A 144,179-nucleotide genomic window follows, 5' to 3' on the forward strand; every position below is an offset into this window, starting at 1 on the left:
CAGCAGCACGATGATGATGACGATGGGGGGTGTTGCCACTCTTTGTGTATTGTCGGTGGGGGCCGCGCGTCAGGGGCCGCACTAAAAGGCCCCTCCAGGAGCCCTTCAGGGACGGGCCAGTGGCCCGCGGCGGGGCCTTGCAGTGGAGAAGACGGCGGTGCAGTGGCCCCTGGGGCAGCAGCAGCAGCAGCAGCGCGGCCCCACACGCAAAACGGTACTGGCCAAAGGACTGAATTTCGCTGTCACCCCTAAACATATACCAGTAGAGGATGTGATTTCTACATAGCAGGCGTGACCAAAAAGATCTCAAAAATTCCAAACAAACATAATATTTTTTATTTTTTACCTACGTGATTTTACCGAAAAAACCTAAGAGTCTTGCAGTCACGAAAGCTTCAAATCTAGAAAGAAAAAAAAGACTCACACCGGTTATTCACCTTATTTGGACATCGGCTGGGCACGCAATGTTTGTCAGATTTAAAAATTACACCAGACACTCCTTTTCGACACGCGCTAGCCGCGGGCGGAGGGAGGGAGACGGGGGGGGGGTGGAGGTAGTGGTGGTGGGGGTGGTGGTGGTGGGGTTGGTGGTGGTGGTGGGGGTGGTGGTGGTGGGGTTGGTGGTGGTGGTGGGGGTGGTTCGGGTGGTGGTGGTGGGGTTGGTGGTGGTGGTGGGGGTGGTGGTGGTGGGGTTGGTGGTGGTGGTTCGGGTGGTGGTGGTGGGGTTGGTGGTGGTGGGGTTGGTGGTGGTGGTGGGGGTGGTGGTGGTGGGGTCGGTGGTGATGGGGGCGGTGGTGGTGGTGGGGGTGGTGGTAGGTCCGCGTTGAATCGCGGCCATTGTGCTTGCACGGCGCCTTTGAAGGGACGGATGCCCGGCGTTGACCTCTTGACCTGGCGGCGAGCGCTCGACTATTACCGCGATCACCAGCAGGGGCCGGGCACTGACCGCCTGGGGTGAGTGTGGCGGAGGGAGCCCAATCCCTCCATCTTACCTGGCGAGATGTTAACTACCTCGCTTAGTATACAGGAGGTCGTGGTTCGATCCTGACCCTGACGCCTGCTGCTGTATATTTGGAGTTTGCGTCTATCTCCCTTTCCCCATCGTCAGTTGAATTTTTCTCCGGGCCCTCCAGTTTCGCCCCTCCACATTTAGAAAAAAACGTTACCGCTTTCAACGTATTTGGCTGCCTCTATAAATTTCCACACGATGCCGGTGATACGCCCACTTCACTGAGCTATAATTTTTTTATGGCAAGGGCCTCTTCTGAAAAATAACTACATAGCTCAATGGGGCCTTATCTGGTAAAATAACAAAAACGTGTTTATAGTTTAGTTAATCTACAATGCTGTCCTAACACCTTCAATTCTCAACCTCCAAGTTGCTTACCCTATCCTCTTCCCTCCTGCACGCGTGTCCCACTCATCACTACGTCTGCTCGTCGAACAGTCCAAATCTTTCCTGGCACATTCGAAACGACGATGCCGTTCGTTCATTCGTCCAAGCAGAAAAATAAATAAAAACCCTCAATCAAGTCTTAACAGATCACTTGCAACTTCATTTTCACGCGGTGATATTGTTCGCGTTCTCTCTCTCTCTCTCCCACGTGGGAGACGGGCCGTGGCGCCTCGAGGATCCCCGAGCGAGATGTTTGCGCTCATTGCACGTGCGGAGTGATCCTTGCCACAAATCGAGCACCTTCACCTTTGCAGATCTCGCCAAGGAGCACGGGGACCATCATCACGTGACCCCCCCCCCCCCCGGTCATCCACGCAGCGAATTTTGGCCGCTGGTCATCGAGCAAAGACGGCGGTCAGTGCAGCGTCGTCGCGCGGCGCTTTCAGACGCGCTGCTTCTGCGGCCGTCTGGAACGCTCGTCCCTTCCGACACTCGTGTAATGACGAGTTGACACACTTCTCTTGAGATGGCACTTTATTGAAGACCCGTTCACTTGAAGTCAGGCGGAGACCCCCACTGCAACAGCCCCGAGTCTCCCGCGCATCTCCCCCTTTTATACCAACACGAGGCCACGCCCCCCTTCACGAAGCTTCTCGCTGGCTCTGGACGCTCGCTCCACCGGCAGACTCCACCGCCCTCTTCTGTCACGTGACCACGTCTCACGCCAAAAGGCGTCCTCTGGTCCAATACCTTTTAAGACTAGGCTCCAAAGAAGCTGTCTCTGGTGTGGGCCAATCAGTTTCAAGGACAATGAATATATTATTAAAATTACGAAAGCTTCAAATCAAGAATGCATATATTATCAGAGTGTGTTTTTTGTTTGCATGCAAGTATTGTGGTTAATGGAGACATGATTCCTTGTAAAAGATTTCAGTTTGGTGTTTTAACATCTTAACACAGCTGTTTTGTTGCCAGAAAAAAGGGGAAAACCCATTTTCATATTTTGGTACTGGCAAAGGAGGTCCCATGATGAAGATATAAACGAGTTTTTATTTTTATCTACATGCTCTCTGTTAACTCACTTTCTGTTGTTGTCGTTGTTGTATCTTCAAATCTTGTAACTTTAACCCACTTCCCAATATGGTATCGACTGGAAACTTGGTATACTTATGTCATACTGATGACAATACTATATTCTATCATAAAAAAATCATTTTCTTAATTTTTTTTTAAAAATATGTTATGTTTATCCCACGGTCTCTTACGTTATGGCAAGCTTTGGGGCCCCTTCCTGGAGTCATGGAGTTCTGCCCTTAGTAGTACATTTCATAAAAGCGTGTTTTTAATTAAAACAAAAATATTACTTATATCTTACCAGGTAAGGCCCCACTGAGCTGGCTATCACAAATGACAGCCCAACGAAGTGGCTTATCATCATCATCATCATCGTGTGGACATTTCTAGCAGCCGAATTCTCTAAACGCGTGACGTTGATTCCAAATGTTGAGGGAAATAACCGGAGGACCCGGATAAAAATCCACGCGACCACGGGGGAAGAGAGAGAGAGAGACGCACACTCCAAATATACAACAGCAGGCGTCGTCAGGGTCGAGATGGAACCCACGCCCTCCTGTAGACCAGGCGAGGGAGTTAACATCTCCTAGCTACCGTGATGATGATGAGAGACGCGCAAACTCCAAATATACAGCAGCAGGCGTCGTCAGGGTCGAGATGGAACCCACGCCCTCCTGTAGACCAGGCGAGGTAGTTAACATCTCCTAGCTACCGTGATGATGATGAGAGACACGCAAACTCCAAATATACAGCAGCAGGCGTCGTCAGGGTCGAGATGGAACCCACGCCCTCCTGTAGACCAGGCGAGGTAGTTAAACATCTCCTAGTCACCGTGATGATGATGAGAGACAGAGAGAGACGCAGACTCCAAATATACAGCAGCAGGCGTCGTCAGGGTCGAGATGGAACCCACGACCTCCTGTAGACCAGGCGAGGTAGTTAACATCTCCTAACCACCGTGATGATGATGAGAGACAGAGAGAGATGCAGACTCCAAATATACAGCAGCAGGCGTCATCAGGGTCAAGATGAAACCCACGACCTCCTGTAGACCACGCGAGGTTGTTAACATCTCCTAACCACCGTGATGATGATGAGAGACAGAGAGAGACGCAGACTCCAAATATACAGCAGCAGGCGTCGTCAGGGTCGAGATGGAACCCACGCCCTCCTGTAGACCAGGCGAGGTAGTTAACATCTCCTAGCCACCGTGATGATGATGAGAGACACGCAAACTCCAAATATACAGCAGCAGGCGTCGTCAGGGTCGAGATGGAACCCACGCCCTCCTGTAGACCAGGCGAGGTTGTTAACATCTCCTAGTCACCGTGATGATGATGAGAGACACGCAAACTCCAAATATACAGCAGCAGGCGTCGTCAGGGTCGAGATGGAACCCACGACCTCCTGTAGACCAGGCGAGGTTGTCAACATCTCCTAGCCACCTGTTGGCGCAGGACTGCTCGTGAGCTCTTCCCGCAGCCACCTCGGATGAGGTTGGCTACGTACGGCGCGAAAGAAGTCCAACGCCATGGCGCGGCTCGCACCAGCCTTGCACGTGCGCCCTGTGAATCCCACACCCCCAACAACAACAACAACCACCAACTCACAACAATAACAACAACAACAGCAGCAGCTTGTTACCATGCACCAACAGGAGGAGGGAGGAGGCGGACGAAGAGACAACGACCTAACGACCGCGACGCTATCCCGGCGGTAATTGATTAGAGCATGGAACAACAAACACGCTCACGCATCTAAGTGGCGATGTCTCTGGACGGCGCCAGCAGCAGCAGCCGCAGCAGCAGCAGCAGCTGAGAACGCTGCCAACCCGATCCCGTCCACCCCCACGCGAATGGACATTCATCCTCCGGGCCGTTATTTCTCCTCCCTCCCCCTCCCCGAGACAAACAGACAGCAATAAACAAAACTGCGCCACGATTTATAGACCTGAGCACCCCCCCCCCCCACACTCTTTCCCTGACTCCCCTCGTTTAATTTAATTTCAGCCAAGAGGCGGAGGAGGTGGCGGTGATGATGATGGTAGAGCGGTGGTGCAGCGGTTAGAGCCTCCTCCCCACCCCCCAACACGCTGAGCTTCCCCTACTTGGGCAGTGTGCTCATGAGCGGCTCCGGTTTGATAGCAGAAGTCTCACTCCGAATCAGTCGAGTGGCATTATCTTTTCATCGGTTGCGTAACGTTGCTGTGTGGAAGACCCTTGTCTGTCGCTCCGCACGAAGCTTCAGGTCTTCTCGGCCACGGTCATTCCCTCCCTTCTCTATGTTTGCGAAACGTGGACCCCCCTAATGGAGCATCTTCGTTGGTTGGAAACATTTAGGCTGGCCTGCCTACGATCCATCCTGGGTTTAACCAGACTGGATTGTGTGAGGAGCTCACAAATCCTCGAAAGATCTGGGCAAAGTCCCATCGGTGAGCTCTGGCAGGCAAGGCTGCGTTGGCTGGGCCATGTAGCCCGCATGCCCAGCCACCGCATGCCCAAACAGCTTTTTTTCTGCTGGATCGAGGGGGCTAAACGGGCGCGGCACGAACTAAAGAAGAGATGGAGTGATGTGGTACAGGAGGATGTGCAGCTGAGTGGACTTGCCGATGATTAGTACCAGCGGCGTCAAGATCGGCCTCTGTGGAGGAGGCTCGTGAAGGACGCTACTGGGCAGTTGGAGGAAGTCGCCCTCCAACAACAACGGAGGGCGGAGGACCGACGCTCACAACAACGAGTGGAGCGCCGGATGGCTAAAGCAGAGCAAGTTGGCACAGTAGGGGGCACAGGTGGTGCATCAGCCAGTCATCTCAGTCATCTCAATCAGTCGACCCGTGGCACCTGCTGGGTCTGCGCCGTGACCTCCTGCCAGCGGGCTTTCGACACTTCACGTGGCCTCAAGGTGCACCTGGCCTGGCACAAGCGTCGTGGTGACGTCCCCGTCACGTGACGAATGGCGGTTGTTGTTGTTGGTAATGGTGGCAGTAGTGGTCGTCGTGCTGGTGGTGGTGGTAGTGTTGGTGGTTGTAGTGGTAGTGGTGGTGGTGCTGGTGGTGGTGGTCGTGCGGCCGGGCGTGGTGCTGGCCACCCACTGCCTCGCGTGTCCGCTTCTGCGTCTCTCCATTCGTGACTGGCTGTGTGTCCCTGTCTGTCTGTCTACTATAATGTCCGTCTACCTGTCCGCACAAGCATCCACGTGTCCATCTGCGTGGCTAATCGTCCTTATGTCTGTCCGCCCAGCTCTCCCTCTCTCGGGCACACATTCGCCCACTGAGTGCTGTCCGTGTGGAATGTCAAAGTAATAATAAGAATAAATTAAATGAAATTAAATTACCAAACCTCCTCCTCCTCCCCACCCAACACGCGAGCACACAAAGGGAAAGTTCAAATTCCCAAAGGTCAACCTGTGGCCTGAGCAGCCACCCACATCCGATCGCCCCCACCGCTAGCCCCTCCCCCTGCACCCCCCGCCCCCCAGCCTCTCCCCTCCCCCTGCAACCCCCCAGCCCCTCCCCTCTCCCGAACAATGCTGGAACGTGGACTCCCACCGAGAGACAACGCAATTGCAGCCGGCCACTTACATAATTTCAGGATGATTTCAACTGGGGAGATGTTGACTACCTCGCTTTGCATACAGGAGGTCGTGAGTTAGATTCCGACCCTGACGCCTGCTGCTGTATATTTGGAGTTTGCGGTGTCTCTCTCTCTCCGGGTCCTCCGGTTTTCCCCTCCACATTTAGAAACAACATCACCACGCGTTCAGAGTATTTGGCTGCTACAAATGTCCACGTGATGATGATGATGATAAGCGCACTTCGTTGAGCTATCATTTGTGATGGCCGCGTCGCAACTGAAATGGAAGCGATGTAGCTCAGTGGGCCTGCAAACTTCCGGCAGTCCGCCAGCATTGGTTAAAGCGAGCCTGACTTCTGCTGATGAGACGATGGGTGTCAAAACCGGTTCAAATTTTTGCTCCTGTTGAACATATTCTGCTGGGGAACCCCCCCCCCCCGACGTATACCCTCCCAAAAGGCCACGTGGCTGATGGGATGTGTTAAACAAAATTACATTCTTGCATTTTCTAATGTGTAGGGACAATTAATTATCACAATTGTCCGGTGTTCATCATTGAGCGAAGGTTACGCTCGGTGCGAGGGTTGTAAACAACGTTCTAAACCCATACAACTAAACTATTTGTGTTTTTATTTTAACAGGTAAGGCCCACTGGGGAGCTGGTGTAGCTGGTTGTTTTTTTAGAAGCGAGCTGGACCATCACAGATGATAGAACTACATATCTGCCTTATTGACCTGGTCAAGGCTTATGTTACCATCAGTAGGCCTGGGCTCTGGGTTATTCTGTTCACCTTGGGGTGCGACAGGGATGTCCTCTGGCTCTCACATCATTTAACATCTATTTCGACCACGTCATTTGTGAAGCCTTTGATAGCTGTAATGGAATAATTTTCATCTGGTACAGATATGAGAGGATATTCGATGCCCGGGTGCAGTCAAGGGATGGCTCCCTATTGGTCAACCATGCTGTGTATGCCGATGATCTGGTGATTGCTGCTCGCTCAGATGAGAAGTTGGAGGCGCTGCTGCTGAACATTGAGCATGCCACTAAGAGGTGGGGCCTTACCATCAGCCCCATCAAAACTAAGCACATGCCTATGTATTTTGTACCATCGGACACTCCACCAATCGGTGATGGGGCAGTTGTGGAGAGTTTCCCATACCGGGGTAGTGTGCTCATGACCGGCTCCTGTTTGACAGCAGGGGTCTCACTCCTAATCAATCGAGCGGCATTATATTTTCATCGGTTTCGTAACGCTGTGGAAGCTACCTGGTCTGTCACTCTACACGAAGCTTCAGGTCTTCTCGGCCACAGTCATGCCCTCCCTTCTCTACGATTGCCAAACGTGGACTCCTCTAATGGAACATCGTCGCCGGTTAGAAACATTTAGGCTGGCCTGCCTACGATCCATCCTGCGTTTAACCAGGCTGTATTGTGTGAGAAGCTCAAAAATCCTTGAAAGATCTGTACAAAGTCCCATCGGTGACCTCCTCTGGCAGGCAAGGGTCATGTAGCCCGCATGCCCAGTCACCACATGCCTAAACAGCTTTTGTTCGGCCGGATAGAGGCTAAACGGGCATGGCACGGGCTAGAGAAGAGATAGAGTGATGTGGTACAGGAGGATGTGGAGCTGAGTGGACTTGTCGATGACTGGTACCAGCGGTGTCAAGATAGGGCCTCTGTGGAGGAGGCTCGTGAAGGACGCTACTGGGCAGTTGGAGGCAGTCGCCCTCCAACCACAACGGAGGGCGGGGGAGCGACGCTCACAACAACGAGCGGATCGCCGGGTGGCCAAAGCACAGCAAGTTGGCACAGTAGGGGGCACAGGTGGTGCATCAGCCAGTCGTCTCAGTTGGTCGATCCGTGGCACCTACTGAGTCTGCCCCGTGACCTCCTACCAGCGGGCGTTCGACACTTCACGTGGCCTCAAGGTGCACCTAGCCTGGCACAAGCGCCGTGCTGACGTCCCCGCCGGTTGTTGTTGTTGGTGGTGGTGGGGGGTGGTGGGGTGATGGTGATGGTGGTGGGGGTGGTGGTGGTGGTGGTGGGGGTGATGGTGGTAGTGGGGGTCGTGGTGGTGGGGGTTGTGGGGGATCTGTTATCAGATTTCCGCGTCGCATTCCATACGCGTGGCCTCCCCCCCGCGTGGTATTTAATCAAAATCGAGTTTCACTCCGGTGTGTCTCGTTACGCGCCTTGCAAGCTGTCCAACTACGGTGTTACCTCTGTCCGGTCGCCTGTCTGTCTGTCCACATGTGCCGTCCATCTGTGCGTCTCGTTGCTGCTGCTGCGTGTGTCTGCCTGTGTTTGTCCGTGTGTGTGTGTGTTGGGGGAGCGGTGGTGCTGCGGTTAGCGCGCTGTGCTACGTTTGTTGTATGCACGTTGAACTTCTTCCGCACCGTACGTAGCCAACCGTGCGTTATGCACAAAGCGCTCCTCTAAACCACGTGTTCCTCTGTCTCTCAGTGCAATTACCATCACCATGGTCGATCGACTGCTGGATGGAGATTATTGCGATGATGGTGATGTCTCTAGCCTGCCGTATGTCCTCCGATCCACGTGTTCCTCTGTCTCTCAGTGTAGTCACTGCCACCACGCTCGATCCACCGCTGGATGATGAATATCCACGCGATGACGGTGCCTCTACAGTCCGTGCGTCTGCGCCCAGTCACGCTCTCCCTCCCCCCGCTGTTACTTCTCCCACGACCCGTTAGCCCGACATGCATCTCCGCCTCGAACCGGCGAGGCCCCTTAATGATTTAACAAGCCCCCCCCCCCCCATTATTAAGAGTGCCGCATTTAAAGGGGAGGGATCGAGAGAGAGAGAAGATGCGTGAAACGCATTAACCTCCACCACCCCCCCCGGCAAATCGGCCACGGATAACCGCGGGTGAATGACGAGACCGCGACCCCCCCCCCCGCCCGCGACCCACGTCACCCCGCGCCACGATCCCTATCGGACGTCTGCCACGCCGCTCGTTAACATTCATCAGCGAGCAGGGAGCCTGGTGGGGGGGGGGGCAATTACACAAAATAAAAACCCCATTTTGTATTTGATGTTATCAGCTGCAAGGCCCCACTGAGCGGTGTGGCTCAGAAGCGACCTCGCTGCAATCACAAACGATAGCTCCAGCAGGAGGCTGATATCATCATCATGGTCGTCATCGTCATCACGTGGAAATGTATCAGCAGCCAAATTACTCTCTGAACGCGTGACGCTGATGCTCAATGTGGGGGGGGGGGAAACCCGGACGACCACGGAGCACAAATCCACGACCACGGGCAGAGAGACACGCAAACTCCACATACACAGCAGCAGCAGCAGGCGTCAGGGTCGGGATCGTACCCACGACCTCCTGTAGACCAGGCGATGTGGTTAACATCTCACCAGCGTGTTACCCCTTTGCCCATCACCACCACCATGAGTGGTGGGGGTGGCGGTGGGGTAAAGTGTGGGCGTCGTCCGTCAAAGCGCCCCAGCAGCCGCAGCAGCAGCAGCAGCCGCAGCAGCAGCAGCCGCAGCAGCAGCAGCAGCCGCAGCAGCAGCAGCAGCAGCAGCAGCCGCAGCAGCAGCAGCCGCAGCAGCAGCAGCAGCAGCCGCAGCAGCAGCCGCAGCAGCAGCAGCCGCAGCAGCAGCAGCAGCAGCAGCCGCAGCAGCAGCAGCAGCAGCAGCCGCAGCAGCAGCAGCAGCAGCCGCAGCAGCAGCAGCCGCAGCAGCAGCAGCAGCAGCAGCCGCAGCAGCAGCAGCAGCAGCAGCAGCCGCAGCAGCAGCAGCAGCAGCAGCAGCCGCAGCAGCAGCCGCAGCAGCAGCAGCAGCAGCCGCAGCAGCAGCAGCCGCAGCAGCAGCAGCAGCAGCAGCCGCAGCAGCAGCAGCCGCAGCAGCCGCAGCAGCCGCAGCAGCAGCAGCAGCAGCCGCAGCAGCAGCAGCCGCAGCAGCCGCAGCAGCAGCCGCAGCAGCCGCAGCAGCCGCAGCAGCAGCAGCCGCAGCAGCCGCAGCAGCAGCAGCAGCAGCCGCAGCAGCAGCAGCCGCAGCAGCAGCAGCCGCAGCAGCAGCAGCCGCAGCAGCCGCAGCAGCAGCAGCAGCAGCCGCAGCAGCAGCAGCAGCCGCAGCAGCAGCAGCCGCAGCAGCAGCCGCAGCAGCCGCAGCAGCCGCAGCAGCAGCAGCCGCAGCAGCCGCAGCAGCCGCAGCAGCAGCAGCAGCAGCCGCAGCAGCAGCAGCCGCAGCAGCCGCAGCAGCAGGCGTCCCGCGCGGCGCTTCGGCGGCAAGCCGGAGACGCCGCGCGGCGGCTCTTGAAGGACTGCAGATGGCGGCTCTTGAAATTGCAATTAAATAACGTGGCTCCCTTTGTTGTTTTACCATGCGAGTCCAGTTTACCATGTAAGTCCAGTTCACCATGGGAGTCCAGTTTACCATGGGAGTCCAGTTTACCATGGGAGTCCAGTTTACCAAGGAAGTCCAGTTCACCATGGGAGTCCAGTTTACCATGGGAGTCCAGTTTACCAATGAAGTCCAGTTCACCATGGGAGTCCAGTTTACCATGGGAGTCCAGTTTATCATGGGAGTCCAGTTTACCAAGGAAGTCCAGTTCACCATGGGAGTCCAGTTTACCATGGGAGTCCAGTTTACCATGGGAGTCCAGTTTACCAAGGAAGTCCAGTTCACCATGGGAGTCCAGTTTACCAAGGTAGTCCAGTTTACCATGGGAGTCCAGTTTACCAAGGAAGTCCAGTTCACCATGGGAGTCCAGTTTACCAAGGAAGTCCAGTTCACCATGGGAGTCCAGTTTACCGTGGGAGTCCAGTTTACCACGGGAGTCCAGTTTACCGTGGAGTGCAGTTTACCAGTCCAGTCGTCCGTCAAGCCAAGCACAGGGTTTGACAAGGGCAGGACAATCGGGGCCTCATCAGCAGCAGTCAGGCTCGCCTGAACCAACGCTGACGGACTGGTAGATGTTGGTGGCGAGTTCAAATGCAAGGTTTGGGCAAGTTGACTCATCAACATCATCATCATCATCGCTCGCTCGGGGAGTGGATAAAATATGAAACCAATTTGTGAGTGGGGGAAGCTCAGCAGTGGTTGTCCTTTGATGAGACTCGCCCCCCTACCCTGCCACAGGAATGTGGAATGTCCACCACTGTCTCTGCAGCGCTGTGCCCGGGACAGAAGCGACACGTGAGTGGCAGGAGCTCACTCTCACGTCGGCATATTTCGTGTATGCCGGATGAATCCGATGAGCAATGAAGCTCTTCTTTTTCACAGCTGTCCAGTAGGGGCGGTCAGAATGTCTTTAAAGGGCCAGCAAACGTACAGCTCATAGGTCACATGACCCATGACCTCACCCCACACCCAGTATACTTCCCCGTGACCTCTTCACGTCTTGGCCCGGTCTGAAACGTCGGCAACAGAGAGACAACCCCACAGCATCTCGCTCGGTCGGGGACAAGCCCACGTTTATCTGATCGTCCCACTTTCCGACACGCCCGCGCTACATTCACGAACGCGTGTACGGCACGCGCGCTCACATCTTAAATACCATCACCAAACGCCGTTAAGTTTCAGTACAATTATTTACAACCATTGACGTCAATCCACCGCTGGACGAATGCCTCTTTGGGGGGGTGGGGGGGTGGGCCGGGGTAGCCACGGTGACTCGGAGATGTTAACTACCTCGCCTGGTGTACAGGAGGTCGTGGGCTCGATCCCGACCCTCACGCCTGCTGCTGTATATTTGGAGTTTTGCGGTGTCTCTCTCTCGCCGTGGTCGCGAGGATTTTTCTCCAGGTCCTCCGGTTTTTTCGCTCCACATTTAGAATCACCGTCACTCGTTTCGAGTAATCTGGCTACGTATAAATGTCCATGTGATGAAGGTGATCATAAGCCACTTAGTGTAGCTATCATTTGTGACAGCCAGGATCGCCTTTGAGAAATAGCTACAACATAGCAGTTCAGTGGGGCCCTTTAGCCGGTAGAATAAAAATAGTTTAGTTTCAGTTTGACCATACTTCACCGCGCAGGTGCACTGCCGTTTGGTTAAGGACACGGAGGAGACGCTCACGGAGACCCCACTCGAGCCGCACCGCTCGCCCGCTGGCGTTAGCCGTCGACTGGGAAATCCAACTCGGGCTGGCCGTGCATTCGCGGCGGTAACCGCTGCACCACGGCTCCCCCCCCCACCCCGATCACGATACCCCCACCACCACCACCGCATTCCCTCCACCGCGACGGAGCACGGCCATCCAGCGGAGGTCGCGGACGCGCTCCGGGCGACCTCGAAAACCCATTGCAGCGGGGCGGAGTGACCGGCGGAGACTTTCTCTTAAAAAACAAAAATCACCGCGAAGGACTCGAGGCTAGCAATATGTACACGCGGTCCGAGTGTGTGTCTACACGCAGTAGTGCGCGTCGCGTCGTTGACAACGAAAGCGCAGCTTCTATACACATTATTATATTAATAAACCGCGGTAGCTCCGCACGAAGGTTGCCGGTGGCAAGTTTTTTGCACCAACGCGGACGCCGGAGTTATTTTTCGTCACTGTACAAGGGCAAGCTTGCTGGGCAAGAGGTCACGTAAAGGGGGGGGGGCTGTGTGGGGGGTAGAGGGGGGGCTGCCCAACCCCCCCCCTTCTCGCCTCTGCTCACTTTAAACAGAATTAGAATATTGTATTTAAACGGGAAGAAAGCCGATGAGCTATAAAGCTCTCTGGTGTCCTACGAGGATGGTTACCTGTGGCCAGCACCACGCCCGGCCGCCTTTGCATCCCTCAGTTCTAACGTGTGGCTAGGAGATGTTAACTACCTCGCCTGGTCTACAGGAGGTCGTGGGTTCGATCCCGACCACCACGCCTGCTGCTGTATATTTGGGGTTTGCTGGGGGTTCGTGGTGCAGTGCGCTAACCGTTCTGCCACCGCTCGTGGTGTTCCCTTGTTGGGGCTACTACTTCTACACATGCACACACATACACATGCAGGTCAAATCGTCTTGTGTGTAAGCAGCCAGATTAACTGGAACTACTCACCAGATATCACTACCAGATCTTCTCACCAGATCTCACTACCGGATGTACTCAGCAGATCTCCCTACCGGATGGCCCCTCCCACCGGATCCCTGCACCGTAGGTTTGTTGAACTTCTTTCGCACCGTACGTAGCCAACCATGCTAATCGGAGGTGCGGAAAACCCCTATCCCCCCTGCCCCCCGCCACCAGACACCCCCCCAGACTGACCCCACCCCCCCTCCCATGAGGGCACGGTGCATCTCACCGCCCCGGTGGCGGCACCGCGGCGCGTCTCGGCGTGCGGTTGCCCTTGCCGCGGCCTCGCCGCCCGTCGTGCGGAGGCCCCCTCCAGCGCGTCGCGCCGCCTCCACCTCCGCCGCCCGCGCCGCCCGCGCCGGGGAGCGCCATCGGCACGGGGGAAGAGGACGAGGAGCCGGCGGCGGCGCGCGCGGCCTGCTGCCTGCGCCGCGCCCGCTCCGCGCACCACACCCGCTCGCAGTACTCGTCGGCCCTCTGCACCCCGACGTGGCCCAGCAGCTGCGCGACCCCCTTGTGCCAGGCGCGGTGCCCGTGACCCCGGCCCGCCGGCCCCGCCGAGGCGCCGGCGACGCCGCCGGCGCAGGCGTCGTCGTCGGCGTCGGCTCCCGCCGGTTCGGCGTCGCCGTCGGATTCGCCGGCGCCGTCCTCGCCGTCGTGGCGCTCACGGCGGTGGTGGTGGTGGCGGCGGTGGGGTTGGCGGGGCGCCACGAGAGCGCGCACGCGCTCGTCCGCGATCACGTGCAGGCGCAGGCGGCGCAGGCTCTGCGTGAAGCCGCGCTCCGCCGAGCGGCAGCGGTAGACGCCGGCGTCGAGGCGGTGCAGCGCACGGAAGAGCAGGCCGTGGGGGGTGCGCGCCACGCGCTCGTCCGTCTTCACCTGCGGGGCGGCGGGGGGGGGGGCAGGGGGAGGGGGGGCAGGAGGGGGATAGCGCAGCGGCGGGGTCAAGTTTACTGACTGTCAGATTGAATTGCTTGTCAGCTCGTAGAGTAATTGATTGATGGATGGGATCGTTGGCACACTTAATAATTCAGCGATTGACTCATAGAATAATTGATTGATGGATGGCCTGACTGACCAATGTCATAATTTATTGAATGGCTCGTGGAGTAATTGATCGATTCAATTGAATGACCAATTTACGGAGTCAAAGTGCAGTGCATCACGGTGCATCGCCACATGTGTGCGGTGCGTTGGTGCGTCACGGTGTCACGGTGCATCGCCACATGTGTGCGGTGCGTTGGTGCGACACGGTGTCACGGTGCGTCGCCGCACCTCCTGGGTGAGGCCGCTGTGTGCGTGCTGCACGTGCCACGTGATGGTGGCGCGGAGCGAGCGGGGCACGCACTCCAGGAAGGTGCTGTTCCTCTCCACGCCAAACACCACACGCTCCTCCTCCTGCTCCTCCTGCTGCTGCTGCTGCTGCTCATCCTGCACCGCCAGCGCTCCTGCAACGCCCGCCCCCTGCTCTGCTGAGAACCACACAGCAGCACCACCACCACCACCGTCAGTACCACCACCACCGTTCCTGACGGCCAATTCCGTGAGTCGCGAGAGTTCGGCTGCGCATGGGAGACACCGGGAGAGGTCGGAGTGGAGGGGGCCGACACTCAGAGCCGGCTGCCACCTCCTGGCCACCCCGCACCACAGCCCCGCGCCTACAGCACCTGCCAAGCCCCGGCGCTGGTGGTGGCGGTGGTGGTTAGCGCGCTGCGCGACCCGAGTTCGATACCCGTTCACGGCTAACACCGGTGACGATTATTTGAACCGGTCTGGGGACTCTTCCCCTAGGTCGACTCAGCCTCAAATGAAGACCTGGTGCGGTGTGTAAACATCGCCACTAGGGAGACAAAGGCGGCCGGGCGTGGTGTTGGCCACCCACCCCCTCGTGTGCCGTGACGGCCTTTATAGGTGCTCGCTAACAGCACTTGCCCCTACAGTCTATTAAAGCTATACGGGGGATCTTTGTCTTTGTGTCTATGTGTGGATGTGTCTATGTGTGGGTGTGCGTGTGTCTATGTGTGGGTGTGTCTATGTGTCCGGCAAAACAACCCCCTACCTCCTTGTGGTGCCGGACGGGCAACGCTGTCGTGGGCAGTGCCGTGGGGGGAGGGCCAATTCCGATTGGCCTTTCCCTTTATGGAGTCTCTGGCCACCACAGTGTCTAAATGGGGGCTCTGGATGGGTGTGAGGGGCTGGTAACTCCTCCACCTTCAATTAATTACCACTAAACCACGACCACAAAATGTAATAAATAAGCTTGTGCCGGAGGCCCCGGGGGGACAGGCGTCTATGACATCTCCTGGCCAAACCCCATTTGGCAGAGCCAGGAGACTGAATCCTTACCCTCGGGGCTCCTCTAGAAACAACAAAAAACCACTACGTGTGGCCACGTGGAATGTTCGAATGCTCACTGCGGAGGAGAGGCTGCCACTCCTCTGTCGGGAGCTGGACCGGTACCGCCTGGATCCTTGTGGCATTCAGGAGGTCCGGTGGACCGGCTCTGGCTCCTGCCACCATGAGGGGTGGAGAGTCCTCTACTCAGGGCAAGAGACTGCCAAACAACAGGGTGTCGCTCTTCTTCTGAATAAAATAATGAAGGGGGCGTGGGAGCGTGGTGGTGAGGTGTGGGAAGCTGTAAGCCCCAGGCTACTTTGGGCTCGCCTTCCCATCAAACCAAAGGCGAGGAGTGGTGGTCATGGTTACTTATGCCCCCACTGAAGACGAGAATCCGTGGAGGGATGCAAGGCAAGGCCAATGAGTCAGATGCCTTCTATGACCTTCTGTCACAGGTGCTCGCTAAAGTGTCCCCTCGGGATAGAGTCATCTTGTTGGGTGAGTTCAATGCCCGAGTTGGTCAAGATGCTGGCACCTGGTCTAGAGTAATTGGAAGGCATGGGCCAGATCAGCTCAATAACAAGGGCAGGAGGCTGCTAGATTTTTGTGCAGCCCATGGGCTTGTAATTACCAACATGTTGTTCCGGCATCGGCGCATCCACACAACAACATGGATGCATCCCGGGTCCAAGCAAGAACATCTGCTGGACTACATAAGGACGGAACAGCGGATGCGGGCCCATGTCCTTGACACCAGGACCTACCGTGGAACTGATCTGCCCTCTGACCAACGACTAGTCATCTGTAAGATGCGCCTGCCATTCTTCCACTCCGGTGGTGGGTGTACACCCAAGACCGCTTTCCAACCTCAGGTGGCTTGGTCTCAGTTAGCTGATGAAAGTTGCAAGCGAGAAATTCATCATCGCTTGCAGCTGGGGTTGGCATCGTCCCCCACTCCTCCTGATGTTGAGGGTAAATGGGCGAGGTTTAGGACTGTGACGCATGCAGCTGCAATGGCTGCTTTGGGTACGAGGTCCAGACCTCCCCAGAGACCCTGGCTGACAGAGGAGGTGTTCAGATTAGTTGAGAAAAAGCGACAGACCCACTCTAATCGTCTACAGCATCCCACGTCAGAGAATGAGGATGCTTACCGCAGCCTTCGCTAGGAGGTTTGGAGAGCTGTGAGGCGCTGCAAGGATGGGTGGTGGTCGCGGGTTGCTGAGGAGATGGAGTCTGCCTCAGTGGCCCACGATCACAAATCCCTATTTAACTCCATCAAAAAAGTAACCTGCAGCACCACACCTATTACCATCATTAGGGGAAAAAACGGTGATCCAATCTCCGACCCCCAGGAACAGGTTTGTAGATTTGCTGAGCATTTCTGTGAGGTCCTGGGGAGGGGAAATCCCTCAGCCAGGAAAACATCGTGGCACAAAGTGGGGATGACCCTGCTGAGGCTGCGGTGCCTCAAATATTGGAAGAATTCACCCCCTGTGAGTGGCTGGCTGAGATGCCATCTGTTGAGGAAGAACTGAAGGCGATCCAGAGTCTGAGACCAGGAAAGGCACCGGGCGGAGATGATCTCCCAAGCGAAATGCTGAGGGAGGGTGGCGTTTGTGCACAGACTGCCCTACATGACATCATAACAACAGTCTGGACCACTGGACGGGTTCCACAGGATTGGAAGGATACCCTGGTGGTCCCCCTCTTTAAGAAGGGGGACCACACAGACTGTAACAACTACAAGGGCATCTCACTCCTCAGTGTGCTGGGAAAAGTCCTGGCAAGGATTATTCAACATCACCTTGCCAGGCATACTGAGAAGAGGCTTGCAGAGCCCCAATGTGGCTTCATGAAAGGGCGGTCCTACAGAGTAGAGGTGTAGGGAATTCAAACAGGACCTACATCGTTGCTTTATTGACCTGGTCAAGGCCTATGATACCATCAGTAGGCCTGGGCTGTGGGTTGTTCTTCGTGCTTTCGGAGTCCCTGACCCTCTGCTCATGATCATTAAGAACCTTCATGATGGTGAGCGGGCCTGGGTAAAACTACGTGGCCGGGAGTCAGAGCTATTCCATGTACAACTTGGGGTGCGACAGGGATGTCCTCTGGCTCCCACATTATTTAACATATATTTTGACCACGTAGTTTGTGAAGTCTTCAATATCTGTACCAGGGAAATTTCCATTTGGTACAGATATAATGGAAGGCTAATCGATGCCCGGGTGCGGTCAAGGGATGGCTCCCTATTGGTCAACGACGTTATGTTTGCCGATGATTTGGTAATTGCTGCTCATTCAGAGGAGGAGTTAGAGACGCTTCTGCTGAAACTGGAATGTGCCACTAAGAGGTGAGGCCTTACCATCAGCCCCACCCAAACTAAGCACCTGCCTGGGTATTTTGTACCATCGGAAACTCCACCCCCACAACTCCCAATCGGTGATGGGGCAGTTGTGGAGAGAGTGGAGAGTTTACCATACCTGGGCAGTGTGCTTATGACCGGCTCCAGTTTAACAGCAGAAGTCTCACTCCGAATCAGTCGAGCGACAATATCTTTTCATCGGTTGCGTAACGCTGTGTGGAAGCTACCTGGTCTATCACTCCTCACGAAGCTTCAGGTCTTCTCGGCCACGGTCATTCCCTCCCTTCTCTACGCTTGCGAAACGTGGACTCCCCTAATGGAGCATCTTCGCCGGTTGGAAACATTTAGGCTGGCCTGCCTACGATCCATCCTTGGTTTAACCAGGCTGGATTGTGTGAGGAGCTCACAAATCCTTGAAAGATCTGGGCAAAGTCCCATCGGTGAGCTCCTTCGGCAGGCAAGGCTGCGTTGGCTGGGTCATGTAGCCCGCATGCCCAGCCACCGCATGCCCAAACAGCTTTTGTTCGGCCGGATCGAGGGGGCTAAACGGGCGCGGCTCGGGCTGGAGAAGAGATGGAGTGATGTGGTACAGGAGGACGTGGAGCTGAGTGGACTTGCCGATGACTGGTACCAGCGGTGTCAAGATCGGCCTCAGTGGAGGAGGCTCGTGAAGGACGCTACTGGGCAGTTGGAGGCAGTCGCCCTCCAACAACAACGGAGGGCGGAGGAGCGACGCTCACAACAACGAGCGGACCGCCGGGTGGCTAAAGCACAGCAAGTTGGTACAGTAGGGGGCACAGGTGGTGCATCAGCCACTCATCTCGGTCATCTCGGTCAGTCGACCCGTGGCACCTGCTGGGTCTGCCCCGTGACCTCCTGTCAGCGGGCGTTCGACACTTCACGTGGCCTCAAGGTGCACTTGGCCTGGCACAAGCGTCGTGGTGACGTCACCGCCACTTAGTGGTGAATGGCGGTTGTTGTTGTTGTCTATGTGTGTGTGTGTCTATGTGTGTGTGTGTCTATGTGTGAGTGTCTATGCGTGCGTGTGTCTATGTGCATGAGTCGTGTGCCACAGTGCCGGCTTTCATAGGTTGCTGCTGCTCACAAACAGCACTTGCCCCAACAACCCTTTAATGCTACACGGGGGATCTTTATCTTTGTGTCACTTTGTCTTACCCCTCCGCCCCCTACAAAACCACACCGCGTCCCCCCCCTCCCACACTACCCCCCCCCCCAGCCACCCCGAGGGAGTCCACTCCTTGATAATAAACAGCCCCCAAAACAAACAAAACTAAAATAATCTTCACTCCCCCAGGACTTCATTCCCAACCGGCAAAAAATATTCCCGTTTCACTCCCCCCCCCCCACCCGCGGCACCACGCCACGATATAGCGGCGGCCCCACGCCACTGGCACCACCGCCGCAGTGCCACCGACAGGGCAAGGCACCACCGCTGGCACCACCGCTGGCACCACCGCTGGCACCACCGCTGGTACCACCGCTGGCACCACCGCTGGCACCACCGCACGTCGCCAACCGCGCTAGGACTGAGGTGCGCGGGGTTGGCGGGGCAGGGGGACAACAAACTGGACTCTAAAGGAATTGAGCTTTCCATCTCGACGACGACTTTAAAATGTCATAGCTACCGGTGGCTTTCCTCAAACTCTCCGCACGTCGCGGCCCCCGTGGCCGCGGCACTCGGCACTCAGCACGCGGCACTCGCCACTCGGCACGCGGCACTCGGCACTCAGCACGCGGCACTCAGCACGCGGCACTCGGCAAGCCTTCGCCGGTCGCCCGTCGGAATGCCGGATTCTAAAATCCAAACTCGGCTATTTTTTATTTTATTTTACCAGGAGGTAAGGCCCCGCTGAGATGCTACGTAGCTCTCTTTCAGAAGCGGCCTGGCTATCAACAACGATAGCTGGACAAAGTGGCGGCCCATCATCATCACGTGGAAATGTAGAGCAGTAGCGTAATGTTGATTCTCAATTCATAATCAACGTTTTTGGGTTTAGATCGCGTTATTTATAAATGTGTCGTAACCCTCCACCACCCGACAGGGCCAATCAGTACAAAAGTGTCACGTTGACAAAAGACAAATAGTTCACTGCTTTAGCCCACCGGTGTGTTGAAGCGTGAAACCACAACATTTACAATTTGAGTACGACGTTTCGCTGGTAATTGCATCCAGCATCATCGGGCAATTCGCCAGAATGGTGAGGCTCTGCTGTGTCTCCCGTTCTTATATAGGCGAGGTAGTTAACATCTCGCCACGTTCCAAAGTGATTACAAACAGGCGTCAGGGTCGGGATGGAACCCGCGACCCATTGTAGACCAGGCGAGGGAGTTAACTGTGGCGTCCCCAAGGCGAAGGTTCTCCGTCGAGAGGCGACGCGACAGAAGGCGAGCAGGGGTAGCCACCAGCGCACGGTGCCTACCGATGTTGGTCTGGTCCAGGCACTGCATGAAGGGGTCGCCGTTGAGGATGTTCTGCCTCCGGATCCTGCGGCTGCATCGACGACGACGACAAACACCACGGCACGCATCAGCGGGACGCGCGCCTGCCGCTCACATGTAACGATGAATGCGTGTGAGCACACGTGTGTGTGCGTGTGTGTGGTGTGTGCGTGTGTGTGGTGTGTGCGTGTGTGGTGTGCGTGTGTGTGTTGTGTGTGTGCGTGTGTGTGGTGTGCGCGTGTGTGGTGTGTGTGTGTGGTGTGTATGCGTGTGTGGTGTGTATGCGTGTGTGTGTGTGCATGTGTGTGTGCGCGTGTGTGTGTGCGTGTGTGTGTGCGCGTGTGTGGTGTGTGTATGCGTGTGTGTGTGGGTGTGTGTGCGTGTGCGCGTGTGTGGTGTGCGTGTGGGTGCGCGTGTGTGTGTGCGCGTGTGTGGTGTGTGTGCACGTGTGTGCGTGTGTAGTGTGTGTGCACGTGTGTGCGTGTGTGTGCGTGTGTGCTGTGCCGGCCTTCACAGGCGCGACTCGCTAACTGTACTTGCCCCCACGGTCTGTGAAGGCTACCGGGCGGTGTCACTAGGCAGCGTGTATCTGCGGTGTCACTAGGCAGCGTGTATCTGCGGGTTACCTGCGCGCGGCGTGATGGTACTTGGAGCAGGAGAGACCGTCCCAGGCGCAGTAGGGGTCGCGCGCCAGGCAGCACTCGGCGCACACGCTGCCATACGACGCGCACTGCTGCAAGCGCAGCGCCACCACTCCCGCCGCAGAGCCCACGAACAACCGCTGCTGCTCACGCACGAGGGGAGGGGGAGTAGGGGGGAGAAGAGGGGAGCAGAGGGAGGATGTCAGTCATGGGCCCAGGTAGAGGGACACACAACTTAACGTGTGCTGGTGGTGCTGGTGGTGGTGGTGCTGGTGGTGGTGGTGCTGGTGGTGGTGCTGGTGGTGCCAGTGGTGGTGCTGGTGGTGCTGCTGGTGGTGCTGGTGGTGCTGGTGGTGCTGGTGCCGGTGGTGGTGCCGGTGCCGGTGGTGGTGGTGCCGGTGGTGGTGGTGCCGGTGGTGGTGGGGCTGGTGGTGCCGGTGCCGGTGGTGGTGGTGCCGGTGGTGGTGGTGCCGGTGGTGGTGGTGCTGGTGCTGGTGGTGGTGCTGGTGGTGCTGGTGCTGGTGGTGCTGGTGCTGGTGGTGGTGGTGGTGCTGGTGGTGGTGGTGCTGGTGGTGGTGCTGTTGCTGGTGGTGCTGTTGCTGGTGGTGGTGCTGGTGGTGCTGTTGCTGGTGGTGGTGCTGGTGGTGGTGCTGCTGGTGGTGCTGGTGGTGCTGTTACTGGTGGTGGTGCTGGTGGTGCTGTTGCTGGTTCTGGTGGTGCTGGTGGTGGTGCTGTTGCTGGTGGTGCTGTTGCTGGTGGTGGTGCTGGTGGTGGTGCTGTTGCTGGTGGTGGTGCTGGTGGTGCTGTTGCTGGTGGTGGTGGTGCTGGTGGTGGTGCTGTTGCTGGTGGTGGTGCTGGTGGTGCTGTTGCTGGTGGTGGTGCTGGTGGTGCTGTTGCTGGTGGTGGTGCTGGTGGTGCTGTTGCTGGTGCTGGTGGTGGTGGTGCTGTTGCTGGTGGGGGGGCTGGTGGTGGTGCTGTTGCTGGTGGTGCTGTTGCTGGTGGTGGTACTGGTGGAGCTGGTGCTGTTGCTGTTGGTGGTGCTGGTGGTGGTGGCTACGCTGCTGCTGCCTGTGATCCCCTAGTGCGAGGGTTGGTGGATCACGCACAGATGGGCTGTGAAACTCTCATGGGTGTTGGGGAGGAGCCGTGCCCCAGGCTCTGGCAGGAGAAGGCGGTGCAGCAAAGTGTGGACTCGATGTGTCCCATCTGTACGGGGATAGAGTGTTGCCCCCTCGCACGGCGTGCTCTCATTATTCGTCCGATTTTTTCTTTACGTGTACAGGGTGCTTCACAAAAAATGTTAACACTTACATGGGACTCGCGTTTTTAATGGGAGAAAAACAGTTAATACTACTCTGTAACGTGATAACAAATGTAATGTGAATAGCTTCAAAGAGTCTCCACGTGTTCACCATCATTGTCAACGCACACGTGTTCACCATAAATGTAGGTGGTCTACAGATTCCCGGAGGAGGCACTACACTTCTCGTGGCGTTGTTGCAAATTCTCAGAAGTGTTCACTTTTATTTGTTGAAGCACCCCTGTACATGGAGGACCGCAGAGCTTGGGCAACTGTGGGGTAGCCGCGGGCTCCTCGTCTGAGGTTCCTCTTCCTGGCGCCCACTGAGTCACCCCCCCCCCGCCTCTCTCTCTACGCCAGGGGTGGGGAACGTCCGGCCCGTGGGCCGTATGAGGCCCGCGAAATCATTTGGGTCTGGCCCTGCCAAGGCAACCGCAGGCGGGACTCGAAATTCAATAAATCTAGGAGCAAACCTGGAAAAGCAGTTGCGAGTTGCAACATCATCAATACCAGCTAACATCATCACATGCCTCGCCAAACAGAAGCAGTTCCAGCCATCGCATTAGGGGCGAGTTCATTGAATGTTTGACCAAAAATAACGGGCTATTTTTAAATTGATGATTTTGTATGGCCCGCGAATGATGTTATACATATCCAAATGGCCCTTGGCAGAAAAAAGAGGCAGTGGTTGTGATGGTTGTTGTTGTTGTTGTCGTTATTAGGATTGTAGCGTGGACGAGGCAGTGGTTGTGATGGTTGTTGTTGTCGTTATTAGGATTGTAGCGTGGACGTCTGTGCGGTGAACAAGCAATGGGGGAGTGATTGGGGGAGTGGTGGGGGAGTGGTGGGGGGAGTGATTGGGGGAGTGGTGGAGGGAGTGGTGGGGGAGTGGTGGGGGAATGGTGGGGGGAGTGATTGTGGGGAGTGATTGGGGGGAGTGATTGGGGGGAGTGATTGAGGGAGTGATTGGGGGAGTGGTGGAGGGAGTGGTGGGGGAATGGTGGGGGAGTGGTAGGGGGAGTGATTGGGGGAGTGATTGGGAGAGTGATTGGGGGAGTGGTGGAGGAAGTGGTGGGGGAATGGTGGGGGAGTGGTAGGGGGAGTGATTGTGGGGAGTGATTGGGGGAGTGATTGGGGGAGTGGTGGAGGGAGTGGTGGGGGAATGGTGGGGGAGTGGTAGGGGGAGTGATTGTGGGGAGTGATTTGGGAGAGTGATTGGGGGAGTGATTGGGGGGAGTGATTGGGGGAGTGGTGGGGGAGTGGTGGGGGGAGTGGTGGGGGAGTGGTAGGGGGGAGTGATTGTGGGGAGTGATTGGGGGGAGTGATTGGGGGAGTGATTGGGAGAGTGATTGGGGGAGTGGTGGAGGGAGTGGTGGGGGAATGGTGGGGGAGTGGTAGGGAGAGTGATTGTGGGGAGTGATTGGGGGAGTGATTGGGAGAGTGGTGGGGGAATGGTGGGGGAGTGGTAGGGGGAGTGATTGTGGGGAGTGGTGGGGGGAGTGGCAGGGGAGTGATTGGGGGCAGTGGTGGGGGAGTGGTGGGGGGAGTGATTGGGGGGAGTGGTGGGGGAGTGGTGGGGGGAGTGATTGGGGGGGGTGGTGGGGGAGTGGTGGGGGGAGTGATTGGGGGGAGTGATTGGGGGAGTGATTGGGGGAGTGGTGGAGGGAGTGGTGGAGGAGTGGTGGGGGAATGGTGTGGGGAGTGATTGTGGGGAGTGATTTGGGGGAGTGATTGGGGGGAGTGATTGGGGGAGTGATTGGGGGAGTGGTGGAGGGAGTGGTGGGGGAATGGTGGGGGAGTGGTAGGGGGAGTGATTGGGGGGAGTGATTGGGGGAGTGATTGGGAGAGTGATTGGGGGAGTGGTGGAGGGAGTGGTGGAGGAATGGTGGGGGAGTGGTAGGGGGAGTGATTGTGGGGAGTGATTGGGGGGAGTGGTGGGGGGAGTGGTGGGGGGAGTGGTGGGGGAGTGGTGGGGGGAGTGGTGGGGGAGTGGTAGGGGGAGTGATTGTGGGGAGTGATTGGGGGAGTGATTGGGAGAGTGGTGGAGGGAGTGGTGGGGGAATGGTGGGGGAGTGGTAGGGGGAGTGATTGTGGGGAGTGATTGGGGGAGTGATTGGGGGAGTGGTGGGGGAATGGTGGGGGAGTGGTAGGGGGAGTGATTGTGGGGAGTGATTGGGGGAGTGATTGGGGGGAGTGATTGGGGGAGTGATTGGGGGAGTGGTGGGGGAGTGGTGGGGGGAGTGGTGGGGGAGTGGTGGGGGGAGTGGTGGGGGAGTGGTGGGGGGAGTGATTGGGGGGAGTGATTGGGGGAGTGATTGGGGGAGTGGTGGGGGAATGGTGGGGGAGTGGTAGGGGGAGTGATTGTGGGGAGTGATTGGGGGAGTGATTGGGGGGAGTGATTGGGGGAGTGATTGGGGGAGTGGTGGGGGAGTGGTGGGGGGAGTGGTGGGGGAGTGGTGGGGGGAGTGGTGGGGGAGTGGTGGGAGGAGTGATTGTGGGGGTGGTGGGGGAGTGGTGGAGGGAGTGGTGGGGGGAGTGGTGGGGGGAGTGGTGGGGGGAGTGGTGGGGGAGTGGTGGGGGGAGTGATTGGGGGAGTGGTGGGGGGAGTGATTGGGGGAGTGGTGGGGGGAGTGATTGGGGGGAGTGGTGTGGGGAGTGGTGGGGGGAGTGATTGTGGGGAGTGGTGGGGGGAGTGGTGGGGGGAGTGGTGGGGGGAGTGATTGGGGGGAGTGATTGGGGGAGTGGTTGGGGGAGTGATTGGGGGGAGTGGTGGGGGAGTGGTGGGGGGAGTGATTGGGGGGAGTGATTGGGGGAGTGGTGAGGGGAGTGGTGGGGGGAGTGGTGGAGGAATGGTGGGGGAGTGGTTGGGGGAGTGATTGTGGGGAGTGATTGGGGAGTGATTGGGGAGTGGTGGAGGGAGTGGTGGGGGAATGGTGGGGGAGTGGTAGGGGGAGTGATTGTGGGGAGTGATTTGGGAGAGTGATTGGGGGAGTGATTGGGGGGAGTGGTGGGGGGAGTGGTGGGGGAGTGGTGGGGGGAGTGGTGGGGGAGTGGTAGGGGGAGTGATTGTGGGGAGTGATTGGGGGGAGTGATTGGGGGAGTGATTGGGAGAGTGATTGGGGGAGTGGTGGAGGGGGTGGTGGGGGAATGGTGGGGAAGTGGTAGGGGGAGTGATTGTGGGGAGTGATTGGGGGAGTGATTGGGGGAGTGGTGGGGGAATGGTGGGGGAGTGGTAGGGGGAGTGATTGTGGGGAGTGATTGGGGTAGTGATTGGGGGGAGTGATTGGGGGAGTGATTGGGGGAGTGGTGGGGGAGTGGTGGGGGGAGTGGTGGGGGAGTGGTGGGGGGGGTGGTGGGGGAGTGGTGGGGGGAGTGATTGGGGGGAGTGATTGGGGGAGTGGTGGGAGGAGTGATTGTGGGGAGTGGTGGGGGAGTGGTGGAGGGAGTGGTGGGGGAGTGGTGGGGGGAGTGGTGGGGGGAGTGGTGGGGGAGTGGTGGGGGAAGTGATTGGGGGGAGTGATTGGGGGAGTGGTGGGGGGAGTGATTGGGGGAGTGGTGGGGGGAGTGATTGGGGGAGTGGTGGGTGGAGTAATTGGGGGGAGTGGTGTGGGGAGTGGTGGGGGGAGTGATTGTGGGGAGTGGTGGGGGGAGTGATGGGGGGAGTGGTGGGGGGAGTGATTGGGGGGAGTGATTGGGGGAGTGGTGGGTGGAGTGATTGGGGGGAGTGGTGGGGGAGTGGTGGGGGGAGTGATTGGGGGGAGTGATTGGGGGAGTGGTGGGGGGAGTGGTGGGGGGAGTGATTGGGGGAGTGGTGGGGGGAGTGGTGGGGGGAGTGGTGGGGGGAGTGGTGGGGGGAGTGATTGGGGGAGTGGTGGGGGGAGTGGTGGGGGAGTGATTGGGGGCAGTGGTGGGGGAGTGGTGGGGGAGTGATTGGGGGCAGTGGTGGGGGAGTGGTGGGGGGAGTGATTGGGGGGAGTGGTGGGGGAGTGGTGGGGGGAGTGATTGGGGGGAGTGGTGGGGGAGTTGTGGGGGGATTGATTGGGGGGAGTGATTGGGGGAGTGGTGGGGGGAGTGATTGGGGGGAGTGGTGGGGGAGTGGTGGGGGAGTGGTGGGGGGAGTGGTGGGGGGAGTGATTGGGGGGAGTGATTGGGGGAGTTATTGTACCCGCTTGACGGAGATGGCCATGGCGGTGATCGCGGTGGGCACCTGGTGGGGGGGGGGGTGGGGCGGCACAGACGTCACTGAGTGGCACCACCACCACCGTCATCATCACCACCACCGTCAGTAACAAAAAAGACAAAGATCCCCCATATAGCCTTAACAGACTGTAGGGGCAAGTGCTGTTAGCGAGCACCTATGAAGGCCGGAACGGTACACGAGGGGGTGGGTGGCCAGCACCACGCCCGACCGCCTTTGTCTCCCTAGTGGCAATGTTTACACACCGCACCAGGTACTCATTTGAGGCTGAGTCGACCTAGGGGAGGCCCGGGACCGGTTCAGATAAGCGTCACTGGTGTTGGCCGTGAGCGGGAATCGAACCCGTGTCGCCGGGTTCATAGCGCAGCGCGCTAACCGCTACACTACCGCTCCCCACCGTCAGTAACATACACACATACACACACACTAACACACACACACACACACAGTAACACACACACAGTAACACACACACACACACAGTAACACACACACACACACACAGTAACACACACACAGTAACACACACAGTAACACACACACACAGTAACACACACAGTAACACACACACAGTAACACACACACACAGTAACACACACACAGTAACACACACACACAGTAACACACACACACAGTAACACACAGTAACACAACAACAACAACAACAACCGCCATTCGCCACTAAGTGGCGGTGACGTCACCACGACGCTTGTGCCAGGCCATGTGCACCTTGAGGCCACGTGAAGTGTCGAACGCCCGCTGGCAGGAGGTCACGGGGCAGACCCAGGTGCCACGGGTCGACTGACCGAGATGACCGAGATGACTGGCTGATGCACCACCTGTGCCCCCTACTGTACCAACTTGCTGTGCTTTAGCCACCCGGCGCTCCGCTCGTTGTTGTGAGCGTCGCTCCTCCGCCCTCCGTTGTTGTTGGAGGGCGACTGCCTCCAACTGCCCAGTAGCGTCCTTCACGAGCCTCCTCCACTGAGGCCGATCTTGACACCGCTGGTACCAGTCATCGGCAAGTCCACTCAGCTCCACGTCCTCCTGTACCACATCACTCCATCTCTTCTCTAGCCCGTGCCGCGCCCGTTTAGCCCCCTCGATCCGGCCGAACAAAAGCTGTTTAGGCATGCGGTGGCTGGGCATGCGGGCTACATGACCCAGCCAACGCAGCCTTGCCTGCCGGAGGAGCTCACTGATGGGACTTTGCCCAGATCTTTCAAGGACTTGTGAGCTCCTCACACAATCCAGCCTGGTTAAACCCAGGATGGATCGTAGGCAGGCCAGCCTAAATGTTTCCAACCGGCGAAGATGCTCCACTAGGGGGGTCCACGTTTCGCAAGCGTAGAGAAGGGAGGGAATGACCGTGGCCGAGAAGACCTGAAGCTTCGTGCGGAGCGACAGACCAGGTAGCTTCCACACAGCGTTACGCAACCGATGAAAAGATATTGCCGCTCGACTGATTCGGAGTGAGACCTCTGCTGATAAACTGGAGCCGGTCATAAGCACACTGCCCAGGTATGGGAAACTCTCCACTCTCTCCACAACTGCCCCATCACCAATTGGGAGTTGTGGGGGTGGAGTGTCCGATGGTACAAAATACCCAGGCAGGTGCTTAGTTTTGGTGGGGCTGATGGTAAGGCCCCACCTCTTAGTGGCACGCTCCAGTCTCAGCAGCAGCGTCTCCAACTCCTCTTCTGAATGAGCAGCTATTACCAAATCATCGGCATACATAACGTTGTTGACCATTAGGGAGCCATCCCTTGATCGCACCCGGGCGTCGATCAGCCTCCCATTATATCTGTACCAAATGGAAATTCCCCCGGTACAGCTATTGAAGGCTTCACGAACTACGCAGTCGAAATAGATGTTAAATAATGTGGGAGCCAAAGGACATCCCTGTCGCACCCCAAGGTGTACAGGGAAAGGCTCCGACTCCCGGCCACGTAGTTTTACCCGGGCCCGCTCACCATCATGAAGGTCCTTAATGATCGTGAGCAGAGGGTCAGGGACTCCGAAAGCACGAAGAACAACCCAGAGCCCAGTCCTACTGATGGTATCATAGGCCTTGACCAGGTCAATAAAGCAGAGATGTAGGTCTTTTTGGAATTCCCTACACCTCTGCTGTAGCAGACGGACAGAAAATATGGCATCTGTGCAGGACCGCCCTTTCCTGAAACCGCATTGGGGCTCCGCAAGCCTCTCCTCAGCGTGCCTAGCAAGGCGATGTTGAATAATCCTTGCCAGGACCTTACCCGGCACACTGAGGAGTGAGATGCCCCTGTAGTTGTTACAGTCGGTACGGTCCCCCTTCTTAAAGAGGGGGACCACCAGGGCATCCTTCCAGTCCTGCGGAACCCGTCCAGTGGTCTAGACTGTTGTTATGATGTCATATAGGGCAGTCTGTGCACAAACGCCACCCTCCCTCAGCATTTCGCTTGGGAGATCATCTCTGCCCGGTGCCTTCCCTGGTCTCAGACTCCGGATCGCCCTCAGTACTTCCTCAACAGCTGGCACCTCAGCCAGCCACTCACAGGGGGTGACCTCTTCCAATATTTGAGTCACCGCAGCCTCAGCAGGGTTATCCCCACTTTGTGCCATGATGTTTTCCTGGCTGAGAGATTTTCCCTCCCCCAGGACCTCACAGAAATGCTCAGCAAATCTGCAAACCTGTTCCTGGGGGTCGGAGATTGGATCACCGTTTTTTCCTCTAAGGATAGTAATAGGTGTGGCGCTGCAGGTTACTTTTTTGATGGAGTTAAATAGTGATTTGTGATCGCGGGCCACTGAGGCAGACTCCATCTCCTCAGCAACCCGCGACCACCACCCATCCTTACAGCGCCTTACGGCTCTCCGAACCTCCGAGCGAAGGCTGCGGTAAACCTCCTCATTCTCTGACGTGGGATGCTGTAGGCGATGAGAGTGGGCCTGTCGCTTTTTCTCAATTAACCTGAACACCTCCTCCGTCAGCCAGGGTTTCTGGGGAGGTCTGGACCGCGTACCCAAAGCAGCCATTGCGGCTGCATGAGTCACAGTCTTAAACCTCGCCCATTTACCCTCGACATCAGGTGGAGTGGGGGACGATGCCAACCCCAGCTGCAAGCGATGATGAAATTCTCACTTGCAACTTTCATCAGCTAACTGAGACCAGGCCACTTTTGGTTGGAATGTGTTCCTGGGTGTACACCCACCACCGGAGTGGAAGAATGGCAGGCGCATCTTACAGATGACTAGTCGATGGTCAGAGGGCAGATCAGCTCCACGGTAGGTCCTGGTGTCAAGGACATGGGCTCGCATCCGCTGGTCCGTCACTATGTAGTCCAGCAGATGTTCTTGCTTGGACCCGGCATGTATCCATGATGTTGTGTGGATGCGCCGATGCCGGAAGAGCGTGTTGGTAATTACAAGCCCATGGGCTGCACAAAAATCTAGCAGCCTCCTACCGTTATTATTGAGCTGATCTGGCCCATGCCTTCCAATCACTCCAGACCAGGTGTCAGCATCATGACCAACTCGGGCATTGAAGTCACCCAACAAGATGACTCTGTCCCGAGTGGCCACTTTAGCCAGCACCTGTGACAGGAGGTCATAGAAAGCGTCTGACTCATCGGCTTTGCCTGCATCCCTCCACGGATGTTCGTCTTCGGTGGGGGCATAAGTAACCACGACCACCATTCCTCGCCTCTGATTGATGGGAAGGCGAGCCCAAAGTATCCTGGGGCTTACAGCTTCCCACACCTCACCGCCACGCTCCCACGCCCCCTTCATTTTTTTGTTCAGAAGAAGAGCCACACCCTGTTGTTTGGCAGTCTCCTGCCCCGAGTAGAGGACTGTCCACCCCTCATGGTGGCAGGATCCAGAACCAGTCCACCGGACCTCCTGAATGCCACAGAGATCCAGACGGTACCGGTCCAGCTCCCGACAGAGGAGTGGCAGCCTCTCCTCCGCAGTGAGCGTTCGAACATTCCACGTGGCCATCCGCAATGGTTTTTCGTTGTTTCTGGAGGAGCCCCGAGGGTGAAAATTCAATCTCCTGGCTCCGCCAAATGGGGTTTGGCCAGGAGACGTCATAAAAGCCTGACCCCCCGGGGCCTCCGGCACAAGCTTATTAGTTACAGGTCTATGTTTACTTCGTAGTTTAGTGGTGGTTAATTGAAGGTGGAGGGGTTACCAGCCCCTGGCACCCGTCCAGAGCCCCCGTTTAGCCACTGTGGTGGCCACAGACGCCATGAGGGGAGAGGCCAATGGGCATTGGCCCTCCCCCCACAGCACTGCCCACGACAGTGTTGCCCGTCCGGCACCGCGAGGAGGTAGGAGGTTGTTTTGCCGGACTACACAGTAACACACACACAGTAACACACACACACACAGTAACACACACACACAGTAACACACACACAGTAACACACACACAGTAACACATACACAAACAGTAACACACACAGTAACACACACACACAGTAACACACACAGTAACACACACACACAGTAACACACACAGTAACACACACACAGTAACACACACACACAGTAACACACACACAGTAACACACACACAGTAACACATACACAAACAGTAACACACACAGTAACACACACACACAGTAACACACACAGTAACACACACACACAGTAACACACACAGTAACACACACACAGTAACACACACACACAGTAACACACACAGTAACACAACAACAACAACCGCCATTCGCCACTAAGTGGCGGTGACGTCACCACGACGCTTGTGCCAGGCCATGTGCACCCTGAGGCCACGTGAAGTGTCGAACGCCCGCTGGCAGGTCACGGGGCAGACCCAGCAGGTGCCACGGGTCGACTGACCGAGATGACCGAGATGACTGGCTGATGCACCACCTGTGCCCCCTACTGTGCCAACTTGCTGTGCTTTAGCCACCCGGCGCTCCGCTCGTTGTTGTGAGCGTCGCTCCTCCGCCCTCCGTTGTTGTTGGAGGGCGACTGCCTCCAACTGCCCAGTAGCGTCCTTCACGAGCCTCCTCCACTGAGGCCGATCTTGACACCGCTGGTACCAGTCATCGGCAAGTCCACTCAGCTCCACGTCCTCCTGTACCACATCACTCCATCTCTTCTCTAGCCCGTGCCGCGCCCGTTTAGCCCCCTCGATCCGGCCGAACAAAAGCTGTTTAGGCATGCGGTGGCTGGGCATGCGGGCTACATGACCCAGCCAACGCAGCCTTGCCTGCCGGAGGAGCTCACTGATGGGACTTTGCCCAGATCTTTCAAGGACTTGTGAGCTCCTCACACAATCCAGCCTGGTTAAACCCAGGATGGATCGTAGGCAGGCCAGCCTAAATGTTTCCAACCGGCGAAGATGCTCCACTAGGGGGGTCCATGTTTCGCAAGCGTAGAGAAGGGAGGGAATGACCGTGGCCGAGAAGACCTGAAGCTTCGTGCGGAGCGACAGACCAGGTAGCTTCCACACAGCGTTACGCAACCGATGAAAAGATATTGCCGCTCGACTGATTCGGAGTGAGACCTCTGCTGATAAACTGGAGCCGGTCATAAGCACACTGCCCAGGTATGGGAAACTCTCCACTCTCTCCACAACTGCCCCATCACCGATTGGGAGTTGTGGGGGTGGAGTGCCCGATGGTACAAAATACCCAGGCAGGTGCTTAGTTTTGGTGGGGCTGATGGTAAGGCCCCACCTCTTAGTGGCACGCTCCAGTCTCAGCAGCAGCGTCTCCAACTCCTCTTCTGAATGAGCAGCTATTACCAAATCATCGGCATACATAACGTGGTTGACCAATAGGGAGCCATCCCTTGATCGCACCCGGGCGTCGATTAGCCTCCCATTATATCTGTACCAAATGGTAATTCCCCCGGTACAGCTATTGAAGGCTTCACGAACTACGCAGTCGAAATAGATGTTAAATAATGTGGGAGCCAGAGGACATCCCTGTCGCACCCCAAGGTGTACAGGGAAAGGCTCCGACTCCCGGCCACGTAGTTTTACCCGGGCCCGCTCACCATCATGAAGGTCCTTAATGATCGTGAGCAGAGGGTCAGGGACTCCGAAAGCACGAAGAACAACCCAGAGCCCAGTCCTACTGATGGTATCATAGGCCTTGACCAGGTCAATAAAGCAGAGATGTAGGTCTTTTTGGAATTCCCTACACCTCTGCTGGAGCAGACGGACAGAAAATATGGCATCTGTGCAGGACCGCCCTTTCCTGAAACCGCATTGGGGCTCCGCAAGCCTCTCCTCAGCGTGCCTAGCAAGGCGATGTTGAATAATCCTTGCCAGGTCCTGTCCCGGCAGTAACACACACACAGTAACACACACACACACAGTAACACACACAGTAACACACACACAGTAACACACACACACAGTAACACACACAGTAACACACACACACACAGTAACACACACAGTAACACATGCACACAGTAACACACACAGTAACACACACACACAGTAACACACACAGTAACACATGCACACACAGTAACACACACAGTAACACACACACACAGTAACACACACACACAGTAACACACACAGTAACACATGCACACACAGTAACACACACAGTAACACACGCACACAGTAACACACACACACAGTAACACACACAGTAACACACACACACAGTAACACACACAGTAACACACACACACACACACAGTAACACACACAGTAACACACACACACAGTAACACACACACACAGTAACACACACAGTAACACACACACACAGTAACACACACAGTAACACATGCACACACAGTACCACACGCACACACAGTAACACACACAGTAACACACGCACACACACTAGCACACACACAGTAACACACACACACAGTAACACTCCCTCCCCGATGCCCGCACGTCGTTGGGCACGAAGTCCGACGTTCCGCTACCGCGTCCCGGGGGGCCCCTTCCAGAGAGCGGCACTTTTTGGGAAGGAAGATCCTCCCCGAGGAGGCCGTGCGTGGAACGTCGGACGTCGTCGCGCCGAGCGGCAGGGAGCGTGGGGGGGGGGGCTCTGGCGGTCACCTTGAAGGCCTGCAGCTCCTCCAGGATGACCTCCTCGGGGGCGCTGACGCCCTCCCGCTCGATGGAGATCACTTTGAGAACCAGGCCAGCGTCTGGTGGGGGACACGCGGGGAGGGGGAGGGGTGGGGGTTAGACACCCACCTGCTTCACTCACTCACCCACCCACTCACCTGCTTGACTCACTCACCCACCCACTCACCCACTCACTCACCCACTCACCCACTCACTCAATCATCCACCCACTCACCCACCCACCCACCCACCCACTCACTCACCCACCCACCCACCCATCCACCCACTCACCCACTCACCCACTCACCTACCTACTCACCCACCCAGCCACTCACTCACCCACCCACTCACCCACTAACCCATCCATCCACTCACCCACCCATTCACTCACCCACCCACCCACCAGGGACGTGCGGTCAGGGGAGGCAGAGTCTCACCTGTCATACTCCAATGAAATGAGCTGTTACGAAAAGTTAAAATAAAATAAAAAATAAAATGAAATAAATATTAAGATTTTTCCACTGATCTGTGTTATAAATGTCATTTCTGTACGATTCCAATCATTTTTATAGTCAAAATCGCCAAATTTGTGGAGCTCCGCTGCAAATACAGGAAGAGACGAGAGGTGAGGCAGCGACGAGCTCAGCCTCCCCTCTGATTGCGCAACCCCTCAGTAACTGGATGGAGCGCGGGCAATAAGCGCGTGCCTGTTACTATCTCTCTGTGTGTCACAAATGTAATGTTTGTAGACCCCTTCATTTCATGTCCTCACCTTCCATACTCCAGGCAACTTATTCCACGTGTGTGTATAAAGATATTTAGGCTCGCTGGTCTCGTCATGAAACTGCAATGAAAAAGCACCAGGGGAGGCAGCTGTCACATCTGCCTCACTGAGGGGGACGTGTCTAACACGCCCCCCTCAGTGAGGACACGCCCCCTCAGTGTGTGAACCTGGCTCTGACACGAGCCAGTGCGTCCCCAGCCATTAACCTCACCACACGTCACTGCCACCCACCCACCCACGCCACCCACCCGTGCCCACCCTCACCGGTGGCGAGGAAGAGGACGTCGTAGGGGCCGTCCTCCGCCTGCACGCGGTCCACCACGACGCGCGTCAGACGCTGCCCCGACCCTCGGCCGCCGCCGCCGCCGCCGGTGCTGACGAAGAGGGGGCGGCCGTGCGCGGGCCCCACGGGGCGCGCCATGAGCGGGTGCGAGCGGGCAAAGTGGAGCACCTCCTCGGGGTAGTCGCGCGTGCTGCGCAGCGGCGAGTCCGGCGGGCTCGTCAGCTTGCTCGGGCACTGGGGGCCGAAACGACGGACACCGACGGGCCGGTAACGCGACTTTTCTCATCCGGTACCGCCCGCCCGCTTGCTCCCTCGCTCGCCCCGCAGGGCGAATCAATAAAATTCGCCGCGATCGGCAAGGCCACGAGCGGGCGCGTGTGGCGGGGCAAAGTGCGGCTGCCTGGCCGGCGCGGAAGAGTAGGCCAAACGCAGGACCCTCGCGAGCGGCCTTCTCGCTCTCTGGAGGTCACCGCTCTCGTGGACGACGACGACAATGACGAGGAGGAGGATGACGAGGAGGAGGAGGATGACGAGGAGGAGGAGGATGACGAGGAGGAGGATGACGAGGAGGAGGAGGATGAGGAGGAGGAGGATGACGAGGAGGAGGAGGATGAGGGCCCTTCCATGGGCAGTGGCACGAGCAAGAGCGATTTGGCACGGACGCGCGTTCATAATTTCGGCACGCGGCACGGAACGCGGCCCAAATCCGGCGGCGCCGATCGGTTAGGCGGAGCGCGGCACGGATTACACCGGGAGCCCCCACGGCACGGATTACACCGGGAGCCCCCACGGCACGGATTACACCTTGCCGTGGGAAATCGCGTCCATCTGTGCGGAGTGGCCAGATCGGTGTCACGGCGAGACGGGAGAAGCGCCGCCTTCATCCTCCCCGCACCGGGAGCGGCCGCCGTGACCCGCAGGTGTTCACTCTATCCGGCCCCGCGCCTCGTAGAGCCGTGCGCTCCCAATCGCTCTCCCTCCCTCCCTCTCCCTCCCTCCCTCCCTCCCTCCCTCCCTCCCTCCCTCCCTCCCTCCCTCCCTCCCTCTCCCTCTACCTCCTCTGCCGTGAGTTAACAGAATCAGAGTATTTATTCTGGAGGAATCCGATGAGCTGTGAAGCTTTTTTCACAGATGTTCACAGCGGCAGCGCACTAACCGGTGCACCACCGCTCGCTCCACCCCCCGCACACCATCCCCCCCCCCCCCCCCGCGGGGTATTGGTCGTCATCGTCGTCATCATCGTTATTATCGTCATCATCATCGTCACCGTGATCATCATATCATCGTTATCATCGTCGTCGTCGTCATCATCGTCATTATCATCGACGTCATTGTCATCGTCGTCATCATCATTGTCGTCATCATCGTTATCATTGTCATCATCATAATCATCATCATAATCATCATCATCGTCATGATCATCATCGCCGTCATCATCTTGATCGTTGTCGTCACCATCAGCCGTGGCCAATCCACTGCTGGATGGAGGCTTCCCCCGCAAGCCGTGGCGACGGTCCCCACCGCTGGAGAGTTTGTGATTGACAATGCATGCGTGATCATTTGTGGATGCACGTCTGTGCGCTGGACTTCTTTCGCACCGTACGTAGCCAAGTGTGCTAACCGGAGGTGCATGGGGTAGTGACAGTGGTGGTGGTGGTGATCGTAGGGCCCTGTTTATAAGGCTCGGAATTTTGGGGCTGTCCCCTGTGGCCCCCCCCGCCCACTCCCCCTCCGTGTGAATCTTCTAAAGCGGCCTCTGGCGCGACCGCTCAAATCCTACGGAGCCGCCGATTTCAACGCTCCATCTCCGCGCCCGCCCGCCCGCCCACCCCCGTGGTATTTACGGAATCGGAGGCACCAAAGAGAAAGTGGAACAGCGCCACAGCCTCCTCGCTCCCTCGCTCCGTCCGGGAGGCAGGGAGGGAGGGAGGCCTCGTAATCGATTCTCCCACGGCACGGAGACACCACGTGTGGCGCATTAGCCGTGGAATCCCGCTTCGGGATTTACAACTCGCTCGCTCCCTCTCCCTCCTGCTCTCTCTCTCACCCCATCCCTCCGTCTCACACTATATCTCTCTCTCTTTCTATCTCTCTCCCTCCCACTCTCTATCGCCCTTTCTACCTCCATCTCTCTCTGTCTCTTTCCTTCTCTCTCTTTTTTTACGATCAGAGGAGACAAGAAGATGCTCGGTGTAGTCGGCACTTTGCTTCGTTCATCATTTCGGTTTTTTGTTTTTCAATGCTGTCTCCTCCTCTACCTCCATCTCTCTCCATCTTTCTCTATTCCTCCATCTCTCTCTCTGCTTCTATCTCCCTCCCTATCTATCTCCCTCCCTATCTCTCTCCCTCCCAACTCTCTCTCTCTTTCTCACGACAACATCACCGAGGCGGCGGAGCGATTGCATCTTCACAAATGTTTCATGGATTCACAGCAAAAGTGAAGGCTGTGTAAAGAATTTACATCTGGGGCACTGTGGGGGCCCTCTAACGTACGTGCGTGTGCGCGTGTTGAGCTACTTTAGCACCGTACGTAGCCAACCGCGCTAATAGGAGACGCGGGGAAAGGACAACACAACACTAAACACACAAGAAGCAGTTCCAAAGACTTGAGCTTGCCAATCTAGACGACGACGACGATGATGATGATGTAAAAGTGCAGCTCAGCTCCCAGCAGCTTCCTAACATCGGAAGGGAAGAGCGTTCCAGACGGCCAAAAACGCCGCGCGACGACGCGGCGACCGCCGCCTTTGTCCGACGGCAGCAGCCCGAAGCCGCTGCCGCCGCAGCGACGGTGACGGGAGGGAGGCGGCGTGATGGTGGCTTGTTGCTCCTTGACGGGATCAGCGACGTGTCGCCCTCCATTCGTGACGAGCGCTTCGTGCGCGACGAGCGCCGATCTTCTGACGATGTGAGTCGTCCGGCACACCGGGGAGCCGGTGCAGCTCGGCGAGCACCGGAACCGACAGGGCGGACTTTTGTCGCACCGTACGTAGCCCACCGCGCTAACGGAGGGCACGGTGGGGGGCCCTGCTGTGCGTGCGTGCGGTGCGAGGGGGAGCGTACTCACAAATCCCGGGCGGGGGTACGGCACGCGGCCCTCGAACGCCGCCCACTGGAACTGGGGGCCCTCCTTGTGGGCGTAGGCCCCGTTGAAGGCGTCGCGCACGTCCGACATGCGGTACGCGCACACCGCGTCGCCCTGGAACACGTGGCTGGGCGCGCGCACACGGCACGCACACGTGACACGCACACGACACACACACGCACACGTGACACGCACACGACACGCACACGACACGCACGAGCACACGACACGCACACGTGACATGCACACGACACGCACACGTGACACGCACACGCACACGACGGGCACGTGTGGGCACGCACGCACGTACAGAAGGGAGGGAGCCGGTGTTACTCCCATCATCACCACCGCCATGACATCCACTGCCATCATCACCACCACCGCCATCATCATCACCACCACCATCGACAACCACTATCACTGCTACAACCGCCACCGCCGCCTCTAGGCTGCGACCGCCCCACCAGAGGCCCAGAGTGTGGCTGCCTGCGGCGAGTCGAAACGAGCGGAGCGCGAGCGGATTGGCGTGGACTGCGGTGATCTGCTCGCGTTGCTGGAGACCTCCACGGGGGAGCGGTGTGGGATTGGGGGGGGGAGGGGTAAATGGGGTGCCCCCCGCGCCAAATATTCCAGAACTCGGCGTGCTCGCGTGAGTTGGAGCTGGAGGCGTGGGGGGGGGGGGCAGGGGGGGACGGCTCAAATCGCAATCCACAGCCTCGAGGAGGATTCTCCGTCACGCGGTGTGATCCACATCGCGGGGGGGCGGGGGGGGGGGGGTGAACGAAGTGGAAGAAGTTTTTCTCACAAATTTTTTTTACTAAGAGAAAAATCGTCAACAAGTCAAATATATATGTCGGTGTGTTTTCTTTAAAAACGTAAACATAGATATTTTTTAAAATCACATTTTTTGACAAATCATATAAAACGATGTTGTTTATGAACCACATTTGTTTTTTTTATGTCGGGAGTTGGGATTGAGGCGCTAGGCGGAATCCTGGGGGGAAGCGGTGAAGAGGAGGAGGAGGAGTGAGGAGGGGTGAGGAGGAGGAGGAGGGGTGAGGAGGAGGAGGTGGAGGAGGAGGAGGAGGTGAGGAGGAGGAGGAGGTGTGAGGAGGAGAAGGTGGAGGAGGAGGTGAGGAGGAGGAGGTGGAGGAGGAGGCGCCTCTCACCTCGCCGTGCGGAAGACGCCGTAGATGAGGGGGTCGCTCTCCTCCTTTGTGGGCAGCAGGAAGACGTCGACTGCACGCCGAGCGGGGGCACAGGGCTCAGTGTCGCCACCACTCCACTCGTCACAGCCACAGCCGTCAGGAGTGAAGGAGCTCCTTGTTTCATACAAACGATGAAAACTACGAAACCAACGTTTCGTATTTCCCCAGCTAAAGGCCCCACTGAGGCATGAAGCCACCCTGTCCATCACAGATGACAGCTCAACGGAGCGGCTGCTCGTCATCATCACGTGGACATGTCATCATCACGTGGACATGTCATCATCACGTGGACATGTCATCATCACGTGGACATGTCATCATCCCGTGGACATGTCATCATCACGTGGACATGTCATCATCACGTGGACATGTCTAGCAGGAGCAGTTCGTAGCAGCCCGGTGCTCACATGAGGCACGCAAACTCCAAATATACAGCAGCAGGCGTCATCAGGGTGGGGATCGAAGCCTCGACCTCCTGTATACCAGGCGAGATGGTTAACATCACCTAGCCACAGTGGCATCCAATTATTAGTGGTGGCGGTGGCTCTGTACGGTGCGAAAGAAGTTTAACATACGTACGGGGGGGATGGGGGTGGGGAGGGTGATGTGGAGGGGGATGGGGGGGGGGGGCACGCACCCAACTCGTCGAAGTGCGTGTCGATGCCGTCGGGGCCCGGCACGGAGCACAGGAGGCGCGTCTTGGTGAACGTGCTCCACTTGTTAAGCAGCACGCGGTGGCCGCCCGCGTCGTTCTGCACGCCAGCGAGGGCACACACGCACGCACGCGCACACACGCGCACACACACACGTACACACACACACACAAAGACGCATACGCATACACACACGCACGCGCACACACACGCACACACGCACACAAAGACGCACACGTGCATGAGCGCACGCGTTTGCACGCACGCATGCACGCACACAAAGACAAAGATCCCCCGTATAGCCGTTACAGACTGTTGTGGCAAGTGCTGTTAGCGAGCACCTATAACGGCCAAAATGGCACATGAGGGAAGTGGGTGGTCAAAACCACGCCCGACCACCTTTGTCTCCCCAGTGGCGATGTTTACACACCGCACCAGGTACTCATTTGAGGTTGAGTCGACCTAGGAGAGGCCGAGGACAGGTACGGATAATCGCCACCGGTGTTGGCCGTGAGCGGGAATCGAACTCGAGTCTCCGGTTCGTAGCAAAGAGCTGACCGCTGCACCACCGCTCCCCACACATGCACGCACACACACACGCACGCACGCATGCACGCGCTCACGAGCGGACTCGCGTGAATGTGCAGGAGGAGAAGGCACCCGGCTGGCGCAGAGGTCAGAGGATGCGGCTGAGATCCTGGGCTGTAGTCGTACAGCCACGGAGAGTAAACCCGGGGTCTCATAGACTCACACAGAGACCCATAGACTCCCACCGAGACCCATAGACTCCCACAGAGACCCATAGACTCCCACAGAGACCCATAGACTCACACAGAGACCCATAGACTCACACAGAGACCCATAGACTCGCATAGAGACCCATAGACTCACGTAAAGACTCATAGACTTGCGTAGAGACCCATAGACTCACACATAGACCCATAGACTCGTGTATAGACCCATAGACTCACGTAGAGACCCATCGACTCACATAGAGAATCATAGACTCGTGTAGTAAGGTGATGGTCCCTGCCCAGTTAACAAAAGATGTGCCAAAAAGTACAATTTTACAATTAAAAGTTTGGATGCATATAGTGTATCAAAGTGCATAAAAAATCACTGTACAAAACAGTGGACCAATATTTGATTTGGGTTTTCACTTAATTTGGCTACATTTTCAAAGCGAATCGTACCACTTGATAAAGCAGGGATAGCCCGAGAGCTGGTTGGTATGATGCCTGGAAGTTATATCAGCCTGAGACCTAGCGGGTATACGAGTCTGAAGCCTGGCAGGTGTGTGGGCCTGAGGCCTGGCGGGTATGAAAGCCTGAGGCCTGACGGGTATGAAAGCCTGAGGCCTGGCGGTTATGTTGTGAGCCTGAGAACTGGGAGGTATGTGAGCCTGAGGGCTGGCAGGTGTGTGAGCCTGAGGTGTCGCAGGCGAGGACAGCCTAGGCCCGAGGCCCGCACCTACCGCGCAGACGCGGCCGATGCGCGAGTACCGCGCCTTGCTCTTCCCGTCCGTCTCCATGGCCATCTCCGTGAAGAAGAAGTAAACCTTGTCATCGTCATGGTCGTCCGTGTCGGAGATGACGTGCACCGCCACGAACCGGGGCTCTGTGAGACACGCCAGGGAGAGACACCGAGAAATTACAGAGGGGTAAGATGAATTACAGACGGACAGAGACAAGACATTGATTGCAGGACAGAGAGAGAGAGCGACAGAAGAAATACTGACGGACAGAGACTGTTTACAAGACATATAAAATATATGACAGAGAGACAGATGAAAAACAGAGATGGATGGTAGATAACCAGATGGATTAACAGACGGATATGAAGATAGATGACTACACCGGAGATGGATAGACAGATCTACAGACGAATTACAGGACCGAGAGAGACAGCCAGTTGTATTACAGAAGCACAAATAGACACAGGAAACAGACAGATTAATTACTAAAAGAAAGACAGAGATAGATAGATATATTTACATATGAATTAGAGCACAGAGAAACACATGACCACACTACATGCAACACGTGCGGAAACATTGATGCCAAGACATGCGATTTGACATCAATCAGCATTCATCGATGATTATTGACTCACGAACCGACGCATCGAGTCGCCGCTATGGCTGTGAGTGGCCTCACACAGTGACCGAAATTATCTGCAGCGATGCGAGGATCGGGCGTCTGGACACGGGGTCGGTCGGGGAGGGGCGGGGGGTCAGGTTCAGGCTGCGTTGCTCAAAAACACAATGAACAGGCTCCAAACCGCTGGATGTGAAACCTCGCGAAGGGGCCGCGCGGTTACACAAGAGCTGCTTTGTGGCGGTGGTGGCGGCGGCCGCCGATAGGAATCCACCCGACATCATCGCGTCTATCTTTAGACAATCTCCGTGGTTCTTTTTCTTTTCTCATCAGCAGAAAAAAAAAGTCACTTCCCTCCCAGTCCGTGTCGAACGCGACGGACTGGCGGGCAACGTCGCAGAAGCATCAACTCAACAATGTTTTGTTTTATTTCACCGGGTAGGAGCCCTACTTGTGCTGCTGTGTAGCTCTTTTTTCCCAAAGCGACCTGGCCCTCACAGATCATAGCTCAACGAAGTGGCTTATCATCATTGTTATCATCATCACGTGGAAATCTATCGCAGCAGCCAAATTACTCTTAGACGCGTGACGTCGATTCTCAATGTGGAGGGACAAAAACCAGAGGGAGGGCGTCAGGGGTCAACATCGAATCCACAAACCTCCTGCACACCAGGCGAGGGAGTTAACATCCCCTAGCCACCGTGATGATGATGGGAGAGAGACACGCAAACTCCAAACATACAGCAGGCATCAGGGGTCAACATCGAATCCACAAACCTCGTGCACACCAGGCGAGGAAGTTAACATCCCCTATCCACCGTGATGATGATGGGAGAGAGACACGCAAACTCCAAACATACAGCAGGCGTCAGGGGGTCGGGATCGAACCCACAAACCTCCTGCATACCGGGCGAAGGAGTTAACATCTCCTAGCCACCGTGGCGTCCAACCATACGGATCGGAAGCAGGCAGATGGACAGATCAACGGCGGCACTGGCACGGAACGCATTCCCAGTGACCTGTGGCGCACCCACCCAGACGCTTTGTGGAGGCGGCCCGCGCTCCACTCGGGAAGCAACGCCAATTTGCGCACGGAGCGGGGTTTCTCGATGCGAACGACCGTGGGGGCGAATCCGATGAGCTACGAAAATCTTTTTCACAGACCGCGCAGCACACACACATCAGACGGCTGTCTCCCAGGCAACCGTACAGGTGACACACACACACATCAAACGGCTGTCTCCCAGGCGACCGCACAGGCAGATGGGACGGGTACAGCGACACAAACACCGCCGTCACCACCACAACACACAAACATCAACAACGCCCAATCATGGGGACGCCGTTTCCACGCGAACGGGGATCGCTCTCGCCGGATCTGTGCGCGCGACCGCAATTTTCTCCCAAAGAGCAAAAGCGAATTCACTTGAAGTTGCCTTCGACGCTCGACAATCCCTCAAATCGCATCCCAACGGCGCCATGCGGCGCCTTTCGCTGCAAATCTCGGGAGCCAGGAGCGTGCACCTGTGCCTGTGTTGGGAGAACAGCGTCCCCGCCGCCCCCCACCCCCACCCGAAGATGCCACCATGGAACAACTCCAGATGTCGCGTCAATTGGCCTCTTCTCCATCCGCGGCTGCGGCCACGCCGACTCGTTTGCACGGCCCGCTGACGACGTTCGTTTATCCAAGTTGGGCATTTTCCTTAAAGGGATCGACGCCGCGGACGACTGCTGGAGGGAAAAAAAGAAACCTTCATGGCCCTGTCGGATTCTTCCAAGATAAATATTCGGATTTGCGAGATGTTTCCGTGGCAGGCTGTGGCTGTTCAGCGTCGGTGGAGGTCGTGAGTTCGATACTGACGCCTGCACATATGGAGTTTGCATCTTATCCCCTTGGTTGCGTGGATTTTTTCTGAGCTATTTCGCTTTTTTTCCGAAGCGACCTGGCCATAAATGATAGCTCAACGAAGTAAGCTTCTCATCATCAAGTGGAACATTTTTCGTAGTCAAATTCTTTGAGTGCGTGACTTGGATTCTAAATGTGGAGGGAACAATCCGAAGACCTGGAGCAAAATCCACGCGACCACGGGGAAAGAGAGACACGCAAACTCTAAACATACAACAGGCGTCGTTCAGGCTCGGGATCGAACCCACGACCTCCTTCATACCAGCTGAAGGAGAACAACAAATCAGGAAGCCGAATAAAACCGTTCCAAAGTGGATCACGGAGTGCGTAGAATGGCGTGTGTGGGAATCGACGTTTATCACCGAGCGGGGGGTGAACTGTTGAAGTTCAAGTGTGAAATCGATTAGTTACGCACACGGTCAGGTTTAGCCGAGCCGCCTGGCGATTCAACACGGGAGATCGTCACCGTGATGGCGACTCACCGTTATCATTTCACTAGTACTTATGGGGGGGGGGGGGTCAGATGGCCGTGAGTGGCTTTGACGTGAGAGCTGTGCGTAGCGCCACACGGCCAAACAAGCCGCGCTTGTCCCCTGCCCCCCGCTGGATTTTCCAATCTTCATGGAGTCTCTCTTGGGTCCCATTGGTCACGCGGGTCGATTATGCGGCTGCTATACATTTCTGAAGCCACGTGCTCATAGTCGGTGTCACGAAACTACTGCCGAGGTTCTATTCAATCGGCGCGTTTCAGTGGCGAGATGTTAACTACCTCGGCCTGTCTACAGGAGGTCGTGGGTTCGATCCTAACATTCACGCCTGGTGTATATTTGGAGATTGTGGTATCTCGCTTCCCGTGGTGGGATGTTAACTACCTCGCCTGGTATACAGGAGGTCGTGCGTTCGATTCTGACCCTGACGCCTGCTGTATGTTTGGAGTTTGTGTGACTCTCTCTCTCCCCGTGGTCGCGTAGATTTTTCTCCGGGCCCTCCTGTATTTCCCTCCACATTTAGACACAACATGCGTTTAGAGGATTTGGCTGCTATAATGGTCCATACGATAAGCCACTTTGTTGAGCTATCATTTGTGATGGCCAGGTCACTTCTGAAAACGAGCTATATAGCTCAGTGGGGCCTTACCTGGTAAAAAAAAATACAAATAGCTTAGTCGTTTTAGTTTAACGATACCAATGTTTTAACTGTAGCCCTCCATCAGCCAGCGCACAGGGCATCTGTGAAGAAAAGAGCTTTATAGCTCATCAGATTCCTCCAGTACGAATACAGATTGTGCTTCCGATACAGAGCCAATAGAATTCAAGGCGTCACCGCCGTGGGACGGACGTGCCGGCTGATTTCGCTTCACATCGGCAGAGAAGCAACGTCGACCGGCGACAGCCGACGTTGCCGTCAGCAATTTCTCCGGAGGTCGCACGTTGACAAACATAAAGCTGATCGGAGGGCGGAGATTTCACTCGATTCGATTGGCCGTTGCGTGTGCGCGCGTGTCGCCGGGTGGTGGAGGTTGCTACCGCACAGCTCCACGGGCTGCACCGTAGCCCCGCGCGACGAATCCCGACCCGTGAGACATGGGGGCAGTGACCGCGCTACGGACGGGTTCGGAGTTCCACCAGAACGATCGATAAAAACCCGCATGTTCCGCATGTCGAGAACTGATCGATTTCCCCCTCCCCACCCCCCAAGATAAAAATCTCGCAGTCAGAAATCGTCGTGCCTTCCCGTTACCCGATTACTCGTTCGTTTTCTCTCGGCACCGTATCGCACACCGCTGTAGCATGCCACAGAAGGGAGAATGTTCACGTAAACGCGGCGGTAAATTCCATTTCCCTGAATCCTCGTGAAGTTGGGCCCCTTACGCCTCGCTCCGTGGTGTCCACCCGCAACCTCGGCGCGCTCCACCACTCGCGCTTAACGTAAACCAACGCAAATGGATAAAAAATATCCCAAGTGTGGATTTTTTTTCCTTATTTAAAAAACAACACGATTTACCGGAGAGTTTCCGTAAGTCGGGGGTGGGGGGGGGGGGTCTTCCGCAAGCCGGGGACTTTACTGCATCGCGTTGCCGTGACGACTCGGCAATGTTACCCCAAACACTAAACACCGGTCGGTCGCGCTGCTGTTGGTTTATTTTCTCTCTTCCCCTCCTCCACGTCCCCGGCGTTGTCCCGCGATGACGCCGGGAGTAGCAAGCACGCCGCGCGGTGCCGCACGCCCCCCGAATCTCGCCGCGGGCAGAGGCCGCCACACGCCGTTCGCCAGGGGGGCCCGCGGTGGGAACCGCACGGCGCACAAAGATAAAGACAAAGATCCCCCCACTCACCCGCCCCTAGAAAGCCTCATCAGACTGTTGGGGCAAGTGCTGTTTAGCGAGCACTTACGAAGGCCGGCACGGCACACGAAGGGATGGTGTGGCCGGCGCTGCGCCCTGCCCGCCTTTGTCTCCCACAGTTCTGATGTGTACACACAACCGCACCAGGTACTCATTTGAGCCTGAGTCGACCTAGGGGAGGCCCAGGACCGGTTCAGATAATCGCCACCAGCGTTGGCCGCGAGTGGGAAACCGAACCCGGGTCGCCCGGTTCGAAGCGCAGCGCACGCAAAGACAAAGATCCCCGTGTAGCCTGAGCAGACTGTAGGGGCAAGTGCTGTTAGGGAGCACACCAACACGCGCAGAGAGACAGATCGGCCGCGCTCCGTGCCCTGGGAAACTCCGGCACGTGTTTCCAATGACGCGGAGGCCGCCGCCGGTGCCCCAGCGGTGATGAGAACCAGACCCACACATCTGAGTTGAAGGCCACACGGGGAGGGGAGGGGAGGGGGCGGCCGTTACCCGGGGCCTCGGCACAACACGGCCACACAAACCCGCCGACTGCCCCCCCCCCCGCACCGCCCCGCCGCTGCGTAACTTCACCCCGGCGAGAAAACAAAAGGAATTAACGTGCAGAGATGATGCGATCAAAGACGCGTTACATTGCCCACACTTTGTAAATTGATGAGAGTAATTATCATTAAAGTTAATTTAAGAAGCGGCCGCTAAAACGGCCAAGGACCGAGTATTCCGGCGCTGCTACCGTTATCGTCACTTAATTTGTAAACCAAACTACGTCGTAATCCACCAGGTGCAGGCCGCACCGAGCTGCCTGGCTCTGTTGGAGAAGCCACCTGGCCACGGATAATAGCCCAGCGAAGTGGATTCATCGTCACCACGTGGAAATGTACATGCAGCCAAATGACTCTGGAACGCCGCTTGCGTTCATTCTAAAGCGTGGAGGGAAAACACCGCAGGACCTAGAGAGAAATCCACGCGACCACGGGGAGAGAGAGAGAGACAGAGAGAGACACCGTAAACTCCAAATGTACAACAGGCGTTAGGGTCGGGATCAAAACCCACGCCCGCCTGCATACCAGGCGAGGTAGTTAACATCTCACCACCGCGACTTATACAACGGTGGTGGTGGTGGCCGCGCTGCAACGTGGCTCACTGTGGTCCGGCGCTTTGGAGGAAGCAGCCGGGGTTGCTGGATCACACACGGGTGGCAACACGTTGCGAGTCTTTTCCTTCGAGACGTGGGGATCGAGGAGGTGCCGTACCCCTGGCTCTGCCTGCGCAATGCAAGAAAGCGGTATCGCAAAAGTGTTGGCTGATGCTCTCTTTGTGCCCCTTCTGTCGGGGGATCAAGCGCTGCCCCCTCGTGTCTGCGGCCTCGACCCAGCGGCCGCGAGATGCCACCACCCGCGCCAACGGCTACGCCGACGCTTCATGCAACAATTTATCGCTAAGATTGATGTGTATATATTTTGATTGTTTCATTTTTTCTTTGTCGCCTTTTACATACTCCACGTTTGTATGTGTGAATATATACTTATAGTTGATGAAGATATCACCTGATGACGATCGCTCGTGTTGTGGTCGAAACGTCGTAGTTTTTTGTCATTTTCTTTCAACCTATCTCCGTGACTTTAAGACCCAAAGAATATGAATTCCTGCAGTCACGAAAGCTTTAAGTCAAGATGTATAGTTGGTGAGTTAGCCAAATCCTCTTTACTCCCCCATGGAACGTAACGCCGCAATGAGTTCCACTTCCCCCTGTCCTTGGCACGTTCCGAGCCTCGCCCCAAGAGAGTCTCGAACGAAACCACCGCCTCAGCCTCCTCCTCCAAGGCCATGTCATGGAGGGCTCCCTTTGACGTCCCGCCCACGGCGCGAGTCCCAGCGCGGCTCTACGACCCCAGTAGGCTCCCCTCACCCTCTTCAGCGTCTCTCCGGCAGTGTCTAGGCCAGCCGTGCCCCCCCCCCCCTGCCGCCCGGGGCTGGGTGCCGTGGGGGGTCGTCATGACCGCTGGATGACGACGTTTCGCCCGTCGGGAGCTCTCGCAGCGAGAGGCCGACCTACGGCAGGGGACGGGGTAGGGGGGGGGGCCCTACTTTCAGAAACATTCGTTGTGTTTTCTCTGCAAAATATGGGGGGGGGGGGGGGGGGACAGGGGAGAGAGGGGGGAGGCAATGGGGAGTCTGTTCGTTGACGAGATCGGTGCCACGGAACAACTTCTGAGCTTCGGCTCGATCGGCGCGTTTATTCACAATCGACGGGGGGCACACGCTCCACGCGCTCTGCTGAGGCTGTTCGTCAACGTGTCGTCAGAGTCGTCTGCAGAGGCTGAGTCAAGGGGACGGGCTGAGACCATCAACTTCGCCGCACTTGAGAAGCCGGTTTAATCACAACTCAGTCCATGCGAGTCTATGGGTCTCTGTGCGAGTCTATGGGTCTCTGTATAAGTGTACAGAACCCCTCCAGAGAGCCCCTCTAGATTACTATTTTGGCCTACTCTTCCATACCGGCCAGACAACTTGGAAGAAGTCAATGCACCCACACTTTACCCCACCCAGAGCCATCCCCCCTAGGGTGTGACGGTGAATCGGGGGGCGACTGCCCTGGGCCCCGCGCTTTGGGAAGGGGGGCTGCCCCCCCCCACGCGGCTTCTCCAAAGGGCAAATGAAGGGCAATGCCATCATCATTGTTGTTGTTGTCGTTGTTGTTATCACAGCCCTCTACCAACCGCCAACATCTTTTCTAACGGGACCTTTTTTTGCCAGTATCAAAGTATGAAGTGTAAAAATAGGTGTTACCCCTTTCTAGCAATAAAACAGGTGTTAAGACGTCCAAAAAACAAATAGACACCGCTCGCAAGGAATCAAGCAATGCATTAACAACTAACGGTACTTGTGGTGAACATGCAGATTGACATGCTCTGATAACATATGGCATTCACTTTGAAACTGATTGGTATACACCAGAGACAGCCTTCTTCATGGCTTAGTCTCTGTCCCGGTGTGAGACCAGAGTACAACGCCAAGGGTCGGGCAGCACGAAGACAACGCGCGTATCAGAGCACTTACAGCTCGGGGCGAGCAGCTACGCCACGCGAGGGTTATCAGAGTTTGTTTTTGTTGCCAGAAACAGAGTGCAACATACTCTTCTATATTCATCCTCTCTCACGCCCGCTAATGAGCCGGAGCGACCCGTGACCCCCAGCGCTGCTGCGTCGCCTCCACCCCCCCTCAATTAACGCGTGATTAGGCCAAGGGGGGGGGGGTCTTGTCCACCCCGCCCCCGTTTTCTCAACCCCATCCATCACCGAAGGCGTCTCCACCCGGCCGTAGTGAAGGGGGAAAAACACAACGGCTGTTTTCTCATCGCGCTGATTTTTCTTCGCTTCACCGCCGGGCTTAATTTTGTTTGTTTTTGCGTTCTTGTCGTTTTTTGGTGATGGGCCCAGCTCACTCGTCTGGCAGTAGAGGCCCAAACCCCGTCTCGCTCGAGTCCTCCTTTGCCCGCTTCAGCACAGTCCACCTGACAGCCTCGCGACTTTGTTCACCCGCAACCGCACTCAATCGTTCGCCCGCCCAACCTCCGTCTCGCCCACTCGGTGGCAGGACGTGCGAGATGCAGCGACCCTCGGCTGCTTCCTGGAAAGCGCCAGACCACAGCCAGCCACGTTGCAGCGCGGCAACCACCACCACCACCACCGTTGTATAATTTGCAGTGGCGAGATGTTAACTACCTCGCCTGGTATGCAGGCGATCGTAGGTTTCGATCCCGACCCTGACACCTGCTGTATATTTGGAGTTTGCGTGTCTGTCTCTCACATCATCACAGTGGCTAGGAGATGTTAACTACCTCGCCTGGTATGCAGGAAGACGTGTGTTCTATCCCGAACTAGACGCCTGCTGTATATTTGGAGTTTGTGTGTCTCTCTCTCGCCGTGGTGGCGTGGACTTTTTCTACGGTTCCTCCAGGTTTCCCCCTCCACATTGATAATCATTGTCACGCGTTTAGTATTTGGCTACTGCTATACATTTCCACGTGACGATGACAAGCCACTTCGTTGAGCTATCGTTTGTGGCCAGGTCGCTTATGAAAAAAATAAGTTATATAGCTCAGTGGGCCTTACATGGTAAAATAAGTTAAGTTTTGATGGCCACAAAACCGTGGCAGCGATGAGCCAGTTCAGGGTCTCTCCGTGTGGTTCGCGATGGTGGTGCCAGGGAGCTGAGCCAGCGCTCTCTCTCTCTCTGCATGTGGCTCAGTTCTGAGGCTCGTGTAAGAGTCGTGAGCCAGCTTAATGTTGTGCTCAGAGCGTGTCTCGTAGGCAAAAATTATCGGTGACTAAATAGTGACGATGGGCCACGTATCATGACGATGGGATCGTCACGATGATTGAAAAAACAAAAATGTGCCGCTGGACGGGAAGCGATGGGGCAGGGGGGGGGGGGCACGGTGTGACATCATCAGCACCGGGAGTGACCCCCCGGCGGGGATTTCCCGCCTTCGGCAGGCAGCGTGCGGGGGGCGGCGGCTGCCCCCGAGTCATCGCACGACAAACACGTCGGAGAGTCGACCGGACACGCGCGGTCGCCGCCTCCGCTGCCGTCGACCGCGCCTGCCGGGGCACGGCTGGCACAGGGAGGGAGGAGGGAGGGGACATACCAGATCGCAAATCGCTTTGCACGTAATGACACCGGCGTGACCCCCGCGTGACCCTGTGTGACCCGGCATGACCCCCAGCATGACCCCCGGCATGACCCGACATGACCCCCGGCATGAACCCCGGCGTGACCTGCCGGCGTGACCCACGTACCGTCGAGCAGCCGGCGGTCGGCGTGCTCCGTGCGCAGGGCGTGGCGCTGCGGCGACGTGCGGAAGATGGCCGAGTCCTCGCCGAAGAAGTCCGAGTAGAGACCGGCGTAGAGATCTCCTCCTGCGGCACGGCGAGACGCGGAGAGGTGCGGTGAGGCCCGGGGAGATGTGGAGAGAGACGGGGAGACGCCGGGAGATGTGGAGAGACATGGGGAGACGTGGGGAGATGCGTGGGGATGTGGAGAAAGACAGGGAGATGCGGGGAGATGTGGAGAGATGAGGAGAGACACGAAGAGACACGGGGAGATGCGGGGAGTCCAATAAATCACCGTTATGTGCAGGACGCGTCATATCCGCACACGCCATTTACGGGCCACGATGTAGTATTAGAGCAAACTAATAAAAGTATAGGCATGAAAGAGTGGGCCAAAACGCTCTCCAGAGTGGCTCTCTTGATCGGCTGCCCCGAGTGGAGCAGCTGCGGGCGCGAGCGGGGGGCGTGTCGGTGCGCTCCTCAACGCACCGACGAGCGTGGAGGTGAAGGATTGTTCGGGGTCGTAGGGGCACTTCCCTCGGCCGCTCTCGGCCTTCTGAGCTTCCAGCCTGAAGACGTGTTCCTGATGAAACAACGAAGTAATGCAACAGAATGAAAAAAAGAGAGAGAATATGATACAAAATAAAACATCGTGGCACGCACGCACGTACGCACGCCGGCCCGCGCGCGGCTCGCGTGGTACAAAGCGCGGCAAGTTTTTATGACCCCCCACCACCGCCACCACTCGCTAACGTCAACCACGCAAGTGTCCTCAATTTGCCCGCGAGAAAAACGATCAGAGCTGCTCAATGTCAAAACGAAATCCACTCGTGCCAAGGCTCCCCCACCCCCGCTGCCCCTCCCCCCCCTGGAGTGCTGTGTAATTGACCCGTGACCTCCAAACGCTGCTCCTACAGTCTCACCACCAATAACAAAAACCCGTCCATTCGCCACGCAGTGACGGCGGCGTCACCACGGCGCCTGTGCCAGGCCGGGTGCACTTTGAGGCTATCGCGTGAAGTGTCGAAGGCTCGCTGACGAGGAGGTCACGGGACAGACCCAGCAGGTGCCATGGGTTGGCCGACTGAGATGAACGGCAGATGCACCACCAACTGTGCCCCCTGCTGTATCACCAACGCCACGGCCACCGCCATCTGGATTTAGGTCTTCCCCCTGCGCCTCAGATGCCCGGGTGCCACTCTGATGCCCGTCTCGGTGGCTCTCCCTCCACCACCCTGCGCACACGTCCCACCCACCACAATATCCTCCTCCTATGCCCAATCTCTTAAATTGTTTACCCGATCCTCCTCCACCCTGCCCATGTATACCGCCCATCACAACCTCCTCCGCTACTTGATTATCTCTGCAACGCTTCTCTGCCACGTTCTATCCCAAACTTACAAAGTTTCCTGCCCCCAAATCCTTGCCGTGAAATTCCCGATTTGCTGCTGCCCCCCAACCACCTACAGATGTGGGTCCAACCTGGGCCTTGTAGGCCACGTCTCAGGCCTCTGCTAACCACCTGGCCCCCCGGCTAGGAAGGTCACCCTCGCCTTACTCGATAGGCCACTTCGTCGAGATAATTTGTGATGGCCAGGTCGCTTGTGCAAAAGAGCTACAATAGAGCGAGCTCAGTGGGGCCTTGCAGCTGGTGAAATACATCGTTTTAAGTTGACTCCACACCACCCCCAAGCCTCACCCGAGTCTCATCCCGGCCTCACCGCACTCCGGCATCCGACCTTTACCCAGGGCTCCCTCACCCGGCCCCCTCACCCTGAGCCCCTCACCTGTCCTCCTCACCCTGAGCCGCTCACCTGGGACCTCACCCAGAACCATTCACCGGGGTCTCACCGAGACTTCGTTCCGACCCCCACCGTGGCCTCACCACCGGCCCTCTCACCTCGGCCTTGTGGCCCACGTTGAGGAAGACGCAGGTGGGGTGGAAGGCGCCCGTGCCGCACGCCGCGAGGTGCGTCTGGTTGTAGCGGTGGAGAGCCCGCACGAAGTTGGCGCAGCGCTGCCGGTCATGGACACGCGAGAGAGATGGAGGAGACAGACGGAGGAGAGAGATTAGACACAGCACAACAGACAGACAGAGAGACCAGACACAGCACAACAGACAGACAGAGAGACCGGACGCGGTACAACAGGAAGAGACATCGCCCGCATTTTATTGACTTCGTTCCAGATGGGATAAGCAGTGTCGCCTTAACTGCTTTGAGCGAGCGAGAGAGCGAGTGAGAGATGGTGGAGTCCAGGAACCGGCAACTGATTCCAGTGGAATCTCAGTCGGGAGCGGTGGGAGGACCAACACTTTAACCCCACACCGCACACGAGCCTCCGCCGATCTACCGCGGTGAGCACATTTGTGCGGCTGGGTGGAGGACAGATGGCGTAGGAGGGACAATGGAAACTGGCTCCAGTATGTTCCAAATTGCCACGCCGGGAGGTAGAATCGCATCAACCGTCTCGGTTGATGATGCTAAGCACGGCCACCGTTCACCGCTAGGGATGCCTCCATCGGTGCTGTTAACCGGTTTCATTCATGCGGTTATCGGAAAAACCGAAATAAAATAAAAACTATTTTGAGAGGTTGCGGGGACAAGCAGTCGCGTGCCTCGACATCCGCATGGCGGAGTCGGCGGCGGCGGTTGTGGCAAACTGGCAGCACAAAGAGACATAACAACAACAAAACACGTTGACTCAGAGACCGACCATGTCTCCTCCTCTTCTTCGGCTCGCAACCGAAAGAGAGGCAGAGAGACAGGGAGAGAGAAGGATAGGGAGAGAGAGAGAGAGACAGAGAGACAGGGAGAGAGAAGGATAGGGAGAGAGAGAGAGAGAGACAGAGAGACAGGGAGAGAGAAGGATAGGGAGAGAGAGAGAGAGAGACAGAGAGACAGGGAGAGAGAATGATAGGGAGAGAGAGAGACACAGAGAGACAGGGAGAGAGAAGGATAGGGAGAGAGAGAGAGACAGAGAGCGCATCCGGTGGGAAGAAATAAAGAAACCAGTTCAGAACCCCGACGCCACTGCGGGCTGACGGACGCGGCCGGAATGTAAACAGCAGCAGAAGCCTCGACACCCACAGGAGACAAAGCCCAAGAAGACGAAGATTTAGATAAAGGCAAGAACCTCGGTGTGTTGGCTGGGGAGGGTTTATTTTGGTGAGCGGTGGCGACGTGGTTGGGTGGCGCCACGGAATTCCGCGCCCTCGACGCCGCAGCTCCTCTGCCTCTTCTGCCTCCCTCGGATGCGACCGTGGTGGCCGACCAGACCGTTCGAGAGGGGAGGGAGCGCCGCGATGGCTAGGAGATGTTAACTCCCTCGCCTGGTGTACAGGAGGTCGTGGGTTCCCTCCCGACCTGCCCCCCGCTGCATATTTGGAGTTGGCGTCTCTCTCTCCCTATAGAGATGTTAACTCCCTTGCCTGGTGTACAGGAGGTCGTGGGTTCCCTCCCGACCCGAACTCATGGTGTATATTTAGAGTGTGCGTGTCTCTCTCTCTCTCTCCCCATGGTCGCATGGTTTTTTCTCCGGGTCCTCCGGGTTTCCTCCTCCACTTTTGGAATCGACACGTTTAAGAGTGTTTGGCCGCTGTAAATTTCCACGTGATGATGATGGTGATAAGCCACTTCGTTGAGCTTTCATTTGTGATGGCCTCGTCGCTCACTAAAAAAGAGCTACACAGCTCAGTGGGATCATCTTACCTGATAATGAAAACAACATAGACGATGGTTTGAGTTTAGCAATCGTCTCGTGAGATTGCTTTTGGTTGTGGGAGGCTCAGCGCCATCTCTCACCTTCGCATCCTTGCCTTGCATGAGGCACAGCTCCTTCTGGAAGGACGGCGCAGCCCAGCGAATCTGCGCGACGCACCACAAGGAGAGAGGGAAACAGAAAGAGAGCGAGCGAGGGATAGAGAGAGCAGAGAAAGAGAGTAAGAAACTTTGACTTTTACAGCACTTTTATTGCTACCAGCAGCAACAGCACCGGAGCCGATTCCGATACAAACCACGTGTAAAAATGCAGCTTCACGCGTGCACGTCACAAACAAACCACGCCCCGCGGCACGTGGCCCCGCACGCGCCACGCGCACCACAAGCGGCGCGTGGTGGCGCTCGCCGCGCTCGACGATCGAGCTCGTTAGAAGGTGAAATGCAGGACGCCGTTCGCGCCGTTGCATACGGCTGAACCGGCTCCTGCAGCATTCGAAGAACCACACACGCATCACCGGCATTGGCGCGAGGGAGAGAGAGCGAGAGAGAGAGAGAGCGTGAGGAAGAGAGCGAGAGAGAGAGATAGCAACGACGCACAGCGGAGAGACGACCATCGTTATGTGCCTGGTGCTTTGCGGAGACGGCCATATTACCTGGCTTCCCCCCGGCCCCCCCCCCCCCATTTACCGTTTTAATTGCAAGTGTCACGTGGTAGTTTTAAATGAATTTGTAAATGTCTGATGATTAACTGTGTGTTTAGTTTTTGCAGATTTCCCATCTAAGGTTAAAATAACAATACAAATTGAAAAAAAGAGAGAGAGCCAAAGAGAGAGCCAAAGAGAGAGCGAGAGAGAGAGCCAAAGTGGACACAATCAAATCAGCTACGATCCCCCCCCCCCACGCCCATCCTCCATCACCCATCCCGCTCATCCCGTAATTGGCAGTGTTGAGCACTAACTAGATTAGCTGATGCAGCGGTCACCCGGAGAGGCCGTTTGCACTGAAAGGATTCCCCGAGCGGACGGCCGTTTGCGTTTTTTTATTTCTGTCCCGGGACGTCAATCGTGGCGTCGGCTGTGGGATTGCAGTGTGACGCATTTATTTAGAACTGCTTGTTGTCGTTGTTGTTGTTGTCGTTGTTGTGTTTTAGATTGTCCTTCACCTACGTGCGGTGTGGAAGACGTTCAAAATACGTACACTACACTATACACTAACTATACACTACACTGTACACTAACTATGCTATACACTACACTATACACTAAATAATACACACTACACTATACACTACACACAGGGCTATACACTATACTATACACTACAATATACACTACACTATACACTACGAACAGTATGCTATACACTACATTATACACTACAATACACACAACATTATACACTACGCACACTATGCTATACACTACATAATACAAACTACACTATACACTACACACACGGCTATACCTTACAGTATACACTACAATACACTTTACACGACACACTACTATACACCACACTATACACTGTACACTCCACCACAATACTAACTTGAAAACGAATTTATTTCGAACTACTTTTTTGCGTTAAGTTTGTCATCCTACGTACGGCGGGAACCAACATGAAATAGACACACCTATTGTGATGCATCACACAGACACACCTATTGTGATGCATCACACAGACACACCTATTGTGAGGCATCACACAGACACACCTATTGTGATGCATCACACAGACACACCTATTGTGATGCATCACACAGACACACCTATTGTGAGGCATCACACAGACACACCTATTGTGAGGCATCACACAGACACACCTATTGTGAGGCATCACACAGACACACCTATTGTGAGGCATCACACAGACACACCTATTGTGATGCATCACACAGACACACCTATTGTGAGGCATCACACAGACACACCTATTGTGATGCATCACACAGACACACCTATTGTGAGGCATCACACAGACACACCTATTGTGAGGCATCACACAGACACACCTATTGTGAGGCATCACACAGACACACCTATTGTGAGGCATCACACAGACACACCTATTGTGATGCATCACACAGACACACCTATTGTGAGGCATCACACAGACACACCTATTGTGAGGCATCACACAGACACACCTATTGTGATGCATCACACAGACACACCTATTGTGATGCATCACACAGACACACCTATTGTGATGCATCACACAGACACACCTATTGTGATGCATCACACAGACACACCTATTGTGAGGCATCACACAGACACACCTATTGTGAGGCATCACACAGACACACCTATTGTGATGCATCACACAGACACCTATTGTGAGGCATCACACAGACACATCTATTGTGATGCATCACACAGACACACCTATTGTGAGGCATCACACAGACACACCTATTGTGAGGCATCACACAGACACACCTATTGTGAGGCATCACACAGACACACCTATTGTGATGCATCACACAGACACACCTATTGTGATGCATCACACAGACACACCTATTGTGATGCATCACACAGACACACCTATTGTGATGCATCACACAGACACACCTATTGTGATGCATCACACAGACACACCTATTGTGAGGCATCACACAGACACACCTATTGTGATGCATCACACAGACACACCTATTGTGAGGCATCACACAGACACACCTATTGTGATGCATCACACAGACACACCTATTGTGATGCATCACACAGACACACCTATTGTGATGCATCACACAGACACACCTATTGTGATGCATCACACAGACACACCTATTGTGATGCATCACACAGACACACCTATTGTGAGGCATCACACAGACACACCTATTGTGATGCATCACACAGACACACCTATTGTGATGCATCACACAGACACACCTATTGTGATGCATCACACAGACACACCTATTGTGATGCATCACACAGACATCTATTGTAAGGCATCAAGTTCTGCATTAACCATACACGGTACTTGTGGCAAAGGCGCTCCGATAACATCCGCATTGTCCATAAGAGGTTTTTTTGGGTTAGATCGGGTAAATATATGAATGTGTCGTTCAACCCTCCACCACCCGACACAGCCAACTAGTAAGGGTTGTCACGTAAACAGAACGTGCCAAATCGTTACTGGTACAGCACTAGTGTGTAGTGTATAGTGTATAGTAGTGTAGTGTATAGTGTAGTCTATAATGTAGTATACTAGTACAGCACACCGGTGTGTTGGAGAGCCAAGCTACAACATTTACAATCAGAGTACGACGTTTCGCCAGTAATTACAACCAGCCTCATCAGGCGGACAGCCAGATTTGTGGACAATTTCTCCAATTCCGCCGTTAGTATCAACATTATTAAAATAAAACAAAGACCTGGGGAATTTAACATTTTCTTTAGTGCACTAAATAATTAATGGACACGCTAACCTATGGCGCATCCTTGCAAAAATTGGCCAAATTTTCATCGCGTAATTTTTTCAACGGCAAGCTCATTCCTCCGTGGCCTTCAGCAGTACGACACGATGTCTACAATGAAAATGAGCTGCGCGGCTGTGAGCGTTCAAGATCGGCGCCGCGGTCCCAGCTAATTTTTGTTGGGAAAAATGTGAAAAGGTCACACCGCGGATGACGCAATCGTGCACAGCGAAACATAACTCTCAAGTTACTGTAAAAAAAACACTAAATAGAACCACTTGGTTATGAGCATCCTGAAAAAGTAAATGTTGTGTTTCTTATTTTTTCCTGCTGTCACGAACACGTTTGTATATACAAAAAACTTGCGCGCAAAAACAATCCACGTACCTAACCCTCTAATGTTGAGTTTCGTCAAACTTCGCCAAGTGGAATGCTTTAGTTATTTTCTCCTGCTGTCACAAAGACGTTAATATCAATTCATTTTGCGCGCAAGAACTAATCGACATACCCAACCATATAATGTTGAGTTTCACCAAACTTCGCCAAGTGGAAATCAACGTAACTCGACGCCGAGGGCGGAGGGGGGAAGGAGAATCGAAGAGACGACATCTCGGTGGAGGCTGACGGCGAGCGAGCGGCTGAGTGGCGCGGATGAACGAGACCCGTCCAGGCGACGGGAGGGGGTCGGGTGAGACGGTGGGACAGCCCGCGTGGAATGCGGCAACCCAAGGCAGGGTGGTGTGTGCCGGTGCAGAGTGACACAAGGACGGAGGATAACCGGTGGGCAGAGAGAGAGAGAGACAGAGAGAGAGACAGAGAGAGATAGACAGAGAAACTTTGACTTTTAAACAACTTGTATTGCCGCCAGCAGCAACAGCACTGGAGGCGATTCCAATATGAAAAACACAAAGTCACCAGCAAATAAATAATCGCTATAAATCCACGCGCTGTGGCGCTAAATGCAGCGCGCACAACACGAAAGAAGAGACAGACAGAGAGACAGAGAGACAGAGAGAGACAGAGACAGAGGAAGAGAGACAGAGAAAGACAGAGAGAGAGAAACAGAGAGAGAAACAGAGAGAGACAGAGAGAGACAGAGAGAGAGATAGAGCGGAGAACGGGTGGGGCGATGGGATTACCCGGGGCGATGGCGAGCCAACACCCACGAGGGAGGGATCGGAGAGAGGGATCGGAGAGAGGGATCGGAGAGAGGGATCGGAGAGAGGGATCGGAGAGAGGGATCGGCGCGAGGAAGATGTCTGCACCACTTGAGCCAATTGCGGCACTCGAGGCCAGCGAGAGGGAAGTGGAGACACCAAATGACGACATGCCGCAGTGGACGCACCGACTGCTGGCTATCTGCTCCATGGATAGCGATGATGACGATGATAATGATGAAGACGATGACGTCGATGATGATGAAGACAATGATGACGACGATGATTATGATGATGACGACGATGATGAAGACGATGATGAAGACGATGAAGACGATGATGAAGACGATGACGATGATGAAGACGACGATGATGAAGAAGATGATGACGATCATGATAATGATGATGACGATGATGATGATGACGATGATGATGAAGAGGATGATGATGAAGACGATGATGATGAAGTCGATGATGATGAAGACGATGATGATGACGTCGATGATGATGAAGACGATGATGATAATGATGATGACGATGATGATGATGATGATGATGACGATGATGATGAAGACGATGAAGACGATGACGATGATGATGACGTCGACGATGATGACGAAGACGATGAAGACGATGACGTCGACGATGATGACGATGCCGATTAATCGCGGGCAGACGAGGTGGTCACCTCGCGGGCGTCCTGGTGAACGGCGTCGAGACTCAGCGAGTAGACGAGGTCGCGGGAGCCGATGAAGAGTCGTTCGTGGTACTCATCCAGCAGCATGCTGTGCACGGCAGCGCCTCCACCCCGAGACCCGTAGAAGGTGCTCGACCGGTTCGACTCCAGCAGGTCTGGGAGAGGGTTGCCACGGTTTGCTCCATTGTCGTGACAAGTTCAACATACATACCAAACTATTCACGACGTTTCGATCGCTAGTGGGAGAGTAGCTACAACAAGGCATTGCTATAGCTGCTCTCTCAATAGTTCAGCAGTTCCACTCCTGGATGATATTTGTTTCCGCCTGAGGATGACCGCTTGTGTTTCGATCGAAACGTCGTGATTTATTTTATTTTATACCTACGTGAGTTTACCGAAAGAACCAGAGTATGGATTCCTGCAGTCACCAAAGCTTCAAATCAAGATATGAAGCTGTCTCTCTCTCTTTTGTTTTTATTTCAGCAGGTAAGGCCCCGCTGAGCTGTGTCGCTCTTTTTCAGAAGCGACCTGCCCATCACAAATGACAGCAGCTCAACGAAGTGAAATTGATAATAGCAGCCCAATACTCCAGCAGCCAAACACTGTGAGCGCGTGATGTTGATTATACATGTGCAGAGAACGACCGGAGAACCCGGAGAAAAATCCACGGGACCACGAGGAGAGAGACACCGCAAACTCCAAATATAGAGCAGCAGGCGTCAGGGTCGGGATCGAACCCACGACCTCCTGTTTACCAGGCGAGGTAGTTAACATCTATACAGAGAGAGAGAAACGCAAACTCCAAATATACAACAGGCGTCAGGGTCGGGATCGAACCCACGACCTCCTTGCATACCAGGCGAGGTGGTTAACATCTCGCCACATTTGTTGGCGAGCAGAATTCGGCTAATCATCATCACTGGAATCATCATAACCATCCAGCGATCATCGTTGAAATGATTATCAGCATCAGCACTCCTCCTGTGATGATCACAATCATCATCATCATCACTCGCATCGTCATAACCATCGTCATAGCCACAGAGGGCAGCAAGAGAATGAAGTTCTTTCGTCGGCCGATGGTGACGATGTGGCTGTCCGTGACCTCTTCGTGACAGCTACGGCACGGTGACCCCCCTCACCCCCTCCGAGTGCAGAGAAGAGGTCACCACGCGAGTGAGTCTCTCGGAAGCAGTTCTGCGATATCAACTTCCGCAGGACATCTGTCTGTGTGCGACAGAAGGTCGTGGGGTGCGGATACGGCTGCTGCTGCTACTGCTGCTGCTGCACATTTGATCTTGGAACCGTGATCGATAGGGGTAACTTTACACTTGACACACACACACAGACAGAAGAGGTGGCGAGAGAGAGAGGGGGGGGTAGAGGAGAATGGAGAAGAGAGAGGAGAGAGAGAAAGGGAGTGACGGAGGGAGGAGCAGAAGAGAGATGAGGGGAGAGTTGAAATGAGGGAGGGATACACAGAGAGGGAGAAAGGAGAGGATTGTAAGGAGACAGGAGAGAGAGGGAGATGAGAGAGAAAATGGAGATGTGTGAAGGGCAGAGGGGGCAGAATATCGGGGGGAGAGAGGGGGTGGAGGAGTCTATGGGTCTCCCTGCAAGTCTATGTGTCTCTATGCGAGTCTACGTGTCTCGATGCGAGTCTACGGGTCTCTATGCGAGTCTTTGCACGTCTGTGTGTGTGTGCTGTGTGTATACTGTGTGTGTGCTGTGTGTATGCTGTGTGAGTGCTTTGTGTGTGTACTGTGTGTGTGTGTACTGTGTGTGTGTACTGTGTGTGTGTGTGCTGTGTGTGCTGTGTGTGTACTGTGTGTGTGTACTGTGTGCTGTGTGTGTGCTGTGTGTGTGTACTGTGTGTGTGCTGTGTGTGTGTACTGTGTGTGCTGTGTGTGTATGCTGTGTGTGTGCTGTGTGTGTGCTGTGTGTGTGTGCTATGTGTGTGCTGTGTGTACTGTGTGTGTGCTGGGTGCTGTGTGTGTACTGTGTGTGTGTGCTGTGTGTGTGTGTACTGTGTGTGCTGTGTGTGTGTGCTGTGTGTGTGCTGTGTGTACTGTGTGTGTGCTGTGTGCTGTGTGTGTACTGTGTGTGTGTGCTGTGTGTGTACTGTGTGTGCTGTGTGTGTACTGTGTGTGTGTGTGTACTGTGTGTGTGTGTGATATGTGTGTGTGTGCTGTGTGTGTGTGCTGTGTTTCGCTTCGTGCGCCCCCTTCCTAGGCAGGGAGAGGGAGCGAGGCCCCGGGTTGAGCCGCCCCCGGCCCCTGCGTCTCCCTCCCCTCCTCTCGGCTCGCGCGCAATCATCTCGCTAAGTGGCTCCACTCGCCCCGATTACACTAGGGGGCGGTGGGGGGGGGGTGGTGGGGGGTGGCGTCTGGACCGACGGGTGGGGGCAGTGGAGGTCGGGGGCATCCGTGGGTGGAGAATGCGGAGCGCGCTGCCCCCTCGCCCCGCGTGCGCTGCCCCCTACAGCAGATTCGCCGCCCCCCCCCCCCCCCCACTCAGTGGCGATCCCGCTGGACTGTGAATTCGCGGCGCAGCAGTGCGGCTGATGGTCACTTGGGGTTTGGGTCTCCGGGAGAGGGAGTTTGCTACGGGGGGAGCGAGGTGGTTGAATCCGCCCCGGGGCGTCTGGTCATCTCGGTGATTTTGCGTAGCTGTACGTTTACCACGCGACGATGACGACGACGACGATGATGATGACGATGACGACGATGATGACGATTATGATGATGACGACAACAATGATGACGATGATTTTGATGACGACGATTATGACGACGTTGATGATGACGACAACAATGATGACGATGATTATGATGACGATGACGACCACGACGATGATGATGACGATGATGATGACGACGACGATGACGACGACGATGATGATGACGATAATGATGACGACGATGATGATGATGACGATGATGACAATAATGATGATGACGACGATGATGATGAACCACTTCGTAGAGCTCTCATTCGCGATGGCCAGGCCGCTTCTGAAAAATAAACTACGCAGCTCAGTGGGGCCTTACCGAGCAAGGTAGCAACATAATCACGCTTCATTCGTGTACACAGAGAAATATTTGTTCAAAGTGTCGTAATTACCTTTCCTGAACTTTACACTTCGTGTCGAGTTTTCTTGTGTATTTAGTTTCCTAATGTAACGTTCTGACCGCGTGCCCCGCACTGGCAACGTCTGCTACTAAAGAGCTTTATAGCTCATCGGCTTCCTCCTGCGGTGTGAGTACAAGATTCCCATCGTCACATCGGCAGGGGCATCCCCCCCCCCCCACGCGCTGCTGCTGCTGCTGGTCATCGCCCGCACCGTCTGACCACTCACCCAGGTGGACTTGCCCCAGCGTATGGATAGAGATAGAGACAAAGATCCCCCGTATAGCCTGGGGGGCCGTTGGGGGCAAGTGCCGTTAGCGAGGGACAGCTATGACGGGCGGCACGGCGCACGGGGGGGGGGGCAGCGCCACGCCCGGCCGCCTTTGTCTCCCCAGTGGCGACGTTTACTACACAACGCACCCGGTAGCCATTTGAGGCTGAGTCGATCTAGGGGAGGCCCAGGGCTGGTTCGTAGACTCAGTGAGTGCAGTGCCAACTACTGCACTACCGTTACATCCTCACCATCATCATCACCATCATCACACTGTGCACCACCATCACCACCACCATCACTCTGCGTGGACCATCACTATACACCATCACCACCATCACCACCACCATCACCACCATCACCACCACCATCACTCTGTGTGGACCATCACTATACACCATCACCACCACCATCACTCTGTGTGGACCATCACTATACACCATCACCACCATCACCACCACCATCACTCTGCGTGGACCATCACTATACACCATCACCACCATCACCACCACCATCACCACCACCATCACCACCATCACCACCATCACCACCACCATCACTCTGTGTGGACCATCACTATACACCATCACCACCATCACCACCACCATCACTCTGTGTGGACCATCACTATACACCATCACCACCATCACCACCATCACCAACACCACCACCACCATCACCACCACCATCACTCTGTGTGGACCATCACTATACACCATCACCACCATCACCACCACCATCACTCTGTGTGGACCATCACTATACACCATCACCACCATCACCACCACCATCACCACCACCACCACCATCACTCTGTGTGGACCATCACTATACACCATCACCACCATCACCACCACCATCACTCTGCGTGGACCATCACTATACACCATCACCACCATCACCACAACCATCACTCTGCGTGGACCATCACGAAACACCATCACCACCATCACTATACACCACCACCATCACTATACACCACCACCATCACTATACACCACCACCATCACCACCACCATCACTCTGTGTGGACCATCACTATACACCATCACCACCATCACCACCACCATCACTCTGCGTGGACCATCACTATACACCATCACCACCCCCATCACTCTGCGTGGACCATCACTATACACCATCACCACCATCACCACCACCATCACCACCACCATCACCACCATCACCACCATCACCACCACCATCACTCTGTGTGGACCATCACTATACACCATCACCACCATCACCACCACCATCACTCTGTGTGGACCATCACTATACACCATCACCACCATCACCACCACCATCACCATCACCACCACCACCACCATCACCACCACCATCACTCTGTGTGGACCATCACAATACACCATCACCACCATCACCACCACCATCACTCTGTGTGGACCATCACTATACACCATCACCACCATCACCACCACCATCACCACCACCACCATCACTCTGTGTGGACCATCACTATACACCATCACCACCATCACCACCACCATCACTCTGCGTGGACCATCACTATACACCATCACCACCATCACCACCACCATCACTCTGCGTGGACCATCACTATACACCATCACCACCATCACTATACACTACCACCATCACTATACACCACCACCATCACAATACACCACCACCATCACCACCACCATCACTCTGTGTGGACCATCACTATACACCATCACCTCCATCACCACCACCATCACTCTGCGTGGACCATCACTATACACCATCACCACCATCACCACCCCCATCACTCTGCGTGGACCATCACTATACACCATCACCACCCCCATCACTCTGCGGGGACCATCACTATACACCATCACCACCATCACCACCACCATCACTCTGCGTGGACCATCACTATACACCATCACCACCATCACCACCACCATCACTCTGTGTGGACCATCACTATACACCATCACCACCATCACCACCACCATCACTCTGCGTGGACCATCACTATACACCACCATCACCACCACCATCACCATCATCACCACCACCATCACTCTGTGTGGACCAGCACTATACACCATCACCACCATCACCACCACCATCACCACCACCATCACCACCACCATCACCACCACCATCACTCTGTGTGGACCATCACTATACACCATCACCACCATCACCACCACCATCACTCTGCGTGGACCATCACTATACACCATCACCACCCCCATCACTCTGCGTGGACCATCACTACACACCATCACCACCATCACCACCCCCATCACTCTGCGTGGACCATCACTATACACCATCACCACCATCACCACCACCATCACTCTGCGTGGACCATCACTATACACCATCACCACCATCACCACCCCCATCACTCTGCGTGGACCATCACTATACACCATCACCACCATCACCACCACCATCACCACCACCATCACCACCATCACCACCATCACCACCACCACCATCACTCTGTGTGGACCATCACTATACACCATCACCACCATCACCACCACCATCACTCTGTGTGGACCATCACTATACACCATCACCACCATCACCACCACCATCACCATCACCACCACCACCACCACCACAATCACCACCACCATCACTCTGTGTGGACCATCACAATACACCATCACCACCATCACCACCACCATCACTCTGTGTGGACCATCACTATACACCATCACCACCATCACCACCACCATCACCACCACCACCATCACTCTGTGTGGACCATCACTATACACCATCACCACCATCACCACCACCATCACTCTGCGTGGACCATCACTATACACCATCACCACCATCACCACCACCATCACTCTGCGTGGACCATCACTATACACCATCACCACCATCACTATACACCACCACCATCACTATACACCACCACCATCACTATACACCACCACCATCACCACCACCATCACTCTGTGTGGACCATCACTATACACCATCACCTCCATCACCACCACCATCACTCTGCGTGGACCATCACTATACACCATCACCACCATCACCACCCCCATCACTCTGCGTGGACCATCACTATACACCATCACCACCCCCATCACTCTGCGTGGACCATCACTATACACCATCACCACCATCACCACCACCATCACTCTGCGTGGACCATCACTATACACCATCACCACCATCACCACCACCATCACTCTGTGTGGACCATCACTATACACCATCACCACCATCACCACCACCATCACTCTGCGTGGACCATCACTATACACCACCATCACCACCACCATCACCATCATCACCACCACCATCACTCTGTGTGGACCAGCACTATACACCATCACCATCATCAGCACCACCATCACCACCACCATCACCACCACCATCACCACCACCATCACTCTGTGTGGACCATCACTATACACCATCACCACCATCACCACCACCATCACTCTGTGTGGACCATCACTATACACCATCACCACCATCACCACCAGCACCACCATCACCATCACCACCACCATCACCACCATCACCACCACCATCACTCTGTGTGGACCATAACTATACACCATCACCACCATCACCACCATCACCACCACCACCATCACCACCACCATCACTCTGTGTGGACCATCACTATACACCATCACCACTATCACCACCACCATCACTCTGCGTGGACCATCACTATACACCATCACCACCATCACTCTGCGTGGACCATCACTATACACCATCACCACCATCATTATTCACCACCACCATCACTATACACCACCACCATCACTATACACCACCACCATCACCACCACCATCACTCTGTGTGGACCATCACTATACACCATCACCACCATCACCACCACCATCACTCTGCGTGGACCATCACTATACACCATCACCACCATCACCACCCCCATCACTCTGCGTGGACCATCACTATACACCATCACCACCATCACCACCCCCATCACTCTGCGTGGACCATCAATATACACCATCACCACACCCATCACTCTGCGTGGACCATCACTATACACCATCACCACCATCACCACCACCATCACTCTGCGTGGACCATCACTATACACCATCACCACCATCACCACCCCCATCACTCTGCGTGGACCATCACTATACACCATCACCACCATCACCACCACCATCACTCTGCGTGGACCATCACTATACACCATCACCACCATCACCACCCCCATCACTCTGCGTGGACCATCACTATACACCAGAGGTGTGGACTCGAGTCATGTGACTTGGACTCGAGTCAGACTCGAGTCATGAATTTGATGACTTGCGACTCGACTTGGACTTGCATAACAATGACTTTGTCCCACCTATGAGATGTGGACTCGAGTCATGTGACTTGGACTCGAGTCAGACTCGAGTCATGAATTTGATGACTTGCGACTCGACTTGGACTTGCATAACAATGACTTTGTCCCACCTCTGCTATACACCATCACCACCATCACCACCACCATCACTCTGTGTGGTCCATCACTATACACCATCACCACCACCATCACCGCGTGACCCCTCACCTTTGTAGGACATCCGCACCCTCGGTAGTGCCGACTCCGCGCCCCCATCGGCTCCTCCCGCGGTGGCCACCAGGGAGAGACAAAGGCGGACGAGGGAGAGGAGGAGGAGGAGCGGCGGGAGGAGCTGGGCGAGACGCAAGCGGGGAGCGGGGCAGAGTCGCGTCGTCTCCATCCTCGTCCTCGTCGTCATCCTCGTCACCGTCTTCATCCCATCGCGCGGCATGGTCATGCCGGGCTCGTCCACCTCGTCACGGCACCTCTTCTTCAGTCCGTCATCACGCGCCCCCTGGTCTCTTCAGAGATCGAAACGAACAAAAAACCACAGGAATCAATTCGCGAGCTCACAGACACGCACAGACACACACAGACACACGCACAGACACACACAGACAAAGATCCCCCGTGTAGCCTTAACAGACTGTTGGGGCAAGTGCTATTAGCGAGTAGCACCTATGAAGGCCGGATCGGTACACGAGAGGGTGGGTGGCTAGCACCACGCCCGACCGCCTTTGTCTCCCCAGTGGCGATGTTTACACACCGCACCAGGTACTCATTTGAGGCTGAGTTGACCTAGGGGAGGCCCAGGACCGGCTCAGATAATCGCCACCGGTGTTGGTACGAACGACACACACGCAGACACACACAGACACGCACAAACACACACAGACACACACACGCACAGACACACAGACACACGCACAGACACACACAGACACACCGACACACACAGACACAGATACGCACAGAGACACGCACAGAGACACGCACAGACACACACACAGACACACGCAAAGACACACGCAGAGACACACACAGACACACACAGAGACACACACAGGCACACACACAAACACACACACAGACACATGCTGGTGTGATGCAACGCCTGGCCGCCTCCGATGTGTCTGTGTGTCTCTGTGTGTGTCTTTGTGTGTGTGTCTGTGTGTGTCTCTGTGTGTGTCTGTGTGTGTGTCTGTGTGTGTCTGTGTGTGTCTCTGTGTGTGTGTCTGTGTGTGTCTCTGTGTGTGTGTCTCTCTGTGTGTGTCTCTGTGTGTGTATGTCTGTGTGTGTCTGTGTGTGTCTCTCTATGTATCTCTGTGTGCGTCTCTCTGTGTGCGTCTCTGTGTGTGTATGTCTGTGTGTGTTTCTCTGTGTATGTCTGTCTGTGTCTGTGTGTGTCTCTGTGTGTGTGTCTCTGTGTGTGTGTCTCTCTGTGGGTGTCTCTCTGTGTGTATGTCTGTGTGTGTCTCTGTGTGTGTCTCTATGTGTGCGTCTCTGTGTGTGTATGTCTGTGTGTCTCTCTGTGTATGTCTGTGTGTGTCTGTGTGTGTCTCTGTGTGTGTGTCTCTCTGTGTGCGTCTCTATGTGTGTGCGTCTCTATGTGTGTATGTCTGTGTGTGTCTCTCTGTGTATGTCTGTGTGTGTCTGTGTGTGTATGTCTGTGTGTGTCTGTCTCTGTGTGTGTGTCTCTCTGTGTGTGTCTCTGTGTGTGTCTCTCTGTGGGTGTCTCTGTGTGTGTATGTCTGTGTGTGTCTGTGTGTGTCTCTGTGTGTGTCTCTCTGTGTGTGTCTCTCTGTGGGTGTCTCTCTGTGGGTGTCTCTCTGTGGGTGTCTCTGTGTGTGTATGTACCCGGGTTAGATTCCCGCTCATGACCAACACCGGTGACGATTATCTGAACCGGTCCTGCGCCACCCCTAGGTCCACTCAGCCTCAATTGAGTACCAATTGCTACGTTTAAAAACATTGCCACTGGGGAGACAAAGGCGGCCGGGCGTGGTGTTGGCCACCCACCCCCTCGTGTGCCGTGCCGGCTTTCACAGGTGCTGACACCACTTGCCCCAACAGTCGGTTAAGGCTACAGGGGGGTCTTTGTTTTTGTATATGTGTGTCTTTGTGTGTCTATGTGTGTCTATGTGTGTTCGTTACTGCGTATGTCTCTGCCTCTGTGTGTCACTGCCTCTGTGTGTGTTTATGTGTGTGTCTATGTGTGTGTCTCAGTGTGTGTGTGTATCTGTGTTCGTAACTGCGTGTGTCTCTGCCTCTGTGTGTCACTGCCTCTGTGTGTGTCTATGTGTGTGTCTCAGTGTGTGTGTGTGTATCTGTGTTCGTAAGTTCGTGTGCGTCACTCTGCCTCTGTATGTCACTGCCTGTGTTTGTCTATGTGTGTGTATCAGTGTGTGTATCTGTGTGTTCGTAAGTGCGTGTGTGTTCGTAAGTGCGTGTGTGTTCGTAAGTGCGTGTGCGTCACTCTGCCTCTGTGTGTATGTGTGCGTGTGTGTATCTGCCTGTATGTGTGTGTCTGTATCTATGTGTGTGTCTGTGAGTGTGTCTGCATCTATGTGTGTGTCTGTGAGAGTGTGTCTCTCTGCCTCTGTGTGTGTCACGCTGCCTCTGTGCGTATCTGTGTGTTCGTGTGTGTCTGCATCGATGTGTGTGTGTCTGTGAGTGTGTCTTTGTGTTAGTGTCTGTCATAAGTGCTAGCGAGCAGCGGCACTTGCCCCAACAGTTTGTTAAAGGCTATACGTGGGGATCTTTGTCTTTCTGTTAGTGTGTGTTGGTAGGGTGTTCACGAGTGCGAGTGAGTGTTGGCGCTAGGAGGAGTGTTTTAGTGATGTAAAGAGGAGTGGTGAGCGCGCACAATCACGCGCGCGTCTCGCGAACACTTCTCAGTCACGATCTCTCACCCTCCTTCTCCCACACAACTCTCTCCCTCTCTCTGTGTCTCACTCCGACTCTCACGCGTCTCGCCAGACTCTGCAACTGTCTCTCTCTCTCTCTCACGCATGGATATAAACGTCCGTCTGGCTCGCACGACATTCGTGAAGGGTTCCGTCTCTCCCCCACGCGCCCTGCGATCTCACTCACCCCGTGTCTCTCCTCTCCTCTCCTCCTCTCTCTCTCTCGCCCGGCTCCCACCGGCTCTGCGACTCCCCCGTCTCGGGCCGGGTAGACTTTATGAACTCCCCGTGCCATGCAGAGAGAAGGATGGAAGGAGGTGGAGGAGTGAGGGAGGGAGGGAGGTGGCGTGCGGTGAGGGAGGGGGTGGGGGAGGAGCAGGGGAGAGGAGGAGGAGGCTGGGCGGAGGATAATTGGGGGTTGAGGGGCATGGGGGATGGGGGGAGGAGGGAGGGAGATGAAGGGAGGGAGGGAGGAGGATTGAGGGAGGATGGAGACGGAGAATGGAGGGAGGAGGAGGGAGGGGGGAGGAGGAGGGAGGGGGGAGGAGGAGGGAGGGGGGAGGAGGAGGGAGGGGGGAGGAGGAGGGGAGGGGGAGGAGGAGGTAGGAGGGGGGAGGAGGAGGGAGGGGGAGGAGGAGGGAGGGGGGAGGAGGAGGGAGGAGGGGGGAGGAGGGGGGAGGAGGGAGGGGGGAGAAGGAGGGTGGAGGAGGATTGAGGGAGGATGGAGACGGAGAATGGAGGGAGGAGGGAAGAGGAGGGAGGGGGTAGGGGGGAGGAGAAGGTAGGAGGGGAGGGGGGAGGAGGAGGGAGGGGGGGGGAGGAGGAGGGAGGGGGGGGGAGGAGGAGGGAGGGGGAGGAGGGAGGAGGGGAGGGGAGAGGAGGAGGGAGGGGGGAGGGGGGGGAGGAGGAGGGAGGGGGGAGGAGGAGGGAGGGGGGAGGAGGGGGGGAGGAGGAGGGAGGAGGGGGGAGGAGGAGGGAGGAGGGGGGAGGAGGAGGGAGGAGGGGGGAGGAGGGGGGAGTGGGAGATGGGAGGGACGGGGGAGGAGGGAGGGGGAGGAGGAGGAGGGAGGGAGGAGGAGGGAGGGGGGGGAGGAGGAGGAGGGGGGAGGAGGGGGGGGGGAGGAGGAGGGAGGGGGGAGGAGGAGGGAGGGGGAGGAGGAGGGAGGGGGAGGAGGAGGGGAGGGGGGAGGAGGAGGGAGGGGGGAGGAGGAGGTAGGAGGGGGGAGGAGGAGGGAGGGAGGGGGGAGGAGGAGGAGGGGAGGGGGAGGAGGAGGGAGGAGGGGGGAGGAGGGGGAGGAGGGAGGGGGGAGAAGGAGGGTGGGAGGAGGATTGAGGGAGGATGGAGACGGAGAATGGAGGGAGGAGGGAAGAGGAGGGAGGGGGTAGGGGGGGAGGAGAAGGTAGGAGGGAGGGGGGAGGAGGAGGGAGGGGGGGGGAGGAGGAGGAGGGGGGGGGGAGGAGGAGGGAGGGGAGGAGGGAGGAGGAGGGGAGAGGGAGGAGGGAGGGGGGAGGGGAGGGGAGGAGGAGGGAGGGGGGGGAGGAGGAGGGAGGGGGGGAGGAGGGGGGGAGGAGGAGGGAGGAGGGGGGAGGAGGAGGGAGGAGGGGGGAGGAGGAGGGAGGACGGTGGGAGGAGGGGGAGTGGGAGATGGGAGGGACGGGGGAGGAGGAGGGGGGAGGAGGAGGAGGGAGGGAGGAGGAGGGAGGGGGGGAGGAGGGAGGGGGGGAGGAGGGGGGGGGAGGAGGAGGGAGGGGGGAGGAGGAGGGAGGGGGAGGAGGGATGGAGAAGGGAGGGAGTGGGTTGATGGAGGCTGCCGTGGGCTCCTCCCCCTGGGCTTGACAACCGCGCGAGGCGGAGGGGGTCTCGACTGTGCTTGGGGGGGGGGGGGGGTGCTGGGGGGGGGTGCCGGGTGAAGTGAACTCAATCCACTGCTAGATGAGGGTTTCTGCGGGACACCGCGTGGGTTGCGGGCAGCTCTTAGACCCGCACCTCAGCACGTCGGGGAATGCGTGAGAGCGTGGACCTGTGGACGTGCAATTGCCACACGGCACATCGACGTGCAGCACTGCGCTGTGTATGGTTGCAGCAACCTGTAGCACCTGTTATGCACGCTGTGCTCGCCCACACAACGACGATGCAGGCACCAGCCCCGCAATGGCTGCGCGCTTTGCGTCCGCCACGCGGTGCCTCTGAGCAGTGCTCGTGGCGAGGGCGACTTGTTTCATCCACTGCTGGATGGACAGCGACAGCACTCGCAGAAGCATCACCATCAGCACCATCAGCATCAGCACCATCATCACCATCAGCACTATCACCATTAGCACCATCAGCACAATCTATCAGCACTATCCATCAGCACCATCATCACCATCAGCACTATCACCATCAGCACCATCAACACCAGCACCATCAGCACCATCACCATCAGCACCATCACTATCAGCACCATCAGCACCATCAGCACCATCACCACCATCATCACCATCACCATGAGCACCATCAGCATCAGCACCATCACCATCAGCACCATCACCACCATCACCATCAGCACCATCAGCATCAGCACCATCACCATCAGCACTATCCATCAGCACCATCACCATCAGCACCAGCAGCACCATCAGCATCAGCACTATCTATCAGCACCATCACCATCAGCACTATCCATCAGCACCATCACCATCAGCACCTTCATCACCATCAGCGCCATCACCATCAGCACCATCACCATCAGCACTATCTATCAGCACCATCACCAATTTCTATCAGTCACTGCAAGTCAACACCGCAGGTCTCCTGCACATACTTGCCCACCCTCGAGATGTTAACTATCCCGCCTGGTATACAGGAGGTCGTGGGTTCGACCCCGACCCTGACGCCTGCTGCTGTGTATTTGGAGTTTGCGGTGTCTCTCTCTCTCCCTCCCCGTGGTCGCGTGGATTTTTCTCCGGGTCCTCCGGTGTTTCTCTCCACATTAAAAATCATGCGATTTGGCTGCTATAAATGTTCACATTATAGGCCACTTCGCTGAGCTATCATTTGCGGCCAGGTTGATTATGCTAAAAGAGCTACGTAACACAGTTGGCCTTCACCCTGGGATAATAAAAATAGTCAACAATAGTTAATTCCCACGACTGGCTTCAGAGCTGTAAACGCTTTTGACCTGCACCAGTCAGACCAGTTAGTCACCCAGCCACTCGGTCAGCTAAACACCCAGCCAGTCACTCAGCCAGTAAGTCAACCCCGTCAGTCATTCAGCCAGTAAGTCACCCAGCCAGTCACCTCCCAGCCAATGAGTCACATTAACACCCACTCAGCCAGCCAGCTACTCAGCCAGCCAGATACTCAGCCAGCCAGATACTCAGCCAGCCAGCTACTGACCCAGCCAGCTACTGAGCTGCTAACCCAGTCAGCTTCTGAGCCAGCCAGCTACAGACCCAGCCAGATACTGACCGAGCCAGCTATTGAGCCAGTCAGCCAAATGCGCCAGCGACCCACTGAGCCAGCGAGCTACTGACTCAGCCAGCTACTGACTCAGCCAGCCAATTAGTCAGTCCAGCTACTGACCTATCCAGCTACTCAGCCATGCGGTTAACGAACCAGCCAGCCACGCGGCGGCCACCCGCACGCCCGCACCGCGACCCGAGCCAGCCACACATCACGCACCGCATCCCCTCCCCCCCGTCACCCACCGCTCTCCTCTCCCCCCGTCACCCGCGCCGCTACCCACCGCTCGCCTCTCCCCGCCTGCCGGCCTCGACCGGACCGCGGGCGGGCGGGCTGGGCGCCGCGGGTGGAGATGGCATCGCGCCCGGCACGAGCACAAACAACGATGACAATAACAAGGACAGCGATTATGACGACGACGACCACGATGATGATGATGACGATGATGATAACGGGCCCCACGATGATGACGACGATAACGACGCACGGCCGTGATGGTGACCCGCGTGCCGCACGGGGCGGGGGGGGTCGATGGTGGCGCAGATAGCGCGTGGGGGGGGCGGGCGAGGGCACGGTGGGACCCGCGGGGCTCCCTCCACCACAAACACGCGCGAGGGGCGAGGGGGTCTTATCGGACCCCGGGATGACCCCGACTGCCCCTTATCTGCTTCCTCCTGTCTCCACCCCTCCCTCCACACCCCAGCCCCCCCACCCCCACTACCCCACCCCCCTCTACCCCACCCCTCTACCCACCCCCCTCACGTCTCAGCGATGGCACAATTATCGATGGGCCTCATCTCTCTCGCCCTCGGATATTTTCCCCCCTCACTCAACAACCCGCGTGTCTCTCCCCCCTCTCTCTCTCTCTGCGTGTGTGGCCTTAATAAAACAAACTATATAATTATATAACACTGAATGGGCGGCGATTCGGCCAATTGCGATCTTCTTCAGAGACACACGGACCGAGAGGCCGAGTTGAGGAGGGCGAGCTGGGACGACGTGGATTAGAGCAGCGGCCCCCAAACCTCTATCACAGCAGGGGTCACGGACCGGGGGGGGGGGGTCATCATTGGGTCTTTCCCCCTTTTCAAAGAAGCTCTCCGGCGACGTTTGTTTTTGACTCATGTTGTCTACTAGGGGCTAGAGCTCGTGGGTTCACCAACACTGACACTGAGACAAGTGCACAGTGCGGGGAAGAGGCGCGGATGGAAGTGGTCAATAATAAAATATTATATATCACTGGTCAACACACTTTTTCTGGCATAGGGTATTCCAACGGGTTTAAGGTAATTTTGGGGTGCTGATTCCAAATCTGGCATCAGTTGTTGTCTATCACATCAGGTTTTTGAGATATCAAATATTGCATTTTCAATAAAAACTGCAGAAGAAAAATATTAAATAAATGTGGATATCTACATAAAATGATATTATAAACACACTATCCTAAAAATACAGCACCATATTTTAACACTAAAGCAGTCACTGACTCGCAACAACTTGCAATCATAAGTGACAGAGTTAATTTCGGGTAAAATCAATGAAAATGGGGAATGCCGATAGCATAAAAATGAGATGTGATAGAGCAAATCTGAGATTAGATTTGGAATCAGCACCCTGAAATTAGTCTAAAACAGCTGCAAAAGTCCAGGCCAGAAAAAAACGTTTTTTGTTGTTGACCAGTGTAATTGGCGGGCCACGCGCAGACTCACCGCCCTCACCTCGTGCTGCTGTTCGGCTCAGTTCCCAACAGGCCACGCGCCGGTAGCGCTCCGCGTCCCGGGGGTTGGGGACCCCTGGGCTCGCGGCCTGGACTCGTCCACCAGAGCGGCGCGATACACCGCGAGGCAGCCGGCGTGGAGTGCAGTAGCTACTCGCTGCCACGGCATCTCCATCGCATCTCGACGTGTGACGAAGAGGGTCATTGCCCGGAACGTCGCCTATTGTACAGCCGGGCGGTGGTGGTGGTGGTGGCTACGCTGCTGCTGCTGCCGCACGGGGCTGCTGTCTGTGGATTTAGCGCTGTGGCGGCAGCGGCGGGGGTTGGTGGATCACGCGCAGATGGGCTGTGCGACTCCCTTCTGCCCGTGGGTGGGTGTCGAGGAGGGGTCGTAGCCCTGGCTCTGCCAGGTGAAGGCGGTGCAGCAAAGTGTGGACTAATCTCCATCTGTTCGTCACCGTCTGTACGGGGGATAGAACGTTGCTCCCTCGCGCAAGGCGTGGGGTTTTCTCCGACCATCCAGTTTCCTTCGCATGTGAATAATACTGAACACTACTCATGCATAATACTAATACATGTAAACACAACTCATTAAGAATAATTATGATGAACACCACTCATTAATAATAATGATAAACACAACTCATCATGAATAATAATCCACGAAACTTGTCATCAATCGGCTGAAAGCATCTTACAAATAAGACCTCATTGTAGCAGCAGCAGCACCAGCGGGACCCTCTGACAAGGAGTCGTACTGCGACTCCGCGTGGCTCTCCAGTACTAAACAAGTACAAATAAGTAAATTACATTTGAGTTTCTAAGACACTCAATTTATGTTTGCGCTCAAGTTGGCTCCACTCCTGCCTCTGAGAATCAAGAATCAGGATTGTCGCGTAGAGCCTGCAGCCACGTCATTCCTCGCAGATGTCGGGGCAAGTGGCGCCCCCTACTGTGTTAGACGCAGGTCACTTGAACAGAAAGACGAAGAAGAAGGGATCTCAGAGGTGGCTCTGTGATATCCACTTCCGCGGGTTTCCTTTTTTGTGAGGACACGACGCCGATAGGTTCAGGTTTACATCTCCCCACCCGAGTGAGTGGTGAAATCCTCGTGGTGGAAATTCCACACGACCATGGCAGGGGCCAGTATCGCCACTGTTGACGTCACCTGCAAATTGGAAGGGCCCTCTGCGAGAGGGAGGGAGCTCCGGGCGAGCCCCTGTGGAGGGTACTTGGCCTCCTCTTCCACGCTGGGCCGACGACGTCTCGGCAGGAGGTTGGGGTGTGCCCACATTTTACCCCACCGCACCCAGCCTGCCCACCGCAGACTGCGGGGAACGCACTGCCACCGCTGCTGGGTCTCGAGCCCATTGCGGTGCTGAGCATCACAGCAGTGCTGTAGCATCCTCCAGAGCTCAGCAGCAGCTGCAGCAGCAGCGGCAACATCCTCTTCATGAAGACCTAAGGGGACCTTGAGACTCAATAGGCGCTCGACTGAATATACAACACCGAATTATGATAACGAATTGCAAAGACGCAAAGACAAAGATGCCCCCGTATGGCCTCCAGCAGAATGTTGGGGCACACGAGATGGGGATGGCGCGGCCATCCACACGCCCGACCGCCTTTGTCTCCCCCAGCGCTCATGTTTATTAATGATCATTTAGGGTTTGAGTCGACTGTGTGGTTCAAGATATTCGCTGCCACGGCTGGAATGGTCGTGAGCGGGGATCGGAACTCGGGTCGCCGGGTTCGTGGCGCGGCACGCTAACCGCTGCACCACCGCTCCCCATAAGTGGTGCATGCGCGCGCACGCGCACGTGCACGCGCGCACGCGCGTGTCTCTGTGTTTGTGTTTTTATTTAAACTCCTCGGGGGACCCCTTCCTAAATGTAGCGCGGAGCCGGACTCTTCCGGGAAGGCGAGTCCAATTAGTCAACGGGACGTTACATCAACAAGCCGTAATCGCCGCTGTTGTAAATGTTATTGATGACGACGATGATGATGATAGCGAGAGTTTGATGATGAACACGATGTTAAAACTCGAGACTTTTTTTTATTTTACAAGGTAAATGCCCCACTGAGCTCTGTCGCTTTTCTTTTTTTCCGAAGCGACCCCGGCCATCACACATGATGGCCCAACGAAGTGGGCTCATCATCATCATCGTCACGTGGACATCTTGAGCAGCCAAATACTCTAAACACGCGGTGATGTCGATTCTACATGTGGAGGGAAAAACCCGAGGACCCGGAGAAAAATCCACGCGACCACGGGGAGAGAGAGAGACGCAAACTCCAAATATACAGCAGCAGGCGTCAGGGTCAGAATCGAACCGACGCCTTCCTGTAAAACAGGCGAGGTAGTCAACATCTCCTAGCCACCGCGGCGAGATGCTAAAACAACATCTCCTAGCCCCCGCAGAGTGCTGCGGTGTTGGGGTGAAGGTGGCTACGCTGCTGCTGCTCGTGATCCAGAGCTGACGTGGAGGCATCAGCGAGGGTTGGTGGATCACGCACAGATGTTCCGAGTACTCCGGCCCCCGTGCGTGGGCGGTCGAGTTTGAGACGCACCCCGGCTCTGCCGGGAGAAGGCGGCAGAGCCGGATGTGGGCCATCGCCTGTTCCGTCGGTACGGGATCGAGTGTTTCCCCCTCGCACGCGTGGGTTTTTTTCCTCCCGGGTGCTCCGGTTTCCTCCCACGTGCAATCACTCAACAATTGGTCGATAACACCTGCGTATATAGAGGACCGCAGAGCTTGGGCAACCGCTGGCAGCGCGGGCTCCTCCTCCTCATCGCGTGGCAACTTCTGGTGCCCTGCCGCTCCTCGTCTGTGGTTCCTCCTTCTGGCGCATGTGAGACCACGCAGCTCGAGAAGCCTTGCACGGCTGTTCCGGCGGAATCTACATCTGGTACAGCAGATGCCATGGGAGGCTGATCGACGCCCGGGTGCGGTCGAGGGATGGCTCCCTATTGGTCAACCACGTTACGCATGCCGATGATCTGGTTGATTGCTGCTCACTCAGAGGAGGAGTTGGAGGCGCTGCTGCTGAACCTGGAGCGTGACACTAAGAGGTGGGGCCTTACCATCAGCCCCACCAAACTAAGCACCTGCCTGGGTATTTTGTACCATCGGACACTCCACCCCCACAACTCCCATTTGGTGATAGGGCAGTTGTGGAAAGAGTGAAGACCGCTCCGTACCTGGGCAGTGTGCTTATGACCAACTCCGGCAGAGGTCTTACTCCGAATCAGTCGAGCGGTATCATTATTTTAATTGGCCGATACCACCGAAAGGGAACGCACACTAATGCCTACCTGAATGCATATTCGCATCATCACCCCCACAGAAATCCTCGCTCATCAAGACGCTCATACATCGGGTTAAAACAGTGTCAGATAGTGAAAGTCTGAGAAGAGAGATGAATCATGTTAAAGAAGCGCTACGATTGAATGGTTACAGCAATGCTCAAATTAACAAAGCATTGAATGCCAAACCAAGATTGAACATCAATACTGCTGAAAGCGATCAGGTTATTAAGACAATAAAATACCATATATTGGGGGAGTAACTGACAACTTAGCTCGAGTTTTGGAAAAACCAAAAAATTCAGAATAAGATTTGTCACGGTACAGAAAGTTCAAAAACTAGCATCTTGCACTGAGATTATTGCCTAAGTAATCAACTGAATGTGTGTATCGGATTAATTGCTCATGTTGCTGATGCTACATTGGACAGACGGGATGTAGCATTAGCGTAAGAATAAAAGAACACCAAATAAATATTAAATACTCTCAAAAACAGCTGTCGGCAGTTGCAGAACATGCTTGCCAACAAGGACACTCAATTGATCTTGATAACGTTGAAGTGTTGTGTAAAACGAATTATTACTGGTCGAGACTAATTTGAGAATCTATTTAAATTGAAAGAAATAGCAATACATTTATCCGCTCTGACAGCTACAATTTTAGTGAGGCCTGGAAGCGTATTATTAAGTAATACACCTTACAACTGTATTCCTTATAAAGGAAACACATGCTAATTAACGTATTACTCATTATATAATTACAATACCCCCCCCTCCTCCGCCTCTGATCTCTGCACCTGATTGGTTCACAGTGATGACGTCATCTTGCTCTAGTTAAGACCGGAAGCAGGAGAATGGCTTCACTATTCTGGCAAATCGCCCGATGATGCTGGATGTAATTACCAGCGAAACGTCGTACAACTCAAATTGTAAATGTTGTGGATTTACTCTCCAACACACCGGTGGGCTGAAGTAGTAACTAATTGGCGCGTTGTTTACGTGACGAACCTTACTTCACGCGATATAACCCCAAAACCTTTATGATGAATGGTCTCTGATGTGTGCTTGCGAAACGTGGAGCCCCCTAATGTAATATCGGCGCCGGTTTGAAACATTCAGGCTGGCTGGGTTTAACCAGGCTGGATTATATGAGGAGCTCACAAATCTTTGAAAGATCTGGACACCGTCCCATCGGTGAGCTCCTCCGGCAGGCAAAGCTGCGTTGACGGGGTCATGTCCGCATGCCCAGTCACCGCGTGCCCAGCCACCGCATGCCCAGCCACCGCATGCCCAGCCACCGCGTGCCCAGTCACCGCATGCCCAGCCACCGCATGCCCAGCCACCGCATGCCCAGCCACCGCATGCCCAGCCACCGCATGCCCAGTCACCGCATGCCCAGTCACCGCATGCCCAGCCACCGCATGCCCAGTCACCGCATGCCCAGCCACCTCATGCCCAGTCACCGCATGCCCAGTCACCGCATGCCCAGCCACCTCATGCCCAGTCACCGCATGCCCAGCCACCGCATGCCCAGCCACCGCATGCCCAGTCACCGCATGCCCAGCCACCGCATGCCCAGTCACCGCATGCCCAGCCACCGCATGCCCAGTCACCGCATGCCCAGCCACCGCATGCCCAGTCACCGCATGCCCAGCCACCTCATGCCCAGTCACCGCATGCCCAGTCACCGCATGCCCAGCCACCTCATGCCCAGTCACCGCATGCCCAGCCACCGCATGCCCAGCCACCGCATGCCCAGTCACCGCATGCCCAGCCACCGCATGCCCAGTCACCGCATGCCCAGCCACCGCATGCCCAGTCACCGCATGCCCAGCCACCGCATGCCCAGCCACCGCGTGCCCAGTCACCGCATGCCCAGCCACCGCATGCCCAGCCACCGCATGCCCAGCCACCGCATGCCCAGCCACCGCGTGCCCAGCCACCGCATGCCCAGTCACCGCATGCCCAGTCACCGCATGCCCAGCCACCGCATGCCCAGCCACCGCATGCCCAGTCACCGCATGCCCAGTCACCGCATGCCCAGCCACCGCATGCCCAGCCACCGCATGCCCAGCCACCGCATGCCCAGTCACCGCATGCCCAGTCACCGCATGCCCAGCCACCGCATGCCCAGTCACCGCATGCCCAGCCACCGCATGCCCAGTCACCGCATGCCCAGCCACCGCATGCCCAGCCACCGCATGCCCAGCCACCGCGTGCCCAGCCACCGCGTGCCCAGCCACCGCGTGCCCAGCCACCGCATGCCCAGCCACCGCATGCCCAGCCACCGCATGCCCAGCCACCGCGTGCCCAGTCACCGCATGCCCAGCCACCGCATGCCCAGCCACCGCATGCCCAGCCACCGCATGCCCAGCCACCGCATGCCCAGTCACCGCATGCCCAGTCACCGCATGCCCAGCCACCGCATGCCCAGCCACCGCATGCCCAGCCACCGCGTGCCCAGTCACCGCATGCCCAGCCACCTCATGCCCAGCCACCGCGTGCCCAGTCACCGCATGCCCAGCCACCGCATGCCCAGCCACCGCATGCCCAGTCACCGCATGCCCAGCCACCGCGTGCCCAGTCACCGCATGCCCAGCCACCGCATGCCCAGCCACCGCATGCCCAGCCACCGCATGCCCAGCCACCGCATGCCCAGCCACCTCATGCCCAGCCACCGCGTGCCCAGTCACCGCATGCCCAGCCACCGCATGCCCAGCCACCGCATGCCCAGCCACCGCATGCCCAGCCACCGCATGCCCAGTCACCGCATGCCCAGCCACCGCATGCCCAGCCACCGCGTGCCCAGTCACCGCATGCCCAGCCACCGCATGCCCAGCCACCGCGTGCCCAGCCACCGCATGCCCAGCCACCGCGTGCCCAGTCACCGCATGCCCAGCCACCGCATGCCCAGCCACCGCATGCCCAAACAGCTTTTGTTTGGCCGGATCGAGGGGGCTAAACGGGCGTGGCACTGGCTAGAGAAGATATGGAGTGATGTGGTACAGGAGGACGTGGAGCTGAGTGGACTTGCCGATGACTGGTACCAGCGGTGTCAAGATCGGCCTCTGTGGAGGAGGCTCGTGAAGGATGCTACTGGTCAGTTGGAGGCAGTCGCCCTCCAACAAGAGCGGAGGGCGGAGGAGCGACGCTCACAACAACGAGCGGAACGTTGGGTGGATATAACGCAGCAAGTTGGCACAGTGGGGAGCACAGGTGGTGCATTGGCCAGTCATCTCAGTCAGTCAACCCCTGGCATCTGCTGGGTCTCTCCCGTGACCTCCTGCACCGAGCCTAGCACAGTGGAGAGCACAGCTGGTGCACGTGGCAGTCATCTCAGTCAGCTAACCCCGTGGCACCTGCTAGGTCTGTCACTCGATCGCCTGCCAGCAGGGAGCCTTCGACACGTCAAATGACCTCAAGGTGCACCTAGGCTGGCACAAGGGCCAGGGCGACGTCACCGCCACTGGATCTGGAACCGGATAGCATTGGCCACCTGCAAATAAAATAATTATTTCAATAAAGACGGGAAATGAAATAAAACGTGAACGGGAGCGAGAGCGAGAGAGAAAAAAACGATGTTGTTGAGCCACGCATTGAGATTGTTTAGGATGCTTTGGCTGCGATGAATGTCAAAATGATGGCGCCGCTTTGTTGAGCGGTTATCATTTGTAGCCAGGTCGCTTCTGAACAATAAGTTAAATATATCAGTGGGCTTTGCCTGGGTGGCATGGGGATGGATTAGTTGTATTTGGATGTGCGGTGGGTGATTTGTTTACCTTTCTTGTACTTTGCTCCACTATCGTGTGTTCGTGTTGTTTGATGTTTGTAACGTTCTTAGGCCGTGCCCCGGACAGAACATCTGTGGGAAAAAGAGCTTCCTAGCTCATCGGATTCCTCCAGGATTAACACAAGATTCTGATTCTGTCCACTGGCACAAAACGTGGCCTCCGACCCCTCGGCCGTGCCGCCCACGCATCGACGTGGGCATCGTCGAGTCGTGCTCCTACAGAGTCGTGCTCCTATAGAGTCGTGCTCCTACAGAGTCGTGCTCCTACAGAGTCGTGCTCCTACAAAGTCGTGCTCCTACAAAGTCGTGCTCCTACAGAGTCGTGCTCCTACAGAGTCGTGCTCCTACAGAGTCGTGCTCCTATAGAGTCGTGCTCCTACAGAGTCGTGCTCCTACAGAGTCGTGCTCCTACAGAGTCGTGCTCCTACAAAGTCGTGCTCCTACAGAGTCGTGCTCCTACAAAGTCGTGCTCCTACAGAGTCGTGCTCCTACAGAGTCGTGCTCCTACAGAGTCGTGCTCCTACAAAGTCGTGCTCCTACAGAGTCGTGCTCCTACAGAGTCGTGCTCCTACAAAGTCGTGCTCCTACAAAGTCGTGCTCCTACAGAGTCGTGCTCCTACAGAGTCGTGCTCCTACAGAGTCGTGCTCCTACAAAGTCGTGCTCCTACAAAGTCGTGCTCCTACAGAGTCGTGCTCCTACAGAGTCGTGCTCCTACAGAGTCGTGCTCCTACAAAGTCGTGCTCCTACAGAGTCGTGCTCCTACAGAGTCGTGCTCCTACAGAGTCGTGCTCCTACAGAGTCGTGCTCCTACAAAGTCGTGCTCCTGCAGAGTCGTGCTCCTACAGAGTCGTGCTCCTACAAAGTCGTGCTCCTACAGAGTCGTGCTCCTGCAAAGTCGTGCTCCTACAAAGTCGTGCTCCTACAGAGTCGTGCTCCTGCAAAGTCGTGCTCCTACAAAGTCGTGCTCCTACAGAGTCGTGCTCCTACAGAGTCGTGCTCCTGCAAAGTCGTGCTCCTACAAAGTCGTGCTCCTACAGAGTCGTGCTCCTGCAAAGTCGTGCTCCTACAAAGTCGTGCTCCTACAGAGTCGTGCTCCTACAGAGTCGTGCTCCTACAGAGTCGTGCTCCTACAGAGTCGTGCTCCTACAAAGTTGTGCTCCTACAGAGTCGTGCTCCTGCAAAGTCGTGCTCCTACAGAGTCGTGTTCCTACAAAGTCGTGCTCCTACAGAGTCGTGCTCCTACAAAGTTGTGCTCCTACAAAGTCGTGCTCCTACAGAGTCGTGCTCCTACAAAGTCGTGCTCCTACAGAGTCGTGCTCCTACAGAGTCGTGCTCCTACAGAGTCGTGCTCCTACAGAGTCGTGCTCCTACAGAGTCGTGCTCCTGCAAAGTCGTGCTCCTACAGAGTCGTGCTCCTACAGAGTCGTGCTCCTACAAAGTCGTGCTCCTACAGAGTCGTGCTCCTACAAAGTCGTGCTCCTACAAAGTCGTGCTCCTACAGAGTCGTGCTCCTACAGAGTCGTGCTCCTACAGAGTCGTGCTCCTACAGAGTCGTGCTCCTACAGAGTCGTGCTCCTGCAAAGTCGTGCTGCTACAGAGTCGTGCTCCTACAGAGTCGTGCTCCTACAAAGTCGTGCTCCTACAGAGTCGTGCTCCTACAGAGTCGTGCTCCTACAAAGTCGTGCTCCTACAGAGTCGTGCTCCTGCAAAGTCGTGCTCCTACAGAGTCGTGCTCCTACAAAGTCGTGCTCCTACAGAGTCGTGCTCCTACAGAGTCGTGCTCCTACAGAGTCGTGCTCCTACAAAGTCGTGCTCCTACAGAGTCGTGCTCCTACAGAGTCGTGCTCCTACAGAGTCGTGCTCCTACAGAGTCGTGCTCCTACAGAGTCGTGCTCCTACAGAGTCGTGCTCCTACAAAGTCGTGCTCCTACAGAGTCGTGCTCCTACAAAGTCGTGCTCCTACAGAGTCGTGCTCCTACAGAGTCGTGCTCCTACAGAGTCGTGCTCCTACAAAGTCGTGCTCCTACAGAGTCGTGCTCCTACAGAGTCGTGCTCCTACAGAGTCGTGCTCCTACAGAGTCGTGCTCCTACAAAGTCGTGCTCCTACAGAGTCGTGCTCCTACAGAGTCGTGCTCCTACAGAGTCGTGCTCCTACAGAGTCGTGCTCCTACAGAGTCGTCCTCCTACAAAGTCGTGCTCCTACAGAGTCGTCCTCCTACAAAGTCGTCTGTCCCATCGGCGCTCGCCGCCCGCTGCCTCTGCGCCGGCGCTCTCCGGACCACGGGGAGCCTCTTCCATCGGCGCAGTGACAACGCGACGTCCCGGGCTTAGCTGCCTTGGGTCCTGAAGCTCGTCCCATCCCTCGGACATTCACGCCCCTCGTACTCGCTCCCCTTCATGGGACGATCGTTTTTCATTGGAAAAAGAACGGCTAACAATACACTGTGACGTGATAGCAAATGTCATGTTAATAGCTTCAAAGCGTCAAAGAGTCTCCACTCGTTCGCCATCGTTGTCAACACACGCCTGGAATCTTCTGCAGGTGATTCTCCAGAGCACGGAGGCACAACATTTCTCGTGGTGTTGTTGCAAATTCTCAGAGGTGTCAACATTGTTTTTGAAGCACCCTGTGTATACCCCTCGAGCCCCCTCGCCAATCACCGTCCTCCATCCTATCACGGATCCCACGAGTCGCCTCTGGCTTCCACCTCCGTTTCCCGCCTATTCGCGCTCAAACCTCATTGGCCTCCAATCGCTTCAAAGCCTGCCTCCCGACCAGTCACCCTGAAGGGCCTCTTTCTGCCAATCGGAGACCATGGCATTTTTTTGAATCGCCGTTACGCTCCACATTGGTTTGGGGCGAGCGTTCGTTCATTTCGGCCCCGTGCGGGTCACTGGGGACCCCCCCAGTGGCCTTTAGCGCGGCCCCCTGACGTGCGGTCCCCCCACCGACAATGCACAAAGGTTGGAAACATCTCCCATCGTCGTCATCATCATCATCATCGTGCTGCTGTCGATGCCCCTAATGGTTTCAAATGTTGGGGCGCGCCCTCACACTGATGTCTTAACATCTCGCCACGGTAGCGAGATGTTAACTACCTCGCCTGGTATGCAGGAGGTATTGGGTTCGATCCCGACCCTGACGCCTGCTGTATATTTGGAGTTTGCTTGTCTTTCCCACCATAACCATCATCATCACGATGGCTAGGAGATGTTAATTTCCTCGCCTGGTATACAGGAGGTCGTGGTTTTGATCCCGACCCTGACGCCTGCTTTATATTTGGAGTTTGTGTGTCTCTCTCTCACCATCATCATCATTACGGTGGCTAGGAGATGTTAACTTCCTCGCCTGGTATGCAATGTGTGTGTCAGTCTCCCCGTGGTCGCGTGGATTTTTCTCCGCGTCCTTCGGGTTTCCCCCCCTCTACGTTTAGAATCAACATCACGCGTTGAGAGTATTTGGCTACTGCTCGACATTTCCACACGATGATGGTGATGGTGATAATCCACTTGGATGAGCTATCATTTGTGATAGCCAGGAGCTCAGTGAGGCCCTACCTCCTGGTAAAATGAAAACAAAGTTTAGTTTTAGTTTAGAAAGTGCCACCACCCCCACATCCCCTCTGAAAGTTCGTGAGCAGCACGTGACCCTGCGCCTTCTCTGCTTGTCCAGCCGCAAGCTGTCACCCTGACGGTCCTCGCTCCTCGTGCTGTGCGCTCTCATCCGGAGCCCCCCTCCCCATCTCCCTCTCCCTCCCCATCTACCTTTCTCTCCCTCCCATCTCCCCCCGCCACCTTGATGAATTTCGTCTCGATAGAGGAGCCCCCCCCTCCACCCCCCCATCTCCCATTGCCTGACCCATAATTCGCTCTGGGAGGTAAATTGAGCGTGAATAACGAGCGTCAATGCGTTCACCGGTCGAGAGGCCGCGTAGCCGCAAGCGAATTGCGCAAACCCCGCGGGCGCTGCGCTCTCCGCTCCGCCGGCCGCTCGCGGAGCGCCGCCGCTGGGCACGGAAAATCGCCCACCTCCTCCTCCTCCACCTCCTCGTCGTCGTCGTCGCAGCTTCGCCGCGCGGATTTAAAAACTGCGTCGTCATCGTCGTCGTCATCCTCATCGTCGTCCTCGTCCTACATCGGCAGATTCGTCCACGGCGCCCGTGTCACGGACCGCCTCTGACGCGCGGCGTCGCTACCCCCCCACCCCCCACCCCCCACTCCGGGACCCCGCCACGTGGACCCCGCTGGGGGGCTCACCCCCCCCCCCCCGGGGAGACCCCGCAGGTGATGTCCAAGGGGCTGGAGTCTCACTGCCGAATCTGGTTACCATTCGTCAACACCAAACATCACCCGTGTAGCCTCAGCAGACTTTAGGGGCGAGTGCTCACGGCGGCCAACGCCGGTGACCTGGGCCTCCCCTACGTCAACTCAGCCTCAAATGAGCAGCTGGTTCGCCGTGTAGTAAACATCGCCACTGGGGAGACAAAGGCGGTCGGGCGTTGTGCTATCCACGAACCTGCTTCCTGTGCCGCGTCGGCCTTCGTACGTGCTGCTGCGGCTGCTCGCTTAACAGCACTTGCCCCAAAAGTCTGTCAAGGCTACACGGGGGATCTTTGTCTTTGTGCGAAGCGGCGACGTCACGCGGTTGGCACGGCAGCTTTCACTACAAACGAAACCATTCAATTATTGAGACAGAGACATATAATTCAGTGGGCATCACCTTGTTAAAAAGAGAATAAGAATGAGTTCGTAGTTTTGGCCTGGCAAGCGCAGGCTGTGGTCTGCCAGCCCGAGTCGCCCTTCGACTCTGAAGAGCCCCTCAGCTCTCTGGGCTTTAGTGGGCGGTGCAGAAAGGTCGGATGCTGAACTTGTGTGCTCAAATTCACGTGGCCCAGTTACTGCCGGGGGGCGGGAGGGGTAGTGTGGGCGGTAGGGGTAAGGGGTAGGGGTGGTGTGGGTGGTGGTGTGGGTGGTATGGGTGGTGGGGGTAGGGGGTAGGGGTGGTGTGGGTGGTGTGGGGTAGGGTGGTGTGGGTGATGTGGGTGGTGGGGGTAGGGGTGGTGTGGGTGATGTGGGTAAGGTGGTGTGGGTAGTGTGGGTGGTGTGGGTAGGGGGGTGTGGCTGGTGGGGTAGGGGTGGTGTGGGTGGTGGGGGGTAGGGTGTTGTGGGTGGTTTGGGATAGTGGGGGTAGGGGTGGTGTGGGTGGTGTGGGATAGTGGGGGTAGGGGTGGTGTAGGTGGTGGGGGTAGGGGGGTAGGGGTGGTGTGGGATAGTGGGGGTAGGGGTGGTGTGGGTGGTGGGGGTAGGGGGTAGGGGTGGTGTGGGTGGTGGTGTGGGTGGTGGTGTGGGTGGTGGGGGTAGGGGGGTAGGGGTGGTGTGGGTGATGGGGGTAGGGGTAGTGTGGGTGGTGTGGGTGGTGTTGGTAAGGTGGTGTGGGTGGTGGTGTGGGTGGTGTGGGTGGTGGGGGTAGGGTGGGTAGGGGGGTTGCTGCATTGTGTGCGGGGCTAAGGTCGCGTCATCGTGTCCACTCACCGCTTGTTTCCTGTGCTGGACCAAAAAGCTCACTCGCCTCGATTAATAATGCGGGGTGGTGGGGGGGGCTGGGGGGGAGGTGGGGGGGCTAAAGACCCCCCCCACCTCCCGTCCCCAGCGCGAGCCTCTCCGCCGCTGCCGCTTTCGCGGCATCTCAGCTCCAAGTTGGAACTCCGCACGCGCGGAGGGCGCAGAGGCCGTGCGGGATGGGAAGAGATGAAGGGGGGGAGGAGGTGGTGGGGGGGAGTGGAGGAGGAGGGGGGGATGGAGGAGGTGGTGTGGGGGGTGAGCAGGAGGAGATGGTGGGAGTAGAGGAGGGGGGGAGCAGGAGGAGGGGGTGTAGAGTTACTGAGAAATCGCGAGTTCCTACACAACAGCGTGCGTGGGGGGAGATGGCTCCTCTGCCGTGTCGACAAGGAACGGAGATGAGAAATGTTCGAGCGCGGACGCTGTCCGTGCGTCGATTACTCAGAGGGCCGAACCCGTCTCCGCGTCGATGGCGAACACGCTCGCTGCCCCCTGCCCCCTGCCCCCTCCTCCCTGCCCCCTGCCCCTGCTCCCGGCCCCTGCCCCCTGCCCCCTCCTCCCTGCCCCCTGCCCCCTGTCCCCTGCCCCTGCCCCCTGTCCCCTGCCCCCTCCTCCCTGCCCCCTGCCCCTGCCCCCTCCTCCCTGCCCCCTGCCCCCTGCCCCTGCCCCCTGTCCCCTGCCCCCTGCCCCCTCCTCCCTGCCCCTGCCCCTGCCCCCTGCCCCTGCCCCCTGTCCCCTGCCCCTGCCCCCTGCCCCCTGCCCCCTCCTCCCTGCCCCTGCCCCTGCCCCCTGCTCCCACCCCCCGCCCCCTGCCCCTGCCCCCTGCCCCCTGCCCCTGCCCCCTCCTCCCTGCCCCCTGCCCCTGCCCCCTGCTCCCACCCCCCGCCCCCCGCCCCCTGCCCCTCCTCCCTGCCCCCTGCCCCCACCCCCTGCCCCCTGCCCCCTGCTCTCTCGCTTGCTCCTCTTGGGGGTCACGCGATGCGGGGGAGCGGTGGCGAAGCCGTGCGGGGGGGAGGGGTAGGAGAGTGCGTGGAGGGGAGTGGAGTGAGATGAGAGGGGAGAGGCAGGAGAGTCCGTGGAGGGGAGTGGAGTGAGATGAGAGGGGAGAGGCAGGAGAGTGCGTGGAGGGGAGTGGAGTGAGATGAGAGGGGAGAGGCAGGAGAGTGCGTGGAGGGGAGTGGAGTGAGATGAGAGGGGAGAGGCAGGAGAGTGCATGGAGGGGAGTGGAGTGAGATAAGAGGGGAGAGGCAGGAGAGTGCGTGGAGGGGAGTGGAGTGAGATGAGAGGGGAGAGGCAGGAGAGTGCGTGGAGGGGAGTGGAGTGAGATGAGATGGGAGAGGCAGGAGAGTGCGTGGAGGGGAGGGGAGTGAGATGAGAGGGGAGAGGCAGGAGAGTGCGTGGAGGGGAGTGGAGTGAGATGAGAGGGGAGAGGCAAGAGAGTGCGTGGAGGGGAGGGAGTGAGAGGAGAGGGGAGAGGCAGGAGAGTGCGTGGAGAGGAGTGGAGTGAGATGAGAGGGGAGAGGCAGGAGAGTGCGTGGAGGGGAGTGGAGTGAGATGAGAGGGGAGAGGTATGAGAGTGCGTGGAGGGGAGTGGAGTGAGATGAGAGGGGAGAGGCAGGAGAGTGCGTAGAGGGGAGTGGAGTGAGATGAGTGGGGAGAGGCAGGAGAGTGCGTGGAGGGGAGGGGAGTGAGATGAGAGGGGAGAGGCAGGAGAGTGTGTGGAGGGGAGTGGAGTGAGATGAGCGGGGAGAGGCAGGAGAGTGCGTGGAGGGGAGGGGAGTGAGATGAGAGGGGAGAGGCAGGAGAGTGCGTGGAGGGGAGGGGAGTGAGATGAGAGGGGAGAGGCAGGAGAGTGCGTGGAGGGGAGGGGAGTGAGATGAAAGGGGAGAGGCAGGAGAGTGCGTGGAGGGGAGGGGAGTGAGATGAGAGGGGAGAGGCAGGAGAGTGCGTTGAGGGGAGGGGAGTGAGATGAGAGGGGAGAGGCAGGAGAGTGCGTGGAGGGGAGTAGAGTGAGATGAGATGGAGAGGCAGGAGAGTGCGTGGAGGGGAGTGGAGTGAGATGAGAGGGGAGAGGCAGGAGAGTGCGTGGAGGAGAGTGTAGTGAGATGAGAGGGAGAGGCAGGAGAGTGCGGGGAGGGGAGTAGAGTGAGATGAGAGGGGAGGGGTAAGAGAGTGCGTGGAGGGGAGTGGAGTGAGATGAGAGGGGAGAGGCAGGAGAGTGCGTGGAGGGGAGTGGAGTGAGATGAGAGGGGAGAGGCAGGAGAGTGCGTGGAGGGGAGTGTAGTGAGATGAGAGGGAGAGACAGGAGAGTGCGGGGAGGGGAGTGGAGTGAGATGAGCGGGGAGAGACAGGAGAGTGCGGGGAGGGGAGTGGAGTGAGATGGGAGGGAGAGACAGGAGAGTGCGTGGAGGGGAGTGTAGTGAGATGAGAGGGAGAGACAGGAGAGTGCGGGGAGGGGAGTGGAGTGAGATGGGAGGAGAAGCAGGAGCGAGTCTATGGATGATGAGGGAGTGCGATCTTGAGATTGATCTGGGATTGGAGTTGGAGCTGTGGGCGGCATCTTTAATCTCGACCCCACCGGGCCTTTCCGAGCTCTCCTCTGCGAGCAGGGGGATGATTTGGCGGCTGTGATGGGCATTGAGCGGGTTGGCGGTGCTCCTCAACTCACGCTTCCATGAGTTCCTGGTGCAGTGCGTAGTAAACCTCGCCACTGGGGAGACGAAGGCGGCCGGGACTTCTTCTTCAATACGGGCTGATGTACATGCAGGGCAACAACTACAATCTCAGATCCAGGTGGTCAAATTGTGGTTGTAGCCGGGGTGTGGTGCTGGCCACCTACCCCCTCGTGTGCCGTGTCGGCCTTCAGAGCTGCTCACCACTTGCCCTGACATTTGAATTGCGCCACACGGGGGATCTTTGCCTCTTGGTGGTGGAGGTTGCTGCCGCGGCGGTGGTGGTGGTGACGTTGGAAGTGGCGGCGGTTGTGGTGGCGTTGTGGTGGAGGGGGTTGTGGAGGTGACTGCGGTGGAGGGGGTGAAAGTGGTGGAGGGGGTGAAAGTGGTGGAGGTGACAGTGGTGGTGGTGGTGACAGTGGTGGTGGTGACAGTGGTGGTGGAGGTGACGGTGGTGGTGACGGCAGGCAGTGGATGTGGCGGAGGTGGCTGGCTGGGTCACGTAGCCCGCATGCCTGAGCAGCTTCTGTTTGGCCGCATTAGAGGGGGCTAAATGTGCAAGACGCGGGCTGATGTGGTACAGGAGGATGTGGAGCTGGGTGGACTTGCCGATGACTGGTACCAGCGGTGTCAAGAGCGGCCTCTGTGGAGGACGCTCGTGATGGACGCTGCTGCTGCTACTGGGTAGTGCCAGACTAGGTGCACCGTGAAGCTACTGGGCAGTTGGAGGCAGTCGCCCTCCAACAACAACGACGGTGGGCAGAGGAAGCGACGCTCGCAACAACGAGCGGAGCACCGGGCGGCTCAGATGCAGCAAGTTGGCACAGTGGGGGGTACAGCTGGTGGTGCATCTGCCGGTCATCTCAATCAGCCAATCCATGGCACCTGCTGGGTCTGTCCCGTACCATCCTGGTCAGCGAGCTTCCGACACTTCACGTGATAGCCTCAAAGTGCACCTAGCCTGGCACAGGCGCCGTGGTGACGTCATCGTTACTTCGCGGCGAATGGCTGTGTATTGGTATTGGTGATGGTGGTGTTGGTGGTGGACGTGACGGTGATGGTGGAGGTGGTGGAGGTGACGGTGGTGATGGTGGTGGCGTTGGTGCTGGTGGTGGAGGTGACCGTGGTGGTGGAGGTGACAATGGTGCTGGTGGTGGTGGAGGTGGTGGAGATGGTGGTGGAGGTGGTGCTGGTGGTGGCGGCCTTCGCGTGTTGGTGTGAGCCGTGCGGGCTGGGCGCGGGGCAACTGGGCAGGGCTTCCTGTTTGCTGAGGCCATTGTTTAGGTGAAATTCATTATCGCCCATTTCCACGACCACCACCACCCGCACCCCCCTCGGCCACTCGCAGAAAATGAATAGAGCAAGTCCGCGAAATGACGGCACGGAATTAGCGCAGTGGGAACCTGGTGGGGGAAGTGGGGGGGGGGGGGCTGGAGGGGGGAGGGGTAGAGGGAGGAGAGTGGGGGGAGTGGAAGAGGGGAGGTGAGGGGGGGAGTGAAGGGGGGAGTGGGGGGATTGGGGAGTGGGGGGGTTGGAGCGTTGAAGGGGGGTGAGGAGAGTGGAGGTGGGTGAAGTGGAGGATGAAGTGGGGGGATAGAGTGGGGGAGTGGAGGGAGGTAGGGGGGGTAGATGGAGGGAGTGGTGGGGGGGGCATCGAGGTCGTGAACAACTTTGAAATGTGAAACTAGCCCCAGGCCCTCCTCCAGCTCTCTCACCGACTGGCACCGGCCCATCGTGGGGGAAGTATGGCCAAACAGGCGCACGTGACCTGGGGAGATACTCACGAGCCATGGACAATCGGCAGGGTGCAACGAGGAGGAGGAGGCGGCACCGTGACTGGGTTCGGGTCCGAATTACAGGCCCAACTGCGGTGATTACACCGGGGTCTCATAGACTCACACAGAGACCCATAGACTCACACAGAGACCCATAGACTCACACAGAGACCCATAGACTCACACAGAGACCCATAGACTCACACAGAGACCCATAGACTCACACAGAAACCCATAGACTCACACAGAGACCCATATATTCACACATAGACTCATAGCTTCACTCAGAAACCCATAGACCCACACAGAGACCCATAACTTCACTCAGAAACCCATAGACTCACACAGAGACACATTGACTCATACAGAGACCCATAGATCACTCAGAAACCCATAGACGCACACAGCGACCAATAATCACGTAATTGAGTTGCGAGTAAACTGTGCTCTCAAAGTGGGTTGATGGAGTCAGCCCGGTCACCCATGACTAGAAAACAACAACAACAATGTCCTTCGGTACTTTATTTGGTTAAATTCCACACACCATCACAACCATCATAACCACCACCATCATCACCACCATCATTACCACCAATACCATCATAATTACCACCACCAACAACACCATCATCATCACCACCACCATCATAAACACCACCATCATCATCATCACCATCATTATCATCACCACCACCGTCACAATCATAATCACCACCATCATTACCACCACCAACACCACCAACACTACCATTATCACCACCATCATCACCACCACCATCATCACCACCACCATCATCATCACCACCAACATCATCATCATCATCACCACCACCATCATCATCATCACCACCACCAACACCACCATCATCACCACCATCACCGTCACCATCATCATCACCACCATCATCATCATTACCATCACCACCAACACCATCATCATTACCACCACCACCAACACAATCATCATCACCATCACCACCACCATCATCACCACCATCATCATCACCACCACCATCACCACCATCATCACCACCACCACCACCATCATCACCACCAACATCATCATCATCACCACCAACACTATCATCATTCCACCACCACCAACACCACCACCACCACCATCACCACCATCATCACCACCAACATCGTCATCATCGTCGTCATCGATGTTGGGGTGGTGCCACCACGCGGCTCACCGTGGGTTTGTGATCTCAGTCAGGGGCACCTAGCCTGGCACAGTAAGGGGCACAGGCGGTGCATCACCCGTGGCACCTGCTGGGTCTGTCCCGTGACCTCCTGCACCTAGCCTGGCATAGTAAGGGGCACAGGTGGTGCATCACCCGTGGCACTTGCTGGGTCTGTCCCGTGACCGCCTGCCAGCAGGCGTCCGACAAATCAAGTGGCCCTAACGTGCACCTAGCCTGGCACACGCGGCGCCGTGGTGACGTCACCGCCACTTGGTGGCGAATGGCGGTTGTTGTCTTTCCCCCCTCACCTGCGATTAGCACGGTTGGTTAAACTCTGCTTAAGAAGTTCAACATAAACTCACACAGAGACCCATCGACTCACATAGCAGAGACCCATAGACTCATACAGAGACCCATCGACTCACATAGCAGAGACCCATAGACTCACACAGAGATCCATAGACCCACTCAGAAACCCATAGACTCACACAGAGACCCATCGACTCACACATAGACCCATAGACTCACACAGAGACCCATCGACTCACACAGAGATCCATAGACCCACTCAGAAACCCATAGACTCACACAGAGACCCATAGATTGACACAGAGACCCATAGACTCACACAGAAACCCATAAACTCACACAGTGACCCATAGACTCACACAGAGGAGACCCATAGACTCACAGAGACCCATCGACTCACACAGAGACCCATAGACCCACTCAGAGAAGACCCATAGACTCACACAGAGACACATAGACCCACTCAGAGGAGACCCATAGACTCACAGAGCCCCATAGACTCACACAGAGACCCATAGACAGACTCAGAGACCCATAGACTCACTCAGAGGAGACTCATAGACTCACACAGAGACCCATAGACCCACTCGGAGACCCATAGACTCACTCAGAGGAGACCCATAGACTCACACAGAGACCCATAGACCCACTCAGAGGAGACCCATAGACTCACAGAGACCCATAGACTCACACAGAGACCCATAAACTCACACAGAGACCCATAAACTCACACAGAGACCCATAGGCTCACATAAAGACCCATGTTGTCCTTTCCCCGCACTTCTGATTAGCACGGCTGGCCACGTACGGTGCGAAAGAAGTTCAACATTGGAGAAGAGCCATCGTGTGGCTAATCATTGGAGTTGGGGTGGAGCCACGGTTCGGCTCACCATGGCGGAACACAAAAACAAATGATGATTAATTGAGGGTTGTTATATATTTTTTTTCTCCAAATTAATTTGGCGCATGGCTGACAGATGTGCTGTGAATTCGATTCGGGTTACTTCTGCTCGCGCGGTATGGAGGGACGGATGGAGGGAGGGGGGGAGGGAGGGGTGGAGGGTGGGAGGGAGGGGTGGAGGAAGGGAGGGATGGAGGGAGGGGTAACGGGAGGGGTGGAGGCTTTGTTAAATCTTTCATTTAAAAAAGGGGGGGGGGTTACGTAAAGCAATGCATTAAAAACAAAAACAACGAAATGATGAACGAAGCAAAGTGCCGAATACACCGAGCATCTTCTTGTTTCTTCTGATCGTAAAAAAAAGAGTGATGGAGGAGGGGTAGAGGTAGGGGTGGAGGGAGGGATGGAGGGTGGAGGGAGGGATGGAGGGTGGAGGGAGGGAGGGATGGGAGGAAAGAGGGTTGGAGGGAGGGGTTGAAGGAGGGGTGGAGAGAGGGAGGGGTGGAGCAGAGAAGGGAGGGGTCGAGGGACGGGTGGCGCGGGCAAGGGAGGGGTGGAGGAAGGGGTGGAGGGATGGAGGGAGGGATGGAGGGAGGGGTGGAGGTTGACTCGGCCGAGCGAGTGGGTAAAGTTTTGCGGTTCGTCTCTGGTGGTCACCCTAGTCAACATATGTTGGTGTGATTTGATGAAGAAAATAAACTAAAACGAACTAAAGTATAAATTATTTTTATTTTACCAGTAAGGCCCACTGAGCTGCTATCCAACTCTTTTCAGAAGCGACCTGGATATCACAAATGGTAGCTCAACTAAGTGGCTTATTACGTGGAAATGTATCACAGCCAATTATTCTAAAACGCATCATTTCAAACGTGGAGGGAAAAGCCGGAGGGCCTGGAGAAAAATCCACGTGGCCACTGCGTGAGAGACACGCAAACTCCACATATACAGCAGCAGGCGTCATCACGGTCGGGATCGAACCCACGACCTCCTTTATACCAGGCGAGGTAGTTAACATCTCTCCTGGCCACCGATATCCCAAGTGAGGTGATGAACTGCGATCGTCAGTGACCCGCGGTGCCGGCGGTGAAGTTCAAGGGACGAGCGGACACAGCGAGAGGAGACGCGCCTCGCGGAGTCGCCACAATCTCTGTTCGCCAGCACGTGCTCGCTCGTACACGCAGCAGCCATCATCATTATTATTATTGTTGTTACTAATTTCGTTACCACCGCAAATAAACCCGAGTGGTTTGGTGGCCCCGGAAAGAATTTGGGGGGGGGGGGGGGTGGAGGGGGGGTTGGGGTTAAGGGGGGCCACATAGCCGGGCTGTTTGACCTCCCGACCTTCCGGAAATCCCTCCGCAACACAGTCCCCCCACCCCGGCCCCCCCCCTTGCCCACCCCCCACTCCTCATTCCTCCACGGTTCTCAACTGCACGCGGGCTAAACTGCCGCAGGCAGCAAGACCCAATGATCGTGCAACAACAATAGAGTAACAACGATAGCACAACAACGATAGCACAACAAGGATAGTGTAACAATGATAGTGCAACATCGATAGCACAACAACTATAGTGCAACAACTATAGTGCAACAACGATAGTGCAACAACAATAGTGCAACAACAATAGTGCAACAACGATAGTGCAACAACAATAGTGCAACAACGATAGCACAACAACGATAGCGTAACAACAATAGTGCAACAACGATAGCGTGACAACAATAGTGCAACAACAATAGTGCAACAACAATAGTGCAACAACGATAGTGCAACAACGATAGCGTAACAACAATAGTGCAACAACGATAGTGCAACAACTATAGTGCAACAACTATAGTGCAACAACGATAGTGCAACAACAATAGTGCAACAACAATAGTGCAACAACGATAGTGCAACAACGATAGTGCAACAACGATAGCACAACAACGATAGCGTAACAACAATAGTGCAACAACGATAGCGTGACAACAATAGTGCAACAACGATAGTGCAACAACGATAGTGCAACAACGATAGCGTGACAACAATAGTGCAAGAACGATAGTGCAACAACGATAGCGTGACAACAATAGTGCAACAACGATAGCGTGGAAACGATAGTGCAAGAACGATAGTGCAACAACGATAGCGTGACAACAATAGTGCAACAACGATAGCGTGACAACAATAGTGCAACAACGATAGCGTGACAACAATAGCGCAACAACTATAGCGTGACAACAACAGTGCAAGAACGATAGCGTGACACCAATAGTGCAAGAACGATAGCGTGACAACAATAGTGCAAGAACGATAGCGTGACAACAATAGTGCAACAACGATAGCGTGACAACAATAGTGCAAGAACGATAGCGTGACAACGATAGTGCAAGAACGATAGTGTAGTGGGTCAATAACTAGAGGAGAGTCGCTCTGAGGCAACACGTATTTTTTATTAACAAATAATCCCTAATACAAAGGGGTAACGGCCCCTTACACCCATACGCCTCTCACTGGCTATTCTAACCCTGCTTGAGTGAAGCTAGTTGGTCTTCACTATTCTATAAGCTGGAGCCGACCCTTGCCAGGGGTACGGCTCTGCCCATCAGGCTCTTCTCTTCAAGAGGCTCTTGATCTTCGGGTGGACGACGACTGCCTGGACCGTTCAGAGGCCCGGCTTTTATACAAGTCCGTGGCTTGCTCCATCTCAGCCACGCCTTCCTTCCAGGACCTTCCACCAGGTCCTGGGAGGGTGACGTCACCCCCAGCCCCCCTTCCGGGGTCTGGAGTCTGCGTTCCAGGATCTGTTTCCCAATCGGGGTTACCGTTGGCCCCTTGAGCCATAGTCCCTTGACACTGGGCTGAGTCACACTACTGCCCCCTATTGACACGTGTGGGATACTACCGGCTGACAGCATGGGGAGTGCATAATAATACCTCTACATCACCCCCACACCCCCTTCTTAGCCCACAGCCGTTTGGGCTGTTAACAACCCCCTCAATACATTTTTAATATCAACCTGGAAGAGCACCCCGCCAATACCGGTATTGCTGGTGTCCGTATCAAGTACGAACAGTTCCGAAAAGTTGGGGTAACTCAAGGGCGGTGCGTTCACCAGGGCATCGCGCAGCGTAATGAACGCGGTCTGTTCAACTTCCCCCCAGTGGAATTTAACACCTTTTGCCATCAGGGCATGGAGGGGCTTTGTGATGGACGCGAAGTCAGCCACGAAGCAACGGTAGTAGGAGGCAAAACCAATGAAGCTGCGGACCTCCCCCACCGAGGTGGGAGTCGGCCATGAGCTAACGCACTTGGTTTTTTCTGGATCGGTGAAAATACCTGAACGGCTGACGATATGCCCCAGATACCGCACAGACTCGCGCAAAAGGTGACACTTTTGTGGCTTGAATTTCCAGTTCGCAATGCGCATTTTCAAGAAAACAGCCATTCAAGGGGTTCGTCGCACATGTGGCTGAAGATGATAATATCGTCTAAGTAAATCAAACGCGAGTTCCACTGGAGCCCAGCGAGGACAAGCTCCATGAGCCGCTGGAACGTTACTGGGGCCGAGTGGAGACCCATGGGCAACCTATTAAATTGGAAATGTCCCTGAGGCGTTCGAAAAGCAGTTTTGAATTTGGACCCGTCGTCAAGAGGAAGTTGCCAGAACCCCGAACAAAGGTCCAGCATTAAGAAGTACTGAGCCCCCGCCAAGGCGTCCAATGACTTATCCATGCGTGGAAGCGGGTAAGCATCGGCTACAGATATTTTGTTTAAATGGCGAAAGTCAACATAGACTCTTAAGGTGCCATCGTATGTTTTCACGAGTACAATGGGAGACCCCCAAGGGCTGGTTGAAGAAGAGATTATATCTGCGGCTAGCATGTTCCTTTGTGGCCGGGCTAAGCCGAAACGGATTTTGGCGGGTGGGAGCAGCGTCACCAGTATCAATATGATGACGTAACAATTTAGTGCAGCCAATATCAAATTTACTTTTACTGCAAACATCGATAAATTCCCTGAAGAGCGTGCAGAACCTTGCCCGCTGTGACCCGGATAGGTCGCCAGCCCCCGCGCATAACAGATCCAACCACCCGTTATCCAGGTCCGACATGGCCGACGACCGTGTCTCCTAGGAGCGCCGGCGTCGCATGACCGAGCACGGTCCCCTGAGGAACGACGGTCGGACACAACCCGGCATTAAAGACCCGGATGAACGGGTCCCTGTCACCTGCGTTCCAGGATCCGTTTCCCCATCGGGGTTACCGTTGGCCCCTTGGGCCCTCGTCCCTTGACACTGGGCTCAGTCACACTACTGCCCCCTATTGACACGTGTGGGATACTACCGGCTGACAGCATAGAGAATGCATAATAATACCTCTACAATAGCGCAATAAATCTAGCGAAATAACGATTGCGCAATAAATATAGCGCAACAACTATAGCACAACAATTATAGCTCAACAACTATAGTACAACAATGATAGCATGACAATGATAGCATGACAAGAATAGTGCAACAACTATAGTGCAACAACTATAGCAAAACAAGTACAGTGATACCTCGGTTCACAAACGCTTCGGTTCACGAACAACTCGGTTCACGAACAGAAAATTTCATAAAAAATGCTCCGGTTCACGAACTCCGCTTCGGTTCACGAACAGGAGCCGCGGCCATTTTTATGCTAATTCCAGGCTGTCACGTGGTCGTGACTTCCTGTAGGAAGATCGTGGAGAGAAGCAGAGACACAGAAAGAAGTACTGTGAGTACTGTGAAGACACTTTCAGTGACTTTTTGATTTTTGGTGTGCTTTTTAGCACATACAGTACTGTACTGTACTACTGTACTGTACAATACTGTACTTACTGTATTGTACAGTTCACCCGTTTGAGTGCTTACTGTCTCCCACCTGCCTCCCACCTGCCTTCCTCCATGCCAGAAGTCATCTCAAGCAAGGTTAGTGTTCTCTCTTTATACATTACTATACTGTACAGTACTACAGTAATGTGTATTGTCATTTGTTTCATATTTTTGTGCTTCAAAAACCAAAAAAAAGGCCAGAACGGATTAACCAGATTTACATTGAACCCTATGGGAAAATGTGCCTCGGTTCACGACCAATTCGGTTCACGACCAGAGTCAGTTTACGAATTAAGTTCGTGAACCGAGGTATCACTGTATAGCGCAACAACGGGAGCAGAACAACGATAGCACAACAACTATAGCGCAACATTGATAGCACAACAACTATAGCGCAACAACAATAGCGCAACAACGACAGTACAACAACGATAGCGCAACAATGATAGCACAACGATAGTGCAACAACGATAGCATAACTACGATAGCGTAACTATAGTGCAACATTGATAGCGCAACAACGATAGCGCAACAACGATAGCGCAACAACAATAGCGCGATGAATATGGTGCAACATCAACAACAGGAACAGCGGTGTTAATGAGAATCAGGGGGGAATCCGATGAGCTATGAAGCTCTTTTCCACACATGTCCAGTCGTCTTCGCAGATGTTCCAGAAGCGGCACCACCGTGGGAAGGATTTACCCCGGGGCCTTTTCACGAGGCCCATCCTCCTGGCTTGCCGGGAGAAATTCCTTTCCATCCGGGTCGTTCATTGATATCCCCCCCAGCCCCATTCCCCCCTCCCTTCCCCCAATTCCCTCCCCCCGGTTCTGATTCCGCGATGGCCGACCTCACGTGGCGCCGATTGCACATGAGTGTGACGTCACAAATGGCCGCATCAGCGTCATCACGTTTGGCCTTTGTTGTTGAATTCCGCAGGTGGGAGGAAGCCTTCGAGTGGAGTCTCGTGACGAGCTTTTCCATTTTAATGCTGCCAAGTTTGAAGTTTTTCTTTTGCTTACATGTTCGTAGTATGCCCGGAGTGGCTGCACCATCACCGCACACGCGTTTAATAAAAAAGCAAGGGACAAGTCCTTACTTAATAACAACTCCTATAATTTTTCATTGCTGGAGGGGTTGCCCCCCCTACCTGAAAATCCTGGCTCCGCCATTGGTTAGAGGGAAAGGACAGGGATTGGCTGAGGTAAATAGCGTGAGGGAACATTCGAGAAAGGGGGCTGAGGGATATATAAGTGGAGAGCACGAGGAGTGGGGGACGTTCGCAGGAACACACAAGCTGGAAAACAGTCAAGAAGCCGAGGGTCCCTAATTGTGTATTTTATAGTAGAGTTCCTTATGGTGTAAACTAATACAAGTGGCTCTTCTTATGTTCTTGTCGTCGGAGTCATTACACTGCTACTCTCCCAGCCTCGGCTCTTGCGCTCGAGGCGTGGGGGTTCGGGCCTTCTCAAGCGTTAGCCCAAAGATCTGGAACGCCTCGACCCGACAACGCTACGAGCCTCAGTCGGTTTAGTCGAACAGACTGCATTTGAGTGTACACCGTTTTTATGCCACCCTTGAATGGCGGTGATATTACATTTTAAATAAATACGGTTTAAGGGCGACGGTTGCCACTGCTGCTGCTGCTCACATTTCAATCCCCACTGGGTCAGTTCTGCGGTGTGACTCCTCAATCCCCACTGAGTCAGTTCTGCGGGGTGACTCCTCAATCACCACTGGGTCAGTTCTGTGGTGTGACTCCTCAATCCCCACTGAGTCAGTTCTGTGGTGTGACTCCTCAATCCCCACTGAGTCAGTTCTGCGGTGTGACTCCTCAATCACCACTGGGTCAGTTCTGTGGTGTGACTCCTCAATCCCCACTGAGTCAGTTCTGCGATGTGACTCCTCAATCACCACTGGGTCAGTTCTGCGATGTGACTCCTCAATCCCCACTGAGTCAGTTCTGCGGTGTGACTCCTCAATCCCCACTGAGTCAGTTCTGCGGGGTGACTCCTCAATCACCACTGGGTCAGTTCTGTGGTGTGACTCCTCAATCCCCACTGAGTCAGTTCTGCGGTGTGACTCCTCAATCCCCACTGAGTCAGTTCTGTGGTGTGACTCCTCAATCCCCACTGGGTCAGTTCTGCGATGTGACTCCTCAATCCCCACTGAGTCAGTTCTGCGGGGTGACTCCTCAATCACCACTGGGTCAGTTCTGTGGTGTGACTCCTCAATCACCACTGAGTCAGTTCTGTGGTGTGACTCCTCAATCCCCACTGAGTCAGTTCTGCGGTGTGACTCCTCAATCCCCACTGAGTCAGTTCTGCGATGTGACTCCTCAATCCCCACTGAGTCAGTTCTGTGGTGTGACTCCTCAATCCCCACTGAGTCAGTTCTGCGATGTGACTCCTCAATCCCCACTGAGTCAGTTCTGCGGTGTGACTCCTCAATCCCCACTGAGTCAGTTCTGCGGGGTGACTCCTCAATCACCACTGGGTCAGTTCTGCGGGGTGATTTCTCGGAGTTTTGGCAAAAAAAAAATCTGTGACCGCGACGCCTGGCACACGATGAACCATACTCTAGCAACGTCCACTGCGAGCGACGTCACTGAGTATTATCGTCGTCATCATTAATATGATGACGATGAATAACAAAACAAACGCGGTATTAATCACGGCGGCCGTGGCTTCGATGCCGATGCCTTTGATGAGACGCCACCTCCAGCATCATCGGGCGATTTACGGGCCAATTCGGCAGCATCGTCATCATCAGTAGCAGCTGCAGCAGCAGCACCATCATTAGCAGCAGCTCCAGCAGTAGCGGCAGCACCATCATCAGCAACACCATCATTAGCAACATCAGCAGCTGCAGCACCAACACCATGATTAGCAGCAGCTGCAGAATCAGTAGCAGCAGCTGCAGCATCATCATCATCAGGCGCGGTTCCTCCACGAGGAGATGAAAAATATATTTTTTTAATAAAAAATAATGAATAACAAATAATTTCTATAAATTGTTTCGTTTAAAAAATATATATTTTATGATTCGTTCAACGTGAATTGCCTAACGAAGCTAACATTTTAAGTTGTTCATATTAGAAACCGCTGCTGCAACACCACAGGCTGATTTGTACCTCGGGGAGGTCTCAGGGTGGCTGTGAAGGCGTCCTCCGAGCGAGAGATTTCCCTTCTTCACTCACTGCGATCAGCTTCTCGAATTGGAGCCACGCCGTCTGAGACCCATTCAGGGCGGTGAAAAAGGCGCCCGTGGCTGTAATGAGAGACGATGTTACAACGCGAGGTTGCACCGCGCAAATATAGCAGGTCACGGTCTATACGATCCGGGAGGAAACAGCAGCAATGGCGATGGCAGCAGGTGCAAGCAAACGAAGAATTAGCAAGGAATACCGTGGAGTCACTCCTAAATATTCCATTTGAAAGGATGAAAGGGGTTGTGTAGTGTGGCCTTGAGGGTCATGGGCATGTTGTTGTTTGTTTGTTTGCATGTTCACCACAAGTACATGTGGTTCATGCGGATGTGATTCCTTGCAAAAGGTTTCAGTTTGGTGTTTTAACATCTTAATACAACTGCTGTTTCATTGCCAGAAAAGGTAAAACCTATTCTTAAATTGTTTCATATTGTTTGTAAATGCCTACCGTTGGTAGATTAGACGGTTATATCACTTTCATGAACATGTCGAGGTTTTTCTCAATTAGAACACCATCTCAATTAGAACACCATCTCAATTAGAACACCATCTCAAGTAGAACACCATCTCAATAAGAACACATCTCAATTAGAACACCGTCTCAATTAGAACACCATCTCAATTAGAACACCATCTCAATTAGAACACATCTCAATTAGAACACCGTCTCAATTAGAACACCATCTCCAGTAGAACACCATCTCAATAAGAACACATCTCAATTAGAACACCGTCTCAATTAGAACACCATCTCAAGTAGAACACCATCTCAATAAGAACACATCTCAATTAGAACACCGTCTCAATTAGAACACCATCTCAATTAGAACACCATCTCAATTAGAACACCATCTTAGTTAGAACACCATCTCAAGTAGAACACCGCCTCAATTAGAACACCATCTCAATTAGAACACATCTCAATTAGAACACCATCTCAATTAGAACACCATATCAATTAGAACACATCTCAATTAGAACACCATTTTAATTAGAACACCATCTTAATTAGAACACCATCTTAATTAGATCACCATCTCAATTAGAACACCATCTCAATTAGAACACCATCTCAATTCGAACAACATCTCAATTAGAACACCATCTCAATTAGAACACCATCTCAATTAGAACACATCTTAATTAGAACACCATCTCAATTAGAACACCATCTCAATTAGAACACCATCTCAATTCGAACAACATCTCAATTAGAACACCATCTCAATTAGAACACCATCTCAATTAGAACACATCTCAATTAGAACACCATCTCAATTAGAACACCATCTCAATTAGAACACCATCTCAATTAGAACACCATCTCAATTAGAACACCATCTCAATTAGAACACCATCTCAATAAGAACAAATCTCAATTAGAACACCATCTTAATTAGATCACCATCTCAATTAGAACACCATCTCAATTAGAACACCATCTTACTTAGAACACCATCTCAATTAGAACACCATCTCAATTAGAACACCGTCTCAATTAGAACACCATCTCACTAAGAACACATCTCAATTAGAACACCATCTCAATTAGAACACCATCTCAATTAGAACACCATCTCAATTAGAACATCATCTCAATTAGAAGACCACATTTTCAGAGGTCACTCACATCAGCCCCACCTCGTGGAGATGTCACGAGCCGCCACTGAACATCATCATCAGCAGCACTCTGGCTGATTACATTCAGGCAACTCAAGGCGTCTGCTCTGGTGGATCTTGCTGTCTTCTTCTTGAATGAGCGGTAAACCAACCTACCTGAGCGATGCCATCCGCCCGAGGTACCATCACGCAGCCGACACTCACCTGGTATGAGCGGTCAACCAACCGACTACCTTTAAGGAACTGGCACCAATGTTTCAGCTGCCACGCCGGGAGATCGTATTGAACCGGCGACCTCTGGATTGCAAGGTGAACTATACAGATACAGTACTGTACATGTGTAAAATATATATTGTTAAATGCTGTGTTTAGACATTCATATTTTACTTGGTGAGACAGGTATGGGATGGAGGCGCATTGCTGGCGTATTTATGAGGCGGTCATTCTGTGACTAGACTCGCCCCTGCCATAGGAATGTGGAATTCCCACCCTTGGGATTCACTCGCTTAACATTACATGAACGGCGGAGCGGCGGCGCAGCGGTAAGCCCTCCGCGCGACGGATGCAGACCCGCCAACTAAGCCGAGTTCGACTCCCGGCCGTGGCTACGGAAGGTGGCGGTGAGTGGGGTCTGAGAGGGGCGGGTGGCAAGAGGGGGGCGGGTGGCAAGCGAGGGGCTAAGCCGACCGCCGTGATCTCGCCAAATCGTCCCTCGTGTTGGCCGTGAGGGGGGATCGAACCCGTGTGGACGGGGTTCGCAGCGCAGCGCACTACCGCTCACAACACCACTACCACCACCACATCACCACACCACACCACCATCACACCACCATCACACCACCACCACACCACCACCACACCACCACCACCAATACGCTGCCATTCGCCACAAAGTGACGGTGACGCCACCACGGCGCCTGTGCCAGGCCACGTGCACCTTTGAGGCTTTCACGTGAAGTTTCGAAGGCTCGCTGCTGGCAGGAGGTCACGGGACAGACCCAGCACGTGCCATGGGTTGTCTGACTGAGATGACCGGTCGAGTCACCGCCAGCCGTACCCCTACTGTGCCAACTTTCTGCGTTTTATCCGCCCGGCGCTGCGCTCGTTGTTGTGAGGATCGCTCCTTTGCCCTTCGTTGTTGCTGGCGGGCGACTGCCTCCAACTGCCCAGTAGCAGCAGCGTCCTTCACGAGCCTCCTCCATGACCACCACCACCACCACCGCCACCACGTCTCCCTCGTGTTGATACAGCATGTGCTTATATAACAAGCAAAACTCTGGACCGTTTTCAACATTCGGTGGCTCGTCATCAGCAGCATCATCAGCAGGGTCAGGCCTTGTCTAGGACGTCACCCCCCCTCCACTCTCCTGTCACCCCTGGATGTCCGCCAGACTCTGACCCCACCGCTTATGAGCAGACCCCCCCCATCCACCCCCACAACCCCCCCCCCCCACCGGGGAATTGTGAAGTGTGGGGGTCACGGGTCGTTGACCCCCCCCCCCCCAACTCTGTGTTGTTTACGTATCTGGGCCCCCACGGAGGAGAGAAACAAACAGCGTCATTACCCCCCTCACTCCACCACCCACCACTCCTCCCCCCCCACTCCTCCACCCCCCCCCCCCACTCCTCCACCCCCCCACTCCTCCAACCCCCCCCACTCCTCCACCCCCCCCCATTCCTCCAACCCCCCCCCACTCCTCCACCCCCCCCCACTCCTCCACCCCCCCCCACTCCTCCAACCCCCCCCACTCCTCCAACCCCCCCACTCTCCCAAGCCCCCCCCCCCACTCCTCCAACCCCCCCACTCTCCCAACCCCCCCTATTCCTCCACCCCCCCCCACGCCTCCACCCCCCCCCCACGCCTCCACCCCCCCCCCCACTCCTCCCCCCCCTCCCCCACGGCTCCGAGTCACCGCGAGCCTCGCGTCTCGTGGTGTCGAGCGAGGATCGCCGCTTCCATCGACGCGAAGCGAACGAATTGGCTCGGCAGACGCAGCCTGATTGGGGCCATTAATTAACGAGGCGTCCTCGTTAATTAGCGCAGAGATAAGCAACGCATCGCCACCCCCACCGCTCAGCTCCTTCCACCCATTTCTTACCCTCTGACTATTTTCAGCGACCACCCACTGACTCACTCACTGACTTACTCACTGACTTACTCACTGACTCACTTACTGACTTATTCAATGAATCAATCAGTGACTCACTCACTGACTCACTCACAGACTCAATCATTGACTCACTCACTGACTTACTCACTGACTCACTCACTGACTTATTCAGTGACTCACTCACCGACTCACTCACAGACTCAATCACTGACTTACTCACTGACTTACTCACTGACTTATTCAGTGACTCACTCACCGACTCACTCAACGACTCAATCACTGACTCAATCACTGACTCACTCACTGACTCAATCACTGACTCACTCGCTGACTGACTCACTCACCGACTCACTCACCGACTCAATCACCGACTCACTCACCAACTCACTCACTGACTCACTCACCGACTCACTCATCGACTCACTCACTGACTCACTCACCGACTCAATCACTGACTCAATCACTGACTCACTCACTCAATCGCTGACTCACTCACTGACTCAATCACTGACTCACTCGCTGCTGACTCACTCACCGACTCACTCACTGACTCAATCACTGACTCAATTACTGACTCAATCACTGACTCAATCACTGATTCACTCTCTGACTCACTCACCGACTCAATCACTGACTCAATCACTGACTCACTCACAGTCCTTATTTACTGAATCAATCACTGACTCACTCACGGACTCACTCACAGACTCAATCACTGACTCACTCACCGACTCACTCACCGACTCAATCACTGACTCAATCACTGACTCACTCAATCGCTGACTCACTCATTGACTCAATCACTGACTCACTCGCTCACTGACTCACTCACCGACTTACTCACTGACTCAATCACTGACTCAATTACTGACTCACTCACTGACTTACTGACTCAATCGACTGACTCAATCACTGACTCACTCACTGACTCACTCACCGACTCAATCACTGACTCAATCACTGACTCACTCACTGACTTATTTAATGAATCAATCACTGACTCACTCACTGACTCACTCACTGACTCAATTACTGACTCAATTACTGACTCACTCACTGACTTACTGACTCAATTACGGACTCAATCACTGACTCACTCACTGACTTATTTAATGAATCAATCACTGACTCACTCACTGACTCACTCACAGATTCAATCACTGACTCACTCACCGACTCACTCACCGACTCAATCACTGACTCAATCACTGGCTCAATCACTGACTCACTCACTCAATCGCTGACTCACTGACTGACTCAATCACTGACTCACTCGCTGACTGACTCACTCACCGACTCACTCACTGACTCAATCACTGACTCAATTACTGACTCACTCACTGACTTACTGACTCAATCACTGACTCACGCACTGACTCACTCGCCGACTCAATCACTGACTCAATCACTGACTCACTCACTGACTTATTTAATGAATCAATCAGTGACTCACTCACTGACTCACTCACAGACTCAATCACTGACTCACTCACCGACTCACTCACCGACTCACTCACCGACTCACTCACCGACTCAATCACTGACTCAATCACTGACTCACTCACTCAATCGCTGACTCACTCACTGACTCAATCACTGACTCACTCGCTGACTGACTCACTCCCCGACTCACTCACTGACTCAATCACTGACTCAATTACTGACTCACTCGCTCACTCATTCAGTCACTCTCTGACTCACTCTGTCTCATTCGCCGACTAACTGACTCACTTTCCGACTCACCGAGTCACTCACTCGCTGACTCACCCACTGACTCACTCACTAACTCACTCGCTGACTCATTCAGCCACCCACTCACTCACCATTCCTCCCAACCGCTCACTCACTCACTCAGCCACCCACCCACCCACCCACTCACTCACCATTCCTCCTTACCACTCACTCAGTCACTCAGCCACCCACCCACTCACTCACCATTCCTCCCAACCGCTCGCTCACTCACTCAGCCACTCACTCACCATTCCTCCCAACCGCTCACTCACTCACTCAGCCAAGCACGCACTCACTCACTCACCATTCCTCCCAACTGCTCACTCACTCACTCGGCAACTCACTCACTCACTCACCATTCCTCCTAGCTGCTCACTCACTCACTCAGCCACCCACCCACTCACTCACCATTCCTCCCAACCGCTCACTCACTCACCATTCCTCCTAACACCTCACTCACTCAGCCACCCACCCACTTACTCACCATTCCTCCCAACCGCTCACTCACTCACCATTCCTCCTAACACCTCACTCACTCAGTCACCTCCCACTCACTCACCATTCCTCCCAACTGCTCACTCACTCAGCCACCCACCCACTCACTCACCATTCCTCCCAACTGCTCACTCACTCACTCAGCCACACACCCACTCACTCACCATTCCTCCCAACCGCTCACTCACTCACTCAGCCACCCACCCACTCAATCACCATTCCTTCCAACCGCTCACTCACTCAGCCACCCACCCACTCACTCACCATTCATCCCAACCGCTCACTCACTCACTCAGCCACCCACCCACCCACCCACTCACTCACCATTCCTCCTTACCGCTCACTCACTCACCATTCCTCCTAACACCTCACTCACTCAGCCACCCACCCACTTACTCACCATTCCTCCCAACCGCTCACTCACTCACCATTCCTCCTAACACCTCACTCACTCAGCCACCTCCCACTCACTCACCATTCCTCCCAACTGCTCACTCACTCAGCCACCCACCCACTCAATCACCATTCCTTCCAACCGCTCACTCACTCAGCCACCCACCCACTCACTCACCATTCATCCCAACCGCTCACTCACTCACTCAGCCACCCACCCACCCACTCACTCACCATTCCTCCTTACCGCTCACTCACTCACCATTCCTCCTAACACCTCACTCACTCAGCCACCCACCCACTTACTCACCATTCCTCCCAACCGCTCACTCACTCACCATTCCTCCTAACACCTCACTCACTCAGCCACCTCCCACTCACTCACCATTCCTCCCAACTGCTCACTCACTCAGCCACCCACCCACTCACTCACCATTCCTCCCAACTGCTCACTCACTCACTCAGCCACACACCCACTCACTCACCATTCCTCCCAACCGCTCACTCACTCAGCCACCCACCCACTCACTCACCATTCCTCCCAACCGCTCACTCACTCACTCAGCCACCCACCCACTCACTCACCATTCCTTCCAACCGCTCACTCACTCACCATTCCTCCTAACACCTCACTCACTCAGCCACCCACCCACTTACTCACCATTCCTCCCAACCGCTCACTCACTCACCATTCCTCCTAACACCTCACTCACTCAGTCACCTCCCACTCACTCACCATTCCTCCCAACTGCTCACTCACTCAGCCACCCACCCACTCACTCACCATTCCTCCCAACTGCTCACTCACTCACTCAGCCACACACCCACTCACTCACCATTCCTCCCAACCGCTCACTCACTCACTCAGCCACCCACCCACTCAATCACCATTCCTTCCAACCGCTCACTCACTCAGCCACCCACCCACTCACTCACCATTCATCCCAACCGCTCACTCACTCACTCAGCCACCCACCCACCCACCCACCCACTCACTCACCATTCCTCCTTACCGCTCACTCACTCACCATTCCTCCTAACACCTCACTCACTCAGCCACCCACCCACTTACTCACCATTCCTCCCAACCGCTCACTCACTCACCATTCCTCCTAACACCTCACTCACTCAGCCACCTCCCACTCACTCACCATTCCTCCCAACTGCTCACTCACTCAGCCACCCACCCACTCAATCACCATTCCTTCCAACCGCTCACTCACTCAGCCACCCACCCACTCACTCACCATTCATCCCAACCGCTCACTCACTCACTCAGCCACCCACCCACCCACTCACTCACCATTCCTCCTTACCGCTCACTCACTCACCATTCCTCCTAACACCTCACTCACTCAGCCACCCACCCACTTACTCACCATTCCTCCCAACCGCTCACTCACTCACCATTCCTCCTAACACCTCACTCACTCAGCCACCTCCCACTCACTCACCATTCCTCCCAACTGCTCACTCACTCAGCCACCCACCCACTCACTCACCATTCCTCCCAACTGCTCACTCACTCACTCAGCCACACACCCACTCACTCACCATTCCTCCCAACCGCTCACTCACTCAGCCACCCACCCACTCACTCACCATTCCTCCCAACCGCTCACTCACTCACTCAGCCACCCACCCACTCACTCACCATTCCTTCCAACCGCTCACTCACTCAGCCACCCACCCACTCACTCACCATTCATCCCAACCGCTCACTCACTCAGCCACCCACCCACTCACTCACCAGTCCTCCCAACCGCTCACTCACTCACTCAGCCACCCACCCACTCACTCACCATTCCTCCCAACCGCTCACTCACTCACCCACCCACTCACTCACCATTCCTCCCAACCGCTCACTCACTCACTCAGCCACCCACCCACTCACTCACCATTCCTCCCAACCGCTCACTCACTTAGCCACCCACCCACTCACTCAACATTCCTCACAACCGCTCACTCACTCAGCCACCTCCCACTCACTCACCATTCATCCCAACTGCTCACTTACTCACTCAGCCACCCACGCACTCACTCACCATTCCTCCCCACCGCTCACTCACTCAGCCACCCACCCACTCACCATTCCTCCCAACCGCTCACTCACTCACTCAGCCACCCACGCACTCACTCACCATTCCTCCCAACCGCTCACTCACTCACCCACCCACTCACTCACCATCCCTCCCAACTGCTCACTCACTCAGCCACCCACCCACTCACTCACCATTCCTCCCAAACGCTCACTCACTCAGCCACCCACCCACTCATTCACCATTCCTCCCAACCGCTCATTCACTTACTCAGCCACCCACGTACTCACTCACCATTCCTCCCAATCGCTCACTCACTCACCATTCCTCCCAACTGCTCACTCACTCAGCCACCCACTCACTCACTCACTCACCATTCCTCCCAAACGCTCACTCACTCAGCCACCCACCCACTCACTCACCATTCCTCCCAATACCTCACTCACTCAGCCACCCACCCACTCACTCACCATTCCTCCCAACCGTTCACTCACTCACTCAGTCACCCACCCACTCACTCACCATTCCTCCCAACCGCTCACTCACTCACTCAGCCACCCACGCACTCACTCACCATTCCTCCCAACCGCTCACTCACTCACCATTCCTCCCAATACCTCACTCACTCAGCCACCCACCCACTCACTCACCATTCCTCCCAACCGCTCACTCACTCACTCAGCCACCCACCCACTCACTCACCATTCCTCCCAACCGCTCACTCACTCACTCAGCCACCCACCCACTCACTCACCATTCCTCCCAACCGCTCACTCACTCACTCAGCCACCCACCCACTCACTCACCATTCCTCCCAACCGCTCACTCACTCACTCAGCCACCCACCCACTCACTCACCATTCCTCCCAACCGCTCACTCACTCACTCAGCCACCCACTCACTCACCATTCCTCCCAATACCTCACTCACTCAGCCACCCACCCACTCACTCACCATTCCTCCCAACTGCTCACTCACTCACTCAGCCACCCACACACTCACCATTCCCCCCACCCGCCCACCCACTCACCCATTCATCATTCACTCATCCATGCGTACCATTCCCTCTCCCCCCTCCTAATCCCAGTGGGGGCCCTCCCCGATCGTCGCTTCTCGAGACGTCTCTTTCTGTCTGTGTCTCATTCTGTATGTGTCTCTCTGACTTTGTCTCCCTGTCTGTGTCTCTGTCTTCGTCTCTCTGTCTGTGTCTCTCTGTCTGTGTCTCTCTGTCTGTGTTTCTTTCTGTCTGTGTCTCTGTGTCTCTCTCTGTCTTTGTCTCTCTGTCTGTGTCTCTCTGTATGTCTCTCATTGTCTGTGTGTCTCTCTCTGTGTCTCTCTGTCTGTGTCTCTCTGTCTCTCTCTGTGTCTCTCTGTCTGTGTCTCTCTGTCTGTGTCTCTCTGTCTGTGTCTCTCTGTTTCTTTGTCTCTCTGTGTCTTTGTCTCTGTGTCTCTGTCTGTGTCTCTTTGTCTTTCTGTTTTTGTCTCTCTATGTGTGTCGTGCCCGCGATGTAGCGCCACGCGCCGCCTGCGCCGTTCACATCCTCTGCCCCTTCCCCCTTTCACCCGCACTTGCCCCAACACTTGTCGAAGGCTACCCGGGGGACATTTGCCTCTGTGTGGGTGAGTGTGCGCAGTGGGCGGGGAGTGATTCGCGACCTCCGCCACGAATTCCATTCCCGGTCAGGGCCACCAACACGACGTGATCCGCTCACAGGTCCTCCCCGAGGTCGACTCAGACTCAAAGGGCTTCCTGGTGCGTCGCGTCTATACATCGCCGCTAGGGAGACAAAGGCGGCCGGGCGTGGTGGCGGCCTCCGACACCTCGTCGTGTTCCACAGTTGCCGGCTTTGTGCCACAGGTGCTGATCGCTCTCAGCACTTGCCCCCCCGTCCGCTATGGGCAATACGGGGGCAACCTTTGTCTTTGTGTGGTGCCGAACTTCATAGGTGCTACTCGTTAACAGCACTTGCCCCAGCAGTCTGTTAAGGCTATACGGGGGATCTTTGTCTTTGGAGATGCTGGTGGTGGAGGAAGAGGTTGTGAAGGAGGTGAAGGTGGTGGAGGTGCTGGTGGTGGATGAGGAGGTGGTGGAGGTGGTGGCGGAGGAGGACGTGGTGGAGGAGGTGATAATGGTGGCTGAGGTGATGGTGGTGGTGGTGATGAAGGAGGTAGTGCTGGTGGAGGAAGTAGAGTTGGTGTAGGAGGTGGTTCTTGTGGAGGAGGTGGTGGTGGAAGAGGTAGTTCCGGTGGAGGTGGTGGTGGGGTAGGTAGTGCTGGTGGAGGAGGTTGTGGTGGAGGTGGTTGTGGAGACGTTGATGCTGATGAAGGAGGAGGTGGTGTTGTTAGTGGTGGTAGAGGAGCTGGTGGAGGAGGTGGTGGTGGTGGACGTGCTGGTGGTGCTGTTCGTGATGGTGGAGGTTTTGGTGTTGGAGGTGTTGGTGGAGGTGTTGGTGGTAGAGGTCGTGATGGAGGAGGTGGTGGTGATGTAGGAGGAGGTGGTGGTTATGGGGGAGGTGGTGGTGTTGGTGATGGAGGAGGAGGTGGTTGTGATAGAGGTAGTGGTGGTGTTGGTTATGGGGGAGGTGGTGGCCGTCACGTGCCGCCATCACCGCGCGCGAACAACAGCGACAAACTTCCAAATCCTCCGGTGGAGCGGTGGCGCCGTGGTTAGCGCACCGCGGCTACGAACACCGGCGGACTGAATCCAACGGAGTCCTGCTGCTGGCAGAATGTACTCGTCTGGTGTGCGGCAGTGGCTAGGAGATGTCAACTCCCTCGCTTGGGTGCAGGAGGTCGTGGATTCGATCTCAACCCTGACGCCTGCTGCTGTATATTTGGAGTTTGCGTGTCTCTTTCTCTCTCCCCGTGGTCGCGTGGATTTTTTCTCCGGTTCCTCCGTTGTTTTTTTTTACCCTCCACATTTAGAATCAACATCACCACGCGTTTAGAGCATTTGGCTGCTGCGATACATTTCCACGTGATGATGATGATGATAAGCCCACTTTGGTTGAGCTTTCATTTGTGATGGCCAAGTCGCTCCTGAAAAAATAGCTCCAGAGCAGCTCAGTGGGGGCCTTACAACTGGGAAAATTTGAAACATATAGTTCATAGTTTAGTTTTCATTCCCTGCCACGGCTGACATCAGTGGCTAAGAGTGATATCTGATCTCGTTTCGACCACACCTACCTCATCCCCCAACCAGTGTGGTGAAGTATGGTCAAATAGCCCTCATGGGCCACGCAGAGTGGGAAGGCCCTCATCATCCAACAGTGGATTGGACGGTGCTTAATAATGCTGGTGGTGGTGGTGACGGTGGTGGTGGTGGTGACGGTGGTGGTGTCGGTGGTGGTGGTGAATGTTGGAACTGAGCATTGTCTGGAGCGGTAATCAATACCCCACTACATCAGAATCGGAATACAAAAGTAGTTTAGTTGTGAGTTTTATGTAACAACAGCAACAACGACAATAAAAAACCCGTGAAGGTTTCCCGCGCCGCGTCTGGAGGAGCTGTAAGCTGAGCGGCGCTTCGCCGGCCACGCGGTGCGAAACGTCGGACAGCGGCGGTTGGCTGCGCCTGCGGCACGAAAACACGCTTAGGTGGAGCTGAGCCACGCGTGTGGTGGTGGTGGCGGTGGAGATGGTGGAGATGGTGGTGCTGGCGGTGGTGGCGGTGGTGGTGGTGGTGGTGGCGGTGGTGGTTGTGGTGGTGGTGATGACGGTGGTTGTGACGGTGGTGGTGGTAGTGGCGGTGGAGATGGTGGTGCTGGCGGTGGTGGCGGCGGTGGTGGCGGTGGTGGCGGTGGTGGTGGTGGTAACGGTGGTGGTGGTGGTGGTTACGGTGGTGGCGGTGGTTGACTCCGTGACCTCTGTGGTTATGGGAGAGATGACGGCGATGATGATGACGACCAGGATAGCGCTGCTGATGAATATCTCTTAAACGTTTACAAATATTGTCTTAGACAATTGCTCGGGGGTCCTTGTCCAAAAAGTCACCAATCTCGCCCCGTACACAGAATTCGTAATTACCCCCCACCCCTCCCACCCCCCCACATAATTAAACGCTAACAAATAATTGATTAGCGTGCCTATGCGTAATTACACCCCCCTCCCCACCCACCCAGCCACGTTGGACTGGCAAGATGAATTGCAGTGGAGAGGGAGCAGAGATCATCTCCTCTGGTGGTCCAGGAACGCCGCCGCCACCACCACCACCACCGTTACCACCACCACCACCACCACCTCTCACGTCGTGATGATCATCAGCAGCAGCAGCCGTGGTCAAATCCACTGCTGGATCAAGATCGCCCCAGGCCATCATCATCAGTTAGTCTATAGGCAACGTTAGATTACGGGCAATGCTAGTCTATGGACAATGTTAGTCTATGGGCAATGTTAGTCTATGGCAATGTTAGTCTATGGGCAATGTTAGTCTATGGCCGATGTTAGTCTATGGGAAATGTTAGTCTATGGGCAATGTTAGTCTATGGGCAATGTGAGTCTATGGGCAATGTTAGTCTATGGACAATGTTAGTCTATGGCCGATGTTAGTCTATGGGCAATGTTAGTTTATGGGCAATGTTAGTCGATGGGCAATGTTAGTCTATGGGCAATGTTAGTCTATGGGCAATGTTAGTCTATGGACAGTGTTAGTCTATGGACAATGTTAGTCTGTGAGCAGTGTTAGTCTATGGGCAATGTTAGTCTATGGGCAATGTTAGTCTATGGGCAGTGTTAGTCTATGGACAGTGTTAGTCTATGGGCAATGTTAGTCTATGGGCAATGTTAGTCTATGGGCAATGTTAGTCTATGGGCAATGTTAGTCTATGGGCAATATTAGTCTATGGGCGATGTTAGTCTATGGGCAATGTTAGTCTATGGGCAATGTTAGTCTATGGGCAATGTTACGTGGAAAGTTATAGCAGTAGCCAAATTCTGTAAAGAGCGCACGTTGATTCTGAATGTGGCGGGAAAAATCCACGCGACCACGGGGAGAGAGAGACACAAACTCCAAATATACAGCAGCAGGTGTCAGGGTCGGGATTGAACCCACGACCTCCTGTAGACCAGGCGAGGTAGTTAACATCTCACAGCACAGAACTCCCGGTTCATACCACGGCGCGCTAATCACTAGCGCCACCGCTCCAATCCCATCTCGAGAAACGCGCAGGGCCATAGGCTGGCAGGGAAAGCCGAAAGGGGGGGGGCAGAGGGCAGTGGGTCTAGGGGTGGGGGTCTAGGGGTGGGGGTCTAGGGGTGGGGGCCAAGGAGCCGGGGGCTGAAAGCCACTGGCACGTGCAGAGGAAGAGGGGGGGGCATCGTTTGTTAAACGCCTCTCGGTGTCTCGCGTCTGGCCGCTGTGTTGACGCAACGATAATTATCGAGAGAGCGATCCTCCTCGCAGCGAGCGCGGGGCGCGAGTGGAGCCGGTGCGCCCTCCCACCCCTCCCTCCACCCCTCCCTCCACCCCTCCCTCCACCCCTCCCTCCACCCCTCCCTCCACCCCTCCCTTTCTCCACCCCTCCCTCCACCCCTACTCAATCCATCCCCCCTCCATCCCTCACCCCCCTCCCTCCATCCATCCATCCACCCCCTCCCTCCCTCCTTCCCTCCATCCCTCCATCCCTCCCCCCCCTTCTTCCCTCCATCCCCCCCTCCACTCCTCCCTCCCTCCCCCCTCCCCCCTCCCTCCATCCCTCACCCCCCTCCACGCCGCGCAGCGGTCGGCGCAGAAACCTCCACGCAGCTCTGCGAGGCGCTCCCCGCTAACGAACCCCAGATGGGGCCACGGTGCCTCTCGGGGGCAGCCCCCTCTGTGTGTGTCTACGAGTGGGACGGCGGGGGGGGGGTCCCTATGAGGGTCCCTGTGGGGGTCCCTGTGGGGGTCTCTGTGGGGGTCTCTGTGGGGTGGGCTCCCTGTGGAAGGGTCCCTACATGGGAGGGGGGGGGGTGGTGATCCCTGTGGGGGAGGGGGGGGTTGTTCCTATGGGAAGTACGAGGGGGGAGGGGGTCCTTGTGAAGGGGTCCCGTGCCGTGGGGTCACGAGGGTCCGGCCCGAGTGAAACTTTCGCGCTCGAGGTTGCGTGGTGCGATTTCGTGAATTCTGACATCCAATTCTTGTCAAATCCCACACCTCCCTCTCTAAATCAGCTCGTGCCTTTCCATAAGCCACGTGCCCTCCGGTGCGTGGCCGCCCCCACTCTGAACCGCTCCCAACTCCCCTTCACTGCCCCGTTCGGGATCTTGGCCAGGTCTTCCTTTCACTGCTGCGGTGGCGAGATGTTAACCACCTCTCCTCGTCTACAGGAGGTTCGTGGGTTCTATCCAGACCCTGACGCCTGCTGTATATTTGGAGTTTGCGTGTCTCTCTCCCTCATCATCATCATCACGGTGGCTAGGAGATGTTAACCACCTCTCCTGGTCTACAGGAGGTTCGTGGGTTCTATCCCGACCCTGACGCCTGCTGTATATTTGGAGTTAGCGTGTACATTTACAGCAGTAGGAAAATACTCCTAAGCGCGTGATGTTGATTCTAAATGTGGAGAGAGAAAAAAGAAAACCCGGAGAAAAATCCACGCAACGGCGGTGAAAGAGATGCAAACTGGAAATATACAGCAGGCGTCATTGTCGGAATGGAACCCACGGCCTCCTGTATACTTGGTGAGGGAGTTAACATCTCGCCACCATGGCGCCTCTAGGGAGTATATTGGAGGGTATGTTGGCCTACTTGTCCACGCTGGTCAGACTTCTTGGCAGGAGTGGGAGTACAACAACAACAACCGCTATTCGCCACTAAGTGGCGGTGACGTCACCACGACGCTTGTGCCAGGCCAAGTGCACCTTGAGGCCACGTGAAGTGTCGAACGCCCGCTGGCAGGAGGTCACGGGGCAGACCCAGGTGCCACGGGTCGACTGACCGAGATGACCGAGATGACTGGCTGATGCACCACCTGTGCCCCCTACGGTACCAACTTGCCGTGCTTTAGCCACCCGGCGCTCCGCTCGTTGTTGTGAGCGTCGCTCCTCCGCCCTCCGTTGTTGTTGGAGGGCGACTGCCTCCAACTGCCCAGTAGCGTCCTTCACGAGCCTCCTCCACAGAGGCCGATCTTGACATCGCTGGTACCAGTCATCGGCAAGTCCACTCAGCTCCACGTCCTCCTGTACCACATCACTCCATCTCTTCTCTAGCCCGTGCCGCGCCCGTTTAGCCCCGTCGATCCGGCCGAACAAAAGCTGTTTAGGCATGCAGTGGCTGGGCATGCGGGCTACATGACCCAGCCAACGCAGCTTTGCCTGCCGGAGGAGCTCACCGATGGGACTTTGCCCAGATCTTTCAAGGATTTGTGATCTCACACAATCCAGCCTGGTTAAACCCAGGATGGATCGTAGGCAGGCCAGCCTAAATGTTTCCAACCGGCGAAGATGCTCCATTAGGGGGGTCCACGTTTCACAAGCGTAGAGAAGGGAGGGAATGACCGTGGCCGAGAAGACCTGAAGCTTCATGCGGAGCGACAGACCAGGTAGCTTCCACACAGCGTTACACAACCGATGAAAAGATATTGCCGCTCAACTGATTCGGAGTGAGACCTCTGCTGTTAAACTGGAGCCGGTCATAAGCACACTGCACAGGTATGGGAAACTATTCACTCTCTCCACTACTGCCCCATCACCGATTGGGAGTTGTGGGGGTGGAGTGTCCGATGGTACAAAATACACAGGCAGGTGCTTAGTTTTGGTGGGGCTGATGGTAAGGCCCCATCTCTTAGTGGCACGCTCCAGTCTCAGCAGCAGCGTCTCCAACTCCTCCTCTGAATGAGCAGCTATTACCAAATCATCGGCATACAGAACGTGGTTGACCAATAGGGAGCCATCCCTTGATCGCACACGGGCGCCGATCAGCCTCCCATTATATCTGTACCAAACGGAAATTCCCCTGGTACAGCTATTGAAGGCTTCACGAACTACGCGGTCAAAATAGATGTTAAATAATGTGGGAGCCAGAGGACATCCCTGCCGCACCCCAAGGTGTACAGTGGGAGTACCAACACTCAACCACACACAGCACCTGCCGACTGCGGTGAACCGGAGTGTGCCACTGGGTGGACAGAGGTGGGAATCCGGTTTACAGCCTCCCGTGATTAGACGAGGATCTCAAGTTTAGATAATTGATGGCATCACCCTCGTCACCAGTAACTCACGTAGAGACCCATACACTCGCACAGAGACCCATAGACTCACATAAGACCCATACACTTACACAGAGACCCATATACTCACATAGAGACCCATACACTTACACAGAGATCCATAGACTCACATAGAGACCCATACACTTACACAGAGATCCATAGACTCACGCAGAGAGCCATAGATTCACATAGAGACCCATGGACTCACACAGAGTCCCATAAACTCACATCAAGACCCATACACTTACATAGATAGCCACAGACTCACATAGAGATCCATATACTCAAATAGAGACTCACATTGAGACTAATAGACTCATATGTATTCATGTTGAAGTTCTTTTGCACCGTATGTTGCTAACCACGCGAATTGGAGGATCCTGAGGACTCGCATAGAGGCCTATGGACTGACATAGAGAGCCATAGACTCACATTAACACCCATAGACTGACGTAGACTACACAGAGACCCATAGACTGACGTAGACTACACAGAGACCCATAGACTGATGTAGACTACACAGAGACCCATAGACTGATGTGGACTACACAGAGACCCATAGAATGACGTAAACTACACAGAGACTCATAGACTGACGTAGACTACACAGAGACCCATAGACTGACGTAGACTACACAGAAACCCATAGACTGACGTGGACTACACAGAGACCCATAGACTGATGTAGACTACACAGAGACCCATAGACTGACGTAGACTACACAGAGACCCATAGACTGACGTGGACTACACAGAGACCCATAGACTGGCGTGGACTACACAGAAACCCATAGACTGATGTAGACTACACAGAGACCCATAGACTGACGTAGACTACACAGAGACCCATAGATTGATGTAGACTACACAGAGACCCATAGACTGACGTAGATTACACAGAGACCCATAGACTGACGTCGACTACACAGAGACCCATAGACTGACATAGACTACACAGAGACCCATAGACTGACGTAGACTACACAGAGACCCATAGACTGATGTAGACTACACAGAGACCCATAGACTGACGTAGACTACACAGAGACCCATAGACTGACGTGGACTACATAGAGACCCATAGACTGGCGTGGACTACACAGAAACCCATAGACTGATGTAGACTACACAGAGACCCATAGATTGACGTGGACTACACAGAGACCCATAGACTGACGTGGACTACACAGAGACCCATAGACTGACGTGGACTACACAGAGACCCATAGACTGATGTAGACTACACAGAGACCCATAGACTGATGTAGACTACACAGAGACCCATAGACTGACGTAGACTACACAGAGACCCATAGACTGACGTGGACTACACAGAGACCCATAGACTGACGTAGACTACACAGAGACCCATAGACTGACGTGGACTACATAGAGACCCATAGACTGACGTGGACTACATAGAGACCCATAGACTGGCGTGGACTACACAGAAACCCATAGACTGATGTAGACTACACAGAGACCCATAGATTGACGTGGACTACACAGAGACCCATAGACTGACGTGGACTACACAGAGACCCACAGACTGACGTGGACTACACAGAGACCCATAGACTGATGTAGACTACACAGAGACCCATAGACTGACGTAGATTACACAGAGACCCATAGACTGACGTGGAATACACAGAGACCCATAGACTGACGTAGACTACACAGAGACCCATAGACTGACGTGGACTACACAGAGACCCATAGACTGACGTGGACTACACAGAGACGGCGCGTACACATACAGCGGCTCCTCTCTCTCCCATCAGATCGGTGTTTTTATGTTTTTTGTGTTATCCATCTACGTGCATTTGTTCGTCATCATCACGTCGATTAAACGTAAGGCGCACATACTCTCGCGAATTTCTGCTCGCCATCGGCAGAACCACACTCATGGATATAAACCCAGCAGACGCGGAAGAGCTACGCGACTGCGGTCTGCTCCAGAGGCCTGCTCTACCACCGACCCCCACTACTGCAACCAGCCTACAGTGGAAGCGCCACAGGCGGTGTATGAGGAAGCAGAAGAGGGGAAAGCGCGGAGGTATCGAGGCTAGGCGAGCGGCTAGCCCTCACCGGCCGGCTATCCCTACCATCACAGTGGCCAACGTACGCTCGCTGGAAAACAAACTGGACTATATCCGCCTTCTTCGTACAACTTCCAGGACTGTGAGTGAGTGCTGTGTCCTTGTGTTTGTGGAAACATGGCTTAACGATAACGTCCTGGACCATGCCATTCAGCTAGCTGGGCTAACATGTTACCGGGCGGACAGAGCGCTCGTCGAGGGGGGGGAGACTCGCGGTGGGGGACTCTGTGTTTACATCACCGATGCCTGGTGCCGCGACGCTGTTGTGGTCTGCCAACACTGCTCATCATTGGTGGAGTTTATGGTAATTAAATGCCGGCCATTCTACCTGCCGAGGGAATTTAGTGCCATATTGCTGGTGGCACTATACATCCCCCCTGGCTCCGAAAACAACAGGAACGAGGCACTGTATGAACTCCATCAGCACATCGGTGACCAGCAGACAGCCCACCCAGATGCCTTCCTCATTCTGGCTGGGGATTTCAACCATGCCAACCCCAAGAGCGTGTTTCCACAACTTCAGGGACACATCAACTTTCCCACACGAGGAAACAATATCCTGGACAATGTCTACACTACACACAAAGGTGCCTACAAAGCCCGTCCCCTCCCCCACCTTGGGGCCTCAGATCACACCACTGTTCTGCTAACGTCAGCATACAGGCCGCTGGTTAAAGTCACCAAACCAGTTATAAAGCGGATCTGCGTGTGGCCTGAGGGGTCTTCAGAGGCACTCCAGGACTGCTTCTCCACCACCGACTGGAACATGTTCAGAAAGGCAGCCACCTACAACAACACCGTAGACCTCCAGGAGTACACGGAGACCGTCACTTCCTACACGAGGAAGTGCATGGAGGATGTCACGGTCACCAGAACCATCTCCATTCGGGCCAACCAGAAGCCATGGCTGACAGGGGAAGTCCATAGGCTCCTGAGGGCTCGGAACGCCGCCTTCAAAGCTGGCGAGGAGATGGGCCTGAAGACAGCCAGGGCCAACCTGTCGCGAGGCATCAGATTGGCCAAGAGGCAGTACTCCAGGAGGATCGCCGACCGCTTCAATGACAGCAGAGACACCCGGAACCTGTGGCGAGGGATGCAGACCATCACGGACTATAAACCCTCTCCGCAGACCTGTGACAGCTCCACCTCTCTGCTGAACCAGCTGAAGGATTTCTTCGCTCGCTTTGAGGCAGACAACAGCACCCCAGCACAGAAGACTCCACCACCTCCCGGCGACCAGGTGCTGACGCTATCCCCAGATAGCGTGAGGGGATCCCTCAGAAGGACGAACCCAAGGAAAGCCCAGGGCCCTGACAACATTCCGGGTCGTGTCCTGAGAGACTGTGCGGAGGAGCTCACAGATGTTTTCACCGACATCTTTAACACCTCGCTGAGACAGGCTGTTGTACCTACGTGCCTCAAAGCTACCACCATCATCCCGGTCCCGAAGAAGTCATCACCCTCCTGCAACAATGACTACCGCCCGGTCGCACTCACTCCAATCCTTATGAAGTGCTTCGAGCGGCTAGTCCTACAACACATCAAGTCTGTCCTTCCCCCCGCCCTGGACCCTTTCCAGTTTGCGTATCGGTCTAACCGCTCGACCGATGACGCCATCTCCACTACCCTCCACTCAGCTCTCACCCATCTGGAGACTAAAGACTCCTACGTCAGAATGCTGTTCATCGACTTTAGCTCAGCATTCAACACAATCATCCCCCAGCAGCTCATCCACAAACTAGACCACCTGGGGCTCAACACCTCCCTGTGCAACTGGCTGTTGGACTTCCTGACAGGGAGACCACAGGCAGTTCGAGTTGGCAGCAACACCTCCGGCACCATCACACTGAACACAGGGGTCCCCCAAGGATGTGTGCTGAGCCCCCTCCTCTTCACTTTGCTGACCCACGACTGCACACCATCATTCAGCTCCAACCTCTTCATTAAGTTTGCGGATGACACAACTGTGGTGGGTGCCATCAAATAACGGGGATGAGACAAACTACAGAAGTGAGGTGAGCAGGCTGGCCACGTGGTGCAAGGACAACAATCTCCACTTGAATGTTGAGAAGACGAAGGAGATTGTTGTGGACTTCAGGAGAGTGCACACCCAGCATACTCCGCTAACCATCAACGGTGCTGCAGTGGAGAGGGTGAGATGCACCAAGTTCCTGGGTGTGCACATCTCTGAAGACCTGTCGTGGAGTCACAACACTGCATCACTGGCCAAAAAAAGCCCAACAGCGCCTGTACTTTCTCCGCAAACTGAGAAGAGCAGGAGCCCCGCCCCCCATCATGCACACCTTCTACAGAGGCACCGTTGAGTGCATCTTGACGAGCTGCATCACCGTGTGGTACGGCACCTGCACCGTGTCCTGCCGCAAGACTCTGCAGCGCATAGTGAGAGCAGCTGAGAGGATCATTGGTGTCTCTCTCCCCCCTCTTCTGGACATTTATAACACCCGCATCACCAGCAAAGCAATCAAGATTGCAGGTGATCCCACCCACCCATCTCACAGCCTCTTCAGCCTGCTGCCGTCAGGGAGGAGATTGCGGAGTCTTCGGGCCAAGACCAGCAGGCTCAAAGACAGTTTCTTTCACCAGGCTGTCAGGAGACTCAACTCCCTCCCTGCTCTACCATCACTCCCCCCCTCTGCCCACCCTCCCCCCTTTGCCCCCTGACCCCAACCCCCACACACACATTCACTCGTACATCCTGATCTCTGGACTGCACATTGCACTACATCGCACTACCACACCGGTTTAAATATCTTATTTCTTTAAATATTCTATTTAAATAATATTTTACATTTTATAATTCTTGACTGTTGTTTATTTTAAGTCTATTACATTTTTGACTATTTATCTTGTGTTGATCGCCGATTGTTTATTGTTTATTTATGTCTGTTAATTGTGATTCATTTTTTAATTGCTTGGTTGCACCGTGGGACCAAGAGAGAGGACTGTAATTTCATCTGTGTTGTATGTCATGCATGTAACACACTTGACAATAAAGTGACTTTTGACTTTGACTTTGATAAAAATGTAATAAAAGACTCGGACGCTTCTCTCTGTCCTGTGTCCTTTATTTGGGTTCGATCTCTTTCCCTCACGGTACTCCCCTATATACTCTCCACCCTGCAGCCCCAGGCTGCTGTCGCTCCCGTAGCCCACACTCTGCAGCCCCAGGCTGCTGTCGCGCCGTGCAGACCCCTGCTGCCGACTCCTCCCTTGCAGACCCGCTGCTCTCTGCAGCCTCCTCGCTGCTTCTCCTGCCCCCGGGTCGGTCACCGTTGGCCGACGGTGCCGATCCTCCTGGCTTGGGTGTGTGGCGACCTCGCCACTCTCTCTCACCCTTCGCCCTGCGTGGCCTCTCACTTCTCCCAGTCCCGACTGCTTCCGGTTACCCCCCTTATAGACCGTTACCCTCTCCCCCACGTGACATAACTCCTCCCCCCATGACGTCACTTCCGGAAGGTCGTTTACGCCCGCATTACACCACCCTCCCCCGTAGAGAAAATCCAGCCTATCTCGGCTGAACACAACTCCAATAAGCAATGCGAGCGAACACGACCGAATACGTAAAAGGACACAGAACACACGATAATATACGGAAAGAACAAGAACACAACACAATAATTAACGAAATGTGAGGGATTTCGAGCGGGTGCGGGTCGCCGGGCCGTCCCGGACGGTCGGTGGCCCTCCCGCCGAGCGGGAACGTGGCAGGGTTTTAAGAGCGACAGGCTGAAGTTCGTCTGTCGCTATTGGAGGCCTGGCAACGTCCCGGTCCCCTGTTTTTGAAGGCGCAGCACCAGAGGCGTCCCGCAATCGTGTCCGCGGCAGGGTAGGAAGGGCTGCGGGCCTCAAAGGTTCCGCAGCCGTGGTAGGCGCACCCCGAGCTGGGTCCGCTTTCCCCTGCCGCGTCACGGCCGGCTCGTCTGTGCTGGCGAATCCTTCCTTGGAGCAGCCGCTGTCGAGGCCTCCTGCTGGGGCGGTCCCGGGATGCGGGCCCAGCAGTCCCTGGCATAATGGCCCTTACGCCCGCAGCGAAAGCAGTCGATGTTATTGCGCCTTGCTGCGGGCGCCCCGTCCCGACGCGGCCGTGTCGGCGGCGCAGCCCGTGGCTCCGGCCACGGAGCAGCGGCAGCCGACAGCTCCTGCGGGCTCCTGTCGTCCGGCACATAAACCGCATTCTTGGGGTCCCAACCCACGGCTCCCCCTTCAACGATGGGCCCACCCGTCCACGCCGTGACCTGCTTCCACCGGCGCAGGTTGAACTGGGCGTCCAGACACTTAGCCGCAGCCCGGGATGTGAGCTTCTCGTGACCGCACACCGGCATGGGAATGCCGAGATCCCGGGACAACTCCAACATCTTCCCCAGGATGAGAGGTTCCAACAGGTCAGGCTCCATCTCCGGGTATGTGGCCATTGCCAGCTCCAGTACCGCGCCCCTATACGCCACCGGAGACTCCTCGGGTGCGCGTTGTCGTTGCGCAAACCGGCGATGAGCGTCATCCAGCGGCTCGTAAGCGTCAGCCATTTCGTCGAACACACCACGCAATGTTTTCTTCTTCGCGGCTTTTATAGAGCGAAATAATCTAACGGACTCATCATCAAGGAGAGTCGGAAGAACTTCTAATGCCTCGGCGTCAGTCCACCCCGCCGAGCGCACCGCTGCCAAAAATCTGCAGGCGAACGCACTCCAATCGCCCCCGATGGAGAATTCCTTGACAGTCGTTAGGTGACGACTGCGACGCCTTGGCGCGTTCCCTCCAGCCGCTGACTCTTCCGGTGGCATGTTCAACATGGCGTCGCAGCGTGGTGTCGACAAGATGGCGGCCTTCCGTCGCGGAGGGCCCAAAATGGCGGCTTCCCGCCTTTCGTCGTGCGCCACGCCCAAGATGGCGTCTTCATGCCGCGTGGCTGATGGCGTCGACATGGAAGACGACCGGGGCTCCTGCGGACCACCAACATCGCCTTCCGACGCCGTCCTCGGCGTAACAAGCGCACACAACTGTGCAAGCACGTTCTTGAGAGTCTCAAGTTGCTCCGCCATCTGACTCCATCTCAAATCCGCGTCCTTTGGTGCAAACTGGTCCGCCGACGCGGCGACATCTTGGACCCCTGGACCCGCACTCGTCCCAGCACGGATCTCCTCCTCTGCCAGAGTCGGATCCACCGCAGGAGGAAGGTCATCGTCGTCGGAAGATGAAGCCGATGCCGGAGACGGAATATTCTTTTTCTCAATTGTTTAGCCATACCGTTACACTTTGACACCAGTGTAATAAAAGACTCGGACGCTTCTCTCTGTCCTGTGTCCTTTATTTGGGTTCGATCTCTTTCCCTCACGGTACTCCCCTATATACTCTCCACCCTGCAGCCCCAGGCTGCTGTCGCTCCCGTAGCCCACACTCTGCAGCCCCAGGCTGCTGTCGCGCCGTGCAGACCCCTGCTGCCGACTCCTCCCTTGCAGACCCGCTGCTCTCTGCAGCCTCCTCGCTGCTCCTCCTGCCCCCGGGTCGGTCACCGTTGGCCGACGGTGCCGATCCTCCTGGCTTGGGTGTGTGGCGACCTCGCCACTCTCTCTCACCCTTCGCCCTGCGTGGCCTCTCACTTCTCCCAGTCCCCGATCACTCCCGACTGCTTCCGGTTACCCCCCTTATAGACCGTTACCCTCTCCCCCACGTGACGTAACTCCTCCCCCCATGACGTCACTTCCGGAAGGTCGTTTACACCCGCATTACAAATAGACTGACGTAGACTACACAGAGACCCATAGACTGACGTAGACTACACAGAGACCCATAGACTGACGTAGACTACACAGAGACCCATAGACTGACGTGGACTACACAGAGACCCATAGACTGACGTAGACTACATAGAGACCCATAGACTGACGTTGACTACACAGAGACCCATAGAATGACGTGGACTACACAGAGACCCATAGACTGACGTAGACTACACAGAGACCCATAGACTGACGTAGACTACACAGAGACCCGTAGACTGACGTGGACTACACAGAGACCCATAGACTGATGTAGACTACACAGATACCCATAGACTGACGTAGACTACACAGAGACTCATAGATTGACGTGGACTACACAGAGACCCATAGACTGACGTGGACTACACAGAAACCCATAGACTGACGTGGACTACACAGAGACCCATAGACTGACGTAGACTACACAGAGACCCATAGACTGATGTAGACTACACAGAGACCCATAGACTGATGTAGACTACACAGAGACCCATAGACTGACGTAGACTACACAGAGACCCATAGACTGACGTAGACTACACAGAGACCCATATACTGATGTAGACTACACAGAGACCCGTAGACTGACGTGGACTACACAGAGACCCGTAGACTGACGTGGACTACACAGAGACCCGTAGACTGATGTAGACTACACAGAGACCCATAGAGTGACGTAGACTACACAGAGACCCATAGATTGGCGTGGACTACACAGAGATCCATAGACTGACGTGGACTACACAGAGACCCATAGACTGACGTGGACTACACAGAGACCCATAGACTGACGTAGACTACACAGAGACCCATAGACTGACGTAGACTACACAGAGACCCATAGACTGGCGTAGACTACACAGAGACCCATAGACTGACGTAGACTACACAGAGACCCATAGACTGACGTAGACTACACAGAGACCCATAGACTGACGTAGACTACACAGAGACCCATAGACTGACGTGGACTACACAGAGACCCATAGACTGGCGTGGACTACACAGAAACCCATAGACTGATGTAGACTACACAGAGACCCATAGACTGACGTAGACTACACAGAGACCCATAGATTGACGTGGACTACACAGAGACCCATAGACTGACGTGGACTACACAGAGACCCATAGACTGATGTAGACTACACAGAGACCCATAGACTGATGTAGACAACACAGAGACCCATAGACTGACGTAGCCTACACAGAGACCCATAGACTGACGTGGACTACACAGAGACCCATAGACTGATGTAGACTACACAGAGTCCCATAGACTGACGTAGACTGAGTAGTTATTAACCCGGGTTCTCAAGTATAATGAGTTTAATGGTCTGAGCCGGTCACGAAAAAATAAAATAACTTTGGCAAAAAACAAATTTCCCAAAAAATCCCCCCACATCTGACTGCCAAGCGACGGGTCGCCTCCACAGAAGTCGCGTGGCCCCTACGTGGCAGACATAGCGACATTGCCCTCTGCACCACCTCCCCCCGCGGTGTGGAGAAGAGGCCACTGGAAGGAAACGAAACTCTCAGAGGCAGTTCTCTGATATCAATTTCCACAGGCCCTTCGGGGTAATTTTGGTGGTCGTGGGGGGGGGGGGGCGTGCTGGTCACTTTTACCATCGCAAAGATGATTCAACACACTATGAAACGTGAGTATCGTGCCCAGTGCCAGATTATCTTATTAGCAAAAGTAGCTACACATGTAGTAGCTACACATGTAGTAGCTACACATGTAGTAGCTACACATGTAGTAGCTACACATGTAGTAGCTACACATGTAGTAGCTACACATGTAGTAGCTACACATGTAGTAGCTACACATGTAGTAGCTACACATGTAGTAGCTACACATGTAGTAGCTACACATGTAGTAGCTACACATGTAGTAGCTACACATGTAGTAGCTACACATGTAGTAGCTACACATGTAGTAGCTACACATGTAGTAGCTACGGGCCCCACACTTCCAAGGGCCCCGGCGCTAAATGCTTTCAAGCTTTCATTTCCAGGTTCAATGATTCTGCACTTGCTCTATTACTATAGTACCATACTGCCTTCAACTCTTATGAACGACTGGGTGTTTAAGTTTAGCCATTTGTCGTATTATCTGGCTGTAATAGCAAATGAAAAAAAACAATTACTTTATTATGCAGGTAAAACATTTCTTATAATATTTACGTTTTTTTTCTTTCATGTAGGGCCCCTTTATACCATGTGCCACAGGCCCCACACGAGCTTAATCCGGCACTGATCGTACCCTATTACCCACCCCGGCTCACGTCGGGGACGTTGTTCCCTGGAAGGTGTGCGAGGTAGACATTCTCGAAACGACGTTTTAAAAAAGACAACAACAATCAAAGAAACGACGCACAGGGTAGGATGAGTACGGTGGTGGTGGGAAAGGCTGAGTAGGCGACGCGTAATGAGACAGGAGCGATGGTGCCCCTGTCAGCGACGTGAGTCTGTGCGGCAGGGGCGGGGGGTGCGCTAATCGGTTCGTAGCGGCATCGACAATGAAGTGGTGACGTGTGTGCATAACGAAGTAATAGCAGAGGCAGTGGCGGCTCCTGCAAAATCTCTCAGGGGGGGCAAATGTCTGGATGATTTATAAGGATAAGGTCCACCCATGCAAAGGATAAATTAACAGCTTAAGCATGTAAAGGCAACTTCACTTCTTTAATATTAATGAAAAATAAAGTGACTCTTACAATACATCTTGTTTGTTTCTATACTCACTATTAATACAATCCACTCAAGTTTCTTTTATTAAAGATTCCACTAGGTGGCGACAAATAATATTGTTGGATGCAACGTGCTTACGTATGATGACGTAAGCACGTTAGTGCGAGCCCTCCCGGAAGCCATAGAGAATGCATTGCAGCGCCCCCCGTTCGAAAAAAAACATCTTTGAATGTAAGTCTATGGGACCACTCTGGGCGATTCTCAGCCGGAGTGAAATCGCCCAAAAAGAGGCGGTACTCCACAGAACGTGACATGACGTTGATTGGACTATATCCAGAGGCACAGTGACGGCTAGCGTGACTCTGTGGTTGAATGACATTGGTGGTGCGTCGCCCAATCGCCCTAATGAAGAAACCGCCCCTGAGCAGAGGGAAGACGTAAATGGGTGGAGGGAGGGGGGAGTGTGTTGCTGTCCAAGGTCGCGATGCTATCGGAGACTCGCTCCGAGAGGAAACTGGCTGGCAACTTTAACCATCGCCACATTGACTGCAACTTTTGCCGCCACAGCGCCCGCGCGCGTGCACAAGTGAGTGTGCTCCAGAATCAGAATCGTGATTTTTCTCCGGAAGAAATCCGATGAGATATGAAGCGCTTCCCCCCCCCCTGCCCCCCCCCCAACCCACGGATGTCCAGTAACAAGGAGTCAGTTGCGTGTCCGTGAGTGTCTACGTGAGTGACGCGCTGGAGTTCACGACAGCTCTCCTATCCGATGGAGAGTTAACCTCTAACAAGGCCGCACTCTTAAACCAGGGCGCCACGGTTGCGAGATGTTAACTGCCTTGCCTGGTAATCTATTGTTAGATGAAGGCCTCCCCATGCCGTACTCACAACGCGGCCGGCCATTGCGGATTGGTGAAGGCAGGCAGCATAGATGTGTAATGCGAGCGTAAACGGGGTTCGCTGCTGGGCTCTGGCCCAATCATACGGCCCGGGGTATTGGGGTGCGGAGCCCAGTATGGGGGCGTATGGGAGGGCCCGCTGTTCACCTCGGGTCCAATCGGAAGCAAGGTGAGTGGGGGTGGAGCCAGCAGGGCGCTATGGGAAGGCCGGATCTGACGGTCCGGAAGGGGAGAGGACAGGATCACGTGGTAAAGAGGATATAGGTGGGAGCCCGGAAGGGCTCCGGGTCAGTTGTTGGAGTGAAGAAGCTGTACCACGTTGGGTGGCCGGAGGGGATCCGCGCCATCAGCCACGTGGCTGGAGGAGCTTCGGCACACCGTCGGCCAGTGGTGTGCGGAGTGGGGGAGCGGAAGGGCTGACGCGGAAGTGCGTGCGGGGCGTGCACGAGGAGACGCTGGTCCGCTGTCAGGACCAGTGGGGTGCGAGCAAGAAGCTAAATAAAAGAGCAACGGAGACCAGCAGTGTGTGACAAAGTCTTTTATTACAGATGTGTAGTGGCGTAACGCGTGCAGGGTTTGCAAACAGCAGTTGCATTCATGCACGGGGTTGCAGGCAGTGAGGTCAGCTCAGGACGAGCAGGTGCAGGCGGGTGGCCTGGGTGACAGCAGACAGAGAGACGCCAGCAATTAGCGGAAGAGGCAGTGATTGGCTGGCTGCAAATGCAAAATCGGGGTAGGCGCCACGGAGGCGAGAGATAGTGGCGATAAGAGGGAGAACATGTGCAAGAGACGCCGGAAAGACGCCGGCTTGATGAGGGCCATCTGAGGGCACTTAACGAGGGGATGGATGAAAGGGGAACGTGTGAGGCAGTTGGGGTTGAGTTGGTTGGAGATGAAGCAGTGAAGAGATTCAAGAGAAGTCCGGGACCTTGCCCTCCACACCTCGCCCTAACCCAGCGGTGTTGGCTGAACCCCCGCTGGGGGGCACAGGCGAGGTTGGAGGTGTAGACAAGCTAGCAGTGGAGAGGCCAGCGGAATCTTTAGTATGAGTGTGACAGGTGAGCGGGGTGAGAAGCTAGCAGAGTATACAGAGAGAGAGAGTCCGTCACAGGCTAGGAGAGCAGGGAGTAACAGGCTAGCGGAGCGAGAGAGAGTAAGCTGGAAGTAGCAGGCTAGCAGAGGCAGAGTTCGTGACAGGAGAGCGTGGTGTTGAACAAGAGGAGCATCCGTATGGGATGCTGTGAATAAAGTGACACCTCGTAGGCTCCACATTAGAAACACCAGTTTAGAGTATTTGGCTGCTATCAATTTCCACACGTGATAAAGCCACTTCGTTGAGCTATCAGTTGTGACCAGCTAGCTTCTCAAGTTCAAGTTCAATGATTAGGTATAGCCCTGTGAGCCATTCGGTTCTTGAATCGGGTGCAACCGCAACAAACAAAAAACCAATACATGAACAAGAAAACATCTTAAAGTGACTATGTGACTGAGTGCAAACTGAAAATCCAGGAAAAAACAGCAAAAAATCCCGAAAAAAGCACCGTACACCAACGCTGTGTGCAAAAATCCCAGTGAGATGCAAGTCAAACAACAACAACAACCACAAGACAACTTAGATTAAGGCCATCAGTCTCACTCCGTACTACAACAAACAAACATGGCCAAACCAAATAACTTTTCGAAATAACCAAAATAAAGCCATAAAAGCAATGTAACAGTGATCATAGGAACTGTGACCGAATTTTCACAATAAACGACATAAACAACATGTACCACCAAACCCTGCAGCCAGAGCTGGCTCCATGAGTCACTCTACAACAGCAGGAGCATCAGTCGTAGTATCAAATATTTCAATGCCCCTTTAAGATCAGCACACTAAATCAAAACACAGATAATACTTTGCAGCGGTCATCTGGAGCGAAACACTTTATTTTATTTTAGGCCACTGAAAAGCAGTGGCAGCTAGGGGTGTACAACTCCTCTAGAACAGTTTTGAGTGAAGATCTCATAGCTAGTGACTCAAGTTTCAATTTATTGGCAACAGCATTCCAGACCCTGGGGGCATCAAAAGCAAAGGCCCTTCCTCCAGTATTTGTACAGCAATACGGAATGTGAAGATGGTGAATGAGCGAAGACCTTAGGTCAAATTTGTTATTTGAAACAGAGAGGAGATCCAGCAGGTAGTCTGCGGATTTTTTTTTATAGCTCAGAGGGTCTTACTTCGTAAAATATATATTATTTAAGTTTATTAAACTTATTTATATTTTACCAGGTAAGGCCCCACTTAGTTGCCACGTAGTTCTTTTTCAGAAGCGACCTGGCCATCACAAATGATAGCTCAAAGAAGTGGCTTATCACATGTGCAAAGGTAAATCAGTCAAATACTGAGGAGAGAAAAACTGGAGGACCCGGAGAAAAATCCACGCGACCACGGGGAGAGAGAGAGACACCGCAAACTCCAATTATATAGCAGGCGTCAGGGTCGGGATCGAACCCACGACCTCCTGCATATGTAACATATGTTGAACATCTTTCGCGCCGTGCATATCTAGCCGTGCCAATCGGAGGTGCTGGAGGCAGTTAACATCTCCCACCTAACCGCGTGGGGTTGGTCGGGGTGAGAACTGCGTACGTTGTGGAAAGGCGCCTGCGCCTAATGGGCCCATCGTTAGTCTCAGCGTGACGCACGCCGCTAATGAGAGTGAGGAACGGGCCCAGGTTAAATCACCACCACCACGACCACGATGATGATGCTGATAGTTTTATTAATGGGAACAACACGAGCAGCGGACGCTCACCGCACGCACCAAATGTGTTCGGACTTAAAGACGCGAAAATGAACCCCGCAAGAGGCCCCCACTCCCCCCTTCTCTGCCCCCTACAACACGAATATCGCGTCAGACCACGCCAACATAATAGCAATACTAAGAGTTAATAATAGGGGGGGGGGGGTGAGGGAAGGCACAGCCCCACATCATTGGTGGCACCCGAGGTCGAGTCTGAGACACAATGGGCGGCTGTGTGCCGCGGTGACGGAACGAGAGAGAAAGAGCGATTAGAGAGAGAGCGAGTGGAGAGAGCGATTAGAGAGAGAGCGAGTGGAGAGAGCGATTAGAGAGAGAGCGAGTGGAGAGAGAGCGAGTGGAGAGAGAGCGAGTGGAGAGAGCGAAAGCGCCGCCGATGCAGTCACCTCCTCCTCCTCGCGGCGCGCCACTTAAGGGGGAGTCCAAATTGTCTACGGCGAGTAGGGGGGTGCGGGGCAAACGAGCGGAAAGCGGTCCCGTCAATCCGGGGGTGGGGGGGGGTCTAGGAGGTGAGGGGGGGGGGGGTGTTGGGTCGAGGGGGTGAGGGGGGCGACTCCCGCCGAGGTCGCGGCTGTTAGGGGGGCAGCCGTGGGGCGTCGAAAGCGGCCGCGGTTTTCCCGTAGAAAAGTGAAAGACGAAACCAAAAACTAAAACCTGCGGTGGCCGCCCCGGGGAGGGAATGCGAAGAGAGAGTTAAGGGAGAGTAAAGGGAGAGTAAAGGGAGAGTAAAGGGAGAGTAAAGGGAGAGGAAAGGGAGAGTAAAGGGAGAGGAAAGGGAGAGAAAAGGGAGAGGAAAGGGAGAGTAAAGGGAGAGGAAAGGGAGAGTAAAGGGAGAGGACAAGGAGAGTAAAGGGAGAGGAAAGGGAGAGTAAAGGGAGAGGAAAGGGAGAGTAAAGGGAGAGGAAAGGGAGAGTAAAGGGAGAGGAAAGGGAGAGGAAAGGGAGAGTAAAGGGAGAGGAAAGGGAGAGGAAAGGGAGAGGAAAGGGAGAGGAAAGGGAGAGTAAAGGGAGAGGAAAGGGAGAGTAAAGGGAGAGGAAAGGGAGAGGAAAGGGAGAGTAAAGGGAGAGGAAAGGGAGAGTAAAGGGAGAGTAAAGGGAGAGGAAAGGGAGAGTAAAGGGAGAGTAAAGGGAGAGGAAAGGGAGAGTAAAGGGAGAGGAAAGGGAGAGGAAAGGGAGAGGAAAGGGAGAGGAAAGGGAGAGTAAAGGGAGAGGAAAGGGAGAGGAAAGGGAGAGTAAAGGGAGAGGAAAGGGAGAGGAAAGGGAGAGTAAAGGGAGAGTAAAGGGAGAGTAAAGGGAGAGGAAAGGGAGAGTAAAGGGAGAGGAAAGGGAGAGTAAAGGGAGAGTAAAGAGAGAGGAAAGGGAGAGGAAAGGGAGAGTAAAGGGAGAGGAAAGGGAGAGGAAAGGGAGAGTAAAGGGAGAGGAAAGGGAGAGGAAAGGGAGAGTAAAGGGAGAGGAAAGGGAGAGTAAAGGGAGAGGAAAGGGAGAGTAAAGGGAGAGGAAAGGGAGAGGAAAGGGAGAGTAAAGGGAGAGGAAAGGGAGAGTAAAGGGAGAGTAAAAAGAGAGGAAAGGGAGAGGAAAGGGAGAGTAAAGGGAGAGGAAAGGGAGAGTAAAGGGAGAGTAAAGGGAGAGGAAAGGGAGAGTAAAGGGAGAGGAAAGGGAGAGTAAAGGGAGATGAAAGGGAGAGAAAAGGGAGAGGAAAGGGAGAGTAAAGGGAGAGGAAAGGGAGAGTAAAGGGAGAGGAAAGGGAGAGTAAAGGGAGAGGAAAGGGAGAGTAAAGGGAGAGGAAAGGGAGAGTAAAGGGAGAGGAAAGGGAGAGTAAAGGGAGAGGAAAGGGAGAGGAAAGGGAGAGGAAAGGGAGAGTAAAGGGAGAGTAATGGGAGAGGAAATGGAGAGTAAAGGGAGAGGAAAGGGAGAGGAAAGGGAGAGGAAAGGGAGAGGAAAGGGAGAGTAAAGGGAGAGGAAAGGGAGAGGAAAGGGAGAGGAAAGGGAGAGTAAAGGGAGAGTAAAGGGAGAGGAAAGGGAGAGTAAAGGGAGAGGAAAGGGAGAGAAAAGGGAGAGGAAAGGGAGAGTAAAGGGAGAGGAAAGGGAGAGTAAAGGGAGAGGAAAGGGAGAGTAAAGGGAGAGGAAAGGGAGAGTAAAGGGAGAGGAAAGGGAGAGTAAAGGGAGAGGAAAGGGAGAGGAAAGGGAGAGTAAAGGGAGAGGAAAGGGAGAGGAAAGGGAGAGGAAAGGGAGAGTAAAGGGAGAGTAAAGGGAGAGGAAAGGGAGAGGAAAGGGAGAGTAAAGGGAGAGGAAAGGGAGAGTAAAGGGAGAGTAAAGAGAGAGGAAAGGGAGAGGAAAGGGAGAGTAAAGGGAGAGGAAAGGGAGAGGAAAGGGAGAGTAAAGGGAGAGGAAAGGGAGAGGAAAGGGAGAGTAAAGGGAGAGGAAAGGGAGAGGAAAGGGAGAGTAAAGGGAGAGGAAAGGGAGAGTAAAGGGAGAGTAAAGAGAGAAGAAAGGGAGAGGAAAGGGAGAGGAAAGGGAGAGGAAAGGGAGAGGAAAGGGAGAGTAAAGGGAGAGTAAAGGGAGAGGAAAGGGAGAGTAAAGGGAGAGGAAAGGGAGAGTAAAGGGAGAGGAAAGGGAGAGAAAAGGGAGAGAAAAGGGAGAGGAAAGGGAGAGTAAAGGGAGAGGAAAGGGAGAGTAAAGGGAGAGGAAAGGGAGAGTAAAGGGAGAGGAAAGGGAGAGTAAAGGGAGAGGAAAGGGAGAGTAAAGGGAGAGGAAAGGGAGAGGAAAGGGAGAGGAAAGGGAGAGGAAAGGGAGAGTAAAGGGAGAGTAAAGGGAGAGGAAAGGGAGAGTAAAGGGAGAGGAAAGGGAGAGTAAAGGGAGAGGAAAGGGAGAGGAAAGGGAGAGGAAAGGGAGAGGAAAGGGAGAGTAAAGGGAGAGGAAAGGGAGAGGAAAGGGAGAGGAAAGGGAGAGGAAAGGGAGAGGAAAGGGAGAGTAAAGGGAGAGGAAAGGGAGAGGAAAGGGAGAGTAAAGAGAGAGGAAAGGGAGAGTAAAGGGAGAGTAAAGGGAGAGGGAAGGAAGAGGAAAGGGAGAGTAAAGGGAGAGGATTCCTGTTTGCTCAGAGAGAGAGAGGACGACTCAGAGAGAGAGAGGGCGACTGAGAGAGAGAGGACGACTCAGAGAGAGAGGACGACTCAGAGAGAGAGGACGACTCAGAGAGAGAGGACGACTCAGAGAGAGAGGACGACTCAGGGAGAGAGGACGACTTAAAGAGAGAGGGCGACTCAGAGAGAGAGAGAGAGGACGACTCAGAGAGAGAGGGCGACTCAGAGAGAGAGGGCGACTCAGACAGAGAGGGCGACTCAGAGAGAAAGGACGACTCACAGAGAGAGGACGACTCAGAAAGAGAGGCCGATTCAGAGAGAGAGGGCGACTCAGAGAGAGAGAGGGCGACTCAGAAAGAGAGAGAGGACGACTCAGAGAGAGAGAGAGGACGACTCAGAGAGAGAGAGAGGACGACTCAGAGGCACCAGGATGACGAACCACAGACGAGGAGCGGCAAGGCAGCCACGCGGTGACGAGGAGCCGGCGCCAACGATTGCCCAAGCTCTGCCGTCCTATACATTTGAAGGCGTTAGGCGCCAATTAAACTAATACTCGACTTCTATTTCACCAGGTAAGGAACCACTGAGCTGCTACGTAGCTCTGTTTCAAAAGCGTCCCGGCTATCACAAACTATAGCCCTAAGAAGTGCAGCCCAATGCTCCAAACGCATGTTTATCAAATGTGGAGGGTCACACCCAGAGGACCTGGACAAAAATCCACGCGACCGCCGTGGAGAGAGAGAGACACGAAAACTCAAATATAGAGCAGCAGGCGTCAGGGTCGGGATCGAACCCACGACCTCCTGTACACCAGGCGAGGGAATTAACATCTCCTAGTCACCGTGATGATGATGAGAGACACGCACACTCCAAACATACAGCAGGCGTCAGCCTGGGGATCAAACCCACGCCCTCCTGCATACCAGGCGAGGGGGTTAATGAGTGTTTACACGTGGGAGGAAATCGCAGAGCACGCTTAGAAAAAAATAAAACACGTGCGTGCGAGGGGGAAACACTCGATTCCTCGTACCCACGGAGCAGGTGGACCCCGCACTTTGGTGTTTCCGCCTCCTCCCGCCGAGCCAAGGGTCCCGCGCCTCCCACGTGTTTCCCCAGCGCCTCCCACGTGTTTCCCCAGCGCCTCCCAGGTGCTTCCCCAGCGAGATCAGCGCGGCGATCCGCCAACCCTCGCTGCACTCTGCTCGAGTCCTCGACCCGCAGCGTCGGCGCGCGGCTTCTCGGGGTGGATTAATGCGCCGCTGTGATCCTGAGAGGTCGTGGCAAATGATGATGAATCGGTTTGGTTGTCTTGTTTTGGCACGTTGATTTTTTTCCTGTATTACGTGTTTATTGTTTCTGTTTTTGCTAGCACCCCCCCCCACCGCACCCACCACCACCACCACCCGGCTCTCTCCACCCCTCCCGTTCCTCAGGAATGCTTCTCGAGCCAGCGGCGACAGCGGAAGCGTCGGCGAGACGCGTGGGGGGCACCGAACGGCGGAGGCCGAATTGGTGGTGGCCCTGCCCCCAGGGCACGGGGCACGGCCCCCAAGGCACGGGGCAGGGCCCCCAGGGCACGGGGCAGGGCCCACGCGCAGCAGGTGGCCGAGAGGTTCGAGAGGGGCTGGAACCGGGACGAGAGGAAGACGCGGACAGAGCAATGGCCTAGACGACGTCGCAAGGGACTGGGAGGCCAGGAAGATGCCCCCGACACGATGAGCCCATCTTGGCGCTGCTGCGAGACGGAGGAGAGGGAAGTGGGACCCGCCAGACGACGGCACGGAGCAGCGGACGCAGCCGACGACGGGCAATGTGCCACGTGGATCGTGACGATGATGTCGGAGTCGAACCGAGAAGCGATCATGAATGTCCATGGTTTCCCAGCTCTCATTATCACCGGCCATGGTCCATCCACTGCTGGATGAAAATCTCCCCAGGCCATCACCGCCATTCAAGTCATCATCAGCCATGGCCAATCCACTGCTGGATGAATGCCTTCCCAATCTGTTCCGATATCTTTCATGCTTTTCTCTCGCCTCCACCAGTTCCTAACCCCCCCTCACCCTCTCCCACCCCCCAACCTCTCCCACCCCTCCCACCCGACGGTATTGCCCGGCCTTCCCTGGCCAAACGTCGTGGAACAAATGTGGAGTTCTCCCACACTTGACCCCTCCGCAACGTGACCCGCCGATGATGGGACTCGTGTTGTTTGCTGATGTAGCTCGCTGACCCCCCGTGCCCCGACTGAACATCTGTGAGAAATACAAAAACAACAACTTCATAGCCCCATCGGACTCCTTGCTTCCTTCCTCCCTCCTCCGGGATGAATAAAGATTCCGATTGGGAACTTGCAGTTGCGATCCATTGCATATGTAATAAACGACTGGACCACGATGTCTGGCTCAGTGTCCTTTATTATTCGGTTCGTGCTGTACACCCACACGGCTGTCTTCACTCTGTAGCTTCTCCACGGTGCTGACTCCAATGTCGGCCCGATCCACAACAGCAGCTCCGCTGCTGTTTCTCTCACACAGCCCCCCTTGGCTGTACTCGCTGCTGCTCTTCTCCCTCCGCAGCTCTCACAGCTTCTTGCTCTCTCTCTCTCTCTCCGCAGCTCCTCCTGGCAGCCACACCGCTGCCTCTAACTAGCAGCCCCCTCTCTCTCTCTCTCCGCAGCTCCTCCTGGCAGCCACACCGCTGCCTCTAACACGCAGCCCTCCTGGCTGTCTCCTCCCCAGCTGCACACCACTCCGCAGCTTCCTCTTATCTTCGGGGTTGGCTCCCGATGGCCGTCGGCGCCCCCCCTCTCCACACTTGCCCGCGTGGCCTCACTCTTTTCCGCTCACACCCCGACTGCCTTCCCCTTCCGGTTTACCCGCTTAAAGCCCCGAACCTTCCCCCCACGTCACATGACTCCACCCCCCGTGACGTCACCTCCGGAAGGTCGCTTACGCCCGCATTACACCACCCTCCCCCGTAGAAAAATCCCAGCCGACCTCGGCTGACTAATAGCAAATCGTAATGCGGCGAACCGAGCTTCCCCCCCTAAAGGACACTAAGCATATAATGTAACAACAAGAACAACAACAACGCAATTAACATCAACGAACGTACAAAAGCATGCAATAAATACAACTGTAAGAAAAAAATAACAAGACAGCAACAATCAACGAAACGTAAGCGATTTGGAACGTGTGCGGGTCGCCGGCCCGTCCCGGACGGTCGGCGGCCCACTCGCAGAACGGGAACGCGATGAAAGTCGAGGAATGACAGGGGGTAATCCCCCTGTCGTAGCCGGAAGTCCACCGACGTCCCGTGTCCCTAAAGAGTTAGTCTTGGGCTTGTCCTGTGACCGTGCCCGCAGCTGGGTCGGAAGAGCTGCAGGGCTCGAAGGTCCCGCAGACCTGGCAGGCGTCCTCCGAGCAGGGCCCCTCGTCCCCCGCAATGTCACGGCCGGCCTGTTTCGGAGGATCTTTAGCCGACTTGACCGGTGCCGAGGCCTCCTGCTGCGGCGGAGCCGGGAAGCGGGCCCAGCAGTCTCTGGCGTAGTGGCCCCTACGCCCGCAGCGGAAACATTCGGCCTCGTTGCGCCGAAGCGCAGGCCTCGCCTCCTGACGGCCCCGTTCTGGTAGCACCGCGCGCGGTCTCGGCCCGCCGCGTCCCGTCCATGGAGCGGAGGCGGCCGTCAGTTGTTGAGGGCCCCGGTCATCCGGAACATAGACGGCCTGCGCAGGGTTCCACCCCAACGCCTCCCCTTCTTTGACGGGCCCCCCCGTCCACGCCGTCACTTGTTTCCAGCGACGGAGGTTGAATTGCGCATCGAGACACTTAGCAGCCATCCGGGAAGTTAGCTTCTCATGCCCACACACAGGCATGGGGATCCCTAGATCCCGAGACAGCTCCAACATTTTCCCTAATATGAGAGGCTCAAGCAGGTCCTGTGGCGTCTCAGGATAAGCTGCCATGGCCAGCTCCAGCACCGCACCCCTGAACGCCACGGGCGACTCCTCTGGTGCTCGTTGTCGTTGAGCGAATCGCCGATGCGCATCATCTGGTGGCTCATAAGCATCGGCCATTTCTTGAAAAACACCACATAAAGTTGCCTTCTTATCGGTCGCTATGGAACGGAAGAATCGGACAGATTCGTCGTCCAGGAGAGTCGGCAACACCTCCAAAGCCTCCGCATCGGTCCATCTTGCTGTGCGTACCGCCGCCAAGAAGCGGCAGGCGAACGCGCTCCAGTCCCCACCGACGGAAAATTCTTTAACTGTTGTAAGGTGGCGACTCCGACTCCTCTTCCCGCCGTCTTCCAATGGTGGTGGTTGTGATGGCAAATTCAAAATGGCGTCGGCCCGCGGCGTGGCCAAGATGGCGGTTTGGCGCCACGGAGCGCGCAAAATGGCGGCCTCTTGCCGCGTGGGCAATGGCGGCGGCAGGACAGGCAACGTGGCGGCCCGCGGAGCACCACTTGCATCATCCATCGTCCCTGGCGCGACGAGATGGCATAGATGCGCCAGGACGTCCTGAAGTGCCTCCAGTTGTACCGCCATCGCTTGCCATCGTTGATCCGCGTCTGATGATGTCGACGGACCCGCCACCGCGCCAACATCCTCCACACCCGTTCCCGTGGTCGCCTCAGCCTGGCTCTCCTCCACCACCCCAACAGGATCCGTGGTTGGAGGGAGTTCGTCGTCGTCGGACGAAGAAGCCGATGCAGGCGCCGGATTAACTTTCTTCCTCACTTGTTTCGACATGCCGTTGCACTTCCGACACCAGTGTAATAAACGACTGGACCACGATGTCTGGCTCAGTGTCCTTTATTATTCGGTTCGTGCTGTACACCCACACGGCTGTCTTCACTCTGTAGCTTCTCCACGGTGCTGACTCCAATGTCGGCCCGATCCACAACAGCAGCTCCGCTGCTGTTTCTCTCACACAGCCCCCCTTGGCTGTACTCGCTGCTGCTCTTCTCCCTCCGCAGCTCTCACAGCTTCTTGCTCTCTCTCTCTCTCTCCGCAGCTCCTCCTGGCAGCCACACCGCTGCCTCTAACTAGCAGCCCCCTCTCTCTCTCTCTCCGCAGCTCCTCCTGGCAGCCACACCGCTGCCTCTAACACGCAGCCCTCCTGGCTGTCTCCTCCCCAGCTGCACACCACTCCGCAGCTTCCTCTTATCTTCGGGGTTGGCTCCCGATGGCCGTCGGCGCCCCCCCTCTCCACACTTGCCCGCGTGGCCTCACTCTTTTCCGCTCACACCCCGACTGCCTTCCCCTTCCGGTTTACCCGCTTAAAGCCCCGAACCTTCCCCCCACGTCACATGACTCCACCCCCCGTGACGTCACCTCCGGAAGGTCGCTTACGCCCGCATTACACATACACCACAACGGAGGTGGAGTTTTGGTGGTGGTGGTGGGGCTGATACGTTCAGAAACTCGCACCATCGTTTTAGCTTCCACCACCGGGAGACGGAATCGAACCGGCGACACGTGGATTGCTAAAAACTACGAACTATTTTTTAAAAATTATTTTACCAGGTAAGGCCCCACTGGGCTGCTGTGTGGCTGTTTTTCAGAAGCGACCCTCGCTACCACAAGTGAGAGCTCAACGGAGTGGCTTATTCTTATGGTGGCTTATCATCATCATCACGTGGACATTTAGAGCAGCCAAGTACTCTAAACGGGTGTCGTTGATTCTAAATGTGAAGGGAATCAACCAGAAGACCCCACAGAAAAATCCACGCGAACCCGGTGTGGAGAGAGACACGCAAACTCCAAATACACAGCAGGAATCAGGATCGGGATCGAGCCCACGACCGCCTGTATACCAGGCGAGGTAGTTAACATCTGTTAGCCACCGTGGGGTCGAGCCCACGACCTCCTGTATACCAGGCGAGGTAGTTAACATCTCCTAGCCACCGTGGATCGAGCCCACGACCTCCTGTGTACCAGGCGAGGTAGTTAACATCTCCTAGCCACCGTGGGATCAAGCCCATGACCTCCTGTATACCAGGCGAGGTAGTTAACATCTCCTAGCCACCGTGGGATCAAGCCCATGACCTCCTGTAGACCAGGCGAGGTAGTTAACATATCCTAGCCACCGTGGGATCAGACCCACGACCTCCTGTGTACCAGGCGAGGTAGTTAACATCTCCTAGCCACCGTGGGGTCGAGCCCACGTCCTCCTGTGTACCAGGCGAGGTAGTTAACATCTCCTAGCCACTGTGGGATCGAGCCCATCACCTCCTGTGTACCTGGCGAGGTAGTTAACATCTCCTAACCACCGTGGGATCGAGCCCACAACCTCCTGTATACCTGGCGAGGCAGTCAACATCTCATAGCCACCGTGGGATCGAGCCCACGACCTCCTGTATACCTGGCGAGGTAGTCAACATTTCATAGCCACCGTGGGATCGAGCCCACGACCTCCTGTATACCTGGCGAGGTAGTCAACATTTCATAGCCACCGTGGGATCGAGCCCACGACCTCCTGTAAACCTGGCGAGGTAGTTACATCTCCTAGCCACCGTGGGATCGAGCCTACGACCTCCTGTGTACCAGGCGAGGTAGTTAACATCTCCGAGCCACCGTGGGATCCCTTGCCAGTCGGGCCTGCTCGCAATGTCACCGCCCATTGGTGGAAGCATCTCTGCAAGTGGTGAGTCCCCAATAATTACACGAAGCAGTCAATATTCCCTTCCCATGCCACGTGGCGTTAAAGCCTTGGGGCTGGCGTCGGCGGCAGTGATTGGGTTGTGCGTGTTCACAATACACGTGTTCACCGTGGATGCGTTCACAATACACGTGTTCACCGTGGATGCGTTCACAATACACGTGTTCACCGTGGATGCGTTCACAATACACGTGTTCACCGTGGATGCGTTCACAATACACGTGTTCACCGTGGATGCGTTCACGTGCGCGTGTTCACCGTGGATGTGGTCACGTGCGCGTGTTCACGGTGCACGTTTAGCGACGGCTGGTTAACGAGCAAGAGAGCAGATTTGCCGCAACCCCACTCGCGTTTGTCGATGTCCATCGTGTCTCCCAAGTCGGGACCGCTCCGAGTCGCCCCGGGCCCCCCTCTTTGTCGGGGGAGGGGGGTTGCAATCTGGGTATAGACGGAACGCACAGCAACACAACACAACAAAATCAAACACGCGGATTTTTTTTTGCTTTTTGTGTCGAAAGCCGCGAGGCCGGGTAAGAGTTTGCCCCGGGGCTCGCACTGAAAGAAAACAGCTGTTTATTTACTTCAGGTGAAATCTGATCAGCAAAGT

The 144,179-nt window shown here is 55.4% G+C and overlaps 1 protein-coding gene across 2 annotated transcripts; it reads right to left on the minus strand.

Annotated features, from left to right (window-relative positions):
• Positions 1-13,292: 13,292 nt before the first annotated feature.
• Positions 13,293-70,573, minus strand: LOC144946229 (semaphorin-3E-like). 2 transcript variants are annotated; one of them, XM_078875093.1, is made up of 18 exons: positions 70,449-70,573; positions 67,584-67,876; positions 59,631-59,794; positions 54,440-54,502; positions 52,537-52,653; positions 51,126-51,219; positions 50,604-50,723; positions 40,921-41,063; positions 39,431-39,545; positions 38,755-38,824; positions 37,568-37,712; positions 34,482-34,734; positions 33,422-33,513; positions 26,341-26,382; positions 20,861-21,018; positions 20,216-20,286; positions 14,351-14,544; positions 13,293-13,954 (listed from the first exon to the last, which is right to left on the minus strand). In XM_078875093.1, exons 2-18 carry the CDS (start codon positions 67,810-67,812, stop codon positions 13,301-13,303), a joined length of 2,724 nt encoding a protein of 907 aa, XP_078731219.1. In that variant the 5' UTR covers positions 67,813-67,876; positions 70,449-70,573; the 3' UTR covers positions 13,293-13,300. The 2 variants fall into 2 exon arrangements, with proteins under 2 accessions (XP_078731219.1, XP_078731217.1); XM_078875091.1 differs by having other exon boundaries at positions 14,351-14,547.
• Positions 70,574-144,179: the final 73,606 nt, after the last annotated feature.

The sequence above is a fragment of the Lampetra fluviatilis genome, chromosome 40, assembly GCF_964198595.1.
Source record: "Lampetra fluviatilis chromosome 40, kcLamFluv1.1, whole genome shotgun sequence".
In the NCBI taxonomy this organism is placed as follows: domain Eukaryota; kingdom Metazoa; phylum Chordata; class Hyperoartia; order Petromyzontiformes; family Petromyzontidae; genus Lampetra; species Lampetra fluviatilis.

What these genes read in the sequence shown, in the direction of transcription:
- LOC144946229 (XM_078875091.1), bottom strand. Translation starts at nt 67,812, where the DNA reads ATGACCATGCCGCGCGATGGGATGAAGACGGTGACGAGGATGACGACG. An exon ending in TTCACCAGGACGCCCGCGAG is followed by an intron (nt 54,503 to 59,630) that starts GTGACCACCTCG and finishes TGCGTCGCGCAG; the next exon opens with ATTCGCTGGGCTGCGCCGTC. An exon ending in CTTCACCTCCACGCTCGTCG is followed by an intron (nt 50,724 to 51,125) that starts GTGCGTTGAGGA and finishes GCCGTGCCGCAG; the next exon opens with GAGGAGATCTCTACGCCGGT.